This window comes from Poecilia mexicana, unplaced genomic scaffold (genome assembly GCF_051168715.1).
Source record: "Poecilia mexicana isolate PSO_F unplaced genomic scaffold, ASM5116871v1 scaffold_15, whole genome shotgun sequence".
Classification (NCBI taxonomy): domain Eukaryota; kingdom Metazoa; phylum Chordata; class Actinopteri; order Cyprinodontiformes; family Poeciliidae; genus Poecilia; species Poecilia mexicana.
In genome coordinates, this window is record NW_028263384.1 from 6,284,776 (window position 1) to 6,428,954 (window position 144,179).

The 144,179-nt window shown below is 38.3% G+C and overlaps 4 protein-coding genes across 8 annotated transcripts in view; 2 read left to right on the forward strand and 2 right to left on the reverse strand.

Annotated features, from left to right (window-relative positions):
• Positions 1–3,654: 3,654 nt before the first annotated feature.
• On the reverse strand, positions 3,655–13,276 carry eno4 (enolase 4). The gene is made up of 13 exons (XM_088013219.1): positions 12,711–13,276; positions 10,728–10,856; positions 9,452–9,621; positions 9,031–9,158; positions 7,927–8,096; positions 7,717–7,845; positions 7,391–7,459; positions 6,842–7,006; positions 6,591–6,716; positions 6,068–6,242; positions 5,545–5,606; positions 4,649–4,766; positions 3,655–4,152 (listed from the first exon to the last, which is right to left on the reverse strand). Exons 1-13 carry the CDS (start codon positions 13,026–13,028, stop codon positions 4,082–4,084), a joined length of 1,830 nt encoding a protein of 609 aa, XP_087869345.1. The 5' UTR covers positions 13,029–13,276; the 3' UTR covers positions 3,655–4,081.
• A 10,497-nt stretch (positions 13,277–23,773) lies between these two features.
• Positions 23,774–65,438, forward strand: hspa12a (heat shock protein family A (Hsp70) member 12A). Of its 2 annotated transcripts, XM_088012931.1 has the most exons (12): positions 23,774–24,146; positions 31,262–31,338; positions 41,567–41,694; positions 42,227–42,413; positions 43,218–43,322; positions 44,821–44,937; positions 47,440–47,611; positions 52,898–52,984; positions 56,464–56,568; positions 56,659–56,917; positions 58,011–58,114; positions 59,008–65,438. In XM_088012931.1, the coding sequence occupies exons 1-12, from the start codon at positions 24,104–24,106 to the stop codon at positions 59,637–59,639; spliced, it is 2,016 nt and encodes a 671-aa protein (XP_087869057.1). In that variant the 5' UTR covers positions 23,774–24,103; the 3' UTR covers positions 59,640–65,438. The 2 variants fall into 2 exon arrangements, with proteins under 2 accessions (XP_087869057.1, XP_087869058.1); XM_088012932.1 differs by lacking the exon at positions 52,898–52,984.
• Positions 65,439–75,204: 9,766 nt separating this feature from the next.
• On the reverse strand, positions 75,205–93,269 carry pitx3 (paired-like homeodomain 3). Of its 2 annotated transcripts, XM_014984849.2 has the most exons (4): positions 92,722–93,269; positions 86,398–86,515; positions 82,027–82,232; positions 75,205–78,693 (listed from the first exon to the last, which is right to left on the reverse strand). In XM_014984849.2, the coding sequence occupies exons 1-4, from the start codon at positions 92,911–92,913 to the stop codon at positions 78,124–78,126; spliced, it is 1,086 nt and encodes a 361-aa protein (XP_014840335.2). In that variant the 5' UTR covers positions 92,914–93,269; the 3' UTR covers positions 75,205–78,123. The 2 variants fall into 2 exon arrangements, with proteins under 2 accessions (XP_014840335.2, XP_087869204.1); XM_088013078.1 differs by lacking the exon at positions 92,722–93,269 and having other exon boundaries at positions 86,398–89,667.
• A 6,188-nt stretch (positions 93,270–99,457) lies between these two features.
• gbf1 (golgi brefeldin A resistant guanine nucleotide exchange factor 1) overlaps positions 99,458–144,179 on the forward strand; it is a 53,427-nt gene continuing 8,705 nt past the window's right edge. For 2 of the 3 annotated variants that reach the window (XM_014984853.2, XM_014984854.2), the window contains exons 1-29: positions 99,458–99,755; positions 101,674–101,778; positions 101,887–101,953; positions 120,208–120,339; positions 127,299–127,417; positions 128,002–128,110; positions 128,276–128,336; positions 131,063–131,117; positions 134,660–134,795; positions 135,014–135,243; positions 135,338–135,506; positions 135,686–135,897; positions 136,182–136,280; positions 136,409–136,603; positions 137,201–137,393; positions 137,501–137,632; positions 137,723–137,808; positions 137,909–138,111; positions 138,191–138,314; positions 138,724–138,849; positions 139,959–140,041; positions 140,949–141,185; positions 141,458–141,551; positions 141,975–142,151; positions 142,294–142,358; positions 142,493–142,616; positions 142,877–142,948; positions 143,096–143,190; positions 143,293–143,446. In XM_014984853.2, the coding sequence (XP_014840339.2) occupies positions 101,683–101,778; positions 101,887–101,953; positions 120,208–120,339; positions 127,299–127,417; positions 128,002–128,110; positions 128,276–128,336; positions 131,063–131,117; positions 134,660–134,795; positions 135,014–135,243; positions 135,338–135,506; positions 135,686–135,897; positions 136,182–136,280; positions 136,409–136,603; positions 137,201–137,393; positions 137,501–137,632; positions 137,723–137,808; positions 137,909–138,111; positions 138,191–138,314; positions 138,724–138,849; positions 139,959–140,041; positions 140,949–141,185; positions 141,458–141,551; positions 141,975–142,151; positions 142,294–142,358; positions 142,493–142,616; positions 142,877–142,948; positions 143,096–143,190; positions 143,293–143,446 (3,645 nt within the window). In that variant the 5' untranslated portion in view covers positions 99,458–99,755; positions 101,674–101,682. Of the gene's footprint in view, positions 99,756–101,673; positions 101,779–101,886; positions 101,954–120,207; positions 120,340–127,298; positions 127,418–128,001; positions 128,111–128,275; positions 128,337–131,062; positions 131,118–132,937; positions 132,974–134,659; positions 134,796–135,013; positions 135,244–135,337; positions 135,507–135,685; positions 135,898–136,181; positions 136,281–136,408; positions 136,604–137,200; positions 137,394–137,500; positions 137,633–137,722; positions 137,809–137,908; positions 138,112–138,190; positions 138,315–138,723; positions 138,850–139,958; positions 140,042–140,948; positions 141,186–141,457; positions 141,552–141,974; positions 142,152–142,293; positions 142,359–142,492; positions 142,617–142,876; positions 142,949–143,095; positions 143,191–143,292; positions 143,447–144,179 lie in introns of all 3 variants that reach the window. The other variant, XM_014984851.2, reaches the window with a different exon arrangement.

The following is a 144,179-nucleotide window of genomic DNA, read 5'->3' on the forward strand; positions in this document are numbered from 1 at the left end:
TAGTGCTTTTACCTGATCTTATTGACATAAAAATAATATCTGGTTTTATTAAAATCAGTAGCATACAATTTCCTTGCAATTTTGTTATTGTCCTGCAGCTGAGATTTTCTTTGCTGAATTTCTTTGAATAAAACCAAAATATAAATATAGCATCTTGCAGAAAATGTCTGCGTTCTGTGGGTCGCTTGTAGGCAACCCACAGAACGCTCACAGAAACAAATCGATGTTTTGCACAGCAAGAATTACAGGCAAATGATACAGCTAAAGCTGCGATAGGTATATTTGACAAAAATATGATTTTTATAAATGTGTTCAAACATTCACTGTACCCTCACAGTACAGGACAATAGTGAACAAATCCACTTCCTTTGGCTCCTCCCTACGCAGAAACACATCCCTCCTGGTCAGAAACAACCAATCTCTTGCATTAATCATAGTGGGCAACATCTCTCTGCCTGGCTTCCTAACCAGATGGCCAGACAGAGATTTAAAGAGAAGCCTCAAAAGCAAATGAGGTGGATTAGCAACGCTAATTCTGCTGCTGCTGCTTGTCATGAAACGCTAACATCACCATATCCAGTCATGAGACTGTCACAGAGCAGCAACAGTCAAGGGCCTCTTCACATTCATTGCCAGTTTCTCCCAGGAGTTTTTGTAGATACCATTGACTCCTGTTGTGGTCTTTGCTACAGCAGTTCAGGAGAAGCCTCTGACTGAAGACACTGTCGGTGGATTACAACCTCACAAAGAGGACACCTTTTGTCTTTTGGTTATGTTTTTCATTTTATGCAAAAACCTTCATTGTGCAACAATCTGCAGAGGTTCCAGAGTCATCCCCAACACAGAAGCAGCCATTTTTTTTTGTCAGGTTGTTGAGCTTTTTCATTGGCTCTGATCCTGGTAGATGACGGCAGAATACGACTCACTGAAGGTATTCACTGGAGGAACCTCTTCAGAAGCCAGGATGGGTTTTAGTCCCTGTTGTTTCCACTAAAGGAAAAGGAACTCTAGGAACAAATCTGACAAAAGCAGTTAGGAATACATATTACACATGTATGTATGTGCTCAGGGGTTAGATTTAGGACTATGGTGTGAATTGAGTATGGGTTAGGGTTAGGATAAGGGTAAGGTTTAGGATGTAGAAATGAATGGAAGTCAATGGAAAGTCCTCACAAAAATAGCCACGCAAACATGCATGTGTGTGTCTGTGTGTGTGTGTGTGCGTGCATGTAATCAGTAATTATTACCACCTTTTCAACCACTGAGAATTTTCATAATTACAGAGATCAGACTAAAATATCTGCTGGCTGTTTTGTTACAGTGTCTTTGGCTGGATTTCCCCTCAAAGCTCCAGCTAGTGATGGCTTTTAGTCAGGTTTAGACCAGAGGATCAGCCTGCATCCTTTGAATGCAACAATGGCCAGACTGCTGATTAAACCACGCTGTTAGGCTTTCCTGGTTCAGTTTTGTTTTCCCTGACACCTGCCCAGACTTCCCAGATTCCTGCTCTGGCGAGGAAGTGAAACATGAGAGCTGTGAACTATGACAGATGTCCGTCACCTATTGTGTTGGGCTGTTAATTAAAGCTTTAAGCTTCATTTAGCACTGAGATACAATTTCCTCCCCAACCGATCCACCTAACACAGTTTGTGGACGAATGTAACTGAAGTCTCTCTGACCAGAGTCAGCGGAAGCACGTTTTGGAGTGCACAACAATTATTAGTTTCCTTTTTCTTCCATGCTACAGAAACAATGTTACACAGACACACACACACACACACACACACACACACACACACACACACACACACACACACACACACACTTTATCTGTGGGTGCAAAAGCAGAATATTAGCAGCGTGTCTGTAAAATCAGGGTGAAGGTGTGTGAACAAACAACATACAGAGTGCGCGTTACAGCGGAATAACGTGTAGATTATCCTGGATACCATATTGAAGGACGGCGTTAAACAGTCAACCTTCCTATGACATGAAATGAAACTAAGGTTGTTTGTGTTGGTTTATGTTGCTGCCTCATTAAATCCTCCACGACTAAAGATGTTTTTGTGGCTAAGGCCGTCCTTTAGGCTCAACAGTAAGGCCATATTTAATAACAGCTTTGAGGAGTGACTCTCTACTGTTTCCCTCTTTTATGAGCTGACAACTTGCTTCGTTCTTTCCCTCTGCAATCTACTAAAACCCGCCAGACTTGGTGACTTTAATTATCAGATATACACACGTTTTGATCGAGGCAAAACATACAATTACACGAGCCGTGCTGCTGTGTCCTTTTTTCCCCTCTGCCTGGTTGCCGCTGCCACACCTCTGATCGTCGTTAATCAACACAGCAATGGAATAAATTGTTTTGTTGTTTTTCATTTGTTTTCTTCCCTAATTGCTATAAGGGAACAGCAATTAGGGAGGGTTTTTTTGTGTGTGTGTGTTGTGGGAATACTTAACTTGACCTGTTTAGTCAGTAATTTTATTAACTTTTCCACAACACACAGTGCCTGCCCGCTGTGGGCCCCTCACTCACACACAGCTGTGTGTCCAGCCTTTGCTGGTCTCTGCATATTTTGTTGATTAAAGGTTTGTTCTCTGACATTTACGGCAAAACTGTATAAAAACAGTCAAGAAGTTAAACTGAGTGCAGCCAAAGACGTGTGTAATTTAATTTTATTTAAAAGCCAACCTAACATTTACTGAGAAAGAAGAAGAAAAAAAACAGGTCTTGTTTTACTCAAAGTGCCCAATGAAACAGTTACCCTACCATTATTGAAACATTTCAATTTTAGTCTGTTTGTGGATCTTGCATAACACAATGTTGGACTTTATATAGTTTTTTTCAGCTGCTTCTCCTTCATTTGGATATTTTTCAGTCTATTTTAATATATTTATATTCACAAAACTAATCCAAAGACAAACTGGGCAACTTTCCAATTGTGTGACATCCAATTTTATCTAGATTGACTAATTTCTTCTAATACAGTCAAGTATTAGAAGAAATACTTCTAATCAGATTTTATTTATTCTTCAAGTTAAACAAGGGGGAAATTCAATTAATCATTCAATTCCAATTAAAAGAAAGGATTTGAGTGTGCTTCCCACGCAGAAACATAACATTATGGTTTTAGCAGAGTTCAATCCGCCATATTTGGAGTTTGTGAGACATAGTTCCAAACTGGACAGCAAAACCAATCGTCTCAGGGAAGTTGGTGTCTTTCCTGGGAAACGAGGCGCAGAGCCTTTAGGTGAAGCAAGATGGTGCTGCTAATTCGGCAGAGATGGAACTATTTTAGAACCTGATAATACAGGCAGAAGAGTAAATGCATACCAACAAGACCAAGATTTACATAGGTTGAAAGCAAATTGCTTACTTGGAAGCAACACGCGGGATCCGGAGAACGGTGGTGGAAGGAAATCAGTGAGAGCACACTCAACCCGGAAACCACTAAAACTCAACCACAACTTTAGGAACGGAGGTTCGTCTGGTGTTTCATGAGACAGTGGGACATTATAAAGGTGGGAAATAAGCCAAAGGACTTTTTTTTTTTTTTTGCGCAAGATCCTTCAGCTGAGACGATGAAGCAGAAACTCCAGTTCAGCTGGAAGAAACTCGGGGGGGCGGGGATAAAAATCAAAGAATGCCAAAAATCACTGGAAGCTTTTAAAACTTTATTTTCACCTCAATCATAACATGTTTTTTATCTGCTGCAAAATAAATTCAAAAATTGTTTCCAAAGAGAACTGAACTGCTATTTTCTATCTTCACTCTGCTCTGTTCACTTACAGTTTATTGGCTGTTGATATGCTTGAACATTTTGTGTGGTCTTTCATTGAACACATGAATAAAACAGATGTTTTCCACTCTTGCTTTATCAGAAGTGGTTTGGATTGAGTTTCATATTGAGGCTAAAAAAAATAAATAAATAAATAAAAAGGCTGAAAGAACATTCAGATTAATGCCAACCACTGAGTGAGCTGTATTAGTGCTCACAAGTAACAACAGTAGGAAAACTGGGAACTGATTTGTGTGGCAGGTTTTCAAGGCTTGTTTAAACAGGACAGACTGTTGGCTGAGTCATATGGTTTCCTCTGCTGTAGCCGGCTGCTCCTTTGGCTTCTCGCTGAAGAGCGGCGGTTCCTTACAGACTGGGGACAAGACCAAAATAACAGAATTAGCTAAACATTGCCAATCTTTACTAAACATACACATACACTCTTTTTCTGTTTCTCAGTCAACTCTGAAGTCAGCAAAAAAGTATCAAGACAAACAGTAAATACTGGAAAGCCGTCCTGACTACAGCTGTCTTATGGCTTTTGATTAGACTCACATACTCAATGCTCATTAAACCTCTGGTGTCCCCGCCTGCTTTTCCAGAAATGATGAATGGGAACTTATTTGTCCTCGTATGTAATTAAGTGGCCAATTAACAGATTGAAGGTAGGGGAGGGGGGGGGGTTCTCATTCTTCCACTCTACCCCACACCAATACATGTTTGCATGATTCCTCACACACAGGATCCTTTCACATCCAGCACACAGACAGAAATGTGTTCTCAGGCTCAGACCTCACTTTTCCCTGCTTTGTGAGCGCCTCCTTCTCTGTCTAGCTAAAGAAGTCAGAGAAGAACAGAAAAACACCTACCCAGAAGTCCTTGTTGGGCCAGTTCTTCTTCTATTGATATTAAGCGATTGTATTTAGCCATCGTCTCAGCGCCTCCCAGACCTCCCAGTTTGACATAGTCCAGCCCCAGTCCCACAGCCTGAGGGAGAAGAGAAAGTTTCAGTGAGGTGCAAAGGTTTTCCATCCATCCATCCGTCCGTCCGTCCGTCCGTCCGTCCGTCCGTCCGTCCGTCCGTCCGTCCATTTTCTAACACACTTGTTCCTAGTGGGGTCACGAGGGGTGCTGGTGCCTATCTCCAGCAGGCAAGAGGTGGGGTGTTTTTGTTAATGCAACCACATAGAAATCATACTGAAAAAAAAAAAATCAGTTCCACTTAGGGGGCCCCTTAGTGGCCAAGGGGGTCCCAAACAACCACTTAGTTTGCTTATGCCTCGGGCCCCATAAGAAGACATTTTATTGGATTAGCCCAATGTCCTTCAAAACAATTAGCCAATGAGTCATCACAGTTGATAAATTCATGTCCACCTCGGGCTGGCCGTCTTCCCGAATGTCTGTACGCCGTAAAGTGGCCAAAACTTTTGCAACACTATCTTAAAAATCCCTTTGTATTATTTTATTGTCAAATTTGACCTTTCCGAAAAGCTGATCTTTTTTTTCTGTTATGTTGTAAGACATATTCACCAATATATACAAAAATCTGAATTTATTCTTTAGCTTCACACAATTACAAAAATGAATTGCCTAATGACTGATATTCTGAGTTATTGACATTTACTTGAGTTATTAAACAAACAGTGAAAGGATAATTTATGAATCTGTTCACATTAAATCAAGCTGCTGTTCAGCAGAAAGGTTACAGCGACATAAAATAAAGGAACATGTGACACTGGACACAGAATGAGAGAAGAGAGCTTACTAAGTCTGCAAAGGATCCGTCACTGCTGGATTCACTGAGCATCGTATCCATCACCACTGAACCTGCAGATTAGAATTTAAAGATCCACCCAAAAAGGAAAGAATGATTTTTTTGCAATCCATTGAAAACTTGTAAAGATATATATATATATATATATATATATATATATATATATATATATATATATATATATATATATATGTACGAAATGTTTTCGTGTTGCTAAAAACATCGTGATGAGGGAGCCTTCGATTGCATTTTTTTAAACTTCTGAATCTTGTAAGTGACACACACAGTCGTGTTTTCATGGCTTGTGGGGACTTCCATTGACTTCCATTTATTTTCTAAAGCCTAACCCTAACCCCAACCTTAAAACAGCATTTCCCCTCTTTGGGGCCAAGAAAATGTCCCCAAAGGAGCAATGGTTCCCACAACCCCACAATGTTGATAGAAATCGGTTCCCACTAGGATATAAAAACCTAATATACACACACGCACACACACAACACCTCCCATCTAGTACCTTGGTAGCAGAATGTAGCATGGATGATGTCGCTGACCGTTGTCTCGTTGGCATGTCTGAAGACATAACCATGGACTCCTGGCAGAGCTGGAGCCTGTGCTTTGTGTGTGATGTCAGACAGCAGCGAACATGAAATCCCAATCCTATCGCTGAGTTTCTTCCATTGCTCTGCCTCCTAACAGAAGACACATTAAAGCAGTCACAGGTCACATGTTTGAAGAACCGTTCAGAACTAAATGGTAATTAATAAACATAAAAGCCAGATTTGCACAACAAACAGGCATTTAAAGCACACGTCGGCAAAAATGATCACTATAAATGGAAGACAGATTTGTGTGAAACAAATTACCTTCTGAATGTTATTGTGAGTTATTGATGTTGTGCGTGCATTTTCTGTTTCACCCTCTAACAAAAAGTTTGGGACGTTGGGCAGAAGTATAAAAATGATAACAGCAAACAATTAAAACTGTTTACAGTAATAATCAAGCTAAGTAGGAGATAACTTCAGATGCTTTGAACTCACTTCTCTCCTAAAAGGGTCGATCACGGCCACCACTGCCGGGTATTTGCTGATGAGGTTGTTATACACCTCGATCAATTCATCCGGAGACTTCAGACCTCCTGTTGCTACTTCATACTTTCCCTTAGACTGAAACAAAGCAGATAGGTAATTTATACTGACCTGTGCCCATATAATAAGTAACAGAAAAAATAAATACCCCCAACACTATGGTAGCATTACTATAGTAGTTGGAAAATCTTTGGTTGACTTACATAGTCCACAAGTTTTGGGGCAGCACAGTTCAGAGCCAGAAAGACGTCAACTCCCAGTGGCACTTTAAGGTTGGTGCAGGCATTAGTGATGAGATCCAGAGGCTGATCGGGCCGTTCACAACTCGCTGTGAGCACTCCATTGTGCGACACCGAGGACAGGGTGATCTTGGAGCATTCACACAACCCAACAGCTTTGATGTAAAACTTTTTTACATATCCAGTAGTGGATGACACTAACATGCATATTTAATCTTTGGCTTTGTACAAAAACAGCTTAGATTAAGCTATCACATGAATGGCAAGTACAGTGTGCATGCTTAATAAATTAAATCAAACGATTCTAAGGTTTGATGAGACTAAGACAGCATCATTAGTCTCATGATAGGTGAAGTAGAGGAAGCGTTAAATGTCTTCTCAGACCTTCATGCTTTCTCTGTCATTCTGCATTATATTCATTTGAAGATGACCCATAAAGTGCTCTTTCATGTGCAAATCCTTTACAGAAACTTCAAGTAAAACACATATAATTTATGTAGCAGTGTCTCTCACCCCGCCTTTTCCTGACATGCTCATCAGTCTCATCATCTCCTTCTGTAACTCACAGGCCAACGTGACACTCTGTTGAAGAAGTGTCACGACTTTAAAAGTCGTCACGAAGACGACTTTTAAAAGTGATGTTGGGAAATGTGACAAATGTAGTAAAATGCAGAACATCCACAGCTATCCCTATGCAAAATTCTGACAAATAAAAGTAAGCAATGGGGTAATCACAAAAAAAATTACCTTAGAGACAGCGAACCAGTCCATGACAACTGTTAGCTCACTGCTGTCGGTAAAGGACAAAAAAGGCAAAGTATGGTAGAGCAGATCAACACCTGTTTGACTGGATGTCCCACTTTGGAGATGAGAATAATTTCTTCCAGTAAGCATAGTTTTCCAGGGGATTTCTTCCCACAGCTGAGCAGAGTTATCCAGGGGACAGGAACATGAAAATGTGCCGGTTCCTTAGGCGAAATGAGTTCAACTTTTTGAATGCTTTCAATTTTCTGTAAAAATATCTGTAAAATATTTGTATTTAGTCAAACCTTTTGATTCTTCAGAGCTGATATATATTTGTAAAGAGGCATTCCCTTTATCTTTGCCCCAGATTTAGCTACAGCCAGGGACACCGAGCCGACAGCCATGCCTTCCAGGAGAAGTGGCTCTGGCGGCTCTGGTGGAGGAAATTGCTTCTCGACAACAATGCTCTTTTTGCCTGAAATGTAAAAAAAGGATGAAAAGTTAGTGGCTTTTTTCCCCCTGAAACTAAACATGTCAAGTGTTAGATATGTATCTTTGAGTCCTACATATAAGCTTTAATATTTTTAATCATTCTTGAGGGGTGCTTCCACCAACGGGGTTCAAGCACTTAAGACGGATCAACTGTCTTAAGTACGGTTGACCTGTCATTGGTAAATTTAAACATCCTTTGCCGATTACGTTTTCATTGGCAAAAAGCAACGAAAACATCCAAGGAGATTTGAGAAACTCCTAAAATTGGGTTGAGAATTGTCCAACCAACACATTATTAAAACCCAGAAGCATAGTGGGGAACCAACATTTCTGAGGATAAAATCTGAAAAAAAAAAAAAAAAACCTGCATGAGCAAAATTTGTGATCAGTTAAAAGTTTGATGACATCAATGTCACCAATAACCAGGATTAACAGTAAAAGTAAGAGCATTTTCACAGGCATAATGTGAATGAAACTCAAGGGGTTGGGTCTGGAAAGCTGTACAGCCACAAGAAAACCACTAATCTGTGAGACAACACAGAAAAAGACTATACAGTTTGGAAGGGAGCATAAAGATTAGACTCTAGAGAAGAAGGTCATGTGCTCTGATGAGTCCAGATTTACCCTCTTCCAGAAAGATGAATGCATGAGGATTGTTTGCCAGTGATCTCACATTAGGATTCTTGAAAGAGATGGTTTGTACTTCCTCTGTTTCTCTATGTGATCATGATGCCTCCAAATCTCCTCTGGGATTTGTGGCTGTGGTTGAGTTTTTTCTGTTTTTTTTGGGGGGGGGGTTCAGACTGATTCATAAGGAAAGCATCAAAGCCAGTCCAACATGGCTGCCACCTTGACGGGCACAATTCTAGAACTCCAGCAGCATCTTCAGGGTTACGGTGAGTAACATTTACCTTTACCGGCGCTCTTCTTTTCCTTTGATGGCATTACTGGCGTTGTGCGAGCCGCTGCTTCGAGCTCGCTGGCTTCAGCCTTTAGCTTGTCACGCCTTGCTTTCTCCTCCTCATGGTAGGACCTGAAGAAATCGCTGCCAGGAAATAACACAAATTTAAATGTTGGTGTCAATCGAAACACGACATTTCTAAAACATCTCAGAAACTCTGCGTAGGATTTAGCAGCATTAAAGCAGAGATGTTGTGGACTGCAATGGACAGAATCCAAAATTAGTACGATTCTAGGTTTTAAAACTCCCATTCACTGTTGTCAGGAACACATTAAAGCCCTCAATCAATCCCCTCTTCTCCATCTGGTTATAGACCCCTAAAAATGCCTCCTGTATTTATTATGTTAGTTGTCATTTGAAACAAGTGGAGTCATCACCTCAGCATTTGATCAATTTCAGCTTGATCGCACGGGTTCTGGTTCAGTAGCAGTTTCCTGAACAGTTCATGTATCCACTGAAGAGCGGTCTCCACATGATCAGAGCTCCTCTGACTCTCTTCAGTTCCCACTGGTGCAAAGTGACTTACGACAGCTGCTGATGACATGCTCTGAACGAGAGAATGAACTCGTTCAATAAGCAGAGTTAGGTGTCTTTGATAGTTTTTGGTATTTTAAATAATACAAATAATAATGAAACAGTCATGCTGCCCTTAACATCTAGTTATACATAAATACAATTCATTTCATGGCTGTTCTGGAGATGAACTATGGATGCATAGCTTAGTGAAAAAAGTGGGAAAAAGAAAAATAGCAACAAAATGTTACTGGTGCTCAAAAGTTTGAATGACCAATAGTCTCAGCTCTGATCGACAAGCATCAAGATTGCAAAAACACAACTCAGAGAGCAATTTATGTCCTAATTTGATCTTTGTTACACAACCCCTTTACTTTAACCATTCTTTTGAGCAGTATGGCTTATGATACTGTTCAAAACATAAGCTGTTCTGGCATTTTGTCGGGCCAGATAAAGAAGGACGCCTTCGTAGCGGTCACTCTGCGTGCAGCAGCTGGAGAAGGGCTCGCCTCGGCCAGGGCACCATGTGTGGAGCTGTGATTCCTCTTCTCCCAGGACAGCTGAAGCCAGTCTCAGACTCATTTTCAGTTGGGATATTAGTCACCAGATGCCCAAAACAGTAGAGTGGTAGATGTAGCTTGGATCCAAAGCTCTTTCAAAGATGAAGTCTTTTACTTGGCGAGTAGGGAAGAGGATTTTAATGTGTCTCCCCAGTGAAGTAATGATGCACCAAAAAGGAAGAAAGTATTTTTTATCTCAATCAATTTACACCTTGATTTTGCTTTGACAAGCTTTCTTCCTTAGTTTAAGATGTTTAAAAAAAAAAAAAAAAAAAGTTTATTGGAGTGCATTATGGAATTCAATTTTACCATTCTTTTTTTGTCAAAAGTTCTGTCCTTTATGGCTGGCCTCAACAATATCCTGCTGTGATTAAAACATTAGCAGATTTTAACCTAAATAAATTTACTGAATGTAGAAAAAAAGGAAAATTAAGACTGCAATTTGGGATCAATGGAACAAAGAATAGTGAGATATTATAATTTTGTGACATATTAAAATAATCTAACCTTGTGATTATTTGACAACCAACTTGTTCTTCATCTGTGTGGATGTGGTGGATGACTTCTGAATTATTTTTACCTTTTCTTTGTTACAGACGATGCTGAAAACCTCCACCTCAACGATAAGCTGTCCATTTTCTGAAAAAACCTCTCTTCCTCTCAGATCACTGATCCTTGGTGGAGTAGACAGTTCCAAAAAGAAATTAGCCTGAAGGAAAGTATTTGTTTGAACAAAAATCACCCATGAAGAACGCACAAAAATCTCATATTCAAAGAAAGTTGCTTATTTCTAAAGATTAAAAGCACAGAGAAAAAAATATTTCTCAATTCCAACACTCTCAGACATCTGGTAATCTGACAAGAGGATGTTGCGTTTCTAAAAATGTTTAAATTACATCTAATTTTTTTTTTTTTTTTTTTTTACAAATGACAACAATTAAAACAATATGTATATGAAGGATTTAATGTTCCAGTTTCATGTAAAAATCTTTACTGTTAGTCTGACTATGGCCATATAGTTTTAAAGTCTTTCTTCCTACTGTATGTAGCTTTTGTTTTGATACTAGCATAACAACTGTATTCAGTTAAGAGAAAGTCTAGCATATTTCTAAAGATGAGAACGAAAAATCCAGAAACGTTTTGTTTCTGTTTTGACAGAGATAACCTGAGAACATGCCCCTTTTTACCTGACTTGGAAAGTGAGTTGCTCTCTTCTGACAAAGTTCTCAGCAATAATAATAATAAAAAAAACTCAATAAATAACAGCAAGTTCATTAGTAGCCCACAGCATCATTCTTCCAGAAGGTAAGTTAAAGTGCTTTACAGAGAAAAACAAGAGAGCTGAAGACGGAGCCTATACTTCAACTTATTCCAAATCATTTTTGCATGCTTGCAATACAACAGATATGTAATTTTTTCTGGAAACATGTCATAAGGTCCTTTGCTGCTGAGTATTTCTGAAACAGAGAACAACAGATAATATTACAGGGATTCAGCTTCATAATGAAACATAACAGGTCCCTGTAGTCACTAACAAAAAAAGCAAAAGCAACAGTTCAGCTGTTGAACTTGGCTGTGAAAATGTAAAAATGTTTGGTTATATTAATGACACCTGTGGAAACCAGCAGTGGGGGGAAAAAACAGCTCCAATGCGATTCTATATGTGCTGCAATTTTGACACACATAGCCTTTCCTAAAGAAATTTAACGGGGCCCTGCCAAAGTGTGCCCGTCAGTTGGAAACCAGCATTCTGATGCTAAAAATTAGCATAAATGTTAAAGACAGCTGCAATGTACTCTACAACATGTGGAGAGTCTCAAGCATGTTGAGTAGCATGGACTTATGCCAGTCTATATGCTAAAATTAGTTTATAGGCTAAAATTAGCCAAAATGCCTAAATGCTGGCAGTAGCATGTGGAGCATCACCAGCATGTTGTTTTAATTTGACTTGCTCCATTCAGTATACTAAACATCTCTAATTAATAAGCAAAATAGCTAATAGCTAAACTTTAGGGAAAAGGCTAATGCTAATGCACTAGTGGAGGGAAGTGAAATGCTAATGTTTGTGCTAATGTTAATGAACTTCCAGTTCACGATCCTGAGAGAAAAAAAAACATAAAAAAGGCTAATATTATTGCACTGCCTACGGACGTGCACTGACGTGAGGGGGATACGCTGGCTTTTATTTTGAAACTTTCAGTAAGCTTCAATTTAATTACCACACTAATTCAATGTGTAACAGTGGTTTGTTTAAACCAGTCACATAAAGCCCAAAAAGCAATTACCTGAAGTGAAACATGTGAAGACTTTTATTTTGAAATTTTCAGTAAGCTTCATTTTAAATGGCCACACTAATCCAGTTTCTGTTTATCGCAAGGCAGTCACTGCTCTTCCCTATGTAAAGCTATAACATAAACACTTGATAATTAAACATACTTAGAATAACTCAAACAGTGGTGGCTTTTATCTCCGATTAATTGGCTTTATAATCGGATGGTTTAATCGTAACAGGTGAGTTGTGACCGTTTACCCCTTCAGCGGGGAGAAGAAAACAACCTCCTACCAGGTAGCCGTGAACGTCTGCGGGCTGCCGGAGGAAGAGCTCATTCAGAGCCCTCTCTATTATCGCCGGAACTCCGTTGCTCCGGTAAAACTCGGCAGCTGCGATCCTCATTTTGTGTATGTCCATCTCCTCCAGGCGAGGGCTGCTTAACGCTGATGTAGACTTTTTATTTTCTTTTTCTGTCTTTCTTCTCTTTTTTTTTTTTTTTTTTTGTCCAACCGCTCCCCCCAACACACACAGACAGGTTAGAACTGTTTCAACAGTTTTGATGTTGTGTGTTACCATGGAAACATAATGCACAGGTGACAACGGGCGCATGGGAAGTCGAAGTCAAGTGCTGCGATCGTTTTTCCCTTTTTTTTAAAGAGTCAACGGGGTCAATTATCATTCACAGCAAACTGTAGGTTTGTTTATGAGGCGTGACAAACATAAACAAGGATGTTCTTGTGGACAAGTTACACTCATTAACTCCCTCTGCTGTCTTATACTCTATCCAGCGTCACACATCCACTAAATATTAACTAATACAACAGAATATCAGGAAACTATACCTTTAAGTTATATTCAGCTTCTTTATTCATAGTCTCACTGACATCTGCTGTCTACTGACTGACTGTGGTTTTGTTCATCCATTTAAATTAGTAATCCAATACCTTTGTGTGACAATGCGGTGCAATGTTAGGGAAAATACCATGACTACCAATCACAGCAACAAAAAAAAGAGAATGAATTTAGGGGATATTCCTGGCATAAGGACGCCCCTGCGCGTGGCTTGGAAGGCCTTAACCCCGATTGTTTTTCATTACGGCCGGTGTCAACCCATTACAGTCGGCTATGATTGCTCTGATGCACATCCAACTTCATCACTGATCCCTGCGAGGCCGCCAGGGTCGGCCAGAATTCCTCCCATTATTAGTGATTGTCAACATTGTGCAGGGCCATTAAAAGAACGTGTTTACAATGGAAAGAAGAATGTCCTGGAAATGTCTTGTTTTCTTCCTTTTCTTGCTGCCAAATCAAGGCTTTACAAGCAAATGAAATATAAACATGTTAACATTTTCCTATTATCATTATTATTATTATTATTATTATTATTATTATTATTATTATTATTATTATTATTATTATTATAACACTTTATTTGTCGGAGTGTGCATAAGACTGACATGACACTGTCATAAACATGACATCACTTTTAATGCAAAGTTGTATTAAAGGTTGTATTAAAAGCCCATTAAAAGTGTCATCTTTGCATTAAAAGTGTCATTATTTACCGGATGACACTTCATGACAACAGTCATAAACATTCATAAAGACTCTTTCATCGTCATGACGGGTGATGTCATGTTTATGTCATGTGCACACACCGTCTAATAAAGTGTTAACATTGTTATTACTACTATTGTTGTTGTTATTTTTATTATTAATTAATTAAAGTTAGTTGCCTATTCTTCATTTCTTATGCTGTTGAATAGAAAGGCGTTGGCAGTTTCCTCGCACCCTGTCCAGTGGAAGTGGAAGTCGTTGCTTTAAATTCAACATTTTCTGTCAGGATTAATTTGGCCATGTCATCACGGGACGTCCCTTCTACTTTTTGATCGCAAAAAAGAAAAAGAAAAAATCTCTTGCATTTTTTTTTTTATATATATATATCTGACCCACCTAAAGGCTCTCATTGTAGAATACATATTTATGTCTCGTGGAATTCTGTGATTTTTTTTTTTTTTTACTTTGATCATGTTATTTTCAAAGAGCTGTTGACTGAACAACGCTGGACTGATTGCGGCAAAACGCTCCGCTGACCCGTCCAACCCCCCTCCCCCCCTTCCTCCGCAGTCCGACCTGCTGCCTGCTGTGCTCGGCTCTGTGTGCGGTGAGCCACGGTGATCTGACATGGAGAAAAACTTATTATTATTATTATTATTATTATTATTATTATTATTATTATTATTATTATTATTATTATTATTATTATTATTATTTTACACAGGAGTTCATTTAAAAGTTTTCCCATCGACCATCCCATGGTACGACTCCAAACCCAGAGTCGTACCATGATGTTGGACCAGTTTTAAGCTCGAACGTTTCCTTCTGACACCAGTCTGACTGCGAGCCGCAGTTCGTGTCCAGGCTGCGCCGCTGACAGCAGTGTGTAAGTGATGACAGCACCTCGTGTCGTCAAGCCTTTTGTTGTGTATCACGCTGCTCTCTCAGACACACAAACACACTTCAAATAATCCAGACTGAAGAAGCAAATTACGCAGGGCTTTTTAATGGTCGATATTTAAAGTATAAGGAGTGAACAAAGGGATTTATTTATTTTATTTTTACCCCCTTGTTTTGTAGGATTTTGGTTCAGCCTGTGTAAATCAATGAAGGATTATTATAATTATTACAGTAATAATAATGTGTCAATGCAGTTTTTTTAAATTTTTTTTTATTACTACATCCACACAGGCCCATGCAACAAACAAAACAAAACCAGTAAATAATCAGATGAAAAGTGAACTTTTCTCCACAAATTGGAACACACTCCTTTAGTCTTTTAACTTTCAGTTTTCAATGAAGAGGTTGTTCTGGTTGGGGGGCCTCTGGCTGGATGGTCAGAGGGCCCACAAGCCCCCAGTGCTCCAGGGTGGCCCACCGTTCCAGCGCAGGAAATCAAGCATGTGTGAGGGAACTGGTGACCAAATTGGACTCTTTGTGTCTCTGTTGTGTGGCTAAAAAAGAAGAAACAAAGAATAGGATGTGCTACGGCAGGGAAAGAAAGAAGTGCAGATGTTCACCACAAACTCTTTGTTCAAAGCTCATCCTTCCAGACTAAATCTCATCTGAAACCATTTATTCATATATGACATTCAGAATGTCTGACTGAATACACATATTTAATGCCATGCTGTTTGTCTTAGAACATCAACTAAAAGCCCAAAATACGACCATCAAACTGTATTTCGGTTTACGGTTTACAGCAAATCTCTGCAGCAGAAGAATTTGGGTCCATGTGGGATTTGGAGAAGTCACATTATTCTCCTCTCCTCCTCCTTCAAATCTGACTTTCAGTTTTTCTCTCTTAATCTCCTTTGTAAATATGGCACAGATTCACAAAAGAGGAAGTCAGAAGCTCATGTTTTAACACAGCTCAAATTTTACAACACGCTGCACAGACATGCAGCCCGGCAAGGAGCCGCAACCTCAGGCAGCTCATAGTAGAAAGTAAAATCCACTCAGGAAACTCCACATTCAAGCTGTGATTCTTAAAGAAAGTGTAGCTTTTATTTAAAGCCCAGGTTAGTCCTGTACTTTCTCCAGCAACATCTGAGGTTATAATAGAGCTGTCATTCCTTTTGCTGTGTGTCTCTGTGTGTGTGTGCGTATGTGTGTGTGTTTTCCTCTTTTTACCTCCAGCTAGAAACTCTAGGGTGCCTATAGGCTTTTAAAAAAAATGGAGCAGCTGCAAAGAAAATGATTCATGTGTGATGACCAGTTTGGTCTAAGTGACTCAAATGGCATATAAATTGGGCTGTATGAAAAGTGTCTAGAACTAATTTGTCACAGGACGAACTATGAGCATCTTTTTGTTTGAGTGCTGCTGCCCGTTGTAAGGATCCACTAGGAGTCCTTGAGGGGTTTTAGGGATCCTTAGAGAGGCTTTGTGTTGGGTGTCCTGGCTAAATAGGGAACAATTCACTGTTGCTGTTATTCTCTCTTTTCAGATATTTGGATTTGGCGATTGGACTTTTTTTTTTCTCCCCCCCAAAAAATCTCCTACAAAGACTCTGATTTTATTTTTTTTTTTTAGATAAAAAAAAGAAACATTTAGCTGACTCCAAATGTTTTGGGGTCAGCTAAATGGAAAGAGAAATACAAGAGAGAGAAAAAAATTATTGCACCAAAAAAAAACAAAAAAAAAACTGTTCATTGGATCACTGTTAATTTGTATGTGTTTTACCTTATATGTGCAGGGAGATTCTGCCCAGTATTTCTCCTACCAGGCAGATCTCCGGTGACCACCTGTTGCTGTCTGTCCTTTCAGAAGCTTTTCAAGGTTCACCAGACGACTCATCCCGGTGCGGCGCGGCGAGGCGCAATGGTGTTTATGTCATTCAAATGAATCCCGGTTGTAATTGTTGGGAGTGGTGACGTTATGCAGCTTGTTCAGGGTCTCCACAGGTCACATGAATAAAAGTAGCCTCTGGCCTAATTAGCACATCTTTTTTCTTTCTTCTTTTTTCCCCCCCTTCAGCTTAAAAAGCAGTTGTTGCATCCAGGTCTCCGCATGGCCACCACCATCTCTAATTGCATCTAATTAAAATCCCCCTAATCGTGTTTTCAAACTTGACCAGGTGTGGTTTGAATGGAAGCACTGGTGGGCTTTGGAGCACGCTCCTGCGAGTTTTATCTGGAAGAAGAATCGCCTGCGACGATGATGCAGAATGCTTGGAGGAAACCAAACATCTACGCCTCACTGCTTGCTTGCGTGTGTGTGTGTGTGTGAGTGTGTGTTTTTGGTTCAGCACTGAACTTGTGACTGTGTCACCCAATGTGAAAACATCCTTAATGATCTGATTAGCTAAATCGCGTTAATCTAAAACTCTTAAAGAAACAAAACGTAATTAATTTAATGGATATTTTTTAACAAATGTCCATAGAGTTAAAAGAGACAACTTTTTGCATTTTTTTAAAATTAACCAAATATGATGATGTCCGAAGATACTTTAGACATATTAATCTTTATTTTAATCCAGTCTGTTTTATTTCACAATTGAATATTTTAGATTATACATTGGGAAGATTACTGGTAGAATATCTTTTTAATTTGTGGTAAGAAAAGAACAATATTTTCTATTTAACATGTGTGCCTTTAGTTTCGTGTGAAACCATAGTAACCTATTTTTTTAAGTTGCATAAAGCCGCCCAGAAGCGTTTTGTTTACGCTTCCATACAGCCATCATATTTCAGCATGTAGTTTAGGAATGTTTTTAATCTTTCATTCTTCTTCTATTGCTGAGCTTTTAAAATTGAATTATTAATGGCGTTATTCATATTAGCCAATTATTAATAATTATTCTGTCCAATATTAACACTGTATTGACCTTTCGAATTGGAAAGTGATCTAAGTTACTGCTGTTTTATCAGGCTTCAGTTGGCTGAAAAATCCTCTTTGACACATGTACTAAACGACCTGTTGATTTCAACCTAAAACACTTATTTAGGTTTATATAGCACTTTTAAAAAATCTCTTCAACAATCCAGACTTTCAAGCTCCATAGCTTGAACGTCTACTGAGCTTTCAGTAGACATTTTTTAAGACCTATAAATGGGCAATCTGCTAGTAACACCATTCGGAGTGTCTTGAGGAGTTAAACTGGGGGATTTAAACTGGCTGATGGCCAAGACTCGTCAGATTCTTCCTCTCTAACTGGTTAACGATACTCACAAGAACCTGTAAGTTTAGTAAAATTGATGGCATTATTACGATCTATGTTGACAAATTTTTATGTGCGCATGAAATACAGACTTTTGCTCTAATGAGAAACTGAACCGAATCAAAAGATACTGTCCGTGAAATGTGTGTACAAATGTGTGAAGTGACAAAAGGACATTTGTAGAGACGAAATGATTTTACAACAATATGCAGCCTTCTAACATAATGATTTTTACCTGTAAGGATTTCTTTGTCTGAGCTGTAATTTAATAACGGTGGAAGCCTGCAGTTTCTGCATCTGTACTGCCCTCTAGTGTCCCTCGTGGTGTTCTTCATTTTTGCTCCTATCATCGATTTACACGAATCTGTAGCCAAAAAGCATCACTTCTAAAAACTTTACCCGAAAAATGATTTTGTAAGATCTTTTTAAAAAAAATGTAGATTTACATGACCGAGTCACAATGTGGGAAAATATCTAAATTGTTAAGTACTGCAGTAATTATTTAGATTTCTGTACAAGATGCTGTTAATATTTGAAATTCATGAATGAATTAAATGGTAGATTTTTCATTTTTGTGATTAAATGAGTGGTATATCAAATTCTAAAATCCTGATTAAAAGCTTGTTTCTTGTTTTATGTCCACTTCCACAAGGTCAAATAAGTGTTTTAATCTCGGAAAAAATAAAAATAAATCTCTACATAAGAAAAAGTATTGTTTATCTTGTGTTCCGGTCACAACAGCAGATAACATGTGTAATACTGACTAGTTATTAGACAGGACACGTTTTTGATGACTGTTTTACAAAGAAAAATTTATATAGCAAAGGATCTCACTATAAGATCCTTTGCTATTTGTTGTTCAGTCCACAAGTAGTTGGACTGAACAACTACCTGTTGTTCAGTCCAACAAGAACTATAAATCCAACCCAGTGGTTCATAAGACAAATATTACACGATATGATCAGACGTCGCTTACTAATTATTTTGATGTGACAATCTAGAAAACCTGAACCTTGTACAGGAAGCGAGAGCAGACCTTTACACTACACCCACAATTCTCAATCAACAACAAATAGATGGAGATGTGCCTGTTAACAGCATTTACATTAGTTCTGTTTCACGCTATCAATAATAATTTATTCTGTGACGCATAAAAAATTTTATGTGAAGAGAAAAAAACACAATGGTGCTTATTTGTTCACTTTTCAGCTAATAATTGTAAGGACAAGAAAGAATGAGTATGAATGCATAACTGAAAGCTGCAGTCAGTGACTCAATTCAACATTTTGATTTACCAATTTGAACAATGAAATGCATTTTGATGATAAAATTGGAATGTATTCTAATTTGAATACAATCTGTACGACTGGATTTAACCAACTGATTTTTTTGTGTAACGTTTGAGACAATATTCATTGTTAATTTATTGTGAACAACAAAGTCATAAAACACATGACTTTAAACAATCCTTGACCCTATATGTTGCACATTTTTCAGTAATTTAAAGCAAAAATATATTTCTTCAAATTTTAGGTTCTGCGCTAAAAGCCTGACATGCTGACTTATTTTCATGTTAATCAAGAAGCTGAAGGAAATGAATACTTTAGTCAGCAGATATGAACTACAGATCCCTCACATCATCGGAGACATTTTCACTCTTTCTAGGTACAAAACTGAAGGAATTTAAATTCAATGCTTCCCATCTCTGGAAACACTTGCCTGAAAACTTGAGGTGTACAGAATCTGTTTTGTCTTTCAAATCAGGACTGAAGATGTTACGGTTTCCTGCTGCTTACTCATAAATACCAAAGGTTGCTTTTAACACTCCTTCCTTTCATGTAATTATATCTTATATTTGATGCTTTAAGTGATGCTTTCTTTGTGTTTTTGATATTAAGGTTGTTTTTTTTATAATCTCTGTTCTGTTATTTTTCCTTCATAGCATTTTAAATTTAAATGGCTGTGAGAACGGTGCCATAGAGATAAGCTTACCTTGCCTTGCCTAATGTCTAAGAGACTTGCACAACAGAGTTCACACTTAATAAGCCCACAACAATTGTTGGTTATATACCATCTTTAGTTATTGTGCTACCTAGATGCTACAAAATGCTAATAATAATGGGTTTGATCTGGAGTAAATAGACATGTATATACTAGTGTTCGCAAAAACTTCTGAGCTACATGGGAGTATTTCAGGCAGTACATTTTTGAAACATATAGGACTATACATCTAGTAGTGTTTTGTTATAGGACTTCTGGGCTCATCATGGATGGTCCATAGCAGACTCGGCCTGACCTATAGTATTCCACTCGATTTGTTGAGTGGGCTTTCTCCCATTTACTTAGATTCCCCCCAGTAGAACTTTTACCAGGCTAATCAGCAAACAGAAGGAGAATTGTGAACAATGATGTTGTTTTTCTTGGGAGTGGAGCGTGGTTATTTACAGTACGGGCAATTTCCGGTAAGCAGGCGCAATACATACGTCACGGACAAACGTTAGTGACTGGGTAAAATTTAAAACATCAACTAGAGGTCATGATAGACTTCTTTGTTGTTTGTCATTTTCACTGGCATCAGAAAAATGTTGTCCATTTCCGTTTTCATCCATCAATTTTTAAGTGGAAACTATGACATAGACTACATTCACACTGCAGCCTAAAGTGACCCAATTCCAATTTTTTCTCAAATCTGGTTTTCCAAATATACGCGACCTGTAAGTGTTCTGCAGTGTGAATGGGCAACTACCTGAAAGTGTCCCACATACGCAGTAGAGGGCTCAGTAACATCGGCATTCTCAGTGTTTTGCCAGCTGCCATAAACGAAGAGCTCAGTATTTGCGGAAGTAAACATTGATGCTAAAGGTGGAGCATAACTTATATATTTGAAGTTGTTGTCCAACCAGAGAAGCATATTAACAACTTAATCCTCATTACCGTCCGCCATGGTTGTTTTCTTCCTGCCTGCGGGTTTCAGGACGCAGAATAGTGACAAATGCAACCTGGGCATTAGGTTACATTTGAATCGGACACACTGTATCAGATATCCATGAAGTGACATAATTCCGAATTTTTCTCATTTTTTTGACGTAATGCGACCTGTATCTGATCTTTTCATGACAGTCAGAACAACACAGGTCAGATTTTTTTCGAATGCGTCCCAGGCCACTTGGATATACATTGGATATACAACATTCTGCAATGTCTTACAAGGCCCAAATTTTGGGTCAGGCTCAGGCTATATATCTAAGTGCTAATATGCACTCTTCTGCCATATTGGAGACTGGAATTAAAAGCGGCACTTCAACCAAAGTTTTGAATGATCTTCTGAACCAGGCACGCTCCAAACCATCCTGTCCATAACTCTTCTACAAGCTTTCAACTTCTGGTCAATTAGATAAATTGAGTTTAGTGAAGGTTCAGTGAGGTATTGGTCTGCCCAGAACCCAGATGGGCAGTTCCTGTGGTATGGCAGACTGGGGTGTGGTGGTCCCTGTATTCAAAAAGGGGAACTGCAGAGTATATTCCAACTCCAGGGGGATCACACTCCTATGCCTCCCTAGTAAGGTATATTCAGGAGTTTTGGAGACGGATGGATGGGTGGAATAATTACCACAGATTTCTTTTACTGCCTTTAAATCAATGCAATCTGGTAAATGCCCAGGGCCAGACGACTTTCTTTTAGAATTTTATGAGTGCTTTCAAAATATAAAATTTTTAAGTAGTTTGAGGTAAAGAATCCCTTTACCTCAAATATTCAGAGACACAATTTTGGGATTTTGTATCTTTAAGTCCTAACCATCAGATTTAACAATTAAAGGCTTGGAATATTTCACTTAACATATATTCTATATAATATTAGTTTTACTTTCTGAAAGTGAATGGAAAAAATATAGACCTTTTTCACAATTGATTGTAGATGTACGTTTATCTCTTTCATTGGCTCGTTATCCATGAACCAGACAAAGTTGAAGAAAATTATTTGGTGAAATGGTATGCCTTTGGAAAAAAGGATGGAGAGAATATGAAGTTTCATTTGATTAACCATATGAAAGACAGCAATCCGTTCAGGTCCATTTTTGAATGAAGTGACAGACACCTGCTCAGTAGGAATGTTAGTGTGGATTTACCATCGCCCTCTCCCGCAGACAAGAACAAGAGTGTTTGATCAGTGAAAAATTTCACATAGCAGTACCCACCCTTAGCAATCAGCCTTGAAGAGGACCTTTCTTCTCTGCATGAGCGCTTGACGATTTAAGGATGATTGATGTGCTTTATCGTCTGGAACAGTAGCAGCACTATCCATGTACAGATGGTTCCCTGCTTGGACAGGATGTTTTTTTCTAAGAACAGAACTTTAGAAAAGTTCTTGGATGGGATGTGTTAGAGTCAAGTTTACTTTATTAGTACACCTTGATCACTTAAGCACTTTTGTCCCTGATACAATAGGTGGACCTACAACAGAAATGTCATTTTATGAGGGATTATGCAGTGTTGGGGCATGGACTGTCTACAGATTGCCTCCGTCCTGATCCCTGGAACACAGAGAAGGTTGTGAGCTTGCCCACCTCCCACACCTCATACAGCAACTGAGATTTATGCTTGTATGGGCCTCTGCTTGGTCAATCAGCATTTTGTGCAGAATTTTACTCAGCACAAGGCGTCACTTACCTGACCCCCTTGAGTGGACTGTGGAGTGCCAGGTTGGGTTTGCCTTTTTAATGAGTGTTCTTGGAATGACATTTGTATACAGTGACAAATGTCAATTTAAAATGTGAAATCTATACAGATTAAAGAGCCTCAGTGAAAACGTGTTTATTCTTAACTCTTTGATGCACAAAACTGACTGCATGTTTATGTCTGTTTGTGTGAGGCTGAGATGGATCTGCACATGGAAACGGCCCTTTGAACCATTCAGACCAACACAAAGAGACACAATCAAACTGTCTGATGAATTTATTATCCTGTGATAATAACTCAGAAATAGTCCAAATAGTTTGGATGTATTTCTTTTTCTTTCCCTCTTACGGAAAGTTTCTGTTTAAATCAGGTCTGTGGCGCATTTCTGTCTTAAAGAAAAATATATAAAACTTCAGATATCTCATAACCAGATATTAACATACATGGAAAAACTTTACGAAAACCTTATATTATAGCAGAAAGTGCGATGGGCACCGTAAGAAAGGTTTACAGTATTCAATCACCCCGCATGAACTGATGAGTATTGCAAGGTAACGCAAATCTATTGCGAAGCAAAAGTACCGTAAGAAGAAAAAAATCCTTCATGTCCCCTAGGGGGCTCCGTACCATCTCAACCTTACACAAACAGAAATAAAAATGCAGTCAATTTTTAACTAGACATTTTTGACTGTATACAAAATAGACCAGCAAATATTGCAGTAAGCATATCGCGAGGGAACGCAAAACTTATCGCGAGGGAACGCAAAAGAAAAAACATCTTCCCCACGTCCCCTATAGGGGACTCCGTAAATTCTCAGTTCTGAATAATCATTGAGTTAATTAACTATTATTGTTGTTTACCACTTGCTCTGTGCTCTGAAAGAGACAAAAGCGTGGAGCCTGCAGAGTGTGGCGCTAGTTTGCCCAAACATTTGCTCTGAGCGGAGCAGCAATAGCAATAGAGCGGTCAGACACAGCATTCCTGACCAGGACAGGAGTGAAAGGGATGGGCGGGGCGCACAGCGGCAGCAGCAGCGAGTCTGAGCTCCAACATCCTGTCTGCTGAAGCCCCCTCCTCCTTTACGTTTACCTAAGACCCAACAGCCTTTCCCCATGTGTTTGACTGCATTTCCCTTAAAAACGAGAAAGTGACGAGAGGCCGAAGCAAACACTGATTTAACAGCGTCCTTCTCGTTTGTTCTTCAGTTCCTGCGCGCCAGCAAATCGGGAAAACTGCTCGGTGTTGCTGGATCCGAGGGAAGGCTCGGGGAGGAGGCTGAACTACGCGACATGATGACCGAAAAGGACACAGGAACAGAAAACATAATAACAGGTGAGTGCTCAGTTTTTATAACACATAATTCATCTTTAGCCATTTGGAACTACGACGGTCGTTTTCTAGTTGTAATTGCATGCGCCAGACTGTTCGCTGGCACGACCGTAAATGCGCGTTCACGAGCCCTCCTTTAAACGCAAAGCTATGTGTTAATTTTTAAAAATCTGCTCTGAGTTGGGGCGTTGATCCAAAAAAAAAGTGTTTTCACATGTGGGATGTGAGTTTAGCAAATCTCTGCGACATTTCTGCCGCATTGCAGGAACGGGATCTTAACGCGGAGCCCTGCCCGGTGCTGTCCAGGGGTGTGTGCAGGGAGGACCTCGCCTTGTGTGTTTGCAGTTTAAATGCCGTTTTGTCGAAGCTCATCTCTGTGACTTATGTTCTGATTGAGATAAGGCGAGTCCTCTGCGTTAGGCCGCTGACTCTCAGCAGAAGAGCAGGCACATCCCTGTTGGGCCCAGTGTAACGGTGCAGAGGCTGGTCACATGGCCCGTCCCACTGGAGTTGTGACTCAGTGCAGCAAAGTCCTGCATCATGTCTTCAGGTTTAAACATTTAAATTCCCCCACTTCACAGCGCTGACGAATGAAAAATTGGTAGTTTAGAAATCCAACCGGGTCAGACCTCAGGGGGAGTGTGCGTATTTAAATTTTATTTATTTATTTATTTATTTATTTATTTATTACATATTTGCTTAAACTGTCACCACGCCATGAGAGTGTAATATAGGAGACAATCTGTGGGAAGACGAATCAAGCTCCTCCACCAGCCCGTCGTGTTTTTGAGTTGAAAAATGTTTAAAGTTGACGGGAAATTTGAAAATATTAGTTGATAATCATGTGTTATTGAAAGATTGGAAGATTAATAACTGAACACCAACTATAAAGTCTTTAAAAAATGCAATTTAAAAAAAAAACTTAAATAAATAAGCAATGCTTAGCCTGGTGGGGGCTCAAGTAAAGCCTGGTGGCCTGCCAGGCTTATAATACACTGGGGGAATCCCTGGTGAACCTTCAGGTTCAAATAAATCCAGATATTTAAATTTGTCTTATAGAAATTCATTGCTGGCCCAAAAATAATAATAATGACTCAGATCAGCTGATTGTTTCACTTTGCATATAAATATAATTGCACTGTGGCAGTTTTTTTTTAATGTCTAACTTTTAGGTAATAGTGTAGGCACAAATCAACTTTATTTATTTTAATCCAAAGGAAAAATTACATTCACATCTCAAGCTAATATTATGTAGTTCTGCAGTGTCACACTGTCGGCACAGAAGTGCAGCTCCATCAGGAAGCTTCACTGCTCTTCAGTGTTTAACAGACAAACAGCTTGGCCGGTTGAGATGAGCTGAGGATGGAAGTCTGTGTCAGCAACTTTTATATCCGTCACCTCCGGTAGGCCACCAATTGGATGTCTTTGCCGTCTTCTGGGAGCCAATCAGGGACAGACACCTGCACAATCATGCTTGCATAATTAAATTTACGATGTCAGTCGTAACACAGCTTTCTGGATCAACTGCATCCGTCTGGTTGACTAAGCAGACCTGTGATGGCACTGTCCCAGTAATCCATTTGATTAAACGTAAACGCATGGATGGGTTTCTCAAGATCTTGCTGGGACATTAGTCCTATAAATTTTCTTCGGGCGATCAAAGGCTGACTTTGTAACTGTCTTTATGTGGCCCTTGAGGTTCAGATATGAGTCCATCATCACACCTACATTTCTGGGCCTGATTACTAGTTACTTGCTGTAATAACTGAAGCTGACTCTTGATCGTTCCTCTTTAGGTCCAAATATAATAGCTTCAGTTTAGTTTTGGTACATCCATGTATTGATTTGGTCTATTCATCTGCTCTGTTCTTAAATGGAACCATAGTCCATTTGAGGAACATTTATCTGACGGGGTGAGGAAGTATATACTTTTGTACAACTCTTCATTAAATAACTACTATAATTATAAGACTGACTAACTGTTATTAACTCCTGGATGGAAATTATAATATTGCTGTTCATGGAGGAGGCTGCCTGCAGAGAGGTGTGCTGATCGTTTGTGATGGTCTCTTTGATCGTTTCATAAAAACAAAACAGAGGAAGCAAGGAAAGAGGGGGAACCCCGGCAGGTAGGGCCGTGACGTTTTCTGGAGTGGGATGAGTGTCCCCGAGGTGGTCTGTGTGTGAAAGGTGTGTGCTAACGCGAACATGTCGAAACCGTGTCGGGACGTTTATGCTGTACTGACTGAGAGGGTCTGAGAGACCTGGGCAGATACTCACAAACACACTCACACACACACACATGTTTGCATGGCTATCTTTGTGGGGACTTTCCATTGACTTCCATTCATTTCTACAGCCTAAACCTTACATCATTAGACTTTCTAACAATTATGACATTCCTGAGCTTGAGATTCTGATTTGCAAATATTGAAGATATTATTTGCTCCAGTTAATTTCTACAAGAGGCAACACCAGAGGCCTTTTGCCTAAAAAGGGGGGAAACGTGTATACCGAGTTTAATTGGTGAAGCTGGTCTCTCTGGGGACTTGGCAACAGTCCATTGTTATGTAATGCAAGCCACTGAATGCCCGCTGCAACCTGATGATTCGCTGCACAGCAGACCTTGTCTTGCACAAATTCTTGAAACTATAATGAAATGACTGGACGTTTTGGGCTTTAACCATAGATAAATTATTGATTACAGCTTTGAATGTTGTATGCTGCTGATTTGGTGTCGGCTATTCCAGTTCTTGTATGTATCCGTTTTATGCCAATTCTGAAGGATGATGAATTTACTAAATGCACAACTTGCATCAATAGCCATTAGTGTTTGTGATTTGTAAAGATAAAATAGTTTAATTCTAAAAAGAGATGCAGCTGCATGTTTTTTTTCTTCATAAAACAGTATAATCAAGTACAAACTGGTTAGGTTTTTCACAGCGGAAATACTTGGAATTTTGGTCATAGATCTGAGTTTATCATAGTTATTATTTTTTCTGTTGTTTTTCCTTCAAATGTTTTAGGCTTAATTTATAAATGCAGTTTTAACCCTTTAACTGTCACAAGAACACTGTTGTCCTCATGGACCCATTGACTTACATGTTTTCATTTTGAGGGTGACAGTTAATTAAACAACAACCAGTGTTTGAAACAAAAACTAATCAGATGTTTATCAGTTTGATTCAATGACAGAACATAAAAATCTGCCTTTTTTTCTGGATTGACCTGACTGCTCTGTTTGTTTCGGTCATCTGCTGTAAAGAGACAATTCTCAAATATACATACTGTGATATGTTTACCACTGTGGTGTAGGCCCATCACAATAACAAATTTTGCTGGACGATAAATTGTTCCAGACGTTATTGCGATAAACGATAATATTGTTTTGAGACCATTTTTAAGTAATATGATGGCAATGGCAAAATAATAATGCAAGAGCACATTCCAAAAGATCAGTAAATGTTAAATTATAATGAACATTTAACACTGGAGCTGGAAGACATTTTGAAAAAATAAAATAAATAAACAAAACAACAAATAAAATTAATTTTGAAGTCTTTGTCAAAAAATTGTCTTTCAAAAAAAGGGATAGTTGAGACCAAAACACCAGACTGAAGACTATTATCTTCCAATTTTTGGTAGAAAGAGAGAAAGAAAGAGATAAACAATAAATCATGCCAATGGAAATTATTGAGTTTGTTTTAATTTATCATGCGATTAATTGATTTATTGACTATTGTGTCAGGCCTACTATGGTGGTCTATTATGCTCTAGCCCAAATTAAGGAAGCAGTTGCAGCATCCAGGCAGGGTTAAAACTGGATCTGTTGTTATCAGATGTTTCCATTATAGACAGACAGGAAGGAAAACCATTGTTCAGCAGAGAGCTTTGAGGCATTTCCTCAGATTGTAACCTCTTCAGGAACCAGCTGTCCACAGACTCTCTCTGACAGATTTTCACTTTTTTTTCTGAAATTTGTCACTCCAAGGGATTATTTGAGAATCAGAATATCATTTTCACCGAAAGGCATTATGTCACCATCTAACTTAGCACGGAAATGTGAAACTACATAAAGAGAACCATTTGACAGAAGTGAAAACTGCAATCCATAAACGGCAGAATTTAGGGTGCAGTTGTCAAACATATATTGGCCACAGTTCTATCCAGATTAGTTGATAAATATTAGGGATAAGTCATTCATAGCAAAAATATTTCCATAATTATGTGTTTTAGTATAGCAAATATGAAAGATAAAAAAAAATAGGTTCAATTTGCTGTGATGGACTGGAAGAACCTCACCTCTCGCCCACTGACCACTGTAGATACGCCCCTCAACACTCTGCAAAGATAATGTATATGTATAATGTAATGCAAGATAGTTTGATGAGCTACTTAATTTATTGTTTTTTTTAAACTGTAAATCATATCAATCAGTCATCTCAAGAGTTTCGCACTCAAGCAAATTTAGAAATGGTCAAATTCTCTGATACTCCATGCTTTACTGCCTCTAAGTTTTTATGGTCTAGCTAAAAAAAATGTTCCCCAATTTTTGTGTCTTGGGAATCATAGGGCCCCCTTCATTTAGAACAGAATCCCAAATTGTAGAAAGAAACGAGCAGCTACCGTATCAGACCTCTAAGCTGTGTGTTTTAGTTCAAGTGCAGAAGTTCTGGGTCCACACATCAACCAGCAGTACTTCCTTATGGGTATAGACCCCAGAGTAAATACATTTTTCCTTAACACTTCTCACTTCTTCTATGTTTTTTCTAAAGTCTCAGGACATGTTGTTTGTGCTTTTGTCTGACATCTTTTCATTGAAATATCTTTAAAGCATTCCATAAAATAAATACTGATCCTCCAATATGACCACACATCCAGTACCGCTGGAATTTAACGATGTCAGAGAAAACACTGGACAGTTTCTCCTTTTACATATTTCCAGATTGAAAATGACCAAACAAATTCTTCACTACAACTATCTGGATTGCCTTTTTTTGTTTGTTTGTTTGTTTTTTAAATGAGCAAGTGCTTTTAAATTACAAATAAGACATATATGTTGATTGTACTCTCTCACAATTTTCAAACCAAAATAGTTTGGACATATATTTTCACGGGTTGGTGAGAAATTTGAAAAGTAACGGATGGTGTTTAATGGGTGACATCGATGTAAGTTATGTACCATAGGTGGTCTTGTGATGGTGCTCATGAAATATTCATGAAGAAGCTACATTTATTGTGATTTGACTGCCGGGTCTATTGGTGAGAATAAAAAAAATTCCTGGTTTAAAATGAGGTTTTGGGAATGAACCCTTGTGCTGCAGGGAGACAAGCTGGATGGTGGCTAGATAGAGTGTAGCCACAGGTGGTCTGTAATTCTGCGGAGTAATTGCTTGGCAAAGTGTATTACGGATCTTCAGACCACTCATCCTCACTGTAGGGGTGGACCAGAGAAAAGGGTGAGTGAGGCAAAAAATAGGATGGATAACATGATGTCCCGTTGAGAGACAATTCTGAGAGACACTTACAATACCTTGAGGGAGTATTATTATTGTATGTGTTCAAAGAACACTTTTAGTAAAGGCTATTAAGACAGACTAATGAAAATGATGGTCACAAATGGGGAGACAATCTTCAATTGAATTGAAATGTCACTGTCTTTAAAAGACAGGTGCAACAGGCATTTTCAGCGTTTTAAGTGGAGAGCATGTTGTCATAGTGCTTTAGAAGAGTATGTTTCTTTTTTATACCTTGTGAGCTTTCCAGACCTCGGGGTTAGTAACAAGAGAGCCGCCCACTTCTGGTCGTTTTTGTCTGCGCTGGCAGCACCAGCTGTCCGAGAAGCTCCTCTCAACAGTCCTTCAGCCTGGCGGTAGGACAAGCCCGACAAAGCGTTTCTGAAATGCCCTCCTGAGAGTTCAGAGATCAAACTGGTGGCAGACAGTTTTATCCCCTCCCCCCGACTCCAGCTGTATTAACTTGTGTGTGTTTAAAACAGATTTGAGTCTCTGGAAATTGTATCTTGACAATAATCACAACATGTGGTGCCATGTTTCATTTAAGATTCAACTGCTTGAAAAAATGCAAATGTAATACCTAAATCCATCTTCTATCGCCACTAACATATTGTGTATCAGCTTAATCTTTACATTTTAAGGTCACTCACCCCTCTCCTCTTTGATTATTATTCCAGTTTCAGCTTCTGAAAGCAGCCCGGAGCTAAAAAGTAACTGCTGAAATGATTTATTATAAATATTAGACAATGTTTCCCCCAGAAAACTTGCCCGGTGGTTGGGCGCTAGTGCAGTCCAGTGGACTGTTGTGTTTGTGAGTTAAAAAATCTTTAAAGTTGACAGGAAATTTGAAAATACCACCTAATAATTATGTTATTGAAAGATTGGAAGATTAATACTTGAACACCAACTATAAAGCCTTAAAAAAATGTAAACATTTTAAAAAGACTGAAATAAAAAAGAAAAAAAACTAATGTACACTCTCACAACCCATTTCTCTTTATTCTTACACAATCCATTTTGAAAATAAAAGCAGGTCTACCCAGCCTCTTTCATCAAATTGTGCTGTGTGTGTGTGTACAATTTTTTCTTCTTTTCCATGTGTCATGATGGAGGGCCTTACTCTTCCAAATCAATCTTTGTGGGTCAAAAAGCTTTGTGGCCACAAAATGTTGCTTTTCAGATACAAAAATCTATTCTGTTTCAATCAGATATGTGGTGCTAAAACTAAGATCGAAGCGAGATTGTAAATAGTTTTACAGAGAGGATGCACACTCTGACGGACCTCCATGTCCAGCAAAATGAATGCAACAGCAGGCAACTGGACCAGCTACTTCAGGGGAAAGAGTGGGATGGAGACGGAGTACAGGACGTCTTCAACGTAGCTTACCACCATAAGTGTGTGAGTGTGTGAGTGAGTGACTGTAGTGCAAAGCACTTTGGGGTCCTCTAGACAAAACAAGATGGTGAACAAGTGCAGACCATTTTACCACTTTATCATTTTAAAGCTTCATGTTATGATTTCTTATAAATGAACTAGGCTTGAAAGGAATGATGAAGGTGCAACTTAATCATGGAATAAATCTGCTTTGTTTGCTTCTACAGATGAGATGGCAAATCCTTCTTTGTCAAAGAGTGGAGGCGACCCAGGAATCACCCCTCTATCTCCTTCACATATCCAGGTGAATTTTATTCATCTGTTTGTTTTTGTACGTGTTGTTGCAGGACACTGAAAGGCAAGGTCACTTTTCTTAACATTGTTTTTAATTGCCATTGACCCAGAGGTATAAAAACGGTCAGATTGGCCTGGTTCTGGTTGAAATGACAAGAGAAGTCAAACCTGTTAAAACAAGACGAAGTTTAAGATTCTGGTAAATGATGTGGTGCCTGCCGACATTTAAATTTGCTCTTTCAGAGCTTCTATTTCAGACATGTGGTTAGGACTGCGATTAGCACAAACTGCAGAATAACAAAGATGAGAATTTTAGCGCATACAGGACCAACATGCTGAAGTGTGGTATAAAAGCCACACCTCTTGCTCTCGCGTACTCAACTCAAACAAACAACAACAACAAAAAAAAACACGACTACACTTAGCCTCTCTTCCGAGAAGCAGCAGGATTAACTTTCCTTTTTCCTGGTACATATGGTGATCATACATGTATGCAAATTACTCCAAAGTCTTCATGCCCCGCCCCCTGGCACACAGCAAACATCCAGTAACCACCTAATACAAGGTTCTGACCTGTCAGAGGGGAGATTCTCTCCTTGGCTGTCTGAGCTTGGTGAGGAAGCATGATTGTTGGATAGAGAGAGAGAAAGACATGGCAGATAATGATTGAAGGACAGAGATGGATAGAAAAAAGTTGACGTTGATAAATCAAGTCCTGCTGCAGCACCACCATAAACATGTCATTTGCCATTGATATGATATTTTTTTTAAATTTCCCATTTAATTAAAACATGTTCCTCTGTGGACGCTGCCTCAACGTCAGTGTGTGCTGTGATAGTTGCTGACTGTTCAGACTGTCTCGGTTTATTTTCAGTCTTAATTTGGTTTGTGTCACTTTAGTCTTGGCTCATTCCACCACCAGGCTACGCCTGCTTGGTGTGCAAGCAAGTTCGACCTTTTGCAAAAATCAGAAGCGATTGTAATATAAAAACTGTAATCAAGGCTTCTCTGCAAAAGTGGCTTCCTACATCAGGAAAGGGAATCAGGTATTTTTTTCTGTGAAGTGAAAATCTTGATCAGCATTGCCGAACTATCGAAGAGAACGTCAGTATGATGGAAATCAGAAAAGAAAAAAAAAAAACAACTGGTAGTTTTAGATTGCTGATTAAGGTAAGAGGGTACTTAATCTGCCTGCTTTTCCACCTAATCTGACATTCTGGAGATATTTTGAAAAAATATTCAAAATCTCTTTGGTACCTATTTTGTGATACATTGCATAGTTAACAGTATGAAGGCAGTGAGGAGGTTTATGCAGGTTACCGCATAGAAACATTTCCAAATCCTCAAGAGACCTTTTCAGGAGCTGCTGTAAACGACTGGCTGTAGTAACTTATGAAACAACAGAAGTTTATCAATCGTGATGCCATGAATGTCTGATCGCGTTTCGCAACCTCCCTTCCAAAAGCCCTGCAATTTAGAGCATTGCCAGGTGGCATGGAGGAACATGGGAGTGACTGCAACAAGTACAGAATTCATAAGGATATTCATCTTTATGACATTAATTCTACCAAGTAATGTAAGAGGTAAATCCATCCATTTTCCTAAATCCTCACTCACCTTCTGAAGGAAGTTAGCTAAGTTGAGTTTAAAGAGGTTTTTAAGGTTACTATCAACAAACACTCCTAAATATTTGAAACCTCCAGGAGACCATTTGAAATTAGACAGGTTTTTAACTTTACTGTGGTTAAAAACAGAGATCGGTAAAACCTAACTCTTTTCCAGGTTAACTTTGTATCCAGAAAATGAGCTGTATTTACTCAGTAATTCCTGAAGGTGACAAAGAGAGTGTTCTGGATTGGTTAGAAATAAAATAATGTCTGCAAAAAGCGAAATTTTGTGTATGTCAGTACCTATCCCAAAACCACTAATATTAGAATTTATTCTAATGGCCTCAGCCAGGGGCTCGATGGTGAGCACAAAGAGGGTGGGGCTAACTGGATCTCCCCGTCTGTTGCCTCTATACAGCCATAATGAATCAGAGGTGATCCCCTTGGTGACAACTCTAGCTTGAGGAGATCTATTAAGAGATTGTATCAAATTGACAAACCCATCATTGGTGATAGATAAAAGATCACCAAGCCAACCATATCAAAAGCCTTTTCAGCTTCAAATGATATGGCTACACTTGGTATCTTTTTTTTTTTGTCAGCAATATGTATCATGTTAAACAATCATCTCAAATTATTAAAGGAAAATCTATTTAGAATAAACCCAGTTTGATCGGGGTTGATCAGTAAGGGTAGATACCTTTCCAATCTTTTTGTTATCATTTTTGTAACTAATTTATAATCGGTATTGAGGAGTGAGATTGGTCTATAAGAAGAACATTTTAGAGGATCTTTCCCTTTATTATAGATAACTGTTATAACAGCTTGAGCAAAGGAGTCTGGAAAACACCTTTCTCTTCTACCTTGCCCAAGAACATCCATCAAAAGTGGTACTAGAAGGTCTAGGAATTCTTTGTAAAACTTGGATGGAAAACCATCCTCACCAGGGGATTTATTTCCTGGAAGTGACTTAATAACATCAAGTAATTCCACCCTAAGAAAGGTTGTGTCTAAGTTATCCCTGTCCTCCTCTGATAAGCAAGGCACATCAATGGAGGATAAAAAAGACTTGATTTCATCTAAATCCCCCTGAGACTGTGATGTATAAAGATCTGAATAGTACTTTTTAAAGGCCTCATTGATTTCTCCAGGATTATATGTTATAACTTTTTGGGAGTTTTCAATAGTGTTAATTGTTCATTTGTTTTCCTCAGTTTTAAGTTGCCATGCCAATACTTTCTGTGCCTTTTCTCCAGGTTCATAAAATTGTTGTTTGGACCTAATTATTGCTCTCTCTGTTTGATATGTATTCATAGTGTTGTATTTTATTTTCAGATTCACCAGTTCTCTGTACATGTCCTTAGTTGGGGCAATTTTGTGTGTTTTCCCAAGGTCAGAAATTTGTCTTTCTAAAGTATTAAGCTCAAAGTTATACTTCTTCTTTATTCCCTTAGTATATGATATAATTTGGCCCCTCAGAAATGCTTTTAATGTTTCCCAAGAAATAAAAATATTTGGAGCGGATGGTCTATTTGTTAAAATGAGGAAATTAATTTGTTCCCTAATAATAGAGGGTAAGATTGAGCCTCCACCTGTACTTTTCTCCTACTCTGTTGTCTGATAGACACAGTTGCTTTAGATTTAAAAAGTTTTAAATTACCCAGGAAAATAAGTAGCTCAAGGTGTTTTGACTAAAGACCTGGGATTAATTATTCATTTCTGTAGAAGAAGAAGAGTTAATCTATTTTTCCTAATGTGAAGTGAGTATCTGGATCTATAACAGAGATAATTGTGCTTGTAGCCTGACAACTATTATAAACATTTAGTTCATTTATTAAAATGCTTATTTAAAATTAGAAGACAAAATAACTCAGTATTTTACCAAACATATTATAAAATATGTAAAATGCAAAACTTTAATGAAGTACTTAGCTATTAGGTTGTCAATAAATATATGCCTAATAAAAGAAAAAGGGATGCAGTGCTTTGCTACACTCTGACAACTAGATAAAAAGGTTAGGAAAAAAGTTAATTCAGAAAAAAATATGGAGGGAAAGGGGATAGTTCAGTTATGCTAGGTTGACCTTGACAACCTTAACATGTAGATATGGTGTGAAATTCTGTTTCAGTTCCATTAGAAAATAAAAAAGGTGACTTAAACATCAACTCTGACTGATCATCAGCTGAGCAGGTGTATGATTATCTAATGGCAGCGGTAGCTAAACTACCAGAGCGATCACTTATTAATAATCGCAAAATAAACATCAAGCCATAAAAACATAAAACTTTAACAGACTGAATATTCTGTTTTCTGTGTGGGGATATTATTATTATTATTATTATTATTATTATTATTATTATTATTATTATTATTACAATAACAGCAATAATATTAAATTATGATAAAATTGTTATATTATTACTACTATTGTTATCAATAGTAATAATTATAATTATCAATATAAATAATCCATCCATTTTCTAACACCCTTGTCCCTAATGGGGTCAGGAGGGGTGCTGGTGCAAATCTCCAGGAAACGTTTATTAATAAAATCATTATTATTATTTATTATATTGATCATAATTATTATTTCTTATTATTGTTAATAATTAGTATAATTATAATATTATAAACCCTCCCGACCCCACTGAGGGACAAGGGTGTAAAGAAAATGGATGGATGGATGGATGGATGGATGGATGGATGGATGGATGGATGGATGGATGGATGGATGGATGGATGGATAGATAATATTATGATTATAATCATTTCAGTATTATAAAATGATCAAAATTTTATAATACTATAAAATATATAGTATAAATTTACAGTATTATAAAATACTACAATGCTATAGTATTATAGTATTATACTATAGTATAATACTGTACCACAGTATAGTATTATTTACTATATTATATTATACATTATCACAAATATATATATATATATATATATATATATATATATATATATATATATATATATATATATATATATATATATATATATATATATCAGTATTATATTTAATACAAATATAATACAGATGTATTATATTTGTATTAATATAATATACTAATTATAGTATTACTATAGTACTATAGTATTACTAATATAATTATTATTACTAATATAATTAGTAACAATTATATTACTGTATGTAATATAGTAGTATAATAATTACTATATCACTTAGTATCACCTTATATGGTAACACTTTATTTGAAGGGGGTGAATAAGACTGTCATGACACTGTCATAAACATGACATAACACATGTCATGAACATGAATAAGCCTTCATGAATATTTATGACTGTTGTCATAAACCGTCATTCGGTAAATTATGACACTTTTAATACGAAGTTGACATTATTCAAAATGTCTTTGTTATGACAACTTGACGTTAACTAAGAAATCATTATTGTTTAAACTTTACCTTTAATAACATAAAGTTACCTAATCTTTAAAGTGCAATCAGTAATACTTTTATAACAAATTTATATCAGTAATGATTTCTTGGTTAATGTCAAGTTGTCATAATAAAGACATTTTGAATAATGTCAACTTTGTATTAAAAGTGTCATAATTTACCGAATGATGCGTTATGACAACAGTCATAAATATTCATGAAGGCTTATTGATGTTAATGACAGGTGTTATGTTATGTTTATGACAGTGTCATGACAGTCTTATTCACCCCCTTCAAATAAAGTGTTATCCATTATATATTGTATAATTAATTGTGTATTGCGTATTGATTAATATACTAATATATTAATATTCATATTTTTATTGATATTATTATTACTAATTCTTGTATTAATTATTATAATTTTACAATAATTAATTGTTATATTAATTATTATAAAATTTTCATCCGTCATCTATCTATTATCTAATGTGCACAAAATCTTTTTGTACTGTGGGAGGAAGCCGGAGCACCCGGAGAGAACCCACTCATGCACATGGAGAACATGTAAACCCCATGCATAAAGAACCCAGGTCGGGATTCAAACCCAAGACAACAGACTGGACTGGAGACGCAATAGTGTAGCGTCTATAAGAAGGGACAGAGGAGACTGGAGGAAGCAAATATTTTTCAAGGTTTGCAGCAAGATGCTGCAGATCTGTTGTTGAGAGCGTCATCTCTTCTGCCATCATCTGTTGGGGCAGCAGCATCAGAGCCAGGGACCTTAAAAGGCTTTGTTAATGCCAAAGGGAAATTACATGCTGTAACTCATCAAGATTCTTCAAAGAGCCATTGAAGATGGTGATGGCTGTCGGCAGGAAAGATCTCTTGAAGCGGTCTGTACCACACTGAACCTGATAAAGCCTCAAACAGAAGATGCTCCGGCTTCCCAAGACAGTCTCGTCAAGAGGATGGTCAGTATTGTCCCTAATTTTCTTGATCCAACGAAGAATCCTTCTTTGCATGAACATCTCCAGAGGTTACACAGTCGTTCCCAGAACAGAACCAACCTTCTCTATCGTTCTGTAGATAGCTATTCTTCTCTAGATAGATAGAGAAGGTTGGTTCTGTTCTGGGAACGACTGTGCAACCTCTGGAGATGTTAATGCAAAGAAGGATTCTTCATTGGATCAAGAAAATTAGGGACAATCCTGACCATCCTCTTGACGAGACTGTCTTGGGAAGCCGGAGCATCTTCAGTTTGAGGCTTTATCAGGTTCAGTGTGGTACAGACCGCTTCAGGAGATCTTTCCTGCCGACAGCCATCACCATCTTCAATGGCTCTTTGAAGAATCTTGATGAGTTACATCATGTAATTTCCCTTTGGGATTAACAAAGTATTTTTGAATTGAATTGAAACAGGAAATGTAATTACCACTGGTAAATATGTTTTACCAGTGGTAATTACTTCTACCATTCTAAATATCAGGAGGAGCGCAGCAGCTGTGACATACTGTCAGTCAAAATGGCCAACAAGAAAATTTTTCAGCTTGACGTCTGGGCTTAACAGCTGGGGAAGTCCGCTTTTTTGGACTTTTGGCGAAGTCGTTCATAAAGAGACATCTCGCTTCATAAGTCCAATCTTCTAGTGCTGCTTTCGGCAGATTAATAATTAAGTTTTTCGACTCAACTGTGTTGTTTTCACTGTCAAATTCTCCAGCCAGGAAAGTGTGTTCTTTGAGATCATAGGAATCTTCATGGCTGTAGTCGTCTAATGTCTCTTTTTTCACAGCAGGGCCAAAAAAGTCTTCGTCGTCTTCATCGTATTCAACTCCTGCCCACGTGAGCATTGGCCGTGAACGTTTACTGCGAACTTCCCCAGCCGGGGAAGTTTGTTCTTTGAGATCAGAGAACTTGTTGTCTAAGACAGATGTCTTTTCTTGGGTCCAGTCCTCTGATGCCTCTTTCATTGGAGCAGGAGTTGAGTCTTTATGCTCTTCATTGTACTCAACTACTGCCCACGCGAACATTGGGGGCGAACGTTTACCACAAACTTCCCCAGCCGGGGAAGTTTGTTCTCTGAGATAAGAGCAATCTTTCTCCTGGACAGATGTCTTTTCTTGGGTCCAGTCTTCTAAATCCGCTTTCGTCAGAGCAGGAGTTGATTTTTTAGGCTCAGCTGTCTTTTCACAGCTAAGTTCTGCAGCCAGGGAAGTGTGTTTTTTAACATTAGAGAAATCATTCCCTAGGTCAGATTTCTCTTCATGGCTCCAGTCTTCGGATGCTGCATTTTCCCCACCCGAGGAAATTTGTTCCTCAGCTTGGGAACGATTGGAGAAATCGCTCCCTGCGACAGCCGTCTTTTCAAGGGTGTTGTCTTTCCCAGTCAGTGACGTTTGCTTCCCAGCTGGGGAAGGCTTGAAAAGATAAGCATCAAACACGTCATATTCACAGTCAGTGCACTCGTCCTGAGAGCTAAATTTTTTCTCAGGGCAAACTTCCCCCCCAGCCGGGGAAGGATTGAAAAGGTACGAGTCGAAAACATCGTACTCTGTGTCATCATGAGACGTACTTCTTTCAAAAGTTATATCGGGAAGTAGTTTGTTAAAAACTTTCTTTACTCCCTTTGTAATCACATATCCAACGCCAAAACTGATGGGAAAAAACATTGTGACTAAACTCTTTTCCATCCTGAAAATCTTGATAAAACAGCGGTAAGGTCAAAGAGTCTCTTGTTTATTACCTGAAGTTTTGAGATGCAAGCATTCATAACCTCAGACATTCTTTGATCTATGATGTCATAAAAGAGGTCATAGCTACAATGAGCTGTAGTTCTAAGGGAATGTCTTGCTTCTGATTGTTGCTATGGAAACTGTCAGATCAGTTCTGCATGACTCAAGCTATTAACCCTTTGCAACTGCGTCACTTAATCATTCGAGGCGCCATGATGAATGTCGGAAGAGAAGGACTGGAGTATTGTTGTCTTGGGATTCAAACCCAAGACACCAGACTGGACTGGAGACGCAACAGTGAAGCGTCTATAAGCGACTCACCATCCACTGTGATTTACGTCCATATTTTTGAGAAAACATGGAACAAATTTTCAGTCTGGTTCGGTTTGGGCCATCATACGTAAAATGAGTTTAGATTAGATTGCTGATGTCAGTTAAAAAAATTTTCTGTATTAACCAACTATTACTCACTATTAATCAATTAAGTATTATTAGTAGTATCTATCTATCTATCTATCTATCTATCTATCTATCTATCTATCTATCTATCTATCTATCTATCTATCTATCTATCTATCTATCTATCTATCTAATAATAATTCCCTTCTCACCCTCCGTGGGTGGTCTCTTTCATCCTCTGAGCTCGGGTCCTCTACCAGAGGCCAGGGAGTTTGAGGGTTCCTCCAGTATCTTGGCTGTGCCTAGAACTGCACATTTCTGGACTGAGATGTTTGATGTTGTTCCTGGGATCTGTTGTAGCCACTGCTCCAGTTTGGTGGTGACTGCCACGAGGGCCTCGATGACCACAGGCACCACTGTGGTCTTCACCTTCCAGGTCTTTTCCAGTTCCTCTCTGAGGCCCTGGTATTTCTCCAGTTTTTGTGCTCCTTTTTCCTGAAGTTGTAGTCACTTGGTATTGCTACATTCACCACAACGGTTTTCCTCTGTTGTTTATCCACCACCACAATGTCTGGTTGGTTTGCCATTACCATTTTGTCTATCTGGATCTGGAAGTCCCACAGGATCTTGGCTCGGTCATTCTCCACCACCTTTGGGGGTGTTCCCCACTTTGATCTTGGGGTTTCCAGTCCATATTCTGCACAGATGTTTCTGTACACTATGCCTGCCACTTGGTTATGTCATTCCATGTACGCTTTCCCTGCCAGCATCTTGCACCCTGCTCTGTTATGTGCTGGACTGTCTCAGGGGGCTCCTTGCACAACCTACACCTTGGGTCTTGTCTGGTGTGGTAGATCTGAGCCTCTATATATATATACCACCCACGGAGGGTGAGAAGGGAATTATATATATATATATATATATAATATCCAGGCCTCCATTGGTTAATAAATTTGATTTCCATTGATGATTTTTGTGTGATTTTGTTGTCAGCACATTCAACTTTTACAGAACAAAGTATTCAATGAGAATATTTCATTCATTCAGATCTAGGATGTGTTATTTGAGTGTTCCCTTTATTTTTTTGAGCAGTATATATATATATATATATATATATATATATATATATATATATATATATATATATATATATATAATATTGTACAGATTCTTCTAGCATTGTCATAGCAGTTTTTGAAATAAGAGTGTGTGCATGTGTGTGACTGAGTTTGTGTGTGTGTGTAGCATCAGGATTTCTCAAAAAAATATCTTCCTCCTGCTTGTGTGACCAATGCGGATTTCTGCTCGTGTTCTGAAATTTGAAATGTGGTCTTAATCTCTGCAAACATAAACAAAACTTGAATGCCTCCATTGTTTAAAATTATGGCTGTGAACAAGGCTGTGCTTATATTCAATAGCAGAATTTTTGTTTCATAGTAAATAAGACGCTTCCAGCGAGGAAGGAACAATAAAGAATACAGAGAGAAAGGTTCATGAAAGTAATAAAATAGGAGTGAGAAGAGACAGAAGAACATCAGGGGGAAAAGGAAAAAGAATTATTTATACTCTGACCTTTTTTTCCCCTGCTGTGCAAGTTTAAAAAAAAAAATCATTTACAAGCTATGGAGCCCCCTAGAGGACATAGGGAGAAACATTTATTTTACAATACCTTATTGCAAGGTTTTGTAGCTGTATTTTGTATGCAGTCACGAATGTCAATTTAAAATTTCAAATATATACACATTAAAGAGCCTCAGTGAAAACAAAATAACTTGCATCCAATAGGTTATTTTTCTAGGGTCACACAACTATTGATTTCACAAAGCCATATTTTGATTGGAAGGGAGGCGTCTGATTTCCATTTTGTTGTAATACATTTCTTAGCAATTGCCAAAAGGACTTCTGTAAGTTTCTTATCATAATTTGTCTTTAGATTGGAGTTCATAAAGTTCCCCAATAAACAAATCTCCGGTTCTATACCATGTATTATTGATCTGCTCTGTGTTTATTTCTTACTTCCTGTGTGTTCTTGCTTCTGATCTGTCCTCTTGGCTGTGTGTGATGTTGTGCTAATTTTGTTGTGCAGCAAAGTGACACGGACCAGGTGCAGTCCGGACCGTCCTTTGTGGTGGTGGTCGCCATCGACTTCGGCACGACATCCAGTGGTTATGCTTACGCTTTCACAAAGGAGCCGGAGTGCATTCACACCATGAGGTGGGCCAACACTGCAATGCAGACAGTCAGTGGGGTAAAGAGTGGGGGTGGGGTGAATCGACAAAACACAATTCACTAGCAAGGACCACGCCACAAAGATATGCATTTAAAGATTTATTGATGAAGGGATGAAGGATGTAGGGATGAACGGATAGGGATGGAGGATGAAGGTATGAAGGGATGAATGATCTTGATTTGGTTATCTGGGGAGAATGATGGAGGGCTTAGAAAGTGATCCCAACCAACCAGTTGACAGTCTGCTTTCTAGAAACCATTTTTTATTTTTATTTTTTTTTAGCATGAAGTCTCTTCAGTGCGTTTGAAGTAATGATTCTTCTGGTTTCTTCTGCTTTGGGTAGTTATTTACAGATTTTACTTAATTGCGATACAAATAGCTAAATAAAGTCTTAATTCGTAGATTTTGTGTTCCAGGCATAATTATGCTGGAACATGCTGGATTATGTCCTTTCATCACAGTAAATTTATGTCATAAATATGCTTGTGACATTTCCTGACTCATCCCCCTATTCAGGCGCTGGGAGGGCGGAGACCCTGGTGTTTCCAATCAGAAGACTCCAACCACCATCCTGCTGACTCCAGACAGAAAGTTCCACAGCTTCGGATACGCAGCCCGTGATTTCTACCACGATCTGGATCCTAGCGAGTCCAAACACTGGCTGTACCTGGAGAAATTCAAAATGAAGCTTCACACCACTGCAGTAAGGCTCAGAACACGCAGGATATCTGCGGCACCTGATCAATAAATGCTGATCAGTTCAGCTGCTCGTGTTTCAAGTTGTGGCAGTTGGGTTTCTCGGTGACTTGCTGACCTGGGCTAGTCTCACGCGTTATGTTTTTTGTGCAATCTTGTGCAGCAGAATTGCCCGCGGGTTGCAATTCTGCTGTTGTTCTGCAGTTGCATGATCTGCTGCCGGCTCATTGTCTGGAGGGATCATAGGTTTGAACCTGGAAACCGGATTAGTTCAAGCTGCTTAATACATTTCAGTCAGCGTACGATTGAACTGTTTTCCAAGCAGCCATACCTCCAGCCCATGTCTTAGCCCTTTTCCCACATGTGCTGAAACATTTTGGACTATTACTTAAATTTGCCTGCAGTATACTACAACAAGTCTAACTATGTACAAAGTAGGTGTCTACAAAGCTCATATATAAGTGTAAAATTGTCGTTGGGTAAGTCTTTATTTAAAATAAACCAGCTCACCACGGTGCAGTCCATTATCTCTCATTTAAAGACAAATTTAGACATGGTTACAAACTCCCTGTTTTTTTCCCTGGCTGTTTATTCAGTATTTATATTTGACTGTAAATGCTTCTTTATTTTGTTTCTATCGCTTACTTTGCCAATTTCACTAATCAGATACTCTCATTCCTGGCAAACAGTAGCGCTGGCAGAGCACATCATGAATTCTTATTGCATTGAAAGAAGATACATGACCTCATTAGAAAACGGGCTGAGAAGCTGCTGCAGACTGAGGCCCTTCTCTGCCCTTTGTGTTTATCAGAATCTGTCCATTGACACTGAGATCCACGCAGCGAACGGAAAGCGAGTGAAAGCCCTGGACATCTTCGCCTATGCGCTTGCGTTCTTTAAGGAGCAAGCATTAAAGGTAAAATGAATCATCAATGCAGTATTTTACTTTTTTTTTCTTGGATATCCAGTATTTTTGGTGACTGTTTCAACACTTTGCCTATGGGGGAACTTTTCTGCCATAATTTGAGAGCGCACATTTTCAGTCTGAAAGCAGGATTTCATGTCGTTTGTTCTCAAAACGTTTAATACTTGAGCTCAAAGCTTCTCCTCGCGCTCAGAACTCGTCTCTGCTCAGAGCAAATTTCCGCTTACAGCAGAGGTTCCCAAACTGTGGGAAACTGTGTGCCATTGCAGGGGGCGAGGGGGTGGCTGGAAGCCATCTGGATGAAAAAAAAAAAAAACATGAACGCTGTATGCGCTGGGTTTTTACCTTAGAATGGTGAACTTTCTGTTATTCCTATATCAATTTGATACAGTAGGGGCTACATTTTCCATATCTGTGTCCTCTGTCACTTTTATCAGCAGTTAAAACTGTTTAATCCATTATTAACGTGTCATAACCTGTTTTTCCGAGCCGCCTTTAAATGCAACATGACGCTCGCGCTGGGTTAACACCTGTGCGGCAGTGAAGGAGACCTGCTGCTGCTGGGCAGAGCTACGCAGGAGTGTTAGAATCATGGCAGCAAACCAGCAAAACGCAAACAACTTTTCACAGTTTTCCCCCAAACTAACCGACTGAGTTGAGTGAAGCTGTTGGATGCAGGTAAAGTTAACTAAAGGATGACTAGCTAGCTAATATCAATACAGCACCTTAAGCTTAACAAGTAGCCTGTAGGCTACCGATGTTGTTGTCTATGTCCAGCATTCATTTTGCACCCCCCCGCACCCCCGAAAAGTTAGAGACAGGGAGTCTCTAAGAATCCCCCCCCCCCCTCCAACACACACACACACACACACACACACACACACACACACACACACACACACACACACACACACACACACACACACACACACACACACACACACACATCGTTCAACCAGACAGCTATTTGTAATCCATCGGGGGGGCGGGGCAGAAAATGTTTGGAAACCGCTGGTTTACAGAACTCTCTGCTCGCTTACAAAACATTCTCTGTTTGCTTTTCTTTTTGGAACAAAAATGCATAGTCGCCTGGCAACCTCTCAGCCAATAGAATGAAAGTGTTGTACTGGGTGTGCGTTTGTTTTCTTCTAGCGGGTGTGCCTGTGTTGTGCAAGGAGAAGTTTTGAGTACAAGCATTATAGGTTTTGAGAAGAAAGACATGTAGTCCTGCACTCAGACCGAAAATGTGTGTGCTCTCGAATTATGGAAGAAAATTTCCCCCATATTTACAGATTAAAATATTTTGTAAAGAGAGAATTTTGCCGGCCTCTGCTCTGAGCTCTGAGGCATTATTAGCCTTACACCTGCAGATCATCAAATATAAAACAGAAGCAGTAAAACTCCACTCTCTCAAATACAGAACTGTTGTTATGTTGTTTGTCTAAGTCTAGGACTGAACTCTAACCTCCGCCTGGCGTTTCTCCTGCAGGAGCTCAGTGATCAAACTGGCAGTGAATTTGACAACAGCAACGTGAGATGGGTAATCACAGTACCAGCAATCTGGAAAATGCCTGCAAAGCAGTTCATGAGGGAAGCAGCCTATAAGGTGGGTTGAGTGTCTGTTTTTTGTTTTTTTTTTTGCTTCAATACTTTTTTATACATAATTTGACTCGTTAGCTCTAAGACAATTTGGCAGAAAAGATGAGTTTCCCTTTCATGTGCACAAAGTGGCTAAAGAAAATGTTCAGTAAGATTTTTTTTTTCAGTAAGATAAAAATGTTATCTTACTAAAAAACCTTACTAAAATTTTCTTACCACAGAACATTTTATCACAGAACGTGAAAAAAATGTTCTGTGGTTGAAATCCAGACTTATCTGAATTGACTATCAATGTTTTATTTAGGTCAAATTTAGATATAGATTAAGGAAAATTAACTTTTGGGAAAATGTGCTTGTTTCGTAAATGTTTGGAGCTAACTATGAGTTCACAGCATTGAGGAGGTATGCCACTATCTTGTTTATTTGTCTGTCTGTCTGTCTGTCTGTCTTTCTGTCTGTCTGTCTGTCTGTCTGTCTGTCTGTCTGTCTGTCTGTCTGTCTGTCTGTCTGTCTGTCTGTTTGTTTGTTTGTTTGAAAGGATCGACATATTAACTGGAATAGAAAATTTTAATGTCCCATGAATGCCCCAAATGGAGCACTCTACTACCAAGCAATCAGACAGGAAGTGCTGACATTAAGTTTCAGTTTCAACCAACCACCATCTAGATGGACCAGCAGTGTTTCGCGTGTGTGCGTGTGTGTGCGTGTTTGTGTGTGTGTGTGTGTGTGTGTGCATGTGTGTGTGCATGTGTGTGTGTGTGTGTGTGTGATTAACTTTTATGATTTAGTGATGCAGCATTCTTTTGTCTTTCATAACTTTTTTCTCTGAAACAATAATTGCCCAACCAAAAAAACAAAAAAAGAAAAAAAAAAAACTCCTCACATTTATAAATGGGTTTTACTGAAGAGATGAGGGAGATGACCTGTTCTATTCTGTCTTGTTCTGGTCCGTTCCAGATTTGGGATGTCAGATCAATGAACAGAGCAGGCTGCTAAATCCAGTGAGAGGGGAAGGTGTTAGAGTGAAGCTTCAGCATACACAGTGACTCAACATCTTGCAAGAGGATTTAGTTGATTGGTTCTTCACAGGAGACAAAAGGAGAAATAATAGAGGCAATACAAGATTCTCTGTTACTTTCTCTTCTAAAGATTGATCACTGCAGCTGAAGAAGCAAACATCTGGAAGAAAATGCACACCAAGAAAATTATTTGCATGCATTATGCTATGTAATAATATTACATATCATGTAAAATTATTTACACATTAGAAGGACTCAATTTATGGAGAACTCTTTCTATTCTGTCCACTGAAAATGCAAAAGTCACATTCACTTAGGACAACACAGTTAGGTAAGATGAGACATGAACTTGTGACCGGAGAAAACTGTAATCAAACTTACAACTTCATAGTCTCAGGACAACAATAATACCCAGTCAGCCACATTTCCTCACTTAATTTGTTTTCTGAAATCTGCAGGGTTTCCCTCAGTGTATTTTAAGCCTGGCGGGCCACCAGATTTTACTTGTGCCCGCACCAGGCCTAGCACTGTTAATTTGTTAGGTTTTCTTTTATTTTTATTTTATTTTTTTTCTGATTGCCCTTTTCTTAAGACTTGGTGTTTAGGTATTAATCTTCCAGTCTTCTAAAATGCATAATTATTAAATGGTATTTTCAAATTTCCTGTAAACTTTAAACATTTTTTACTCAAAAAACACGAGTGGCTGAGTGACTGCCGGAGCGCCCTCAGCACCAGGCTTAGCAAGATTTCTGGGGGAAACCTTGAGTCCTGATAAAGTTCCAGCCAGAGAGGCAGCCCAGCAGAATGAAAACATGCAGTCATGTTTCAGGGTCATCCAGGCCAGATTTAAAAGATGGAAAGCTAAGTTAACTGTTTATGTTGTCAGAGTTTTTCCTTTCTTTGTATCGCCTCTGAGTGGACTTGAAAAGTGTATATAAGTTTGTATTATTATTATTATTATTATTATTATTATTATTATTATTATTATTATTATTATTGGTAGTAGTAGTTATAGTATTATGTTTAATTAAGTAAATATTGGAATGAACTTCATCGAATCTTGTAAGACCAAGTGAAAAGATGAAAAATCAAACAAAAAAAACATTCAAACAACAAAAATAATCAGTGAAATTTTAAATATGAATCAGATCCACTGGCACAAAATATATTTAAGCATAAGATAAATCTGAAATGGGACCTTTGTGGCATAAATAACACCAATGCTGAATTTAACCTACCCTGTAATACTTTGCATTCAGGGAACGCTGTAATCGCTCCCATTCCTGGCTGTGCTAAAAGTGGAGGTGACATATTATATTGTATTTTATCGTGATTACACATTCACATTTGTTCTATTTTTTTTATTTTTTATTTTTTTTTTGTTTTTAACCTTTAAAAGCTGATAAACACACTCTGCAGGATGCTGTAGAAGACAGAAGGTTTTTTTCTGATCATATAAATCGTATTTTGTTTCCTCTGCCTCTCTGCAGTCTGCTCTGGTGTCACGTGAAAACCCAGAACAGCTGATCATTGCTCTAGAGCCCGAGGCGGCCTCCATCTATTGTCGTAAGCTGCGCCTCCATCAGATGGTGGACCTGGGCACACAGACCACCCAGAACGGCTTCAGCCCCAACGATAATGTGGGGAGTGGAATGACCCAAGGTACGTTTGGTCAACATTCACAAAAGTGCTTGAAATCTTTTCAACTAATGGGTTTTACGCTGTGCATACCACGACTAGCACCATGCTGCTTATTTCTGGGCTCCTGTTCTTTTTAACATGCAACACAGAAAACTCTGACTTACTTCAGCAACATAAGAACTGACTTTGTAACTTGCTGTTTTCTCCCTGTTTCACACCGTTTGCCTCTGTAGTGTCTCCAGGTAAACAACACAAACTGCATGAACTCACAACATATTTATTAAGTTGAATTCATCACAGTTGAGCTTGCTGTTGCTTCTTTTCTTAGAACTTAGTTGCAAGAAATTGTGCTTCACAATAAAAGCATCAACACAAATTGAACTATAAAACTGAAATACTACAATCTCAATGAGCTCTTTGTATTTCTAATTATTGAAGGAAATGTTGATATGAACTAGGCACCCTCATCGCCCACTGAGCCGCTGTAGTCCTTAAAGTCAGGTTTGATTCCCTACCCAGGCTGCATGTCTTTCTTCCTTCGCTCGCTGACTTTTTCCTGTCTGATTAGTCAATAGAGGTCTCCAGCACAGAAGTCTGAAAGAAACAGAAAAACATTATAAAAGAAAGAAATTTACCAATCTCAACTCATATTTCAAAGCTCTTCTGTTTGTCACTCTGAATATATCACTTGTACCGTGTGGCGTTAAGAGTCAAGAAGAGATCTGGGAGGATGTGTAAACTCCAAAAATTGCAGTGCCGCTGTATGTGTGCGTGTGGCATGGAAAGGTTGCAGGGAAACAACTACTCTGCCATTACCAAGTTAATGAACTGGTTTTGTGCTGAATTTGATGGTGTGTTTGTGTGTCAGCAGAGTGAGGAGCAAAGGGCTGAGCACACGTCTTTGAGGTTCCCTTTACTCAGTGTGGTGGACCGTGTTGTCACACTGTTGAGGCATGCAAGCTCTTGTCTTTCAAATCAGGTCAGGGTGATTTGGTGCTTAGTAAGTTTGTGTTATCGGACATCAAAGGCTCATCCATGTTATTTAATTTGAAGATTGTGCTTAAAACTAAATGTACCTCAAAAACGTACCCCCAAAATATTGTAAAAGGGTAATGTCAGAATATTTTATTCCTACCATGATGTAGTGATTTAGCCAGTTTCAAAAAGAGAAATTTTTCTTATCTTAACATTAAAAGGAGAACTGAAAAGTGAAAGAAAATCATAAAATATGCTTTTGGTGTTTTCTGCATATTTCATGGCTGCCCCACATGTGTGATGTGTACGGTTCCACCAAGGATTATGAGCAGTAAGCATTTCAGCAACAGCTGGATGGAAATAGTCATAACATGGTTCACTGTGTGTTGCAATTGATCGTTCAAACCAGCCAAAAATAAAATAAAATTAATAATCCAGAATAAAGAGCATTTGAAGTAGTAATCTGTTCTCATCATCCCATGTTCCCAGCTCAGTTGCTATGTGTGTCGTTCCATCAGCCATGACGGTTCTGATCATCAGAATCCAATTCTGAAGAGTTTTCTCTCGGTTCTGTCAGCTCAGGATCATACTTGTGTGATTGTTTATCATTTACTCCCATAAAGTATTCTGGAATTTTTATTTTTAATTTTCACTAATAAACAGCCAGACAGCAGAGCTGTTTTTGGTTCTTCAGCACCCATTTAGTGGCCGGCTGGCTGGGGCGTAGTGCGCGTCATGCACCAGGACGGTAGTGATCAGGTTCGGCCCATTTCAGCTTTTATTGACAGAAGCGCTAAGAGCAAGTATACAAGTCAGAGAAATGAGTCCGTGGTATGAAGTGTTTCAATAAATGATGTTCATGCAATATCAATATTTCAAGAAGTGATTTTAGTTCTCCTCTGAAACATAAAATGAAGTGAAGCAGCAACTGCAAATACCTTCCTCTTCCTTTCACATTGGCACTATCCACTTCTCACTAACGTTCCTTGCACCACTCTTATATGGAGAACCAAAACTGACAGAAATCTATATTTTTTTGTTTAGCTTTTTCCTTATAAATGCATTTTCATCAAGAGATCTGTACATGTGTTGCACACAACACATGTACACATAAGCTGAAGCCTGACGACACCGCCCCACATTTGCATTTAAACATTCCTTAATGACAAAGCTTGCGCAAGGAAAATAAAAAAAGGAGACAAGGCAATGACAAAAGAACATTTGTATAAGGAAAAGGAAGAATACCACAAATTTCCTGATGAAAATGCATGTGTAAGGACAAGGAAAGACAAAAAATATATAGATTTGTGTTTTTATTTTTAATTATAAAAATACTCCACACTCCTACACCAAAAATACACAGTGATAAAAGTCATTAATTTATTACTCTGGTAAATATTTTATGTGACCACAAACTTGTGGTAAGTTCACTGTGAATTAGTACAACTAAATGCATGTGTGTAAACGAGAGAGACATTTGTTTTTTGGTGACAAATAATCCCTCCTCCTTCCGTATAATCATCTACTGCAGGTTGGTTTAGTCACAGGAACTGAATTGACATTTTAAGTCCAATTTGATGATTCAAACAAAGGATTAAATATTCAAGAATTACTTTATTTCAAATGTTGGGTATGGAACTGCATCCACATTCAATATGTTTTTAATACTGTGTTGTGTGCCCTGGATGCTGTGTACTGCATGTTCTGACCACATAGCATCGTGCCAAAACCAAAATGTGATCCCATCAAACTTTGTCAGGTTCTGGTCACATTGCATAGTGTCTTCATATTTCATTTGGTGATGCATACTTGCTGTTTTGAGTGTCGGATGCTTTGTCAACTGCCTGATATCACTATGAGATGTCCTCTGGAATAGATGTTCCTGCTCCATTGCTTTCTTTTGCATATCCATCTGCATGCATAATAAGTCATTTCAACACTTACTGCTTAACTGTTTTTGTGAATGTAAAGTATGTTTGATTCTAACGTGTTTAAGTTGAGCATTTTTATTCCATATCAAAGTTTGTTTTTTTTTATTATGTTTTTGCAATTTGCAAGAAACGTTAATATGCTGTTTGTTTGTTTTTACCAGGTGAAAACTACAGTATTTATAGTTATATACATGAAATCCTTCTTCACTAAGGGGGATGAACATTGCTTTGAAAGCACACTTCTGGATGAACTTACATTGTCGGACATCGTCTCACACACTGGATTTTTTATTTTTTTTCCCATATTTCCTAATCTCAGATACATCCAAACTTGTTTTTTTTACCCAAAGCACAAGAATGGCTGAATGAGTCCAAGAATGAATGATATTTTTCGCTTGGATTTGGAGCATATTAATGCAGAAAGTTGCTAATAATCGTAATTGCTGTAATCAAATGTGTTTCAGTGCTATATAAAAAAATATTCCTTTGTGTAATCTATGCTGTTTTAACATTTAGTCGCACAGATACACTTCTGAGATCATCCAATAATTCTGATACCAAAGAAAGATAACAGGCTAAAATATCAAAAAATTAAATCTAGAGAAAACCACTATAAAAAAAAAAAAATCATATGAAGCAGTGTCACATTTTTCCAAAACCATGTTGATAATCCTGTTGCTTTTGGAAAAATATTATGTTGACTGTTGAAGTGAAAGTATAACTATTGGGATCATGTCCATTCTACTACATCTGGTGTGATGATGTAACAAAATGCTGGTTTTGTGTGACATGATGCGTGTTGGTGATGTGGTTGTCCTCTTGCAGGTTAGATGCAGGGACAGTGTTGTGTGTCCCCTCTGATAACATCCTGCAGAGGCCCCTGCATAAACCACATAGTTAACCCCAAGTATATTCATAACGCAGACAGACTTAGAGATTAAAATGTATTTTTAGACAAAAATGTTTGTTTCTTGCAAGATATCAGGTCGGTGTGTCTTAAAAGATAAAATTATATAAAAGGAATGCTAATGTTGGGGAAAAAAACTTGATATTCTTATTTACATTTTATTAAGAAAGGGCTTGTTTAAAATTATTTAAACCCTTTTCATGAATGAATGGAAAACACCTTTACCAACATCACAGCATGCAAACCCTTTTTATAATTGCTTAGTGTTTTGCATGGTTTTGACTATTTATGTTTGAGTTCCAAATTTTGGACATTGGAGGAGCTCCTTACCATCACCCTAATATGTTGGGCTACACAAAAACATGAATGTTACTTACAGTTTAAAGAAACATGTCCATTTTATTAAAATATTACTTCAGCTCTATATAAGCCAGGTTTATGAATATGAACAGAATTTTGGTCCAGCTGTACATGTTTTGAGAAAAATGTGAAAAAGACATCAGAGGTTACAAGAAGTTTTTCTGGATATTTTTATAAATTTGTAAAAACGTCTTAAAATGGTGAAATCAAGAAAAGCATTGCACAGTATCATAACATGCAAAGGCCAAATGATGCTGGTAGCACATGATCAGCATCTTCTTAATGTTAAGGAGGGATGGGTCAATGTTATCAATATCAGGGTGATTATTGGTACTGGATTGATACTGGTGCAATGACATCGATACTTTTGTTTTTCTCTTCTAAATTCACAGGTAAGAAGGGAATTATTCTAGTCCTTTTCTCCTACATTGTGTAATATTGTTGTTAGTTAATTGAACATTTTATTTGCCTAAAGTATTTGCCCTGAATTTTTTCATAATCATAATCAACCAGCTGAAAGTGAAATCACCAAAATATTCAATAATGACATTTCAAGAAAAAGTATCGGTATCGGACCTGGTACCGATACTAGCCCTGCATTTACTTGATATCGGATTGATACCAAAATATTCAGGTTTCTGATAGACAATGCACTTTTGTTTCTCATTTAGAGAACAAAATAAGTATTCTGGTTGTTTTACTAGTGAAATTCTTATGTTTTTTAGTAACTTACTAAATCCTAAATTGATTTTTTTTTGTTGTCCTTTTTTATTGTTTGACCTCAATCCCTTTACATCAGTCAGGGCAGGTATGCACATTGAATCGAATAATATAGGAAACTGATTTATACGCTTAAAATAAAATCTAAATACAAAGGAAAGGGATCTTAGCATAATATTGTAAAGCAAATTTGCTTATACTGAGTTAAATGATAATCAATTTTCTATCATATAGTAATAGAAAATAATCCCTTTATTATGTAATACATAGATATCTTATATACTATTAAATTCTATAAAGTGTTCACCTGAGCTTGCTGCTTTCCTTTTACGCTGTACGCATCACTTCCTCACACAGCAGAGCTTTCTGCCTTCCTGACACTCATTCCAAAATGTTCTTTCTGTTAACAACCAGCTAAGGAGCATGCACGGCGCAACCGACAGAGCCGCACCTTTTTGGTGGAAAATGTCATAGGGGAGCTTTGGTCGGAGCTGGAAGAAGGTAGTGTCTTTCTCTTCTTCTTCTTAACTTTTTCTTTCAGGGTTAGTGATCTTGACTGAGTTTCTGCTGCACAATTCAATTCAGAAAGGCATGTTGATTATTCTGTGACACTAACATTCATTTCAATACCTGTTTAAGTTATTTGTTTACACTTTTCCATATTTTTACCCTCTCTCTGGCATATTTTCTGTCTTAGGTGAGCAGCATGTGGTATGACTCAGATGAGATTACACTATTGAAGACTGATTTACAGCATGACCCCTTGAGAGATCTTATTCTTTTCTTCTTTCTTTGATCAAAGTGTAGACACGCTACTTAAAAACAGATTTATCCAGTCTTCATCCAGGTTTAAGTTCAGTTTGTTTATTGGATTGTTTGAGTGAAATTAGAATAAAAATTACATATTGTCAATTGAACAAATTTATTCATTTAGCAAAAACTGAGCTCGGTGGTGTTTGTGAGAACTGTACATAGTCTCCTCTTGCTGGTCACCAGCTTGGTCACAGTGCTGTGGGGTGACATTACATTCTTCAACAAGTGAGTTTTCACAAGTTAGCCGGTATGTTTGTCAACACACTGCCTCCACCAAACATAATTTGCCTAAAGTTTTTCATTTCATATGAACAACCCGAGCACAATTTTGTACTCACTTTTTGTATCAAATGTATAAGCTTTTATTAAAAAGTGAAAGTTTATATTGTAATCTTAGCTGGAAGCTGTGTCACAAGAGTAGTGTCAACGTTGATGATGTGGAGCCGTCTTTTTCAACTCTGGTCCTCAAGGCACTCTGCCCTACATGGTCAAGGTTTCCCCCACAAAACTTGCTAAGCCCGGTGGTTGGGCGCTATCATTCATCCAGCAGCCCGTTGTGTTTTTGAGTTAAAAAATATTTAAAGTTGACAGGATATTTGAAAATATCACTTGATAATTGTGTGTTATTTAAAGATTGGAAGATCTGCGACAGACTGGTGACCTGTCCATGGTGAACCCTGCCTCTCGCCCAAAACGTTTGCTGGAGATAGGCACCAGCACCCCTCCCAACCCCACTAGGGACAAGGGTGTACAAAAAATAAATGGATGGATGGATGGATGGATGGAAAATTTAAGATTATTATAGTTGCATAACAAATATAAACTCTTTAAAAATACAAACATTTTTTAAAACACTTGGAAAAACTCAGCAATGGTGGGGGCACAAGTAAAGCCTGGTGGCCCGCCAGGCTTATAATACACTGGGGGAAACCCTGGTGTTTTAGATGTTTACTTGCATCAATACACCTGATTTCAACTCATGGGCGATTTACAGACTTTTGCTGCAATCATCTGAGTCAGGTGTGTTAAAGCAGAGACATCTAAAACATACAGGGCAGTGTATCTTCCGGACCAGTGTTGGGGGACTAAAGCACAGAGACTTCAGCTGGAGAACAAGGCATTTTGAATAAATGAAAAAGAAACTCTTACACTGAACGGTGGCCAAACAACTTGGAGTGGAACTGCCCAAACAAAGCTCAAAAACATGAACACAGAAAACACCCAGAAACCTGATCAGAGACGCCTGAGTTACAGTGAGGTGGCAGTGAGGAGTAAGGCAGAATGAAAAACACAGAGAAATGTGTGGAAATGACAGGAAACCAGAGGGGCTAATCAGATGAGAATGGAAAGCAGCCGAGTGAACGTGGAGGCAGAGGGCAACAGTGAAATGACATGCAGCTGGGCAGGGGAGCAGAAAACAGGCTGAGGGAGAGGGGATAAAATAGAGACAACTAAAACAAACAAAAAAAACTGCAACTAAAAGTCAACAGAAACACTAATCTAAGGAAATGGATCCAAAGCACAATCAATGAGAATAAATGAACAAACAAAATTAACTAAATAGCAAGATCTAAACAAAAAATAAATAAAAATAAAAAATCAGTAAAAGAAAATCTAAACAGAGAAACAATAGAACTAAGTAGACTGATAAGTAAAAGCTTTATATTGCAATCTATTTTTAGCTTATCTAGGAATTCTTTATTGAGAACATTGACCACTGAGATATGACAGAGCTTAGTTATTTGAAAATTTACAATAAAAATTTAAAACTCCATACCGGATTTAATAAGAAAATTTAAATTTAAAAAATTGTTAGTCTACTTCAGAGGCAGAAAAAAAAATAAATGTGTATCACTTTTTTCTGGTCAGTTTGTTTTACCCAAAAGACCTGCTAGGTTGTTGTTGTTGTTGTTGTGACATGTATTCTCCAATTTTTAGTCATTTACAAATTGACTATATTTGATTGTTGACATTCTCATGGATTTGGATAAGACAATAAACCGACTCGAAAGCAGAAGATGGTATGTTGGCAGTTTCTAGAAAGTGAGCAAGTTTTGACATTTCCATGTCAGGTACAGGATTTGAAAACATTGAACAATATTATTCCTTTGCATTTATAGCAAACATCCAAGAGCAAAAAGTACAAGGTTTTTGGTCCAAAATCCTCACAAGAGCTTCGGCTTGGTGAGGATAGTAAAGAATTGGACAACAGGCTTGACTTGAAAGATGTTGAACAGAAAATATCTGCCATAACGATAATGTCCACTGAAAAAGGGCAGTGGTCAGTAAGTCAAGATATCTTGATAATTATTTGGTAAGTTAGTTCCGTTCATGCTTCATGAATGGAGCCGATGAAAACTAAAACCATAAATTGGCCAGCACAACAGTTCACTACCAGGCTTGTCAGCCTTTTTTAGATGGATGAATATGTTCGACCGATGCCGTTTCATCTGCCGTTTCATCATGTGAATGAAGGCTGTATTTTGTCAATATCCTCCTGGCAAGAGAAACGCAGTTTGGCATTCAGAGGAATGCAAGAAAGGACAAACAAACCAGTAGGAGCAGTAAAGTATGCTCTAAAAAATATTATTTTTTTAGTGTAACAGCAAGCTCCAGGAGAATGGTGCGAGTGAGTATGCCAATCTCTGGTAAGGAACTTGAATTTGATAGGCCACAACAATGGGTTTGGCATATTCACAAACAAAGTTTTCTGGGGAGTTTGTGCCACATGATTGCAACACACATCTTTATTATTGTCCTCTACAGTTATATTTTGAAAATGTTTGTCAAGCTATCATTGAAAAATGACAGCTTGGACGAACAAGTAACTGTTGTTCAGGATGAAAATACAACAAACTACAGAGCAAAAGAGCAATGATATGTCTCCCTGGGATAAGTACTCTGAATTAGCAGACAGCCCAAATTTAGGAAAAAAAATAAATAAATCTTTCCAGGGTTTACCAACTAGAGAAGGTTGATGACAACATTTATTTTCTCAAAGCACATCTAGAAGCTGGAAGCTGATTAAGTAAGAATGTTATCAAATTGAATAAGAATTCACTGTATGTTGGAGCAGTCCTTTGAGGAAGGATGTTGGTAGAAAACATCCAACAGTGCATGCCTTTGGTTTGCTGCTGCTTTACGGTCGTTGCTTGTTCTCTTTACAGGCGACCGTTATGTGGTAATGGACTGTGGGGGAGGAACAGTGGACCTGACTGTCCATCAAATCCGTCTTCCAGAAGGACATCTAAAAGAACTCTACAAGGCCTCGGGTAAATTGTGTGGGAAGAAGCTACTTTTAAAGCCAGTCATCACATGTATAGTTGTATGATTCTTTATGTAAGCCCATGTTTTTTCTTTAGGTGGACCTTATGGCTCCATCGGGGTTGATTATGAATTTGAGAAGTTGCTGTGTAAGATCTTTGGCCAGGATTTCATCGACCAGTTTAAAATTAAGAGGCCAGCCGCCTGGGTGGACCTGATGATTGCATTTGAGTCTCGGAAGAGAGCGGCAGCCCCTGAGAGGACCAACCCTCTCAACATCAACCTGCCTTTCTCCTTCATTGACTACTACAAGAAGTTCCGGGGTCACAGCGTCGACCACGCTCTGCGCAAAAGCAAGTGAGTGCGAACTGGAACGCTGTAGGAATCATCAAATGTTTACATCCATTCATTGTGGGCATAAATTTCATATTAAATTGGATGTTTAATGAGCCATTTATCTAGAATGGAGACCTCACACAGCATGTGACTTCAGTAGATCTTGAACATCAGAAAAGGATGGCACAAGTGAATGGACTTTATTGTGGCTTTCATAATCCACACATTGTCTAAGTTATACCTGCAGGATCAGTTGTATGTTTGGATAGCCACTATCCTTACTGAATCTCTTCAGTTTACCTGAAGTGATTCAACTTAGGGAGATAGTTCACAGATTTTAAAAGTCTTGGGGCAAGTGTCAACTTCTATTTTGGAAATGAGAAATATCTTCAATGGTAGATTTTAACATCCTCCTAAAAGACGTGAAAGCAATAGCTTGAAGAGTAAAAAAATTTTTAAATAGCTCTGCCCATTCCCCTGGATGTACTCTTTTACTCTATTACATACTCTTTTAATTTTAGCAATGTGTTTCTTCTAGCTGAATGTAATATTAGCATTTTGGAGAAGTCCAGCCCACATCCTGACATGAATCTGGTGGTGGGATCTAAAGATTCAGCATGATGGAAAGGAGATAATTGAAATAATCATTTCCAACATTTGCCTTTTCGGTAAAGTGTAAATTAAAAATAAGTATTCCTTCACATTGTTTTATTATCGTTTAATATCTGTACCTTTCTCATTTCCAGTCAGAACAAACATCTTTGTAGAAAGAAAGTCATTTCAAGTGGAAAACTGTGAGGGTCTATGAAGAATTTTGTACTTGACTGTAAATATTCACTAAAATAGTTTCCAGTTTAATTGCTGCCTCTTTACTATTATTGAAGCCTTACTGACTATGGTTATATTACAGCTCAGCCACACAAAATAAATACCAGGTTTATTTTGTGTGGTTTGACAGGACAGTTGCTTCCCCAGCCGTCCGACCGTGACATCTGCCACACTCTGCCTGAGTGCCACAGGACAGTTCATGACAGAAGACAAAAGAAAGAAGATTTATTTGACTCAGCCATGCTGTGGACTTTGCATTAAGCAGATTTTTTCTTCTCCTCCTTAGTGTGGACTTTGTTAAATGGTCATCTCAAGGGATGCTGAGGATGAGTCCAGATGCAATGAATACCCTCTTCAAACCGACCATAGACCATATCATCCAACATCTCAGTAAGCTCCACTTATGAGATCAAAGATTAAAACACATATGTTGCTGCCTAGGAACTGTATTATTTCCAGACAGAGCAGCTCTTGAAATAATTTTTCTGCATATTGTGAAGTAATTCTTGAAACAAAATTATTCTCTTAGTAGTTTTTGTTCAGCAGGCCAGTTTTCTTACAGTAAGACAGATAAGCTCACGCCCTAAAACCACTGTGCCAGGATAATTTGTAGATTCCTCAGCCAAGATAAACATTAGCTGCATTTCCATTAGCTGTAGGATTGTGCAAATTGAAGTTACAAAAATAAATTTTCATAAATGAAACACAGGAATTTCGAAAAAAAAAAAAAAAAAATCTTGTGTTTTCACACCAGAAAAATGCTCAACAACCAGATAATACTTCTGATTAAAACCATGTAAAAACCACCGACTACAAATTCCCCAGAACGCCGCACACATAGCCGCTCCCAGGTGTCAGGGGCTTGTCGCCGATGTCTCCTCTGATGGCCGATAGTTGATGAGTGCCAGCTGAATCATGAATATAATCTTGTGTAACTGCTTACATCCATCGCTGCCGTGGTTTTCCATGACATCATGTGAACAAGCTTATTCATGTGTGATTTTAATTTAATTTCTTATTTAACGGAAACACAGCAATTGCAAAATTGTGGGGTTTTTTGACATTAGCAGGCAGGGGCGCCGTATAGGGGGGAGAAGTTACTACTGAAGTACTTCATCAGGCTGCAGTGTGAAGGCAGCCTAACTCTGCCACCATTCATTTACTTTTAAAACCTTGCTTTTACTATGGGATTTTCCCCACTGAATCAATTAGCTCAACATCATCATAGTAATGAGTTTACTTTGTTTTTTGCTAATCTCGTTCATTTTCTTTGCCTTCTCCAGCTGAACTCTTTGAGAAGCCAGAAGTTAGCGACATTAAATTCTTATTCCTGGTTGGAGGTTTTGCCGAGTCTGCCCTGCTGCAGCAGGCTGTCCAGAACATGCTGCAGGGCCGCTCCAGAATCATCATCCCGCACGACGTTGGTCTAACCATCCTGAAAGGTGCTGTGCTGTTTGGCCTGGATCCCAGTGTCATTAAAGTGCGTCGTTCACCCCTAACATATGGGGTAGGTGTCCTTAATCGATTTGTGGAGGGCAAGCACCCGCCGGAGAAACTGCTGATAAAGGACGGAACCCGCTGGTGCACCGACGTCTTCGATACTTTCATTGCTGCTGACCAATCTGTGGCACTGGGTGAGATGGTGAAACGCAGCTATACGCCAGCAAAGCCTTCCCAGCAGGTGATAGTTATCCATGTTTATTGCTCGGAGAAGGAGAGCGCAGGGTTTATCAGTGAGCCCGGGGTCAGGAAGTGTGGGACGCTTCGCTTAGATGTCAGTGGAACAGAAAGTTCAGCGCCACGCCGTGAGATCCAGACCCTCATGCAGTTCGGTGACACAGAGATTCGAGCCATGGCTATAGACGTGTCCACAGGACGCACCGTCAAAGCTAGCATCGACTTCCTAAGCCACTAAGGCTCGTACGAGAACCTAGCTTCCAGAATTCCCAGAAGCAGTAGTCATGAAAATACAGCTTCCACATAACAACTATGAATAGTACTAGAAATTTGCAAAGTATAAAATTACAGGCTCAGATACTTTTGGTTGAAGAACGTTGATAGGGTTCGACATGATACCCCCCAAAATGTTGGACTGTAGCATTTATGGTAAAGGGATCAAATAGACAGTTTGCTTCAGCTGTCGCTGGTTTCCATGTTTTCACTTTCTTTACAGAGGAATGCTGTTCTGCTAAAAGGCTTAAAGCAAACATTGTTCTGAGAGCCCGGTGCTGGGGCAGCAGCTCTGCGTTGTCAGGTTTAAAAGGGAACACCATCAACACTTGCTCAGTTCTGATTTCTGTTCTCTGAATTCTTAGTCATTAGTATTATTGCACATTATCTCGCAGTGCACTGCAGAGGCCATCCACACACAAATCATAACTTTCACACAAAACTCCTTTTCACGGAGTTTTTATTTGCAGCATTTTAACCTAAGCTATGATTGATTAATTTTTTCTTTCTTTTTTTTTACAGTATGTCACAGTCTAGTGTTCAAGGCACATTGTGCTATTTCTGTAGGTCAGTATGATAACTTAACCACTTAAGACCATATTGTGCAAGTAACAATTATCCTAAGTTATTTCCTGGGAATGTCAATGAAAGCAGCGGGGTTTTTTTTGTTTTTTTTTAAGACAGTGATTGGTCAGAATGGCTCGTCAATCTGCCTTCATGGAGTCAGAGCTACATTAACAATTAGCCTTAAATAAATTATGTTGGTGTCTGTAATTATTTCTGTCTTAAAAATGACACTTTTACCAACAGTCTACTTGTGTAGTCCCTATTCAAAGTGGAGATGTTTGAAACAAAACATTTAGTCTGATCTTGTTGAAAAACTTTTTTTTCCCCAGACTAAGCAGAACGAATCAGGTAATGCTGACGTCGGACAGACTCAAGTCATTTCTTACAAAAAAGCTTTTCTCATTTCAGCTCACCGTCCGCTGGGATTTACGTCCATATTTTTGAGAAAACATGGAACAGATTTTCAGTCTGGTTCGGTTTGGGCCATCGTACGTAAAATGAGTTCCTTAGATTGCTGATGTCAGTATTAATTTTTTTCTATATTAACCAACTATTAGTCACTATTAATCAATTAAATATTCCTATCGAAATAGTGCTTTCATTAACATTGTTGTACTGAACACAGTAGCAAGCAGCTACAGTTTACTATTTAAAAAAAAAAATGTTAGTAACCTAATTAATCAGACTGAACAAAGTTGCAAAATTATGACTCGTGTGTGTATGTATATATATATATATATATATATATATATATATATATATATATATATATATATATATATACTTTCACATGGGCCAGTTTCACTGCACATAGTTTAATATTTAGTCATTGCCAAAGCCAGATTAATAAAATTGATGTTGATCATTGCAGACATGAATCAGCCATTTGCTTTTTGGCTTCCTACCTGTGTTTGCAGGATTGTTGTGACCTTGATCATTTCCCCTCGTTCACGTTCCTCTACTTTGGATTACTCTTTTGAACACAACAGATCGAATCCAACGGAGTGCTGCTTTATACGAGGAGAAATAAACCCGAAAGGGAAACAAACTGCGAACTGTGCTCCAAAGTCAATCTGAAACGCAAGAACAGCCTTGACTGACTCTTTGACTCCTTGACTTCTGTTTCAATGCCTCTGTTGTTTAAAATTATGGCTGTGAACAAGGCTGTGCTTATGATCAATAGCAGAAATTTTTGTTGCATAGTAAATAAGGCACTGCCAGGGAGGAAGGAACAATAGAGAATACAGAGAAAAAGGTTCATGAAAGTAATAAAAGAGGATCTATAGAGGAGTCATGAGAGACAGAAGGACGCCAGGGGAAAGAAGAAAAAGAATTGTTTGGCTATTTTCTTTTCTTTTTTGGTTGGGCAAGTTTGAAAAACAATATCATCGTGACATTTTGCATTTACAAACTACGGAGTATTCAATTATGCCGCATGAACTGATCAGTACATTATTGTGAGGAACGCAAAAGAAAAAAAATCCTCCACGTCCCCTAGAGGGCTTCATAAATTTGCATCATGTTAGAGGGAATATTTTTTTGCATAAATCCAGTTTCTTCTTTTATGGTACTGATTCACATTTGGATCTCCACTTTGTCGTGGATTTTTATACAGACTTCATTCACAACAGCTAGCAGGCGCAGTATCTAGGCTGTGGTGGTAATAATAACATGTTATCTTGACAACACACAACCATGTTTTCATGAGGTTTTCACAGCCTGTATCTAAGCTTCCGAAATTCCTCCTCAGACAGAGCGTTAGGGTGGATTCTTTGCACATTAGAGAGACATGACTGTAGAAGGAACGACAGCATTTGGACACAGGCATCACTGGACAGAGTTTTGTCTATTGAAGCAACAAATCCTATTTCTACATAGAAAAAAAATGTGCATTCTTAATTTCAAGTAAAATTAGCAAATCATTTGTGTGTTATGACATTCTTTTGACACTCCTAAATAATCAGATTTCACGGAGCTGTTAGTCTGCTTGAGACGTCATTAGCAATAGTGTCTTATGCAAATTTCTGCAGATCTTTTTGTTTCAGAGGACTTTCTCCAAGTCAAGCATGATATATGGAAAATGTTAGGACAGAAAATGCAGAGTATTATTTTACCTTCTTCTGATCCAGTCACTCAGCTTAGAAAACCAACGTGACTTAGAGACAAAGCGTGTACTCATCACTGACATGTCAACCTCCTTCTATCACATAAGCACCGTTGGCTTAATTTAATTGAACGTTTTTTTAAAACCAGTATCAAACATTTCTTTTCATTCCCATTGCGCTGTTTGCCTCTGAACAGTATGCTATATCTATGTGCCTTTATGCTGCTAATATTGCTGTTTTCCACAGAACCTATTCCTAAATACATATTCAGCTCGGTTCCATAATGTCGCTCCAAATCAGAACAAAACGCTGTCCGAGGGCCTCCTTCCGAGGCATCTTCCAATCAACTCAATCAATATTAATCCCAATTTATCCGACTGGAAAACAAGCGATTGTCACTACGTGCTGGTCCAGGAGGAGTGAATGCTGCAAAACAATGATTCAATTCAATCTGATGGGTTTCCTTAGTCACTTTTTAAACTGAATTGAAGAATTAATTGAGTTTAACACACTGTTTCATAACTATGATTAACTGGATTTGATGTGTGATTGAATTGAAAGGATTTTCTTTGTAAAGTGCCTTTAGGCGACGTTTGTCGTGAATTGGCGCTACATGAATGAAGGGAGAACAGCTGGGTGTTGAATCAAACAGCTGAATGCATCTCTGTCCGTGTCGCCGTATATTACCTAGTGCCATAATTTTGGCTTCTCTAATCCAACGATAGATCTTCCACAGATTTACTTGTCAGAGTAGTGTTTGATTCATGGCGATGTTTGACAAAGGAATTTAAATGCAGGGAAGAAATTAGTAGTAAAACACTGTGTGAACATTTTTGATACACAAATTTTTATTTATTTTTTTTCTTAGGGCAATATTTTTAATTATTTTATGATTTTTTTTTTTTTTCTTCTTTTTTGCCTCATCAAAAAGAGCTGAAACTTTAGGGCATATATATACTTTTGGTTTATTTCAGGTTATGTATTGAATGTTAGAAAACTGCAATAGGAAATTCAGTTTCAGTAGGGAAGACATCCGTAATTCCTTGGGACATGGTAGAACAAACACACACACACACACACACACACACACACACACACACACTGAAGTCAAAGCAAATTAGTCCACTAATTAGGTTGTGGGTCAAAAAATTGGAATGGCACTGAATTAGTTTTGCACGTTTGTTGCTTACAAAGTGCAGGCTATAGATAACAAAACAATACAGTTTATACCCATCACTATTTAAAAGACAATTATGTTACTTTGAAATTAATTTCAGCTAGTTTAGTACTAACTGGTACTAAACTGGTTGGTTTTACATGACTAAAGCATTACACAGTGAGAAAAGGACAGGGGCAAAGAGACCTTCTCAGAATGGTCTTAATGTTGTTAGAGATGTTAGAAGTCCTCGCTACAGCTGCATTTTCTAAACTACTGAATTGTCCAGGGAGTGCTGTTGAGCCATAATCTGGAAGTGAAAAGAGCATCATTTCATTTCATAAACCAGTCACAGCCAAGTACCTTTTACAGCATCTCTGGCAGAGGAGTCAAAATAACAATCCAGAGTTGTCAAAGTTTGAAGAGGCCACTTGTCGAGAGCTTGGGAATAATCTGCAGGTAGAGTTTGTTCTGTTAAAAACAATAAGTAATCCACCCAGTCACAGTGACGTCTGTGCAAAAACAAACAAAAAACCACATTGAAAATCGTATAAAGTTTGTTAAATAAAATCTGGACATGTCAGTTTAGGGCAAATGAAGAAATGCACCTGAACATTCTTGACAAAAGTCCAAAGGTCCAAACACAAAGTAAGTGTAGCTTTCTCAGAATGACAACAGTCCAAACACACAGCCAAGGAAACTCTTTAGTGTTTTCAGAGAAAGAACGTGAAAATCACCAGAATGGCCCAGTTGCTCACCTGACCTTTATTTATTCGAAGACATATGGAAAGAACTGAAAGTCAAAACACATAGAAAGAAGACTCAGAGGCCAACATTGTACCTGAGCAATGAATACGGCTAGTTTTTTTTTTTTTTCAAACAGGATATTTTCAGGTTTTCACAACCAAGAAAATAGTTCTCACAAGGTCATTTTATCATTCTATGTACGTTTAATAATTAGCCATGTGCTATTCCAATGTTTTACCCCCACTACTTCATTTGTGGGCTAAACTACTGAAGATCAAATCAGTAGTTTAGAAGTGTGTGTGTGTGTGTGTGTGTGTGTGTCAAAAAAAATCTTGCAAAAATCTTTTCTTAACATTTAGCTCTTATAAATTCTTAATTCAAGCCAAGTTTGTGACGTGGAAACGCCGGAGTCAGAAGAACCATTGGCAAAAATCAAACAGTCACTTTAAATGTAATCTGTCAGAGGTAAAGTAAAGCTTTTAGGTTTAGTGTACAAGTTGAACAAACGTCAGGAGCCTCCTCTCGCTTTGGCACTCTTTCTGTACTGCATGATTTGCATGAGCCTCACTCGGCATGGCTACACAGGAAGCTAATTAGCTTTACAGATTCACAAATGTGCTGTCTACTCAAGGTTAGCCCTCCCACTTGTCTCTATGCCCACAGCGTGCAGCCTTACTTTTGAAGAACCAAATGAAGCCATGTTTGTATTGTGTTATTAAATGAATAATTGCTGTATATTTTTTCATCTTTATGTGATGCACAAGTTACTACAGTGTAGCAGCTTTAATCCTAATCTGTGACAGATCTACTCTTGTTTAGTGAAGGGCGTCTTTGGTTTGGCCAGTCTTGAAGTCCGGTGGTTCAGTGGACGTGTTTATGAGGGAGCAGCCTAGCAAGCTTATATCTCATGCCTCAGGTTATCTGCTTATCAATGTCTAGAAACGTTTCTGTAAGGAAAAGATGTTAAACAGAAGGAGTGAGCGGGATCACTGAGCCACACCGGCGAGCTTCATAACCTACATACATTTTTAGTGCTATTTGTGAATGCACAAAAGTCTTAGCTATTTTTCTTATATGTCTTGTCTTGATTCACTTGTTTGTTCAAGCGCAGTTTCGCGGTGTCGATTATATTTTGCATTAATGCCCCATCACCAGCCTGTCACCAATAAAACAAATATCTATTTCAAAATGTTGTGCTTGGTTTCTGTTCAGCTGATTCGTATTTTTACGCCGACTTTGTCGAAGCTCGTCGAAGTAATGTCGCAGCAAACGTTCGAATCAGAGCTAAAGGTGACCCAACAGGACACCACTTCACGATTTATGACATTTTGTTCAACAGCAGGTATTCCATAAGTTTACTTACAGTGCACTGAATAAGAAGACACATGAAGTTTCTCACTGTCTAACATTAAACTGGACCAAACGTTTCTTATTTTAGGTAAAATTACCCAAATTATGTCTATTTGCACAATGAGAAAGAGAACATATATTTTTTATTTATTAATGTCTTCAAAATCAGGCTTGCATACATAATGATTACTATGTAAACATTATGGAAAGCCCAAATGATGATGTCATGCCTTTGGCAACTTCTGATAGGCTAATTGGAGTCACACCTGTATGTGTATTGAAACCTGTACAAGGCTGGTTTATCCTTAGAAACAACTTACCGATGCTCACAGCGTCGTGTTCATCTGTTTAAAACTATTATATGCAAACATAGAAATGATGGGAATATCCAACCATCATGTGGCTCAGGAAGGAGAGGGGTTCTGTGTTCATAAACTAACGTGTCTTTATGCAAAATGTGCAAATTGAACCCAGAACATGAGCCAGAAACCATCCCAGCTGTGAAGCATGTGGGGTGGCAAAAAGATGAAACCAAAGATGAAAACATGATGTGGAAACATTGAAGCCCTGAACTCAAGAGAATCTGTGGGCAGATCTGACAGGTTTGACGCCGCCACAATGCCAGGCAAAGAACGGAAAGTCACCGGAAAGCGTAGAACTGGAAGTGTCACGCTTCCAGTTCTGTTAGCTTGTTAGCTTAGCATAATATAAAGAACATCGTCAATTCACGCCCGAGGCTGCTTCAAGTACATGTAAAACTTTTTTTTTTTTTTTTTTTTTTTTTTGGAATGAAGAAGTATAAACTCTAGTCAAAGTCCAGATTTTGGTCCAACACAATGGTAAGGGAGCAGGGTGTTCATTGTTCCTCCAAAAACATTTTATTGTCCCTTGTTTAATGGATAAAATAAGCTTAATTTTTGGTATTTACCTGTAATATCTTTATACAGAATTGAACACTTAATGGAGCGACCGTTTTGATGGGATCTTAGAACCTTGGAAAGAGCAAAGGTCAGAAAATCTTTTATTTTCTCATATGGATTTCATGCGTCTTGAGCCGTCAGCAAAAATGAACAGATATCCAAATTCACTAGATAAACCACGGAGTAATGACGTAAGCACTCGTTTAAAAGTGCTGCTGTTGTTTGTGCAACACCTTATTAAAAACCGTTACCAGTGGAGAAATGCTTGATTCCATTTAAGGCAACACTGCCATCATGTGGATATAAAGAGGAATGCAACTTGAAATATTTCATATATGCATAGAAAATAGAGTGACACCCCCAAAGAAAATAGGAAAAGTGGGAATAGTTTGTTGTGCTTTGGTTTACTTTGACAACTAATTCTACTAATTGCACAACTTGAAACTTAAGAAACATTCATCCTAAAAGATGTTTAACATACATTTGTATAATGAAGTGTTAAAATGTCAAGTAACTGAAGTATCATTTATGTAATACTTCACATATATATTTTACACATTTAAGACATACCTCTACGTAACAAATATTCCATCAAAGTGTTAATCAAGTTTACTAAGACACCTTATTTATTTAGTTATTACTTATTTTTAGTTAAGCAGTATAAGACATTCCCAGTACATTAAAGAGCAATTAAGGAATATTTTTCCTGGATATGCTAAATGGGATTATTATATAGAAGATGAAGACCAACGACGTCAGGATCACCAGACAGCTGGGATAGACATGATATCTCTTTGGATCAATGTGTGTCATTTATTCTTCACCCGTAACAGCAGTAAAATTTAAATAAATAAATAAACTGGTTCAGAGAACAATGCAAGTAGGGTTAGGGCTAAGGTAACCCCTAACCCTGAAAACACAACTGCCTGGAGGACAGTTAATATTTTTAATTACCTGTGACGGTAAGTTAGGACTATAGAGTCCACTATAACAGAGGTCACTAGTCCCTGGTCCTCTGCCCTGGGCCCACAGGGTGTTTCACACTTTGCCTTGGTGCCTCACACCTGATTTAAATTAATGTGTAATTAACTGGCTTCTGTAGCACTTGATGGCATGCAGAGGAGGTAAAGCAAACCTTTCAGTCAGGTGAGCTGGAGATCTCAGGAAGGATTCTGGCATGACTGGACTGAACAGGTGGAATGAAAATGGAAAAAAATGAATGTGGTGGTGGAAAAAAAATGGTTAGGGGTATTTTAAAATAAATAATAAGTGTAAAGGGGAAAAAAATACAAAAAATTGTGAATTATAGAAACATGAAATGTAAAGTAATCGAGGAATACTAGCTTACTGTAAAGACGGTGCTCAACAGGGAAAGTTGCTATGATTGCATGTGTGTGTGGATATTTAATAAAATATTGAGAATCAGAAAATTACCCTCCAAAGTGTTTCTTAGGTCTATGACTCACAAGCGTAGATCTTATTTTTCAGCACCACTGAGATGTTTTTACCAGCACAATTAATCTCAAGGGTGTTGTACTTGGAGGTAGTTAAAATAGCCACAGGAGGGCAAAATAAAAACAACTAATAGGCAAGATACAGAGAAGGATATCATAAAGTGAAAGAACGACTTGAGATTACAGTGGAACACAATGAGCCTCATTACTAATAGATGGGAATTCAAAACAATTTAAAATCTGGAGGTTGAATCACAATATATTCCTTTGTGTATGAAAAACAATAATGGGACATAAATAAAATGATCTTTTTCAAATAATTTTTATATAGGGAGGAGAAGGAAAATGTCTTTTTTATACAGCCCTGTATACAAAAAGTGAGTGAATAGAACCAAGGAACCTTGACCTAGAATGTCAAATTCTCTGTCAAATTAAATACAAATCAATTAATTAATAAACACTGGTAAGGAACAGGAATCGGTAATAGTGGATACACACAGAAGAATGCAGTTCAACAGTCACTGATTATAAGCATATTCTGTCATCATCTTTCTCAGCTTCTGACTTTTTCTTGAATTCTTATTGCTTGTGATTTGAACATACGTGTGATGTCCTGACAAACCTTTGGTGAAGGAGTTTCATTGAGTCATGAATGAAATTGTAAGCTGAACGGTTGGATGGAGACATCTGTCAGTCGTGTTCAGATCTCACTCCAGACCAGTGAGATTCTGGACCGGATGCTTGTTTGGACAATCCAGGACAGTCAGTCCTGGCATCACTCTATAGAAATCTCAGCAGTGTGCGTTGGACTGTTTGGTCTTTCTAAAAAAAAATAATAATAAACCATCAGTCTGAAGTCAAGAGCACTCAAAAGGAGGTTTCAATTCAGGATGTCTTTGAACATTGTTGCATGTTTATTTTCCCTATATCCTGACCAACCTGCCAGTTCCTGCTGCTGCATGATGCTGCCACCACCGACAGCATCATGCCCAGTGCTGAGCCATGCCCGGTTTCCTCCAAACATGCAGCAGGGTGTTCACGCCAAAGAGCTCAATCTTTGTCTCATCAAACCAGAGAACCATGTTTCTCATGGTCTGAGACTCCTTCAGGAGCCTTTTGGCAAACTCTCCCTTTTTTTTCTATTTCTAGATTAAAATCCAGAATATGAACTGAGACAGAAATATAGTAGAGGACTGGAAAGGGCAGCGGAGGTCCAAAGAAAAATTTTGTAAGATATTCATTTTGCAAAATTCCTCCTCACACACACACACACACACACACACACACACACACACACACACACACACACTGGCACGTGCAAAAAAATTTTGGAAGTTCAGAAAGAGCAAAATAATAATAATAATAATAATAATAATAATAATAATAATAATAAATTTTATTTATAATGCCCTTTTTATATGTCAAATTGAAATCTCAAAAGGTTTATTCACATGCTGATGATGGTGAGCTATTGGATTGTAGCCACAGCTGCCTTGGGGCAGTCTGACAGAAGCGAGGCTGCATTTTGGTGCCATCGACCCTTCTGACCAAAACCAGCAAGCGAGGTGGGTGACGTGTCTTACCAGGGACACAAACGACGAGGGTGGGCAGACCGGCGATCCACCGATTACACTCACTGACGTCAGTGTAAAAAAAAACTGCATGAAAAAAAGGATAAATTGCAAACAAATTTCTTTCTTAAAAAAAAGAACATAACTAAAAACGAAGAAGAAAAAAGTATGAAATGCTTTGATGACACGTGAATCCTTACATTAATACTCTGTGCTGCATAATTTACAGTAATAGTTTCCTATTGTATGATATTAGGAATGCGAAATGTCAAACTAAACTTTCAGTTAAGCTTTGGCTGAAATCTGATATTTAAGTAGAGAAAAAGACTAAATTAGGGCAATTTTTTTGTTTCATACTTAACCTAACACAATACAGAAAAACAGTTTCTGTGAAGTTGAAAAAAATACCATAAAGCAGGATTTTTAAACAGAATGCTGGTCTAATACAAACACTCTGTAGAGTGATTCACCCAGGTAGAATATGAAACTACACCTGCACTTATTCTGTAACCAGAATACATTTAGCCAGTAAGTGTATTATTCTTACAGAAATGGAAGTAGAGAGCTACTCAACCCTTTCCAGGTCAAAGTTGTTTTTTTTAGCTTGGATTGGGTGTGTTTGGTTGTGTGCGTGTATGCGTGTGTGTCGTGATCAGGGGACGGAAGAGACAGGGTGAGAGAGCTTTAAAGATGTGGCTTATTTTGGCTGTTAGGGGGAACAGTTGTTTCAGCGATCAGGAGGGACCCAAACTATCAAAGTGGCTCTTCAGTTGTCAGATATACTGCCCTCCCACATATGCACTCTCCTCTAGTTAATGGCCGTGGTTCACAGCTCCATAACGAACCAATAAAATGATGGAATCCTAACAGGGTGCTTGACACACTTTGTGCCTGTTTAAAGCTTCTCTTGCTAAAAAAAAAAACAAAAAAACTCAATTGGAATGTATATTCATTGGGATTGTTTGTTGAATTGAATGTCCCTATAGTTCTGGAGCTTAAGACCACTGACCACTGCAGAACCTGTGACAGATTTGACTCCTTTTTACACCAATCCACACGGTCGGTTTTGTGCTTTCCAGCTTGCAAGGATTATTTTTGTACAATAAGGCACATAGCTTAGACTTTTAAAAAATAATAATAATAAAAGAAAGCTGTTGGAGTCCTTGCTTTATGAATGACAAACATGACAACTGAGAAATCAAGTTAAATAATTCTCTCTCATCATTTTATAGCTTTTCTTACAACTAGCGTAGTAAATTTTTTTATGTTGAAAATATGTCCCAACAATGTTAAGCTGTTCATAGATGTGTACAAAATTTGTAAGATTTGTTTTGGCGGTGGAAGGGTTTTCTCTGTCTGGAATTGGCATTATTGACATTAGAGGTTTATTAAAGGTCTAAATCTTTAGTATTATTGACCTGCACAAAGCGTCCACCGCGTTGACATCCTGTCACTGCTGCATCCTTTCTGGTGTTCTGCTCAGAAATTAGGATTCTTGCTACACAATTAAGATTTTTCGATAACACTTTATTTGACGGGGTGTACATAAGACTGACATGACATCTGTCATGAAGATGGAGGAGTCTTCATGAATGTCTATGTTGTAATGACGTGCAATTTGGTAAATAATGACACTTTAATGTAAAGTTGGCACTTTTAATGGACTTTCAATGCAACTTTTAGAGCAACTTTGCACTACAGGTGTCCTGATTTACCGAATGACACTTCATGACAACAGTCATAAAATTCATGAAGACTCCTTTATGTTCATAACAGATGTCATGTCATATTTATGACAGTGTCATGTCAGTCTTATGCACATATGGCAATAAACTAGAACTTGGTCTCTGATGATATCCAGAGAGCCTCTTGTGGTCTATGCCTAACCCTGTAACAACAGCTTAGAGTAAAAGTTTCCAGTATTTCCCCCCACATTGATATTATTACCTCATCATCAAAACTGTGCAAGCTCTTTGAATTTAAGCATTGGCCTTCAAAAATGTTTGCGTTACATACTTTCATATGGATCTTACAAATGAAGCCATTTTAGATCAGATAGTTTTGCCTAAACCTCCGAGTCTTTGGGTTGCATCATGGCCTTGAACCTATGAAGTACTGACCTATGCCTAAACGGAAGTTAAATCCTTTTTTACGTCTTTGCAGAATAGAGAGGAGCCAAATGCAGGAAGAATGCAAAACAGAGACAGCTATTTATTAAAGTTTTAAAAGTTTATTAATGGGTAGTGTTACCAATACATCCTGCTACAGCCAGGACATTGGTGGTCTTGACACGGCCCAAAACAAAAATAAGTTTGACGCTCCTGGTTTACAGGACTTGAGCCAGGTCCTGCTGGAAAAACGATGTGAGGCAGATCAGGTCTTCCATCTGCTTTGTTGCGATCAGTCCCACTTCCTTAAACAAACAGAGCCGCTGTCCTCTGTGATTGTGGATGTCTGTGATTTACCATGAACACAACTGGCTAAACACAATGCAACTAACTCTAAATAATACTCAGAAACTAATATTAATTAAGATCATTCGACTTTGACACTGCAATGTCTTTTAAAATGGTCAATATCACTATATCAAAAGCACCTTCCGGTACAGCCAGCATGTGTTTTAATGGCTGTCGAGAACAACCTTCTCCTTCTTTCTGAGATTGCTTTCTCTGAAACCTTTCAAACTACAGCTGAATCCGTTTATTTATAAAGGTGGAAGTCTTTTGTAGTTTTAAAAATGTTTTATTACAAGAAGACTAAATTAAAATTGACTTTTTTAACACCGCACTAAACTGTCAAAGTCCCTAAAAATATTTTTTTCCAATGACAAACGTACAGTATCTACAGGGCATGTGTCCCCAACCACCATCTTGGTGCTTTTTCCTCAGCAGTATGTTTTTGTGAAGCCTTCTCAACTCATACTGAATTGTTCTTAGGACACACACACACACACAAATATATATATATTCCAGCTTACTGCTGGGGGTCACGTTTGTTGTATAAGCATTCCTCAGGGGAGCCATTTTTCTGTTGCCAACCACATTTATGCATCCCTAATTCATGACCTGTCTGTGAAGGCTTTGTTGGTAACAATGCCACCTCCGAAGCTACTGGCTTAAAGATCGGAGAAAGAAGCTCTGTCATTCGCAAATTTCCACTGACAAACACGGATAATTACAGGAATTAGCCTGCTATTTTGTCATTAGCCTTCACTTTCAATGAGTCATCATGAAAAAGAAGCAAGAGTCAGGAACAAAGACGGATGTCTTTGGAGGATTTCAAGACACTCGTTCTCCACACCCCTTCGCCCACACATTCAATTTGCTGTTTTATTATATTATTAATGTAGTCAAGCTTCAGGCTTTGAAGCTGACAGTTTTTCTTCTGATTGGTATTGTGTGAGCTCTGATGGCTTAGCTCAGGGGAAGTCAGAATGATTTCAAATGCACTTTGTTAGTGCCATGATGAAAATGGCAGCTCATTTTTTTTAAAATCTATATATTTGCAAGCATGATTACAGGGTGTGTGTTCAAACAAATGAAGCCCAAACAATGACACACAATCAGGAATTTATAAGACAGTGAAAGGCCATGGAGAGATTAATAAGTGCTTTCAAAACACACACACTTACACATACACACACACACACGCAAGCACGCAGACAGACCGGAAGACTGAAATTATACATATGAAGATTTTGACCGCAGTCATTTTCTGTTCCAGTGAACAGGCAAAAGTAGACTTCCCACAATGCAATTTCCTATTGATTTGTATGTGCACTTATTGAATCTGATGGTTTCCAAGCTAGATACTAGTGACATTTCTGTCCTGACAGATTTACGACTGGCTCAAGGTCGTAACAAAAACGGGAGACCATGCAGTGGTTAAGGTGCAGAAAATGAATATTTATTAACAAAAACAACAATGGATTGTGAATGTCAGTGTCAGTGGCGTAACGGAAAAAATGCTTGGATGTGTTGTATGTGTGCATAAGGAAGTGCTGAGGTGCAAAAACAAAGATCAACTCAAATGCATGAGGAGGGGAGCTGAGGCCCGGCAGCAGGGCACCGCACGCGTCAGGAGGCAGAGCAGATGCCGAAGGCGACCCAGAAGGTGGAAGACGGTCAGGTTTAAATGTACTGTGCTTCAAAAGAGCAGGTCAGCCACAGATCCTGTAGAGAGGAGGAGCACAAGGGCAGACACCACAAACACCTGGAGCCCAGCTCACGAGGCCTAGGGCGTAACAGTAACTTTGTAAATCAGGAAAAAGAACAGGTTTGTTAACGTCAAGTGGCTGTTTATGTGAAGGTCTCCTTACAACCTACAGGACATTGTCAGGAAGCTGTGCATTTTCAAGATGTATTTCAACAATATGACAGCTATTTTGATTGAAATCGAAATAATTAGACCGTAGTTCGTGTGCTGTTCAGAGCTTTGCATTGTAGGTATTTTTTTTTTCTTTTCTCAAACTTTAAATGCACCATTTTTGCAATGTTTTTGCTAACAGTGCCAATAAATGCAGCATGTTGCTGACAATTATTTCAGATGTAGATGAAACTCCAACACTGACATTTTGAAATTATTTAGCACTTGATTTTTTTTTTATGTCTTTGTGACTTTGTGTGTATTGTGCTTTCTATGTGAACGTTGATGTTTTCTTGGGGCTCTTTAGTCCAAAGACCAAAGTCATGTCCTATGTCAATTTCTAACTTAAACAGTGACTGTATAAAGTTAGAATTTCCAAAAAAAGGTAATAGTTTTTGTCACTCATATCTGAAAGTGAACACTAAAATTAGAATATTACATATGATCAATAAGCACATTTTAAACAGAATGTGTCAAACTTCTGATTTGACACAAACCTTCATGCTTTTGTGAGCATTTCTCAAATGATGAAAACCATTTTGGACAAGTTGTGAGAGTGGCCTGACTTTAACTTAGGTCACAAACTGGGGAATTTGGATATAGAGTGAGGTATTATCACAGCAACATTAGAGTACTGCATGTTTAGCAGCTCAAGAGATAATGCCCAGGGGACACAAATGGCAAGCACCCACTTCAAAAAAATATTTGTGGTATGCAATCTGTGAGGCTTGACATGATGTTTGTTTGCTGCATTTTCCATTTAATAGGTAAATGAAAAATGGTTAGAATCACGTTTTTGTTGATTGCCTGTGTGCCTGTGTGTGTGCTTATAGTCAGACTTTATTTACAGGTAGATTGCCATATCCCAGTGACTTCATTCTGTTTTTTCCACATTTTGGGAAGACACATTAAAAATACCAAATACACCAAAATCACCTAATTAAGTTGAATAAAAGGCTGTTAATTTACTTGTATTAAGCCCTCTGGTTTAGTGTTCCTTCATTTAATATGTTTGCATGTAGTTCGTATTTTCGCCACTAGGTGGCCACCTGAGCACATCGATACAACACAACATCGTTCAGAAAGGGAGAGATGTGCGTCGATTGAAGAAAGTCACCATTTGTGCTTCGTCTTTGTTTCTTAGATGCCGAAAAGCTGTAGCTACACTAGGTATGATACAGCATTAAGAGTTTTTGAGACGCTTTTCTGTATAATTTTATGGTTTGTGTTTCTGAGGTGTGTTGTTGAGGTCTTGATTAGGTCACCCTTGTAAAAGAGACCTTGCTGTCACAGGGTTTCAAGATTCAAGATGATTTTATTGATCCCCGCAGGGAAATGATTTCGTTCAAGTAGCACAAAAAGAAAAAAGAAAAAATTAACAGAGGAAAAACAAATTAAAAGCAAATACTACAAGTATGTAATGTATACTTTGGCACAACGGCAGCTGTGATTATTATTTATATGCATTTATATCGTACATTTTTAGAACAAATTATTCGTTAGAATGTGTCTTCCGGTAGGCTTTTGGCCAGGTGTTTAATACCTTTTGGACGTTTTTTGTATTTGTATTTGTAGTAAGAGTACTCACAGACCAGAAGTTAGGATTCAGTTTATTTTCTCCAAGTAGAAACCACTTTTGTAGGTCGATGCCTGTATGGAAGAATGTTGAACAACTTCGAAGATAAACCTTGGTTATCTTGATTTTAATCAGCCATCAATTGAAATCAGGTGTGCTGAAGGAGGTTGCTATAAAACATGCAGGGCAGTGTGCTTTGAGGTCAATTGCTGAAAAACACTGCTCACTGCCAATTGACTAAATTGGTGGAAAAGAGTTCAGACTAGACTTGGACTTGACCCTCAAAGACTTGAGAATTAACTCTGGCTGCCTTCCAATTTGTGTATGCTAGGGATACACAGTTCGACACCTTTCATTAAAGCATCTGGAGAACTCTACAGCATATGCCAGATTTCTTTTTGTCGATTTTAGTTCAGCGTTTAATTCTGTTCAGACAAACTCCTCAGAAAATGAATTCAGTTGGAAGGTTAACCCTTTTTTAATTAAGTGGTATTACTCTTTTTTTTTTTAATCAAAAAGATCTAACCAAGTAAAGTACAACTCTGATCCCAAGTTAAGTAGCACAGGTGCCCCCCGAGGCAGCATTAGTTCGCCTTACCTTTTCATTTTGTACACAAATGAATGTGTTAGTTGTCAACCCAACCAGGACATAATAACATTTTCAGATGACACGGTTATTCTGAGTCTTCTAACAGACAATCCCGACGGTCACAAATCTGCAGCAACTGCGTGATGCTATCATCATGTCAATATGGACACGACTCTGAGGAATGTTTCCAGTACCTTGTTCAATCTATGCCACGATTAGGATTACGGCAGTTCTGAAGGCAAAAGGGGGTCCAACCCAGTACTAGCAAGATGTACCTAATAAAGTGGCCAGTGAGTGTATAAAGTCCAGAAAGCTACATTTTAGGGAACACTGTGAGAACAAGTACTAACATTATCGTCATGATTAACACATGCAAAATTTGTACTTTTTGGTAAATGTTCCAACAAAAAAAAAAAAAAAACAACGTAAAAAACAAAAATAATAATTTCCCAGGGAAGTAATAATAAATACTTGCATTTTAATAGGACTTTACAGGACCTTTTGCCCTGGACATAGAGATTATTTTTTAACCAATGTTTATTTCTGTGATTTCATAAGATGCACATCCACCCAAAAAAAAAAAAAGAACAAAGAACATAACAAAGGGTAAGTACATTGGTAAGGAATGATAAGTACAAGGATAAAATGGTAACAGTGCAATGTAGAGAGACGAAGGGGTGAAGGAACATAGTAACCTGGAGCTGACTAGAGCTTTAAGCTGTAATGGTATGCTCTGTTCAATTGGATAGTCTACTTGTAGTTCATGGAAACATTTTCTTTACTTATTTTTGATGAGACAAAGCAAGCAACACCAGGATAAAAGCTTGTATTTTTAAATGTTTGCTTTGCATTCTTACATACATTTTTACTGTCATGGACCAGGAACAAAGTTCTATACTAAATGGCTTTTCAGAGTTTTGCTTGAAAATTTTGCTCATGTACTAAATATAGCGTGTATTTAAATAGCTAACTTTCTATTTAAAATTACAGAGTCGTGTTCACTTTCGAGACTTCTCAAACTCCAGAGTTCCCCATGAGGACCTGCAGGGTAAAACCATTTTTTATTTATTTTTTTGTTTGTTTTTTGCAATTCTAGTTCCTACATACTGTGCACATAGAATGTTTATCTATGGTCCTTACCAGGTATCTGTCATACGATACCATATTCATACCCCGGACAGATTTAGCATTAAAGTAATATTCCAAGTAATATTTAGCCAACATGCTTTTCTGACTCAAAATAATGTCAGTATTTGATATTATTTTTGTTTTCCACCCAGAATACCATCTTGAATCTGAGGAGAGAGCTAAAAAATTTTGGTGATGGCATGGAGACTTTCCCACTTCAAAGACTTGGAGCGCTTTGCTAAAGATAAATTATCCAAATACCTGTGAACACATGAAAAACTGCTGGTCAGATATTAAAAGAGAAAGTTAGACTGATGTATTGCCAATTATGATTTTAAGAAACATAGAAATAATTTTGGAAACGCCTTTTTAATATAATTTAAACAAAAACAGATCAAATTTTAATATTCATAGTCCTTTCATTTGGACAGAAGTAAGGTTGAATAAAACACATATCTAATTTTGCCAGGGGTATGATAACTTGGGGCTCATTATATATTTATATATATATTCGCAGAAAGCAGAAAAAAAAATTGCTGGCTTTGAAACCATAAGCCCACTTTCTGTGAGAGCTCTGTTTCATGTTTCTAACCCAAGATACTAACAACCAGTCCAACGGTTCACTTATCCGTGATTTCTGTTATTTCTCTCATCATGCAGTTCAAAAGAAGGAAAATCAAATCCTCCTCTTTAAAACTAGCTTGAAAATGTTTGATCAGTTCTGCAACTGCAGTCATTCCTTAGAAGAAGCAATGGTCCATCTGTGGAGTCCCATTTGTTGGTATTGACGGTGACTCAATTGAACCATCAGGACACAAACTGATCTGCTGCACCACCAGCGGTTTAGAGATGGAACTGAAGAGATGAGAATTCGGAGTGGCGGTGGGCTTTACAGCTGCTATGTAAAGTCATATCTGGAGTTCATACAGGCCGGTCCACAGCATACTGGCAGGGGCTTAGGTTGGACACGGTATTCTGCACCGCTGGATAGGCGAAGTTGGTGTGCTGCTTTGCTTTAAGCCGTAGGCTGGCCAAGCTGGAATTGCAGGTGTCTCTGTACATGTAGGGGCTGGCTGTGGTGGCGTAGGGGCATGTAGCTCCAGTCACCGCTACAGAGTTGAGCGCTGTCGGGCTGTTGAGGTTATTGATGTTCCCCAGGTTGTTTAGCCCGGCAGTAGGGACTCCAGTCACAGCTGAGGGCACCATGCTAGAGGGCATGTTCATGGAGGGGATGGAACTTGTAGGCGAGAACATAGGCTGGGTTGACAGGGGAGTTACATTCATTGAATTAAAGAATGGGAAGCTTTTGGCAGACAGCGGGCTGCTTGCTAGCCCTTTGGTTGCCCAGTTATTGTAGGAGTAGCCTGTGTACATTTCATCATACGGCTGCATGAGTCCATTGAACTGGGCGCCAAACCCATTTTTACACAACTCTGCCTGCTGGTTCCTTTCCCTTTTTCTCCACTTTGCACGGCGATTTTTAAACCATACCTACAGCATAGGAAAAAAGACAATTATATGTTTGTGCAAGCAATTTAGTTGTAGTAAACTCTGAACAATAGAGTAAATGTCTAATCAAAACATCAAGTTCTGTTGTCTCATTAGTCAACGCCAGTAAAAAGGAAACAAACTCAACTCAAAGGTCGCTCCATTACATTAAAGCTCAGTGTTTTCTGGCAGTTTTATTTACAATATGCCTTACTTTAGCAAATATATGACTTTGTGATCATATTTACTGAGGAAAGGAATTCAATCCCTGAATAACAGCTGTTTGAATACAAGATGCAAAGAGAACCATGAAAAAAAAACAAGTGTGTTTTGGTCCTGCTAATTTTCATCAAGAGTGTAATTAATAACCTACTGAAAAAGCAACCTTGATTTTATGTAAATTGAAGATTTTTAATGTTCTTTAAAATATACTGTTGTTCTGTGCAAACATGGAGATGAGGCCACCAACTATGATATTATGGTAAAAAAAACTATTAGAGTGCAGTTATAGTGGATTTAACAGTGAACACTTTTTGGCCTGGGTGAAGGGTTCCCTCACTTTCATCCACTTTATGAATTTGATGTTTGCACGTAAGACAAAATTTCAGGAAAAAATGAACAAGTTTCTTCCAATTATTTCCTTCTTGAAACAGTCTGAAGTCATTAAAGTCTAATTCTAAAAAAAGATCCAGCCAGAGTAACTTAAGCCCACTCTCATGATTTCAGTATTACTGTGTGCACACGGGTAAAGACATAATGATCCCACAAATTAAGATGAAGTGTATCGTCAAACAGTATTAATCAGACCGTATTGAAACTAATCAGTCACTTATTTAAATAGTGAAATCTAAATGAAAGTCATGTCAGGGAAGGGCAATCTTCAAATTTGTAATTTTATGGTCTAATATCTACGGGATATTAATTTCATTAAACCCTTTGTTAAAATTTCAAAGGAAGAAAATAGATCTTAGGGAAAGTTCATCTGTGGGTAAATTCATGGAAAACTTTGCTCTAACTTTTATATCGAAGATAAACAAGATTAAATGTTTTGTGTTTGGAGTCATTCCAATCATTTATTTAAAAAAGAAAAAGGGTCAAAAAAGGAGTCATATATATCATACACGCTTATCCCATTGGGGTGCTGGTGCCTATCTCCAGCAGTCAATGGGCGAGAGGCGGGGTTACTCTGGACAGGTCACCAGTCCATTGCAGCAGGTGTGTGTGTGCGTGTGCGTGTGTGTGTGTGTGTGTGTGTGTGTGTGTGTGTGTGTGCGTGCGTGCGTGCGTGTGTGTGTGTCCATAAATGAGCAAAACAAGGCTGGAATCAAAAGGTGCTTTTGTCCTAGAATGCATCATGGCTCTGTGTTCCCTACAATACTTTGCATTTGATTTTAGTAGCAAATCATTGCCTGGAGGTGAACGCATTTTGTCTCTGAACAATGTTTGCATGTTAATGTTAACAAAGTCCAAAGCACTCTCCACCTTGGGAACAGATAAGTAACCAAATGTATTCACATTTCTCAATGCTGGATTATAACCAGATTCTAATTAGAGCTTTATACTGTGATAAAAACTTATAGCAAGATATAAAACAAATATGAAGGCAAATTATTGAAACTTAATCATGCTGTTTTATCAAATGATCAAAAGTTTAAAGGCTAAAGCCCACAAAACCCTAAAAATGTAAAAAAAAAAAAAAAAAAAAAAAAAGATTTAATAGTGAGCAGGCACTGCTCTTGTTTATCAGTTCAAAAATTCATGATGGATCCACATGTTTCCTGTAGTCTGGAGGGAATGCTGCTTCATGGCTTTAGGAAGAGCTGCTTTAGTTTGGAATTCATCCCATCCATCTATATTATCTTACATGCTTATCCCTTGTGAGGTTGCGAGGGGTGCTGGTGCCTATCTCCTGCAGTTTACAGGTGAGAGGCAAGGTCACCCTGGACAGATCACCAGACCATTGCAGGGTAACACAGAGACAGACAGGACGAATGCACACACACACCCACACCTAAGGAGAATTTAGACAGAGGAGTTAACCTGACATTCATGTTTCTGGTCAGTGGGAGGAGGCCGGAGTACCCAGAGAGAACCCATGCATGCACAGAGAAAACATGCAGAAAGACCCCGGGCCGGGATGTGAACTCAGGAGGAACTCACTCCCATTTTTGTAAGTCTTTTATGTGTAACCTTCCGTAAACATTTTCCACAGGATTTAAATCAGGAGAACATGTAGGGTGGTACATAAGAAGGAAATTGTTTCCCTGGATAAAGTTATGAACTTCTGCATTCATAACACAGTAGTCAAGCAAAGTTAATATATTTCACCGGGATGCCTGCTGCAACATCTCCCCATAGCCAGTTTTGATGTTCCTGCACAACCTGAAGCAGAAAGTTCTCCAGATCATGACAAAGCATCCTCCACTGTGTCTTGTTCAAAATCTGTCTACTGGGACTTCCTTGTTATGCCAGTAACATTGCAACCCATCAGGACCGTCCAGATTCTACCTTTCACCGTCCCATATTTGGTACACCCTTACACAGTTCAAACACAGAGACGTTTTTTAAAGTTTGCTCAAAATTTGCATGACAATGAGATGGAAACATAGCTAATGACTGTGTGTGTAATGTAAACGGGCTTCCCCATGATCATAACATTTCTCCATTTAATCAGTTATACAGGTCTGAGGATTGAGGGTTTTCATTAAATGAAATTCATAACTAACAGTGTTAGTTATGACATCATTTTAGTAAACTCATTCTCAGAGATTTATTATACACTCTGAGTAGTGAATGCGTCTAACTTTTAGAATTCAGTTACTAAAATAAAGGAACTGTTCAATTTTATTCTAACTTCCAGAAATGGACCTTTATGTTTTTAGAATGAGTAAGGAAATAAGCCAGAATACCACAAAGAAGGGAATATATTTTGTACATTCCCCTAGGATAATCCAGGATAATCAACCTAGATCATACACGTGTTGATATCATGATATGTATGTACAAACGACTACCCTCGGTGAGTCTAGATTTTGTGATGAAAGCTTTGGTTGAAGTTAAATCTCCCAGTGCAACTGTGCCATATGTGTGCCTCAGAACACGACTACAACACAATCAACACAATCGAAAGTCATGTTGAAAGGACCAAGTGACACTGTCGCTGACGTTCTGACTTTTTTTTTTTTTTAAATGTCCTGCAGTTTAAATTGGCCAGTGTTCTTGCAAGGTCCAAACATATAGCTAATGTAACATAAAAACAAACAAACAAAAAAAACATACAGAACCTGGTTTCCTATTCTAATGAGATGATAAGAGCAAGTGTGTGTGTGCACCCACCCTGACCCGAGCCTCAGTGAGGTTGGTCCACACAGCGATCTCTTCTCTTGTGCTCATGTCTGGGTAGCGGTTTCTCTGGAAGGTGGCTTCCAGCTCCTGGAGCTGCTGGCTGGTGAAGTGAGTCCTTTGCCGCCGCTGCTTCTTTTTCAGAGAGCCATCTTCAACACCTGACTCATCCAACTTGTTCTGCTGGGATTTCTCAGTGTCTGCAGATAAACAGGAACTATCATTATTATCAGTTTTTCTCGCTCTGTTTTTCTTTACATTTACATTTACATTCTTACATTTACATACAATACAACACATATTAAGAAGAATTCATAGATGTACATTGGCAAGGAGTTGGTAATTATTCTGATGCTGCATGTCAAGTTGTTATTTGCAATTGTCATTATTACTATTACTATTATCCGTAGATTTTCTTGTCTTGTTATGAGTTAGTTTGATTAAATAAGTGTTCACTTCTTCCTACTCCTTCTCAAGCAGACAAGTCGTGGTAAGCTAATTATTTTGTGTTCTTGGTGATGCACGTACATCCATTCTTTCTTCTCTTGTTTTTAAAAACCTGTTTAAAATAAATAAATCAAATTAAAGAAAGGCAGTTTGACAATTGTTGTCTGATAAAGAGACAGTATACAGAACGGTAAGGAATAAAACTAACGTTTGAAGAATATTGTTCCAGTATAAAAGAAAAAACAGGGCCTCACTAGCCCATACTTTGCTAAATTAAAACAATCATTTTTCTTTGTTGGCATGTTTGTGATAGCAGATAAAAGTTTTAAGCCACAGTTCACTGGAAATCTGTAGAATATGATAACTGAGTAGATTGCAGATGTCTGAAAACTCACTAAAACGTCCAGCCATTTGTCTCATTTACAGCTTTTGCCACTGACTGACATGATGGATATTCATTGGCAGACCTCAAGCATGATAGAATATTAAATGTGTTTTACATACTCAACAATATATTATTTTTCAATGCATAGCTGTATTTTGCTTCTGTACTAAAATGTCATCATAAAACATACAAAAGTCGGTAACACTTTATTTGAAGGGGGTTGAATAAGACTGTCATGACACTGTCATAAACATGACATAACACCTGTCATGAACATGAATAAGCCTTCATGAATATTTATGACTGTTGTCATAAAGCGTCATTCGGTAAATTAATGTCAACTTTTAATACAAAGTTGACATTATTCAAAATGTCTTTGTTATGACAACTTGACATTAACCAGGAAATCATTACTGTTTAAACTTTACCTTTAATAACATAAAGTTACCTCATTTTTAAAGTGCAATCAATAATACTTTCATAACAAATTTATATCAGTAATGATTTCTTGGTTAATGTCAAGTTGTCATAATAAAGACATTTTGAATAATGTCAACTTTGTATTAAAAGTGTCATAATTTACCGAATGACGCTTTATGACAACAGTCATAAATATTCATGAAGGCTTATTCATGTTCATGACAGGTGTTATGTCATGTTTATGACAGTGTCATGTCAGTCTTATTCAACCCCCTTCAAATAAAGTGTTACCCAAAAGTCATTTGGTGTTATTGAAAGTTCTGTAGCACCTTGAGGATTATTGGAAAAAAAACACACAAAAAAAACATTAACAACAGAAAATATGGCAGATGCCATTTTTAAGACAAGATTCTGGCAAATTCAAACTGATATTACAAGATTTCCCCACAGGGTATTATAAGCCTGGTGGACCGCCAGGCTTTATTTGTGCCCCCACCAGGCTAAACATTGTTTATTTAAGTCTTTTTAAAATGTATGAATTTTTTTAAGACTTTATAGTTGGTGTTCAGGTGTTCTTTTTCCAATCTTTCAATAATACATAATTATCAAGTGATATTTTCAAATTTCTTGTCCACTTTAAACATTTTTTAACTCAAAAACAAGACGGACCGCTGAATGAATGACTGACCTAGCATCCAGCCACCAGGCTTAGCACGTTTTCTGGGAGAAATCTTGTATTGGTATGTTTAAATACATAAAAACTGTTGTTAGTAGAGCAGTCAACACTTCAACTTTAGTGAAAAACATGAAACAAATAAGGTTCAAGTAATAATCTAGATGAAACTAAAAAGTATAGAACTGCTGTTCTATAAATACCAAAAGCAATCTTACTCAATTTAATAAGGTATTATAGAATGATTGACTTCTATTGTGATTGTTTGAAGGTTTAACACTACTACATAAATTAGTCTAACAAAAACAAGTCCATTCTCTAATGGCCTGAAAAAAAAATAAAGCACTGGGTGTCGCTGCACTTCAAGAAGATGTGTTTAAAGATTAGTGCAAAATTCAAATGATCAAGTCAAAGTTCTTTGTATCTATACGTGCCACACCTCCACATAAATTTGCATGAAGCTCATAATCAACACACCCCAACCTCAGATGAATGAAAACATAATCTCTGTTCAAATAGCAACTCCAATCCCTTCAGGCAAGAAACTGACAACCGTGATTGTGCTACAATGCTAGGAAAACAAACGCAAACAATTATTACATGCAAAGCGGATCTGATGCTGCGGCCGACTGCATTTTCTCCCCAGCAGAGTTGGTTTAAAGGTCTGCTGAATGTTATGTCTGCCTGGGCTCCTCACTGCCAGATCAAACTCATGCAATTTGAGGACCTTACAGAAAGACGTGAATTTAGCTGGCTAGCTAATCCCGTGGATCAGGCCTTTGTGACCGGGGCAGGTTGGGTTCTGTTTGGTGATGGCTTAGGTCTCTGGGAGCAGTTCAAAATGATCAACTGGGTTTAAAAGGAAGCTCCACAGGGCCACCAGCAAAACCAATAAGAGCCAGGCTGAGGCTGTTATCTGGCAGTAAACTGACACTGGTAAGCTGCCACTTAAGTCTATAACACAGCAGAGAGGAAAGGACTGGCCTTTCAGAGTGATGTCCTAATGAACAATGGGACCAGTTTGACTAACAATGTGCCAGAAGGAGAAAGCTATACTCGAGCTCTGTTCATCAGATTATTTTAAGCAGAAAAATCACTTTGGCAAAGTATTAAAAACATCACCTTTCAACACCTGGGAAGACAGAAAAGATCTCAAGCTAACTAAACTGCTGCAAATAAAAGAAGTCAGTTTATTTTTATTTCAGGAAGAAAAAAATAATCAGATGTCAGTCAGATGATTCGGTAAAGGCTTAGCAGCTGTAGCATTCCTCTTAAAACATAAGCTACATTTAAGTTTGGATTTGTTTATCATTATCCAAAAGAATTAAGTCCCAACTATGAGAAATATTCTTCTTATAAATAAATGTCTCTTAACCAGAGTCATTCGTTTTATTAGAATAATTCTTTGCCTTGCAAAAACAAACAAATAAATAAATAGGTTACAGAAATCTTGTGAAACACAAATGAGTTTTTAAATAATACTGTAGATATTTATATTTATTCCTCTTCCATAGACTTAAAAAAACAGAAACCACAAAGCCTAAATTTAAATTCTAAAATATATTTTAGTTCAACATTTTTAAAAACGTTGTTAAATCACCAAATCGTTTCTATGAATGAAATTTGTATAAATATGAGTACTCTGGGGGAAAAAATCTTCTGGTTCGCAAAATATAATTACACATCGATCATTTAAAATGTGTAATTTAAGAAAGTACCTAAACGGGTGTTAACCGGTGGTTTGTGCACTTTTCCAGCTAAATTAAGTGTTAAATAAAGCAACCATTAAGCCTTGTGACTCAATAAACAAGGCTTCCTTTAAACGAGAGGCATGGAAGCATTTTTCCGGCGTGTCTTTTAAATAGTTTGACTAGTTAGAATGTTATAATCGTACTTCCTCCAAAGCGGTATGCAAACAACATGTATTATTTAAAACTTCATAAACAGACTGAGCCACAAAGTCAGAAAAAAAAAATTCTGATTACGTCAGGCAACTTCATAGATGTCTTTCTTTTCTGTTTGTAAGGTCTGCGTGGAACACGTCGGTTCACGCTGATCGGTTAAGCGCCACCGATACGAGCTGTCGGTTGATTAATCAGCGCACCGTGACGGGCCCGGAGAACCGGCGTGCCCGCTGCCGCCGCGGGCTGAAGCAGCCGCGGACTGAGGCTTCGCAGGGAGAGCGACACAACAAACTATGACATTAAAAAAAAAAAAAATCACAAAACTAGGGTTAAATATTCATAAATGTTATGATATAAATGTTATTATATATATGCTTATTGGCAAATTTACGTTGAAGAAAACTATTTAGAGCAAGGAAGCTTAGTAGTTAAAAATGAAACGATTTCGCTCAAAGTAGTCAAAAAAAAAAAAGAAAAAAAAAAGAAATTTTCTGATCCAGATATACAGGAAGAGACAGACAGATGTGCTCACTAACCGCTTTGGTCCTGGCCTTTACATCCCGACTCATGCTGCGGTGTTCCGGAGTCAGAGAGAGACAGCGCCGGGCTGCGGGTCTCACTGTCTGTCAGCAGATTAAAATCCATCACCAGGCTCTATGCGCAAACACACACACACACACACACACACATATGGAAGAGAGACATGTCATAAATAGGTTAATATTCCCAGGACACATTTAACCCGCTGTAATCCTCAAATCAGAGAGAAACTCACTTCATTGTTAAACACTTAGTACCATTTTGTTTTTTCTTTTTATTTGATTTTTTTCATTTTTTTTCATGCAGTCTAACTTTTCCTATTTTGAAGGTGTGAATGATTTTGCAGCTCACTGTTTTCCAGTGTGTCTAGACATTCTAGAAATTCTGACTTTTACATACAAATCAGATAAGGCTTTACAGAAAACTACTGTAATTACACTTTGTAATTACAGGAGTTATAGTTAATGAAGTTATAGGTCACCTTAGAAACTTAGTAGAATTTCATCTACTTTTACATCTCTCAAGTGTAATAAAAGTCAGTACAGTGCATTTTATATGTGAGACTTATATATTTTTTTTTTAACTCTTTGTGTTGCTGTTGCCATAAAATCCCGAAAATCAACACTGTCTCCATTTTGTATTTCGCTTCATCTGTCAGTAGCTTACATCATGTCTCTATTTTTTTTCTCCGTTTGCTCCATGTGTGTGGCAGTTGAGTCTTTACAAGAGCTTGACACAAGCAGCTGTAGGAAGCCCTGTCCTGTGGACTCTGTCTATTTTGGAATATGAGACGAGCCACAAAAAGGCCTCACAATGACATTTTAGTCTAATTTCATACTTGCGGGGATGAAGCATTGTTTCCCACGCCGCGGCTGATTGCCCCGTGATCAGTTAACACTTTGACAATGTTGATGGAAAGCAGAGCCATCCAGATCTGCCAAAGCCACGAGAGGTTTGGGATGCGATGCAAATAAAGCCAACGTGTTGACAGCAGAAACAGATTTAACCAGAGGCATTGGCAGGCTTACGCAACTTCACAAGTCCAACTGGCAAAGCAGATGATGAAAAAACCCAAAACACTAAAAATCAAAAAGGCATCTAACTGTTTGGCCTTATTTTCATTATACTTTTTTTGAATTTCCAGTGGCATCGGTATGCAAACAGAAGTAATGCTGTATTAGTCTCTGTCTGGGCAGAGTTGGACCCTCAGCTGGTCACTGCCGGTCTCTGTGTGTGTAGACCGTATTGTTACAGATGTTACAGATTTTAAGTGTGCGATTATATTTTCTGATAAACCTGTTTTGGGAACACACACACACACACACCCCCACCCTGTTCATGTTTCCCTGCCATCTTTTATCTATCATGCCAGCTCTTTGTATATTTGGTTACATGAGCCTTTGTGATGATTTGTACACAAACACACAACAGCAACACACTCACTCGAGTTGAAGCAGAGGATGAGGAAACTATACCCTCTGGCAGCCACTAATGAGCCACTTTACCTTACAGTTGACATACATCAAACTGATGAGTATGTATTGTTATACATATGTAAAAAGAAAAGCAATGCTTAATGCTTAATTGTCATCAAGACATTAAGAGCTGAATTTACAGATAGTCATGTTTTTATCATTTCTTTTTAAATGAAAGTCAGACCAAGTAAATCATTAGATCGGTATCATGATACTGAGATCTTCTATAGAAGCTCGAAGGCCCCATCCTTAGCCTATAGACTCCAGGGTTTCCCTCAGTGTATTATAAGCCTGGTGGGCCACCAGGCTTTTCTTGTGCCCCCACCATCATTGTTAATTTATTTATTTATTTATTTTTTAATGATTGCTTTTTTTTTCTTTTTTTTTAAAGACTTTATGGTTGGTGTTCAGGTATTAATCTGCCAGTCTTTCAAAAATGCATAACTATCAAATGATATTTTCAAATTTCCTGTCAACTCTAAGCATTTTTGAACTCAAAAACATGACGGGTGGCTGGATGAATGACTGCCATAGCGCCCTGAGCACCGAGCTTAGCAAGTTTTCTGGGGGAAACCCTGGACTCTATGACCATACGGCTAACACTGACAATGTCCTCTTTCTGGAGAGACATGTAATACTGTTTTCTTAGTATACCTACATTTTATTATCATATAACTGAAACTATCAAGTCTCTAAACCAGGCATGTGAAAATAATGTGAGGATGCCAATCTCCAGATTGGCTGCCTGTGTTTTTTCTTTTATTGTCCTAATAAGACAGTGAGGGTAATTACTGACTTTAAGTTTGGTTATTCATTAAATTATGAAACATCTTCAAATACATAACAATCAAAGGTGGGATGTATGATAAACTATGGAAATCCTCAAAAAAAATCCATTCAGATCCCACAGGGAAATGAAATGTTTTAATCATATTAATTTAAGATTATTCAAAGAGTTATTGTAGATGGTGATGGCGACTGGCAGGAAGGAACTCCTGAAACGGTCTGCATTACAGCAAATTTGTAGAAGTCGCCAGCGGAAGACATTCTGCTTTTCTGCAACAGTCTCATGCAAAGAATAGCCAGGGTTGTCCATAATTTTCTTGATTTTATATCAAATCCTTCTTTGCATCATCATCTCCAGAGGTTCCACAGTTGTCCCCAGAACAGAACCAGAACATTCTGTATCAGGCTGTTGAGCCTTTTTAGGTCTCTGGCTCTGATGCTGCTGCCCCAACAGATGAGGGCAGAAGGGATGTGACACAACAACAGACTTGTAGACCTACTCCAACATGCTGCCACAATGAGCGGCACAATTCTACAACTCTTTGTAAAACAGCATAGTTCTTTCACCAAATGAACTTAAGTCGGAACAGCAGAAAATGAGACGTTTCCAACATTCACCGAAAAATGTTCAATGGAAGAAAAAAAAAAGAAAAGCGAGAAAACATTTGACCATGGTCTGGCTTAAATTTGACGTGCAGGTGGCAAAAGGTTTCCACTTGAACTCCTCCCAACTCCCACATTATGCAGATTCCAAAAAAAAAAAAAATGACTTCAACCAAAGCACTGGTCTATCTTCGGACTTCTCTCTCCTGACTCTAAACTTACAAATTATTTTTAGTATGTTTAAAGTCGCTAATTTGAATGAATTTAAATTGGTTTATTTAAAGCACAAATTGTAAACAAATATCTTTATAGGTTTTTAGCAAGACAAACAGATCCAATTCATACACAAATATATACGGGCTGATTCAGATGTAACTACATTAATTCCAATTCTACTACAATGCTGTCAGGTTTAGTTTGTTACTATCCCAGTTAATCAAAAAAGTTTTCTTTAGGAGGAATCCAGGCAAACTGCATAATATCAATGGCTTTCCAGTCGTCCTGAGCAAGATTTGCTGAAGACTTTAAAGAAAAGACCATCATCTCAGATTTAAGAAAAACAGTATTCTGCTGTTGGATGGAGGTTTTTGTTGTATCATTTTGGGGGAAAGAAAGTAAGATTGCTGAATGGGAAACCACTGAAATAAGACTGAAAAAGAATGTCTAGTTCAGAAATATTTACCTTCCTGCCTCCTAATAGCAAATATATCAATTAAAATCACTCAGTGACTAATGTTTACATAACATATTAAAATAATTACTGAGAACAAGTCTTTGTCTCAATTCAGATTTTGTTCATAGTGTCTGGGGATGGAGCAGGGTTTTCTGTTTGGACTCGATTTTACTTCTAAAAAAAAAAAGTACTGCTGTTAGAGGGGTTGTCTTTTTTTGGTGGTGTTTGGGATAGGCCTGGGGAACCGGGGGCCTGGGTAACTGGTATTTCATAACAGAATAAAGAAAATCAGTCCACAGGTTTATTGTGAAACCGTGATTTTATTTCGGAACAGTGCAGAAGGACCATGGCTGACTGGCATTGGCATCACAGAGGGGACTGCCAACACCCCCCCCCCCTCCCCCCGTCCCCCCGGCCCCTTTTAACCTAACACACTCCTCAGGAGACAACGTCATGTTTCCGAAATCGGAAGCTCTCCTCCTTCATCGGGCCCAGACAGCTGACACTGTGCAGCTCACGGCCCGTCTGTGGAGAGGAGTGCGCTTTTACAGGGCCCAGGCTATTTCCTGGGGGGCACTATATGAGGCCCTGGAAAAAACAACCTCTCTTCCCCCCACCCTCACCCCACAACCTGACGCGTTTTAATTTACTCACAGCATGAGATGTGGACTGCGTGTCTAACTTTGATGTTGAGGTGCAGCGGAGGCTTTCATTTAAATACCGCCTATGATAATAACAAATAAATAGTAATGAGAAGCAGAAATCCTCTCCCTTTTTTTTTTTTTTTCAGGAAATTGCCGGATCCATCTGGCGGCGCGGCGCATTCCGCTCGGCCCCGCACGCATTACTCTGGGAATTATTCATAAACGCGTCGAGAATTAATTCCCGGGATTAGGAGTTGATTAAGATGTGTGTCACTTTGCTGTCTGAGAACTTATTAAGGGCCTCCTCCAAGAGGCAGCAGATGGAATTCCAGACCAATGTTTGTAGATGTTAATTTCCACCCTGGTATAACATCTATTTGCATATGACTGAGGGACTGAGAGACCGAGGCAGTCCTGCGGCACAATCACCAGGAAATAATTGTCTGTTCCGGGTAATAGGAGCCCTCTGCAGTGATTAACATGGAGCTCACCCACATCTAGAATTTAAAACGATTTATCGAATTAAAAAAAAAAACACTTATGTTGTTCATTTTGTAAGTGTAAAAACTTGAATAATTCAGCCTCAACTCATGAAGAGCATTTTTTTTCTCCAGGGTAGCCTACACACACGATAAGGCTGTGATGATTTCTCATTTCATAATTTGGGCTCATTTTGTGAAGTAACCTATATTTTAAAACATAAATTTAATTCAGAGTAGTTTCTATTAAATTAAGCGACATTTTAAAAAGAGATCTCAGGGGCCACAGAAGACAGGAGAAATTCATGTTCAGCCTAACTGAGTTTAACGCAACTCAGTTTGGAATCCATGCGTTTATTTCTAACAACAGGGTTTCTACAGTCAGTATACAATTAGTATTTTTGGTAATGAGATTTCAAGCCGACTAATAATAGTAGCCTACCTGGGTTTATGTCGTATTGTGCTGTCAACTGCAGCATCCCGGTCGGCCTTCACGCACACGGCAGGCTGATGACCAGTAAGGGAATATTTACATCCATCCCCTCAGGCCAAACGCTGTCATGGATTAAACAAATCTCTGTTTCATACGTCCGGATTTGCAATTGGGCCTAGAGACTATAAACTGAAGGTCTCCAGAACGATGCAAATTGTTAAAATAACTTGATATGTTTTTTTTAATTATTATTATTATTACCAATTTTTTTTACTCAAATTAAATTAACCAGACTACTGCTAACTAAATATCTAAATAAATAAATAAATAAATAAATAAGGCTGTTATGAAACTTTAGGTTCAATGCAAACTGCGCTTTTCACATCCATTTACAGAAACGTAGAGCTATTTATTAAGGGTAAGAGTAGAGAAAAATATTTATCTGACGTCAGACTGCGAGATTTAGCATATTGCAATTGTTATTGTTGGTATTATTATTATTATTATCTTTATTATCTTTATTATTATTATTATTATTATTATTATTATTATTATTATTATTATTATTATTATCTTTATTATTGTTGTTGTTGTTGTTATAATAATAATAATAATAATAATAATAATAATAATAATAATAATAATAATAATAATAATAATAATAATAATAATAATGTAGTTATTATTACTGTTAGCTAATTAAAATTATCTGATATTTTGTGCCGCGTCAATTTGTAGCATAGCATATAATAAAGGTAAGACTTAAGGTGTGTGTGTGTGTGTGTGTGTGTGTGTGTGTGTGTGTGTGTGTGTGTGTGTGTGTGTGTGTGCGTGTGTGTGTTGTCACCACAAACAACGGCAGCCTAAATGACAACGTCCGCCTCATATCAAAACATTTTTGACCATCCAAATTATTTGTCTTTCTGCGCAAATCACAACAGTTTTGCAAGGGGCACAACTTGTTAAAAAAAAAAAAAACATTCTGACTGCAGTATGTATTTCCAGCGGACACGAAAGCAGCTGTTGACTTTTTTTTCCCCTTTTTTTGCCAACAGTGAAAACGAGAAATGACTTGGCAAACACACGCAGCCTGATGCAGACTAAACGAACTGACCGTTCAGTTGAGCGAAAATAGTTGTGTCAGACACGTAAACACAAACACATGCTGATGATCAGACAAAGTGACAGACATAAAAAAAAGGAGGGAAAGTGCGCTCGTGTACTTACGTGAACTGCCGGTCTGGTTAAATGAATCCGTGGAAAGGCCAAAGAACTTTGCTGTGTGCTGCTGGGTTTCCTGGCCTCGGCTTCACTGGTGACATGAACAAAAAGTTCCAAGATGCGGTAAAATGTCAGGGAAAAGCGCCTGACAGCCAGCGACGTTCCTCTTCTCGTTGTTCCCTCAGTGCTGATCAACATGAAGCTGCGCAGGACTGAGGCTCGATCCCCTCTCAGAGCAGAGGGACGGAGGTGGGCGGGGGTTCACTTCATGTTAAATATTGTGTGTGGCGTACAGGTCCTACTGAAGAAGGGACAGCCTGTCTTTCTCTCTCCCTCTTCCTTGTCTTTGTCTCTCTTCGAGCTCGTGAGGTCCAGACTAACACCGCCTCCACAGTTCTTCTCCCATTACCTGTCCACAAGCGTCTCCCTTCCCTCTCTTCTAATACCAACCCTTCCATTTATTCATATGGTTGGTTAAACTGGGGCCATAAATAAAATCTAAAAAACAAACAAACAAACAAAAACAACCACAGTAAATTTACCTAGCTAGGCCGCTTCATACTCGGCTGCGAACCGCTCCAGTGACCATAACATGTGTAGTTGAGAATTAATTAATAAATGTTACATACTTACACATGGTCAAAACAACAAAAAATTAGCAGAATTTACTCAAATTTAATCATGAACTACTAAAACAGAGAAAACTGATGGATTGTACTGCTAATTTGAAGATCATTTGGTTTCCAGAGATAAATAAATACATTCACATTCACGTTAGTGCTTAAATTTCTCAGGTACAAAGCAGCATTAATTTAACATTTTATCCCTCAGTGTGCCAGACATTCTCTCTCCAACTCAACATGGGCCCCATTGATGGTGAGTTCCAATTTTAGTGAGAAAAAAAAACTGATTTAGAAGGGGTTTTTTTTCTTAATCATAGGTAAATTATGCTTGATACTTACACAGTTCCAGTTAGAATCACATGACTAATGTCATTTGAAAATGTAGCTTATTAGACAAAATGCGTTGCATGTTTCCTCAGGTAATTTCGAAGCACAACATTAACACCATTAGTTAAACAGTAGATGACAGGTGTCACAGCCCACTCATATATTTAAAAATGCAAAACAATTTTACTTTTCAATTTATACATTTAAACAAGTATGGCTTTAGTCAAAAAAGTGATAGATGCCATCCATCCATCCATCCATCCATCCATCCATCCATCCATCCATCCATCCATCCATCCATCCATCCATCCATCCATCCATCCATCCATCCATCCATCCTCTTCCACGTATCTGGAGTCGGGTGATGGGGTAGCAGCCTAAGTGCCTAAGTAAGGAGGCCCAGAGTTCCCTCTTCCCAGCCACTTGGGCCAGTTCCACCAGGCCCAAGTGGCTGGGCATTCTCAGGACAGTCGAGAAACATTGTGCCTCCAGTGTGCCTTTTTCCTGTGAATCCTCCCGGTTGGACGTGCCCAGAACACCTTCCCAGGGAGGTGTCCAAGAGGCATCCTAACCAGATGCCCAAGCCACCTCACCTGGTGGCTTGGGCCACCACCTTCACATCCACAGGAGCCGTGAAGGCTCCTCTGGACATGAAGGGGCAGCGAGAGCCCAGACCCGCTACGGAGAAAACTAATTTTGACCACTTGTATCCGTGACCTCATTCTTTCAGTCATGACCCAAAGTTCATGACTGAAGATAGATGAATCCAGTAGATGAGGGTAGGAACATAGAAATCTTTCTCCATGGCCTCTCCGAACTCTCGAGTTTTAGCCTCAGCAACCATTCGAGCCTCATGCCGCTTGGTCTGCTTCTGAAGTCCCACAGACCAAAAAGGCCTGATAGGACTCCTTCTTCAGCCTGACAGCATACCTCACCAAAGGTGTCCACCAGCGGGTTTCAGGGTTGCTGCAGCAACAGGCACTGACAACTGTGCAGCCACAGCTCCAATAAGTCGCCTCGACAATGAAGGCATGGAACAAGGTCCACTCATGGAACAAGGTCCATTCATACTCAGTGTTCCCCACCTCCAGTGGAACGTGTTCAGAGTTCTCCTGGAAGTGGGAGTTAAAGCTCCATCTCACCAGCAGATCTTTTTAATACGCTTGGGCCTGTCAGGTCTGACCGGGACCACCAGCACCATCTCACCACTAGGTAGTGGTCAGTGGACAGTGCCGCACCTCTTTTCACCTGCATGTCCAAGACATGTGGCTGCAGATCCTCTTGTTCACCGGGGTGAACTCCAACATACAGGATCACAACCACAACAGGATCATCCAATGAAAGTTGTAGCCAAACATACTCCAATATTTAAAGCTGTGGACCAACATATTTTTTGTATTTACAGGCTAGTATCTTTACTTTCCAGTTATCTAAAATACTAAAAAAAAAAAAAGAAAACAATCCCCTAAAGTGTTGATGCATTCATCAATAAGCATGACATATGAACATATTGTCAGTCTGGTTTTGACAGGTCCTGGTTGAGTTGGGTGTTTTCTGGGTAAGTAGGACCTTCTCTTTTAGCCATGATGGGCAGTGAGTGATGAAATGGCTGGAGGCATCACAGTATTTACATAAACTTGATTGTACTCTATGTATGTGTTCCTCTGTCAAGAGATAGGTCCAACCAATCTACATTAACATTAAAGTAATAAGCAATTTAGCTAGATGCAGTCTTTAAATGTAGTACTGAGAAAGAAAAGGTGGACAGAAATCTCATTCAGTTGGTCAGCTTAGTTTAAATTTTTCAGTTTTTTCATTAGTTTTTTTATATGTTAAGGAATATGAAGATTGTTCTGTCAGAGATAAAAACCTCCTCTTCATTGAGGTGCTTTCTGCCAGCACCATCCTCTATCTGCTGAAGACAATTACTTCATTGACTTAAAATGAATGTGTTTTGGATGGGCCTAGTTACAAGGGGGGTAGCAATATGTTGATCCACATCGATATTGCGATTTAATGATTAATGATCCGATTACAACAAGGCAAGACAAAAACGAAAATCTAACTTGTCCTCTTTAAGATGATGCAAGATTGTTGAAATGCATTTGAACTTTCAGTAATAGGCAAAGTGGTGACCTTGGTTAAGATCTGTTAAAATGTTTTATTTATGACACCAAAAGAGAGTGAATTCTGTGTTATTGTACATAAAAATGAACTTAAAGTTCATTCTTTTGCTTGGATAGAATAAAACTCAGCATCTGTTACGTTTGCTTTTATGTGCTGAGAAGTCATAAAGGCCTCCTTTAAGCTAACTAATTAAAAAATGCACTTTTACATGGGTCATTTGAGACTATTGAACAGGTAATATATTATTATCACCTTATTATTCATGAATAAGTAATTTTTTAATGTAAAAAACTGATGCCTGTAATAACTTAGAAATAAAATGACCAAATCATATATGAGTTGTTTTGTGAAATTATACAGAACAACTTACAAATAATTGTGTTAAATGGGCATATGGTTTTGCATCACATCAGTTGCAGACTTGTGAATTGAAATGAATGCAAATGGTATGATGACAGACTTTGTGATGTCGAGGAACATCATATCTTCCAAACAAAACACTGATATATCATGATAAATCTGGTGTATATATTTCTAACTTTATCTGGTCACAAAGAGGCCGATATTTATCTAATTTCCTTAGCAAAAATGTCTAAAAGGAAGAAGTAAAGTGATGTTTTTGCACAGAAGGTCATCGTTAGCTGAAACATTTGTACATCTTGGCAAGATCTACTTCATTATAAACAAGCTTTGTGTATGGTTAGTTAAACTTTTATTTCATCAGGCAAAACATTAAGAACAATTTCTTATTTACAATGTATATTGGGAAGATAAAATGAGTATAGTAAGTAAGATTTACAGTAGATGAAAAGGATCTGAAAATCAAAAAGACCATCTGCAGAACATGAGACATACAATCCTGTTTAAGGGTCAAAACCCTTAAACAGGATTTTGACCCTGTTAAAGGGTCAAAATCAGTCAAAGGATTGTTTTTTTTTCTTAAGAAACCGATCATTGTTCTTTCATCCAAAGATTTTGAGGGGATTCAAAGAGTGACCATTTCAAATCCCTTTCTTTTGAAATTATACTCATAAGAACATGATGTTTTTTCAGAAAAATATGACTGATCCAGAGAACATCATTTCCAAATGGAAGCTGTAAAAGTTTTGCCATATCACAGTTTTCTTAGAGATCTGATCTATGCTTGCTAGATTGACATTCAATTAGCCTCACCTTTGACAATGAACAATTTGAAGTCTGAAGACGGATAATACAAGACAACCAAAGACAAATAGTCTAAAAATGAAAAGCCCTGTGCTCCATTGATGTTTTAGTGTAACAACTGATTGTTGTATTCGTCTTACTGTTGTTTCCGTCGTGTTTTGCTTATTCAGAATTATTCGGCCGACACGTTTGAACGTGTTTTTGCAAAGAAAATTGTGAAAGTGTTTACATTTTAATATAATTTGATAAAGCTTTGCTCTAAGTAGAACATATGTAAATTAATTATGGCAACAAGATTACCTATGACATGATTACTGTATGCAGATGTGAAATGCTACAAAGACTTAAAATTTTAACGGACAAAGGTTATTTAGGACTTTAGATTATGCAAAATTGACTTTTCTGAGCTTTACATCGTTGTTACTTCTTCATCAAAACCATACCTGGAGTGTTGCTTTGATTTTTTCAAGCGGGTTTTGAGAAATTCTTTAATCTCCCATGGCAACCATTTAACTGTGCAAATCTTCTGGTGGAGCCGAGCGCCACATTCGAGGTCAAAGATCATCCTTAGGGCTGCAGTTTCCAAGCTACCAAGCGTCTGCCTCACAGAGCACGCCTTCCCTCCGACTACCCCACTCAGCTCCTTCAGACTAGCTTGCAGCAATTAGCAAACCCCTGGTGAAACTTTGCATCTGCTGACCTCATGTTATGAACTACTTCTCAGTGCTACACTGGTAAAAACATTGCTCAAGGGTTAATAAAGGAGTGATGTTGTGATGCTTTCTTGAAAGTAGAGTGTCAGAAAGAGCAAGAGTTCGTTAAAGAGCCAGAGGCCCAATTTCAAGGCTTAAAATTAAGAAATCAAATTTATTTTCAGTCATATTTGATATAGCATTTTTATAACAACTGAATGTAGATAGTTAGTTAATTGACCTACAAAAATGGCACTATCTGGGTGGAAAACACATAATATTGCCCTATTAAAATAAAATTATAAAGTGTCTAAAGCTCATTTTTACACTGCTAGCATTTTACACTGCTCATTGTACTGATCACTGTGATGCTCAGTATACACAAAAATAACTTTATCAAGATATCAGGTGAATGTAGCTTGAGCTTTTCCCTCTTATCTGCTGCTATTTTGGGATATTTCACAAAATAATCAGATTGTGTATTTATCAGCGTATTTATTACCATTGGGCTAACAGAAGCTTGGCTGTACCTCGAGAGCAGAAACAAGTGAGGCTGTAGATGCTAAAGCCTGCTGTAATGCTTACACAGTTTCCACTGATAGGAGTGCATATCAAGGATTGTTTGGTGTTTGGAATATTAAAATGAGAGGTTATAAACATTTTTAGAAGACATCCATGACTCCAAATTTATGAATCCAAGTATTCATGGATTTTAGCTATTTTAGCACAGTGAGGAGCTAAAGAAAATGCTGTGGATCCGCTGGTGGCCTTTATTATAAGTTTAGTAAGAACATCTTTTTTTGACAGTTTTTGTGATATTCAAATGTTGTATTTAGCAGTTCTGCTCTTGATGAATGTTGTGAACCTAAATTTCTTTCAATTATGAAGAACAATGTGTAATTCTTTTCTCAATAAACTGCTGAACTGTATAAGATTTATGGGTCATTTACATGGACAGCACACATTCCGTCAAAACAAAAATCTTCTGATAACGAATTTTATGTAAAAAGGGACAACGTAAATGTCACCATTTAATGTGCTGTGCCAGATTGTAACAAAAGCTAATTCTCATATGCAGTCCTTATTCTGGAAGAATACAAGAGATTACTTTGCTGAAGTATAAACTGAATAAATGAAAAATCACATTCTGGAAAAAAGTTGCCCCTCCTTTGATTTGGCCAAGAAATTGCCACCAGATCTTACCCTATCCAGATAAGACTTTTAAAGTGGTGTCAGTTTTTCCCCCTAAAGTCTGGTAAAGAAGGTGAAGGTCAAAAATCTTCCTGATGATTTATTTATTCAAAGAAGAAAAAATGGGTGGCATCCAAAGAAAGAAATCTTGCAGGACTAAAGGCAAAGCAAACACTCTAATCATAATAGAGAGAAACAGCCGAAATGAAACCATGATACACATGTTTATATTTATGCTAACCATTGAACTCTGACCGCTAAATAAATTACATAAATGAGATTCCACAGACTTAAAACGGGATTATGTTCTGCATGCATCCAGAGCGAAGATGCAGGCCGGGGTTTCGTCATAAGGTAGGTGCAACCTAACTTGCTCACGTACTTATTATCTTGTCCCGCCCTTGTCATATTGTAATGATTTACAAAAAGTAAAATAAAATAAAATAAAATAAAATAGCTACACCTATCCGGTTCATTACAGAATATCAGAAGTATAACTGCATTCTAATTACTGAATTGGAGCCAAAATTATTGCATCTCAAAAACATATGTGACGCTTGTGTGTTATGATTTGTTTAAATGTCAATCAAACACTTAACGTCATGTTAGGTTAGCGACGCACAGCATTTCCACGTCAGTGTGTTTACCAAAGCCGGGCTAACAGCTACAGGAAGTGTTTTCAGCTGTGCATCCATGAACTGTTTCTGAGGGAGTTATTGATTGTGTACTAATGAGAGAGATCACGCCATCACACGGTGGAATGTATGAGTATTGTGGTTTGTCTGTTTCTGACAGTGAACTGAACTTTGGTCTCCTTGATTCACTGTTGTCCGACTAGCCCGTTTAGCTTGCCGAAAAAAGGCAGCACCAGCTCCGCCAGGACTCCTCCTTTGAATCAGCAGCCTCACGAAGGAAGGTAATTGTCTTTAATGTTCTGATATTAAGCAGGGCAAATGTGTGTGCGTCCAACCGAGGTTCACTTAAAAAAATAACAGGGACAGAGAAACGTATTTGGAGCAGGTCAGGGAGTCATGACTAGCACAAGCTAATGAAGCTAGGTGCTAGCTGCCACATCAACTGTTAATTATTTGTCAACTGGTTAACACATAACGCCCTTTAGCCTGTTGGTAAAAGCTGAAATATATATTTGCGTGCTTCTATTGTAATATCAGAATATGCCACAAATAAATGATATCTGATAATCTAACAGTTAGCACGGTATTACAATGACAAACGTTTCTGAATATCAGCTGTTCAAAAACTAAACTGTTTGGTTAATGTTGTTTAATTTACCTCGTTGTAATATCATCCAGTGCCTTGTGGATTACTATTCCATACCCACTGTGTTGTTGAATTTGTTTGCCTGCCTGTTTATTTTTCAGCCAGTCATAAATCATTACATAAAAGCAAAACAGACTGATCACCCAACACATTGGAAGAAAATCTGTTTCTGTCACTACTCTAAAAAAAAAGAAGAAGAAAGGATTGAATCAAAAAAGAAATGAGAAATTGTTTCATTATAACTTAATGTCTCATGCTCAAAAGATGTAGCAGATCAGTTTATGGAAGAATTAGGCATAGAAATAAGTCTCAGGCATTTCGTGGGCAAAACTATAAAATATCTAGAATTGATGCAGATCAAATAAGAGGAGAAAGCCGATATTGAAACTTTTACTACTAAAAGTTTATTTTAATCAAGCATATTTATATTTCGATAGTGTATCTAAAAATAATGTGAACTTACTGAAGGAAAAAACAAATCCCTTAGATGTAATTAAGATTCATTTCAGTTAATGTTGGGCAGGGATCAAATGTTACAAATAAAGGCTGTATGTAGAGCCAAGGTTTCCCCCAGTAGATTATTAGCCTACTGGGAGTAGGCTAATACCCTCAGTAGGGTGCATTAGCCTACTGGGGGTAGGCTAATACACTTGATGCTAATACACTTTCACTCGATGAAAGTGAAAAAAATATCACTTTCATCAAGTGATATTTCATCACTGTTTCATCACTGACATTTCATCACTTGATGAAGTGATATTTTCAAGTTTCCTGTCATTGAGGCTTGAATACTAAACTTGATTATCTCTAATTTTCTTGTTCACACATCCATATTTACATACTTTCCAAAAATACTACTCCAGATATGCTGCACACTTCGCTTCAGATCTAGGTATATGCATTTCATCCTAAACAGATTGAGGAATAAACTAAGACAATCCATAGAAACTGTACCTTGATCAGAACAGTAGGTAGCTCCCTGCTAATTAATGTTTTGATTAAGTAGTCCTACATTTGAACAATGAAGGATCGTTTAAATACTTCTACAAGGTTTCCCCTGGAAAACTTGCTAAGCCTGGCGGTTGGGTGCTAGGGCAGTCATTCATCCAGCGGCCTGTCGTGTTTTTGAGTTTATCAATGTTTAAATGACAGGAAACTTGAAAATATCACTTGATGAATATGTGTTATTGGAAGATTAATACCTAGACACCAACTATAAAGTCTTAAAAAAGCAAACATAAAAAAAACTTGAATAAATAAGCAATGCGTAGGGAAACCCTGATGACTTTGTGAAAAATTGCATTAATGTGTATACTAACAAAATTAATTTTAACTAAAAACTGATGTTACAAAAACCCTGAAATGCTCCAAAGGAATTTACTTTGTGAAATTTCTATGCTCTGTACTATATAGATTAGAAATCATGTGGAGATTATTATTGGGAACAATGTCTAATAACTGTCAAAGTGAATTCAGAATAGTTGTTTTCCAGCCCTTGTTTTCATTTTGAACGCTCTAAACTGAATTGCCTTGTGTTATTCATCTCTTACTAGAGAAGCAGCATGGTGGACAAAAACATCTACATTGTCCAAGGTGAAATAACCACAGTTGTTGGCGCTATTAAGAGAAACTCTCGATGGAATAACCATACTTCACTGGTACGTTCTAATTACTGAGTCGTCCATATTAAAGTTGAGTTCGCAAAGAAACGAGTGTTTCGAACAGAACTGCACCTCAACAACCTCTAATTGCGTTTCTCTGGTCAGGATGAAGAACAAGACCCATTACTGAACAGCTTCGGCCATCTCAAGGAAATACTCAACAACATAAGAGGTAAGTTCAGTGTCATGAAGTCTCTGTGAAAGCCAGTGGAGAAGTTGGGTTTGCCAGGTTGAAAGATACAACCTATGCTTTTAGGATCATTCAGTATGTCCTTTGTTGTACTGCACCTGCGTGTTTCTTCTGGCTGGAAATGATGGTAACGCTTCAGTGTGGCTCTTAGTTCTGGCCCTGCACGTCTTGGCCATGAAAGTTGTGGCCAGGTCCCACAATACTGTGGCCCCTGCGCATATGAGATGTGGGCAATAAGATGTAACACATGGAGCTCAGTGGAAATGTAGGGTCCTGCAGCTTTAGCCTTCCTCCAGGGAATGCCTGTTGCTCTCTGAGATGGACAGGCACTGCTGGCTGAGGAGGAATTCACCACACAACGTTAACCCTCCTTGTACCCTTTCCTTCTTTTTCCCCCCTTCTCTCCATCCCATACTTTTTCTTTCTTTCAAATCACAAAAAAACCCCAACATTCTTGTTGTTCCGAATACCACTGCATTATTTAATCAGGACGGAAGCCAAGTATTTTCTTTCATTTAGAAAAAGTTTGTCATGGATGCTTGAGGATCTTATTCCTTCTTTAATCTCAGACTCTAACAATACATTGCCTTTAGATGGTTTCTTAGGGCTGATTGGAGACAAACGGAGCTTAGATAACTGCAGCTCATGCAGACGAGCAGAAATTTTGCTATAAACTCTTGTTGTGCTATGTTTTGCTGTGGCTTCGAAGCACAAAAATGACCCAGCTGTCCACATTCTATTCGTTTTAACCAAGATCTTTGCTCCCTTTAACAACAACAAAAAAAACAACCAGCAAAAGAAATACGTTGTTGCAAGTTTTTTTTTTTTTTTTCTTCTGCCCTTATTTTTGCATGTTCCATTCTCACTATAACATACTCCACATCTTTAAGGGGGTTCACTGGCACTTCTGCTCTGTTGAAATCTCTGATTGACAGGAGCATGTGCTATGGAGGTGGAGAGTGTTGCAGCTGGAAGTATATCATCTGCAATTTTAGTTGGGTAAATATAGCAGGGAGTCTTGTCAAGAAGGGAGATAAATTGTTCTGGGAAAGGAAGTGTTGTCCCTCCTTTCTCAAAGCAGGAAAAAAAAGTTTCCCTCAACTCCTGGAAAATATAAGATCTTTTCTCATCTCTCTAACAATGGCAGCACAGTTGAAAATGGGGCAGTCGTTCACCATGTGTTACCATGCTTCAGCTCTTCCTTCTTTCCTTCCAAAAAGTCAGTTCCATGAAGTTCAGGCCTTATCATTTTATACTTGGAATTTATTTTTTGATTTTAAAACTTTTGCTTTTCAGCGTGTTTATTTCCATGTTTGAAGTAAGGGAATTGAACCCACAGATATAGGCATTCAATAGACCATAATAGCAACTTTATTTCTTATTTATCAATAGCTTCAGTCCAGCATCAACTTGCAGTTTTGCAAAAAAGGAAAAAAAAAAAAAAAAAAAAAAACTAAGGCAAATCTGTCATAACAAGAATGTTTGAGACTTTCTATGCCAGCAGTGTATCCAGTAACTGCTGTTGTATGAATGCAACAGAATAGAGAATGCCCTGAAGTATGGCATTAAGATGTTCTGGTAAAGTCAGTAAAAAAAATTAAATAAAAAGGAAGTTCTTTAGTTGTTAATACAGTAGATGTGTCTATCTGCTACTTTTTCCAACATGACAATGAGATGGACAAGAATCTGAGAACTGGTGGACCGCTTTGTGTCATGGTGTGGAAACGATAACCTCATCTTGGATGTGAAGAAAACAAAGGAGATGATTGTAGAGTTTGGTAGAAACAAGATCGAACATTATTTCCATCATGGAAGAAGGAGTGGAGGTGGTTGAGGAATATAAATACCTCAGTGTTCATCTGGACAACAGACTGGACTGGAGATGCAACAGTGAAGCCGTCTGTAAGAAGGGACAGAGCAGGATGTACTTATTGAGGAAGCTAAGATCCTTCAAGGTTTGTAGCAAGATGCTGCAGATCTTCTATGAGTCTGTTGTTGTGTCATCTCTTCTGCTGTCATCTGTTGGGGCAGCAGCATCAGAGCCAGGGACCTGAGGGAGCTCAACAAGCTGGTAATGAAGGCTGGTTCTGTTCTGGGGACGACTGTGGAACCTGTAGAGATGATTCTTCATAAAATCAAGAAAATTATGGACAAACCTGATCATCCTCTTCATGAGACTGGAAATCCTTCCTGCCATCACCTTCTACAGTAACTCTTTGAAGAATTTGATGCAATGGTGTAGCCACGAGGAGGCCAACGCATAGAAGCACCAACGATGTGTCTGGTGTACACTCATTTTTGTTCAATGCGTTGCACCAAGCAAGACCCTGGAGGACAGAGTGGCGGCTGTTCAATCACATTGGCAGGCAGAGGAACTTCACACTCTTTCCACCTAAACACACTCTCTAACGTGAGCTGTTCGGGATGTATTTTTTTGCCCACATGTTCAAAGCCTAAGAATCATTAAAATATCCTGCAAAACGTGAGTACACATTTTGCATTGCAATAAAAATATTCAGCCTATCGGATGGAGACTCACCGCAGCAGAAGTCCACACCTGTTCACACAGTGTTTATCTATGCTGATGGTCAGTGTTGGAAGCACACATGAGAAAGACGGATGTAAGGACAGAGTCATTTTTATTGCACTAATATTGTCACCACAATATTTATCAGTATTGCTGCAATGGCATGACTTGTTAATACCATAAAAAGGTCATATTACCTGCATCGTGATACAAATTCTAGCTCTGGAGATTCTGCCAAGCTCAGTTTCTACTGCCCTACTCAAGTATTCCATGTGTAAAGGTTGTTGAGTCAGCAAAGTATTTTTTAAATGTTTTTCCACATACTGATCATGTGTTCCATTTGAGCATCTTTGGCAGAAGCACTAGAAGGATAATATCTCTTTCTTTGACCTCTTTTGTAACTACCAATACTTTCGTTACGGATGTCTGTAACGTGATTCGACGAGCCATTCCCAAAGCTGACTAATGGCCCTCTGTATATGCCCCTTTATTTTCTTCCTTTTGCTGTAGTTCAGATAACGACATGTTGTGTAGAGCTGCTTTTCATTAATTCAATTTTTTTCTCTCTTTCCCCCCCAGTTTCATCTCTTTATGCAGTAGCCACTGAGCCTTATCGGTTCAAATCGTCAAGTCTTTCCTTCTCCTTTCTAGTCAACCCCCTCTGCTGCTGCGAAGGTCAGATTTTGACAAGTCTGCAGAAGAAACGGTCTCCTCCTAAATCCCTTCATTTTTATTCATAGAGATACAGATTTAAAGGACTTTGCAGCCCCCCAGACACATAGCCAGAGTGGGTTTTTGACTGACAGCTTCTTTCTCTTTTTTTTTTCCTCAGCTGAAACCAACAAAATTTACAAGCACACCTCTAATTGACTTGAATCACTAGCACCACACCAGAGGCACATAACAGAGGGTTGTGTTCTGTTGTACTCCAAATATTGAAGAATATTATTTTATTACCTTCAGCTGACTTTTGCTATATTCCTTTTCTAGTTTTTCCAAAGTAGAACTGGATAAACAGCTGTTTGGTTATCAGGTTTTTTATGTTGATTCACAATATGTCATCTCAAGGAACTTTAAAAAAAAAAATAAATAAAATTAATCATACATACAATTTATCCGAGTCAAGTTCAGTTCATCCAAGTTGGTTAAAAAAACGTTTCTGACTAAGGAAACCCAGCAGGTTGCATTGAATCATTGACTTACAGCATTCACTCATCCTGGAACAGCAGGTTGTTGTTGACTTTACATCAATCCCACACACCGAGTATGCTTGAGGTAAAACTCCCCTTTAACAGGAAGAAACCTCTAGCAGAATCAGAACCTGGCTCAGTACAAGCATCCGTCTGCCACAACCAACTGGGGGTTTTAGAAGACAGAGTTGGTACTTTCGCCTTTAACTCAAAATGAGTTAAATCTATCAAGTCCAAAACACTCGTGCAGACTAGTTGTGACCAGCATAATGTGTCACAGTAACATGGTGATATTTGTTTCATTAATGCTACATGGTAACATTAGCTTGTTCATTTCAAGACAGCTCAAACTTTAGCTTGAATTTAGCTAGATGTGGGATCATGTCCACCTTCTCTGGCTGCCGCTATTCATAAGCACGTTTTGCACATAAGGCAACCTTCTTCCTCCATGTTTCCTTGTCTTTTTATGGTATTCCCTTATAGCGGATGTTATTCTTTTAGAATAAGTGACTTTGGGGGGACTTGCCTGAACTTGCAGAGTTAGTAGCTATACATGGGTGCTTGGGGAGGAGGCGGGTGTCGTGATACTGCTGCTGCACACATGCTGGGATTTGACCTCCACTTTATCTCTGACCAGACAGGAAAAAAAAAATGCTTGTACCACAGGGACGGTATGACGGATAAATTTTTATAACACAGTGTACCTTGAAACCAGTAACCCGCGCATGCCTAGTCTCCACAAGAGTGGTCTATTTATTTGCTTTGACTACTGTCGGAAAGGAAAAAACAAAAGATTCTTTCTCATCTAAACTAGATATTCAAGACCATTACTATCTATAAATGTTACCATCATGTCGGTCATATAGAGAGATTGTGCACATGCCGTTTCTATTTGTTTCATGCCAAGGTCAAGTGTGTGTATTTCTGTATTGTGTCAATCCACAGCTGTGGTCAGACTGGGACTGGCGGACCCCAGGGGGGTTTCGTCCAAGCACTTGGCATCTGGTTGTAGCTGTTCACCCATTCCTTTAGCCGTCATTCCCTCGCGTCCTGCTCTGTGCCACCTGATCTTTGCACATATATCATTCCCAATTGAAGCAGGACAAGGCAGCTGGCCAATGCCGAGGAGAAAGAACCATAATTCATGTCGCTTAGCCACTTATTCAAAATTGTTTACTCTCGATTCCATTCTGAGATGGGAGAATCTGCCTCATTGTAATGCTCGGCATGTCTGCTTTGAGGGCTCTCTGTCTCCCGGCTTTGAGCTGGAGATCACATGTTAGATTCTCATTCCTGTCAGTGTTATTTAAAGGACATAAAAGACCACAAACCGAACAGGCGCTTTCCTCCCTAATGTCTAATAAGAATTACTTTAGTGGCGATGTTTTCGCAATATAATGTTTTTATTATGAGTTAAAACAAGTATACTAAGGTGTAGTGAATTTAATTAATTAATCAATTTATTTATTTTTGTGATTTTTTATAATTAAACAGCTTCATTTTTCCATTTCCTTAGATACATCATTTGCTTTATTTACAGTGCATAAAATTTGTAAGGTTTCTTTAACTGTTGTGGGGTATCATTTAATTGTTCCTGGGTGGATCACCAATAAGTTAAAATTCCTATTAAATTACTATTTAATAATCGACAGCAACTTATCTGAAAAACAAACAACAACAAAAAAAACATTCATTTTAAAATAAGTTTTTCATTCCACACTGGATTTGCTTTCAAATAATTATTGTTGCTTTCTGGCTTTTCATGCCACACCAGTACAATAGTTAAGAGGCTATATTCTTTACATTTTTCCCAGTGAAGCTATTTTGTTTTTGACGTATTAGGGTGACACTCTAAAAGGTGTACCTTTGTCAGGCAGTTACAAGAGCCAGAGATCTTGGTGTGTTCTTCCCGTTAAAGGGCTCGGGACTTTGGATTCAGTTTTAGTCAAATGCTACAGTTCTGCAACGCTTCATTCTCAGGGGATTTTAACAATTATGTAATCTTCAAACCTTGCTCATCTAAGTAACTTTAGCTAAAAATCACACTTTTCATAAAAGCTGAGCTGCATCATGCTGCAGTAGTGAGTTATGATGGGAGACCCATGCATGAGGCAGGTATTTTACAGCATTTGGCCCAGCAGTTGTCCCCCTCCTCAGACTGGGTGCCATCTAGTGCTAGTTAGTAGCTATAAATTTGGTCAGTTAACAGGTCCCTAACCGGGGACTGACAGGCGCGGCTTAAGTCTAGTGTGAAGAGGGGATGCAAGTGTTGTCCTGTTTCAGAGGCTCTAAACAATGTGCTGAGTGGATGAAGAGTCCGAGCAGAGGGCTATTAATCATCCTGGTCGGGGTGTGTGTATTCAGTTGGAGGCAGGGCGGGATGGGGCCGATTTCAGGCGCTGAGAGAGCTTAGAGGTTTGATGCAAGAGAGGTTTGAAGGTTCCACGGGGGATTTGGATGTGCTGACAGGAAGCCTGGATAAACATGAACACAACACACTGGCCCTTATAAACCCAAAGACCGAAAGGAGAATAGGTGGAGGTCAGCCTGGGCAATCCTTGTACGTAAAACAAACACTCTACATTTACACCGACTCAGTTTAGTCAAAGCTTTGAATTTCTCAGAACTAGATTCATCCAAAAAATAAATAAATTACAGCTAATTTTGTAGGGTGGTTTCTTGAAAAACCTGCGTCTTTGTTATAACTCATCATAGTTACATAATTTAGGAGAGTAGTAAGTGTAATGGGCTCAACAAATGACAACAAAAGGCAAAGGTTTTCTGCCACTCAGGGTGAAGCCAACATACGCGATGGCGACAGAAGCTGAAGATTTTTAAATTTTTTTGTCGTGTAATTAGCCTGCGTGTGCACATATGCGTGCACAAGCTCAAAATTTCACATGCATGAATCATGCCTCTCGTCAAGCAATTGCCACCTCGGCAGACAAGTTTCATAGGAAATGAATAGACGGGGAGTGACACTGAGTCCTTGAAGCTGCCGCTTTACAAGCCATAAGACATTTTGAATGTGACTACCTGGAATCTGTATGGTTGAATGAATTGAGGTCAAATTTATTTATATATCACTTTTCCAAAACAACTCAAGCACAAGGACAACAACCAAAGGTTATCAGGTATAAGAGATGCAGATTCAAAGGCCAAACTTTCGACAGCCAAAAAAAAAAAAAAAAAAAAAAACAGCTTAAAAGAATTAGTAGAACTGAAAGACTTTCCTTATTGCATTAAACAGCAAAGCACCAATATGAAAATTTTTTGACTGCTATTAATGTTGCTGTTATGTCTGATAACAGATTTTTCAGCTATGTTTCCCTACCATTTTTTACACTGTGGAAAAAATGACCACACAGCTGGCGTTGCTTTTCTGCTTTATACAACCCGTAATCCTCCGCTGCAGTACCGTCTGCAGCTATGTTTACATGCGCAAAATTCCTTGAACTGATTAAAATGTATTCGGAATAAATAATCTCATATGGACACAAAATGAAATAACCCAAACATGATGTTTTGTTTTGTTAGGGGCCATGCAGCGCTACAGTGGTGGAGTTGGTAGTACTGTTGCCTTGCAGCAAGAAGGTCCTGGGTTCGAATCCCAGCCCGGGGTCTTTCTGATATGCTCAGATTAATGTTAGTTGAAGCTTCTTTAATTATTGTGCATCAGAAATAACTAAACCACTCCAGTATGAACAATGAAAGACAGACTTCTTAAATTAAGGTAGAACTAAATTGGGAGAAACGCAACAAACATGTTACCATTGTTTCTGCTTACAAATCGAAACAAACAAAACATATTTTAATTTAATTTCAATAAGTGCCCAAAACTTAACACAGAAAACCTCAATGTTAAAAAAAATCCTTATCTATTCTAATTAATAAAACGGTGTTCAGGTACATGAACACAGTTTGAATATTGATATTGTGTACAGTAATAACAGGATAATATCTTATCAATCACCCCTCTCAGTGTCTGATGTTTGTTTTTTGAAGCGTTTATTCACTGTATTTTATTTCGTTGGATGTTTTTATCCTTTCTTTCTGAGAGATGTCCTGTATGAAAAAAAACAACAACAAAAAAACGATGTACTTACCATACTTTAGGTCTTTCAGTCTAGTGTTGCTTTAATTACTCCCCGTGGAGTTTGGATCATCAATAAAACGGTAGGCTTTAGGGGAGTTTGAAATGTATCAACACCCTTGGATGCTGAAACGAGTCTTCCATTGTGGTCAGCTCTAAAACAGGCTCATGGCTGGCATGTGGTGACATGTTGACTGGTTAAAAAGCATTTTCAAGATTGACTATCCAGTTGGTATTGACAATTTCTAAAGGTGACAGGTGTAGGTTTTCATTGTGTAAATTGGGGTGTCTCTAATTTTAAACCACAGGGAGGAGATGACTATTTGAATCATTGAGATCATCAAGAATATATGTCATTGTAATTTTTTTTGTTTTGCTGCTCTACCATCACTGCTAAACTTTCTGAAAATCATTCATGATATCTGGCAAATGTCTGCTTGCCATTAAGTCATAACTTTTTCTTCCACATATAGCTGCTTTGTTTTGTCTAAATTTGTGTAGAACTATTTAGTCGGATTATGAGCTGGTAATGAAATGATATAAATTCATTGTTTCCCCCAGTGTATTATAAGCCTGGTGAGCCACCAGACTTTACTCGTGGCCTCACCAGGCTAAGCACTGCTTAATTTATTTAAGTCCTTTTAAAATGTTTGCCCTTTTTAAGACTTTACAGTTGGTGTTCAGGTATTAATCTTCCAATCTTTCAGTAACACATAATTACCAAGTGATATTTTCAAATTTCCTGTCAACTTTAAACATTTTTTAACTCAAAAACACAACGCTGCAAAAACAAAACGTTCCGCTGCATGAATAACTGTCCTAGCGCCCAACCACTGGACTTAGCAAGTTTTCTGGGGGAAACCTTGTATATTAGTTTATATATTAGTTTATTTTAATATAAGGGACCTTGTTCAGGAGCTTTCATCAAAAAATATGTTTTGCAGCTGTGTGTGACGTCACACTGCTGTGGGTATGTAGAAAGTCAACGCTGAGCAATTGAGGCTGCTGTTTTTAAAATGTCCTCAGCTGAACATCAAAGCATCTGCGCAGTAGGAGACAGATCTGGCTTGGAGGTCCCTGCTCTGGTTGTGGGGAGGAGGTTTAGTGTTGTGGTTGGAAATCAGAGCCCATATTAGTATTTCAGGGAAGTATTGTCTTGCCTGGTGTGGCACTCGCATCCTTAAGCCTTCAGTGTCTCAGTGTGAATCCCACTCAGCCTTGATGGACTGGGTTAATAAACCTCCCAGCAGCTATTACACGCACACACACACACACTCACCCACACACGGACACAGTCTCCTGTATGTGCACATACAGTCTCCTGACACACAGCTGCTTGTTATTTCATGCCCCATAAGGGTATTGTGTCCACAGACATTGTAATACACATACCCAATTAGTAAAGCATTGCACCGAGGCTGATCTGTAGCTTAGATCCTCAGAGATACTAAACATGCACTGTACTTCTTATGTTGATTGTTTCCTAAATTGACACCCAAATATAAAAAGAAATGCTGCTGTGTTTCTGTACTCTGTCCACTGGGGATTTGAAAATGGTGACATGGGCCAGAAGAAATTTTGTTAAGCTAGGAATAAAAAAAATATATCTGCCACCTACTACAGTCACTTTTTGCTATGACCGACATATTTGATTGAAACATTTCAGTTAGACTGTCTGATTTTTTTTTTTTAATGAGTCTGTCATTCTGTGATATTTTTATCATGAATCTTACGGCTGTGATTAATTGGATCATGTCAGAACAGGTTTGCTCGTTCTAGTCAAATTGTTTAATTAGAGGCAGGCTAACAAATACTGATAAAAAATGTCTATTCTCCAGCTCTTGGTTTATGTATTCATCTTCAGTCAGTTTAATAGATGAACTCTCACCTTGCCCAAACATTTATAGTGTTTCTGTCCATGTTAGTGACGGGATTTGACACCTTCGTTCATCACACACAGAAACTCATCTACCAGCTATGTACCGTCACGATGCGCTCCGCCACCCATTTGTTGAGACTGGGATGATATGAAATTTATTTTCCGGTTCGTCCGTAAAGCTACACTTACGTTCATCGTCTACACAAGTGCTGCCCGTGGTGGGGAAGAGTGCTCACACCTGCAGCTCTCTCTCCCACCACCAGGAAGCAGCTCCAGGAGGAGAAAAACTGCTGTACTTCAGGCATTGCGCCAGTCATTTTAAGGATGCATATTGGTCACCCAAAAATCTATAAAAACCCGGACATTATCATCAATCAATAAACAGTACCCCGGATAAAACTTGAAAATTGGGCGTCATGCTGCTTAGCTTAGCTTTTGTCAACAACTCATAGGCAGAAATGAGAGTGCTGCACAACGTAAATATTGACCCGGCCAGCACACAGTGCGCTAAATAATAAACAATAACTAAACGAAGCTTCGAGGCAGATAAATTTTCCTTGAGGAATTTCGATAATCGAGGTACTCGAATCATTCGAGGAATCGCTACAGCTATACTTGCTTCTATAATTTCTACAGCTTGATCTGTTTTCAACCTTAACATTCGTCAACTACATTTGTAGACGTGTTTGTTTCTCACCTTTGTCTGACTGTTCCACATACCTCTATGGCTTTTGATCGGAACCCACTGTCAGTGCTAAGTACATCCTAAATATTTGCATTTCTTTCAAAGTACGTATATAGGAGCAGTTTATAACAGTTTTTTTTTAATTGTGACTTTCAGCCACTGAAAAGTAGAAGTTGAATATTTTGTTCTGAAGATATCCTCTAAATGTGCACAGGAATACTTGTGGTGTTTGCAAGCATGTTATGTTATTTACACTCAGGAACACAGTGCCTTGGTTTCTTTAAGGTGACAAAAGGGATAGCCAATTGTTTTTCTGTTTATCAGAGGTGACATGACCAGTGGCGCAAATGGGCGAGGAGGCCCTGTGTTGCCATAGCTAAATATACATCCCGGACAGCTCCATAATAGGTTCCAGGAAGTTCAGTTGAAAATAAAAACAAAGCAAAATTTCTAGCTGATTGGCTTTGAAAGACCGTTTTTCCTTGCTGAATGGGAAAAATGTGGACTTCAGCATTCCATAGCCGTGATGCCAGTCCAATTGGATAGGCGCACCCTTGCATGTGCCGAACAGGACTGGAGTGAGGTTGACAGCCTGCAGAAAGCAACTTTGTGGATAAGAAAGGTCTACATTAAAACAAAATAGGGCTAATGTTCAGCTGAGCAAGCCTTTTTCTTTTTCTGTGCGACCTTTTCAGAAAACAATCTCTCCGTAAGTTTATTATTGGGGACAAATAATAAACCGTTTTCAAATCACAGGCTTAAAACAGAAGAGAGAAGCTATTACAAAAATGCAATTATTTATAACCTGCATTGCATTGCAAAGAGGTTAGCAATCACTGCACACCGACCTATAGCTCTGTTTGTCATCAGAGCAGCAATGGCAGAGTACACTTCTGCAGTTCTGTTATGCACAAAGCACAATTTATATATATATTTATATATATATATATATATATATATATATATATATATATATATATATAAATCTTTTCCTAAATGTTTTAGCTGGAGAACAGAATTATTCTGTTTTTCTAATCTTCAGAGTTTACTAATATTTCCTATGGAGCAAAACCTTCCGATACACCAGGGCAAAACAAAGAGATGGGCTCACAAGCAGGTAAAGTGTCTGTGCTCCATATGAGAGTGTGAAAGGACTCATATGTGTTTGGAGCAGAAACCCAGATCATCAGGAAGGGTTTAGTTTTAGCTACAGATGAAATGAAGTATCTGTATGCATGGAGTTGGCATGTCAGTGTTGCATCAATAATCAGTTTGTCTTCCCCAATCTTTTTCATGCTAAAGGGGAGTTTGTCCACTCCACTGTCACTACATGCATGCCCAGCATAAGGGATTGCTGCAAAGTCAGCAACACAATGCAAACGACTATCCACTTACAACATACTGGGGGAGATCCTGGATGTTGATACTTGGTGCTTCTGAAATAAGTTTGTTGCACAAATGCATTGATGTTGCCTCCCTCAGCGACATTTGTTTGACCTGCACTTTGCAGACATTTGTCAACTGCTATGCTTAAAAATTTTTGCATTTTTTCTGTTGTTTTTTTTACTGTAATCATCACTGGGCATTGGCCAGTTCATGACATAAAGGCTTGAAAATGTTCCACTTACATTTTTGATCATGTCATTCCTACATTTTAAAGCCCATTTAGTGAGGTCCCAGAGAAATAGAAGTGGTGAAGGTTTTCAGACAAAACAGCATTATTTCATATCAACGTCAGCCCAAACTTTCTTGTCAGTGCACCCCACATAATCTGTATAATGTTCAGCCACACTAGGAGTATGTTAGGTATAGTATAACAGAATAGCGTTAACAGAATATTTTCTGTATTTGACCGTTTTTTTATTTTTTTATTTTTATTTTTTTAATCAATGGAAATATTTGGTCCATCATTTTGACAGGTTATAACTCACACTCTTGACTGGTGCACATGGGCAGACATTATAGACTTTACGCAAAGAGTTCATCGCAGAGGAAGCTCATTCTAAACCTTTGGTTGAAATGGTGTGTGTAATTCCAGTTTCCAACAGAGAAGACTAAAGAGGACGCATTGTTGTGTTAATCCATTTATAGTCTAAACAGAGGAGCTGGAAATTTATCTCGAGGAAATAAATAAATCTACAGAAGTTAATTATACTGCAACATGCGCAGTGCGCTGTACAACTAATGCGGACGTGGCTCTGCTGCTGCGAAGGATTAAACTTATCTCACCCTGCGGTTTTAACAAATGGAGCTGGAAGACGTTACTCTCCCACGCCAAGAAGGAGAGTGGCACCCAGGAGCAGCGCGTCAGACGTAATATGTCCATGTCGGAGAAGCGAAACCGCACAAAAAAAAATCCTTGTAAAAGCACATGCCCGGTCCACATGCTGGGTAAAAAGCTCGCAAAGTTCAGTTGATTGGTTAGGATCAGGCAGATCCAACTGACTGATTAACTAGCGCAAATTTCTCTGCAGATGCGGACAAGGAGGAATTAGTGAGGCACTGTGCGTTTGACAGGTAAAAATAGTACATGACAGATTTTTTTTTTATGCTGTTAGTCAAAATGAGGGACAATAAAAAAGTCTAGCTTGACCTCTGAGTATAATGGAAGTTATTGTGTTTGTTCCACTGTCGATTACTAAGCAACATATTCTGAGAAACTCTTGGGGAATCAACCTCAGTATGACAGATTTTAGTGTAAGATATTTGAAGCTGGAACGTGGGGTTAAGTGTGAAAAGATTCCTTAGGACAAACGGCAAGCACCTAAGATGGTGCACTTACCATATACGTACAAATGAAGTGCTGTCTGAACAACAGTAGTTAAGGTGCTTCCGTTTCGTTAGCTTCATACTTCCCCACCCCTCTTCCTTTTGAGTTAAAAGTAAAAAAAAAACAATAAAATGTAAACCCAATGTTGGTGGAAAATTGGACTGACGAGTTTGTAAGTTTTGATTAAAGTGAGTCGCCACCCAATCCTTAAATCAGTGATGTACTCTTTTACAGCAAAACCATAAAAACTTCACAATATCAATAAATGACTAAATTTCTAGTTATTATAATTTTGTACGTAAAAGCATCATGCAGCAGCTTGCTTGTTTGAGAGGCTGCCCTGTTGGCCCCACGGTCTCTCAAAGCCATTGCCGTTACCCCATGTTAGTAGTATGGCTGACATGCAGACCCACAGGGGAGTCATTTATGACAGTTGTCGCCTTTTGTTTGTGAAGTCAACCCCGGGCCATCTCCCACTCCTCTGGACAGAGCATTTCAGTGCCCCTGTGGGGATAAACTTGATAGGCATGTTTCCCTACCATAGAGTCATGGAGGCAACAGTAACTAGAAATGTTCCCTTCTGTTGTACTGAAGTCACCATTGCTGTTATGGTTAGCCTAGCTATGTTATCATTAAGACATTTCTGTTTGAGTTTTTATACAAGTGACTTCATTCAAGCTTTTAAGATTTTATCAATTCACCCTCACCGCATAGAGCCGTTCAAAGAATCCAATAGCCAGTGAACGACACATCAACACTCAGCAGCTATGACTCAGCTTCCTCTGATCATATAAGTAATCCTGGAGTTGTTTTCTTTCCACCAGTGTCTGCAGCTTTTCTTTTGAGTATCCCAGTTTTAAGCCACTTATCCAATATTATTTTTAACACAATTCTTTGATAAGCAACTAGTAGCATCTCACTTTGAACCAACATCACGGCAAATAACCGGTCGTTTACATGCAGTATCTCGCGGACCACTAGGGGCACTCATGGACCACAAGTGGTCCGTGAGCAGTTTGAAACACTGATTTTAGAGGCTCATGTTAAAAAGGAAATCGCCTCTATAAAAGACATTTTGACATTTAATAGTCATGAAATATTAACAATACTAAGGGGGCGGAAGTACTATGCAAAGTTGACATTTTTTTATCTTTATATTTTATGTCATTCTCTCACCAGACACACCAGGAGTCTTGCTTTGATTCATTCATGCATGTTTGATAAATTCTTGAATCTCCCATGACAACTTTTCATGGGTGCCTTAACGCCTGCTCTTACAATCCTCCGCCTATTTATCCAAAGCTCCACCTTGGAGCTTCAGTCCCAAGTCCAGCTCACATGGACCACCCCTCCCCTGGTCCTCCCCCACACAGCTCCTCCAGACTGGCGGCAGCAGCAATTACGGTGCGTCCACACCAAACGCATTTTGAGTGTCTGGTTTACATTCAAAGTCTATGTGGAGGTTGCTAGTCAGGGACATTGTGACTAGCAAAACTATAGCAAAACATGTTTTTAAATTAACAACCAGCTCCTCTGTTTCTAAAAGTTCAGTTTCCTGCATTTTTATGTTTTAGTTTGAAGATTATGTGAGACCATAAACAGTTATTAAAGTATAATTAACTATCAAATAATCATGTTTTGATAGCGTTTTCTTTTTATTTTTTATATATAGCGGCTGTTTTTCAAAAATGAGAACTTGGTTGTAGAATCTTTGTTGTGAGACGATCATTGTCCATTCACTGTTTTTTTCCACAGCGGTTGCAGCGTGAGCCTCTGTGTCAGTGCGCTATTGTGTCTTGTGTGAACAAAGTCAGGTTGATCTGTACAGTGCATGGTTTCTGAAATCCCCTGCACCCCTGGGGAGTGCCATTAGTGAAGAGCTGAAGGAGTGCAGCAGGTGAAACAAATAAGGATGGAACACACACACATGCACACACACATACACACACATCCTTATGGCACAGTTTCGTCTTAGTTTTGGCTTCTTTACTTTTTTCTTCTCAGTACAGTAACTTATATTGTCTTTGTTTGTCATCAGTTTTATGATCCTCATAAACAAAATACTCACCAGTCCAGTGTTGCATTTTATAGTTCGTATTTCGTGCGTTTTTCATAAATGGTCATTTTGAGAATTTTGCCATGGTTATGAAAATGCAGCAGCTTGTGTTGTGTTACTATTGCTGTAGTTTTTGTGTTCCAACTGATAACAATTCCAATGGCTTCTATTAGTGAAATGTTTTAGAGTCCTCTTTGGACAGACTGCTGCCGTTGTTAAGACCCCTAAAGAGAGAGAGAGAAAAAAAAAGCTATGTAAAGAAAACGGGCAGTAATGAGGTTTCTGCAAAATTCCTGTGACGAGATCTCTAGTGTTCCAGCCGACCTCCAGCTGCGTCGCAGTTCTCAGCTGTTCCCTGTATTGCTGCCTGAGAGTCTCTGCCATACATCCAACCACCCGCCTTTCCGTCCTCTCTCAAAGATTTCTCTCTTTGCCAACTCGCTTTTTGGTCACTGTCGTTCAGTTCTAGAAATACAGCTGGCTAAAATTAATTCAAATGATTTCTTTTTTCTGAAATTGTCCTATATCACCTTAGTGTAAGTGCAAATGACTGGTCTGAAATGTCTGTGGTCGCCACAGATTAATTTTTACTGCGTTTGAATATTCATCAGGCGTTATTTTTAGCCATCTCAACGGAACTGGTGAAACTGAGTCAAATCTGTCCTCATTCTCAGCTCATCCTGTCTTTTTCTTTTTGGCTTGTGGTACATTTATATTCTCCTCTTCCTCCTCTTGCCCTACAGTTAAGGTGAGGTGAACGAGGATGCGTCCCTTGCCACTTGAGCCACAAAAGTCTTCCTATCAATTTTGCTGCAACTTTGTATAAAGATGCCATTCAAGTAACAATGAAAAAAAAAAACTAAACAAAACAAAATAAGTGAATTACATGGTCAGACTCAGATTAACTCATGTTTTGTACAACAACAAAAAATATATACGACGGTGTCAACTGTGGACGAAATTTTACTACGTCATCCAGCTTGGCTGAAGATGACCTGTGATAACTAGGATGGTCATATTTTTTTTATTTGCCTATCCACAAAGAATTCACTAAAAATAATTTCTAGAGATGCCGTTTTAGGGAACTTCCTCAAATTACAACTTAAACAGTGTTCAGGGTTTTCCACAGAAAACTTGAAAAGCCTGGTGGTGGGCACACCAGGGCAGTCCACCGGCAGCCCACAATGTTTATGTATTAGAAAAATGTTGTGTTGAAGTATAAAATATTACTAGAAGATGTTATTTACAATTGCTAAACACAACAATATTTCAGACAAAAAAAATTAGCCCTAATCGGAATCGGCTGGTCAGGCCTTTTAAACATCAGTAATTGTTGATCGGCCAGAAAACTGCAATCGGTGCAACCCTAGTATTTCAATTAACTTAGCTGTTTTTTTTTTACGTATGTTATGGATAAATAGAACTTGAAGCAACATGAGCCCTGAAAAAAGAATTTAAAAAGTACATTGTTTTGAAAATTGAGCTTAGACATATACACTCGCTGTACAAAACTTGACAGCCATAATACCGATTGATTAGAGCTTCTACTAGAGCTGATTTCATCAAAATTTTAGCGTGCATTTTTCGTCTTTCTTGCTGCCTCCACAACGTTGCTTTGTGTAAATACAAATGCAAAGTGTATTCTATAAGGCCCCATAAGGAAATGCTTCTCCGCAGTAGAAATTACAGCAGTCTTCCCAAACAATTTCAAAGTTTTAATTTCTCCAGGGCTTTTCAAATTGCCTGCTAAGGTTGCACTGATAAATACCAGTGAGGTCCCATGAAATGACCATGTGGAGCTCAACAGCATTGTTTCTTCCTAATTGCCCCCTTCTGCATGTGTCGGTCCTGTTCAGAAGAACACGGGGACCAAATACTGAAAATACGGATGATTGAGACGAGGGTAGAAAAAAAACGGGGGCTGTAGTGAGCTGACATGTATCAAACCTCTCCCAGCAGATGGATGAAAATATAACAGTCTTCTATATTTTTTTTGCTCAGCAGATGAACAACAGAATCCTCCCTGGATTTCATTTAGTAGTTCTGGTCTTGTTAAACCGCTGGTTTTCTCCTCAGCTTAAGAAGCCTTGGCACCACAAGTCAAGGACCCTGACTCTTAATTTAACAGCCAAAGAGGTCCCGATCAATAACCATCAGTGTTTGGTTTTGTGCCACTGCGTCAGTCAAAGAATGGGACTTTGCCTTGCTTATTGTACTCTTCACTTCTTCACTGCTGCACCCCTTCAGGAAGTGTCAAGCAACTATATGCACCGACAGCTTGTGGAGGACACAACATTAGATGAGATTCACAACCAGAAGTTTACATGCACCAAATTTTGCTGAAGTTAAGTCCGATCAAGCTTCTCTTGTTATAGGTGAGGTCAGATTTAGTTGTGTAGAAAGGGCAGCCCACTTCACTCAAGGTACCCTGGACTTTTTGATTTTTACTATTTTAAAGGTCTGGAAAAGTACAGGAAAAGCATCGGGGTATAGAAAATATACCCCTATACTACTTTCAGAGTTTGTTCTCTCTTCTTTCCTTCCTTCCTTCCTTCTTTCTTTCCTTTCTTTTTTCCATCTTTCCTTCCTTCCTTCCTGCCTTTCTTCTGTCCTTATTTTGCATATTGCAAATTTAAAGCAAATTTTCCATTAGTACATCGTAATCTATTATATTTAGTGTAATTTTTATTTGATAAATTTGTTGGAGCCTCATGTATGAATGAGATTTTATTGTCTTTTTTTTGTTTTTTTTTGTTCTTTGCTTAAACTTCCCCAGTAAAATCAGCAAAAGTGTGACCTGCAGGATCAGGGGTTTGGAGCAGTAAACTCTGCCTGATAGCCAAACTAAGACCAAAAAAGAAAAGAAAATGACATTATCAAACAGTAGTTGGATAGAGTTATGATTTAAATAGTTTGGGCTTATCTCAAGCGAAATTGGTACATGTGATTTGCAGTACAATCAAAGAGCCTGTGCATTTAAAAAAAAAAGATGAATCTGTTGCATTTTTGGGACTAACTGTGTGTCCTCTTCTGCAGAACTTTCAGATCTGGAACCCAACCTTTTCATGCGGCCGTTCCTTGAAGTTGTGCGCTCTGAAGACACCACTGGGCCGATTACTGGGCTCGCCCTTACCTCTGTAAACAAGTTTCTTTCATATGGCCTTATAGGTAAGAAACAACGACTTTGCTGATTTTTATTTTGCTGTGTTTTATTTAATGGGATTTTGTGATTTCATCTTCTAAAATTATATGTTCTCAGTGAACTTTCCTTAATCTAATCCAATGAATTATGGCAAAACATGAAAACACTACTAGTAATGCAAATACCGAATATTTTTCATAAAACTGTTTGTTTGGCATGTGTATATGCCTAACAAATAGTATTTCAAACCGGCACAAATGCAGAATGTTCATTTGCAGAATTCTGCGTTCTGCCTCAAAGCTTTAAAAAGCTTGTTTGCAAAATACACAGAAATGCAGCTATTGACTATTTTAGAGAAATTTTGTTAGATTCAATAAATTGATCAACTCTAAACTGGCCAGTTTTTGAAATTCTGAGAAAACATTTACATTGTTTGTTCACTGTTAAAAAATGATGCCTGTTGTATATTTCGCCTTCATTGAAAAGCACAGAAAACCTATTCAATTCTGACTTCAAAGCCATGATTTAACAAATGAAAATCTTCTTTTGTTAAATTATTTTACACCTCTAGAACACAACCATAGCAGCAGCTGGGCCTCACCTTGTGCGATTCTGCACTGGAAAGTGGTTCCCCTCTCCAGCTCTTACACTTCTGTTTGGTTGTTACCGCTTCTCAAAGCAGGGGCCAGTCCCAGGTGACTGCAGTGGTCGGGGTCCTCAGTGCCTGAACAGCTTCACACTTATAATGCTGGAAGCAACTGCTGCATGTGTGACGAACACCAGTGAGCCGTAACCCTGGGCCATAATGGTCCAAGATTCAAAGAGACCAAAAATGTAATATTACCAATCAATTGCTGGTCACTTTGCGCTGCTGCTGAAAAACAAAGATTTTGGAAAAAGAAAAAACAAAACAAAACAAAATAAAAAATCCAAAACATCATAATCTTATGTTTGGGGGGGGGGAAATAAATAAAGGTGAAGCCGGAAAAATCCTTCTCTTTGTGGCTCACCACTTTAATAGCAAAGCGTCTGTCTGTTTTGCTCCTCACTGACATATTCTGTTGTAGTCTTCCCTTTGCTTCTCTCTTCAGTTATCCCTCATTCAGAATCTGTGTCTTCAGCTAATTATACGGCGGTCATCTTCCTTTTCTTTTCTAAATGTGACTTTTAGATTTTATACATGAAAACATCTTACTGACATGATTTGCAATTGTTAGTCTTGAAATTCAGAATTTCTAAAAAAAAAAAAAAAAAAAATCTAGTGAGAGTAATGTCCTCTCCTATGTATGGATTGCCCATTCTCTTGTCATGAACATATACACAAAGAGAACTAAATGGAAAAACAATTATGCATTTCAAATACTGATATCAGAAACAACTTTTAATTTATTCCCAGCTCAATGAATGGTTTGATTTTTATTTCACAATCAAGTGGACATTCTGCTCTACACTATTCTACTCTTTTCCTCCTAATATCAGCCTTATGACTTACTGTACGCTCTGGATGAACATTTCCACCATCCCTCGAAGCACTTCTGCTTCATTTGTTGCCAACAGTCATAACATTTTCATATCATTTATCATTTTGCGGAAACTTAAATTTTATATTCAGTCATGTAGAATTGCAACTAACAAACTGTGTTTGAAATATTCTCTGTCATGAGGCCAGACGTTTCCACTCACTGACCACTCGCTTCTTGAAATCAGTTCTCACCGATTACACGTTTTGATACTGGCCTTCTACATACTGCAGTCTCCCTCTGCATCCAGAGTCGGCACAGCGTTCTTCCCAAGTCTTGTATGGGATGGTGCAGAGTGGATCTTTAATCCATGATCATAAACCCAGATACTTGAGGGTATCATAATCATCCTGACTTCTGCCTCACAGGACTCTGTTGTTCAGCTGAGTGCATATCCAATTCCAGTGTACATTCCTTGTACATAAGGAGAAGGATTTTTGTGATTCCCGTTGCTATCAAAACCTTGCGCATCTAACCCCCAGTGAAAGGCATTATCTTCATCTGTTTTCATAATGAGTCTATATTGAAGTGGTTGCTGGCCCTCAGAGCCATTGGAATCGGATTCATCCCAACTGGTTTTTAATGAATGTGGATTAGTTAGTTGTAGGCAAACGTATCTTCTAAGAGGGAAGTTCACCAGGTATGACTCTTGTTTTAACTGTTGTCCCCTCAATTCCTTGCAGAGTCTGACCAACCCAATTTCTAAATTCACCTCCACTTCTGTGAGGGATTTTTTTTTCAACTGTGGGAATGACAGTGATGTAGAAGACATAATTTTGATGTCTTGAAGATCTAAAATTTTTGATAGTTTTAAGCTGTGTGGAAAGAGCAAGACATATAGACTAAACAGTAAAACCACTGACTCGTAGTATGATGCTGTCTGTCTAATTGTTGCCATGCTTACGTCCACTCTTGTGATTAAAAGATGGATGAAGGGATACAATTTTCATTTTATATCAATTGAAGACTCTTGAAAGAACATGTGTACAAAATATTTTATTTATATCTGTTAAAATATTTTACTGAGTTCCTCTTGTACGAGTTTGAGATTTGACATTTACCTCCAACGGTACAGGCAGGAGGTAAAGAGGTCTGATCATGTGACCTTTCACACTAGCTACATGAAACTGATTTTGCTTAGAGTAGACGGACTATTATTTTATTTTAAAAAATTAAATTAGCTGCCAAAAAACGTCCGACAACAATTGTTGCCGGTGGGATTAAACGGGATAAGGATAATGGAATGTCAATGTGAATTTAGAGCCATTGTTCATAGATGGATAAAAAAAAAATCTTGTTTGATGTGGAAATGATTAAGAATCTTGGGTTCCTGTGGTTCATTTAATCTATCTCAGGATATACATAGATTAAAAACTCCCCAACTCCCCACGAAAGGTTCCTGCAGTGGAAATATACTTTTTGACTCATCAGGGAATATACTTTTGGCAATTATTGCAACATCGTCAAATTAGCTATAGGAGAGCAGTCTATTTATTAATGCAAAGTCTTACTTTTGCTGGCGGATCATCGGCACTGAATGTCCTTTTTACCCTCATCATGGAAATATTCACAGTTGCTTTAAGTGTGAAACAAGCATGTATAAACAGATGTTGGTTAAATGGTGTCAACTGAGTCAATGTCCCAACACCGTCCAAACAGCTGCAGTCAAAGAACCTGACATTGATATGCAGCTTGCAAGTGCAGTTGTTACTATCCAGTGAATAGATTTATTGTCGTTGTTACAGTTATTGGAAAATGCTGGTCTTAATCCAGTCATTTCATCATACCTTTTTGAATTTATTTCACTATAAATATAACTACGGTAGCAGACCATTTTTCTCTACAAATACATATACTGTGCAAACTCCCGGTATGTCTAATGAAAGTGATAGTTTGTAATTTTGGACCATATGTTAAATTGATCTGGTTCTGGTTTGAAATCAACGGTTTTGTGCCACTAAGGCTGCATACACACTGCAGGCAAATGATGCCCAAGACTTTCTCATGGCAGTCTGAACAGTCCAGTTCCAAACAAAAATCTGATTTGTGCCACACTAAATCAAATACATATCCGATAGTTTTAAAGGCCATGTTGTATTTCATCAAATTTTTTCATATATATTCACGTGAGACATGCCTCGTAACTTTCCCTCGTAACATATAAACATATTTTTAAAATTACATGCAGTAGCTATAAGTAATGGGTGAAAATTATAATTCTGAAAGAAATCTGTCAGTGAAGCATCTCACCATGAAAATGCACTGTGATATAATAGCTTTTTGAATCATAATTGAATTGTGAAGCTCTTCCTCTAGAAGACATGCCCTTCTGCTCTTGCCTGCTGCCCATTTACAAACTTCAGTTACATTTTCTGCCTTCTTTTTTAAGCATTTTCTTTCTCTGTCCTGAATATTCTCTGTTTCAGTTATTTTTTTTAGCAGACTTAAGCTGATATTTTGTTTTGTTATATAAAAATTCAGAAGTTAGTTACTCTCCAAGATTTTCCTTGCAGATTAACAATTTTTCACCCTGTAACTGTCAACTGAGCTAATATCAAGATAGAAAAAGACAGAAAATTGAAAAAGCATTAATTTAGTCAAATACTGCCATCTGCTGGCAGTATTTGACAATTTTCCTAGAATTGCCCTTGTAATTTTTTTTTTATTATTCCAGTCTCATCAACACTTTTTTCAAGCTAAAAAGGAAGAGCAACTAAGGCTTTGCTTTTGACCCAATCTCTTTTAACAGTCTTTTCTTTGTTTCTTTGTCCATATTTCCTATTGGGTCTTCATTGTTTGTGCCTGTACTGCTGACAAATCAACCATTGTTAGAAATCTTAGACCAGTGGATCAGATTCACTCTCTGAGAAAGTCATCTGCAGTTGCTTTAACCTTTCTAACCTTGTAACAATTTGTATCAAACTTATTGGTCCTTTATAGACAATTATGGAAGCCTCCTTACTTTGACATAGTATCTTGTAACTTTGAGATAGTATCTCATTATGAGACGCTATCTTGGTATTTTGAAATAATATCTCGTGTATGAGATATTATCTCGTGTATGAGTATCTCATTACGAGATAGCATCTATCTCGTTATGAGATAGTATCTTGTTATTTTGAGATACAAGATACTATCTCAAAATATTTTAAAGTAATGAGATACTATCTCAAAGTAACGAGATAGCATCACATAATGAGATGGCATCTAATAACGAGATGGCATGTAGTTATATCTCGAAATAAGGAGATATTTTGAGATACTACCTCGTTATTTCGAGATACTATCTCGTTATTTCGAGATACTATCTCGTTATTTTGAGAAAACGTTTTTTCTTAAGAGTGGCGGAAACGTGCTTCCATATAAATTAATCAGCAACAGTATTTTGTTTCATCAAATATTTTTGCATTTTGTTAGTAGACATTATTTGATTCTGTAATCTCCAGTTCGGAGTAGTTTTTCATTTTTTCACAGACCAAATACTTGCTCTTAATAGGAGGCTGAGAGTGGAACATTTAGTGAAGTTGTGTTTGGTTGGTAGTGTTTGGTTTCTACAGATTTGTAACATGCAGCTTGAGGTCTTTTAAGATGAGCTGCTCAGACCTGTCTGTTCCTTCTGACTCATGTTTAGCCCTCTGTTGACTCTGCATGAGTGCCTGAGGGGTATGTAGGCAAATGACGGCCATCGTTAGGATCCATTTCCAGGAACCATCTTTGGCTTTTACACATTGGATAAAATGAGTAAATGTGATTAGGATTTAGACAGACTACCCATGTAGAACTCTACCTGAGAAATGTTGGATTACTCCTCCACAGTTTGTGATACGATTGATTTCAAATCCCAGATTTGCGCTTTCTGCTGTTAACGGAAACAGAGGGAAGACATCCTTCATTTTAGAGCGTTAAGTAACATTTATATCCACAGTAATGAATAAAAACAACCAAAACCCCCTGGAATGCTGGACCCATCAACAGGTATGAAGTTTAAAATAAATGAGGCAGCTGCTGCTCATGTTTTCCCTGCAATATTCCTCTGGGACACATCACATCCAACTTCTTTTATGAAGCATATCTTAACTCATTATATATATATATATATATATATATATATATATATATATATATATATATATATATATATGCACACACATGGACAAAATTGTTGGTACCCCTTGGTTAATGAAAGAAAAACCCACAATGATCACAGAAATAACTTGAGTCTGACAAAGGTAATATTGAATAAAAAATGTTGCAGTGACTGAAAGTTATCAAAATGTTTGAAACATAACAGTAGTTTGCTAAATTAAATAGATTTTTTTAAATCTAGTTTTAGAGAAGTTGGGTGTCCCTTTAAACTTTATTCCACACCAATTCCTGACATTGTCGTTCTACCCGTACATCTGCTCCTCCCCTCCCCACTACTTATTAGTTAATGAGTCGCTGCTCTTAGCAGAGATGAGAAAGGAAAACAAGCTGGCTCCGGGAAAATGGCTGGGTAGCCTCTCAGATTTCCTAAACACAGACTACTGTTGCTCTGGCAGCCAATTCGTCCCAGCCTGTTTCCAACAGAAGGCCACATCTGGTCATCAGATCTCAGGCTTGGAAGCGCATTGGGGATCCACCATGTGGATGTTTGTTGTTGGGTTGGTTAGTTGGATAAGGTACTTCACAGACCAAAAGGTGTTGTTGATGACTTTGCTGCTGGGTTCAGCAGCGGACCTTGTATTGGACTGCATTGTAATGCATTCAGTGCATTACAATGCCAAATAGCTTGTATTTTCAATTCACAAGTAGATCCCATATGTTTAGAAATTAAAAAAAGTTCAAGTCTGTCTGTATGGATGTGAACTGTGATGCATCACTAGGACAAGTAAAGATAAAGAAGAGACGAACCTTAAATTTGTGAAGAATCATGATTCAGAGAACAGCTGTAAGTCTTTGCCATCTCATTGTTTTAATAATAATAAAAATAATAATACGTTTTATTTATAGGTGCCTTTTCTGATTCTCACGATTTCCTACCCTCCATCCTCATTTGTTTATTTAAATGTTTTGGTTTTGTGTTCACTGTTGCCTTAGATATTGAGCAATTAATAGTATAAATTAGCTGTTTTTGCACCAAATTCTGATACAAACCAATCACCTTCCATAGATGGTCTTTATATCTCAACTTGTTTCAATGTGCATCACTGATTCTCCCTTTCTAGTCTTTTTTTATGCATTTAAAAAGCATAAGAGGTTTCAGGCTTGAGGGTTTTTTACATTTTCTCGACTTTGGTCATGAAAATTAATTTGACTGTTCTGAACGTACAAGCCTGATCAAACTTGAAAAGGCCTTTTAAGGTCACAGTTTTGAGCGTTAAATCAAGAGCTTTCGGATTCTCTGCTCCTCCCTCTGGAGGTGTATTGTTGTTGCAGTCTAAGCTGCGCTGTAGTTATGTGTTGCATTTCTTGTCCGTTTCTAGATGCTAACCATGAGGCTGCTGCGGAGGCCATCGAGAACATGGCAGATGCAGTCACACACGCCAGATTTGTGGGAACAGACCCCGCAAGTGATGAAGTGGTCTTGATGAAAATTCTTCAGGTACATCACGTGTGTTTTACTTGCAGCAACGGTCTTCCATATCGGTGCATCCCTACTTTAAATCTGTACTGGTGGAACCAACTGTCAACACGAAATTTAGAAAACGTTACCTCCTTTTCGGCTCCTACCTGCATAGTAATGTCTGATAAATTGGAATAGAAAAGCAAGTAATGCTTTGAAATTCAAATCCATTTCCAAATATTTTAATAGTAATGAAAGTGTGCAGATATGAATGTGTTATGTGACTATCTTTAGTGAAGAACCCGACTTTTACTTCCACCTACAGCTGGTAGTAAGTGGCCAGTGGGGTTGCATGGTCCACTGAGAGTTTGGACCTTTGGATTAAAATGCTATGTCATTTGTATTTAAACTGCATGTTGAAATTCATGCAGTTTGCCAAGTCAGCTCCTTTTGCTCACTTTTTAACATCTCTGTTTTTATACTCTACACAAACCTTCGGGTAACTCTTTATAGCCACACAAATCTTGGTAATACCACAGAGAGCAGAATCTTTCACTAGACTCTGCCACTGCTGGAAGCTAGTTCTAACTGGAATGTGGTCTTTTTCTTTTGTGCTTGTTTAGGTCCTCAGGACTCTGCTCCTGACTCCAGTAGGGGCCCATCTGACCAATGAGTCGGTGTGCGAAATAATGCAGTCCTGCTTTAGAATCTGCTTTGAGATGCGCTTAAGTGGTGAGTTTGTCAGAAAGTCGTCAAACACTCCTATGATGTAATTCAGTACATCCAACTGATTTGCTAATAATTTGGTAACCTTTGTTAGAATTATTTTTTTTTTTCATGGTAGGATATAATGTCATTTTGTTTGGTGCTTATGCCTTTTTCCCATTCTGCTTGAAGAACTCCTGAGAAAGTCTGCAGAACACACACTGGTTGATATGGTTCAGCTGCTGTTTTCCAGGTAAACGTTTGTCTAAGTTAATATTCCATGAGGGTATAGATGGGTATTGTGTTTATAGTTTTCCTTTACAGCCACCATTTCTGATTCAATCTATTGCAATTAGCAGACGTTTATTTATTAACCAGCTTCTTGTTTTGGTCGACCAATCAGTAGAGAATTATTATTCAAAGGGCAGTTCAAAACTCGATGATGTCTCATCACAATCTTTTTCAGTTTTGAATTAAAGGTTGAAAGATCTTTGCATGGATGTCTCTAAGGGCTTGTTGAGCATTCATATAGTTGTTCCCTTGTTAGCTGGGGCAGCGAGTCAGTGATTCATCAGTGGCATTACATAACACCCCCCGCCCCCCAACCCAGATTGCCTTTGAATTCAGCTTCTTTTCACCTCTGCTCTTTGGCAGAGGATTTATCACAAAGTGGGGGGTCCACTCCACTCCATCCCAGTTTTTCCTTTGTTTTGCTTCTTTCTGTTTTTTTTTTTCCTGTTTTTACTTGAAACCCAATGCCGCCTTGTGTACATCAGCATAGTGCGGACTATTTCCTTCATTATTTTCGCTCTTATCTTTTTCTCAGTCCTGACATATTGCTCTCTTTTCCCCGCCCACTTGCCCAGTGATTGTGAATAATAGAGATGTGAGTTTGCACGGGCTGCACTCTCACTCTAATAACGCTGGATAATGAGCAGCAGGTCTCCTCAGCTTTTGGGAGGAGACTTCAATTGCCTGCTGAAAGTATTAGGCATGTTAATCTGTTGTGCCCACAGATCATCCTATAATACTGCTTGAAAGACAACACTTTATTACTATGGAGTTAATGTCAGGGGGGGGGGTTACAGGCGCCTGCTTAGAGTGTGTGTGTGTGCATGCCCACCCGGGTGTGACATCTCATTTTTCAGCTAAGCTTTAGTGTCTACAGAAACCTAGTGTCACACATGCACTTATTTTAGTGTGACTTCAGAAAGTAATGCAGAGGTTTGATTGGCTCTCCTGAAGATCCTGGGGTTCCCACCGTGAGATTAGCTTTGCAGCAACTTAGAGGAACATTTGCAGATTATTTGTTTAATTTTTAACCAAAATAGGAGTGTAGTTTAGAAGGATTTGTTATGAAAAATGTCTCTGTAGTTATAAGTATATCACTCATTAGCAACATTTAACATAAAAAAAAAATCACTTTTCATTTTTTGTTCATTGGGCGGTTCACATGTTTAGAAGCAGGTCGTCATGGGTTGGGTTGATCAATCTTCCACTATTGTCAATATAATGTCAATTTAATAATCTCATAAAATACATTTTGATGAATATCACAAAGGCAGTTGAAAATGTAGGAAAAGCAGAAAATTGTACATAATCACTTCCATGGTGTACAAAAATATTTGCAACTTGGAGGAAGGAGCAACTGCCTTTTTTATGTGTACAGGTGACACAATGATATCAAGATTGAACAAGTAGTTTAGAGAATTTAAATTCTGTTCTGAGAAATGCACCAAAGAAACTGAGAAAAACTAAAACAACCTATGTATAACAAGGCATAAAATTGAGAAAGGTAAATGGAACTATTTCTAATTTTAGGAATTAGTGGTAGCAACACAGAGGGCTGAGAGTGAGCTGGATGGTCCCCTGGGGAAAGGGATGATCTGGATTAGTCAAAAATGTATATTCAGTAAATGGATGAATATACATTTTCAGTTAGGGCTGAGTGAACAATCAATTTTACAGATAAACCAATCAATCAATCAGATAAATTAAATTTTAGGAAAAAAAAAAAAATTTCAAGGTGTCCCCCAAAAACCTTGATAGCCCGGTGGTTGGGGATTAGGGCAGTCATTCATCCAGCGGCCCGTCGTGTTTTTGAGTTTAAAAATGTTTGAAGTTGACAGGAAGTTTGAAAATGTCACTTGATAATTATGTGCTATTGAAAGATTGAATATTAATACCTGAACACCAACTATAGAATCTTTAAAAAAAAAATGCTAACATTTTAAAAAGACTAAAATAAATAAACAATGCTTAGCCTGGTGGGAGCACAAGTAAAGCCTGGTGGCCCACCAGGCTTATAATACACTGGGGAAAACCCAGATTTTTTTTTTTTTTTTTTTTTTTCTTAACCAATGCAATGCATTGTTCCAGCGTGACATCATCCCGCCCAGGCCCTATTACCTTGCCTTATAGCTTGTAATGATTGAGACTTTGAATTCAGGTCGCTTCCGAGAAGAGAAGTATTTGTGATAAAAAAAACAATAAAAAAAAAAAAAACAGAAGAAAAAAAAATCAACTGGTAGGAATTGGCTGAGATTTTATTTTTAAGCCATATCATTCAGCCATAGAATACATTAATGAAAAATGTGAAAATGAATATGACATCATTTTTGGGGGCAGTAGAAATTATTGCTGCGTTCCAAATAAAAGCAATTCAATCATAAAATGTTTTGGTAAAATGCTGTTTCTGTAGCTGAGCCCAACAAGGCTTGAATCTCCCTCCTAGAGGAAACTATCTGTATCATGCTGAAATATAATGATGACCTTTGCTGTTGTACACTCTAATGAAAAAGATTTTTGTCAAAAGATGTTTAAAATCTCAATGCATCCACTGTGCATCAAAAAATGTAAAGTGGATGCATTTTATCATTGGTTTCATTGTTTTTTCTAAGCTTTGTTTTGCATCAACCTTGAGCTTATTTCAATATTTAATAAACTAATAAACTCTATTTCAACTATTTGTCTTTGTAGACTCCCCCAGTTCAAAGAGGAGGCAAAGAGTTATGTGGGCACCAACATGAAAAAGGTAACATGACTAAGATGCTAAAATTTGATTTGCTTGCACATGTTTCACTTATTTTTTCTTGTGTGCACCTTTCTCTCTCTCTCTTTTTTTTGTTTCCATGGTGGTTTATGTGGCTGTGTAGTTCAGTTAACTATTGTTTAATAAGCTGGGAAAGATGAATGCTGTACATAATAAAACATCCCAGTATTCAGATATTGGTAAATTAATCTACCCGTTTTCATAAATTACTAAAAGTGTGGCTATACTGTTCTTTTACACTCTTTTATGAACGTACAGCTCATGTCAGCTTTCCACTAACGTGCTCCTGTCACTTTATTTAAGCTCGGATTAATTCTAACAATTTCCAAACGGTGGTTTATGAGGTACTTGAGGGTGCTCTGCTTTGCTTTAAAGTGTTTAATTGTTCCAGTTGATAAAAATAATTCTTGTAAACATTCATCAACTAGGAAATGGAGATCAAATGCTTAGTTTTCATTTAAACCTCAAAATAAGACAATCAGGGCAGCTTGGGTATTAATTTGCATAACTATAAATAATTGCTTAGGGCAGTTGCTAATAAAACTAGTAATTTAGATCAAATGTACCCAATTCAATGCACCATCTAATTATCAGGAAAATAACAGCAAAATAGTTGAGTGTTAGTTAGTGTCTTCAAATGTGGGCCTGACCAGGTTTAGGTATTAAAACAACAATAGATGAAGGATTAAGTTCAGCTCTGGCATTCAAACAACAAGACACTTACACATGTTATGAACACAATTTAGAGTTTATTAACACAGAGATTTCTTACAGTTAGGCATTTAAATAGTCAACTAAACTATTAACAGCAGTGTAAGTAACTGTTGTACCTATCAAATTTGAATATTACAAATTAATGTAGAGTTGAGGTGACAAAAGCAGATTTGTGTGATTATTGAGAAGCAGTCGAAATTGAGATGCACTTTTTTTCACTCGGGTTTTCTTTGAACACTCAAGGATGTCTCTGCTGGGGGTGCACCGATTTATCGGCCAGCTGATTTACCGCCGCAGATTTCCTTAATTTTGAGAGATCGGTGATCAGCCGATACTTGTATATGAAGCAGATCTTATCTACCGATCTTATCTACCTCAGCAAAGGCCTAAAAAATCAACCGCTGACCTCTTCTGCTTTCCTATGGGAGAGGTTTGACTGATAGACCGGCCCACCATATCAACAGATATGACCACCAGGTTATATCTGCACATTTGCAGTTAATAATTGTCACCCCACTGTTGCCCACTCAGTGACCTTTCTTGCTATACTTAGCGACATTTTAGATGGAAAAAAAAAAAAAATAGCATCGGCCAAAATCAGAGTCAGCAGGTCAGGCTTTATAAAGATCGGCGATAGGCCAAAAAAACTGCCATCGGTGCACCACTAGTCTCTCAACTAACAGCTCCACTATCAATAACGCTTCACTTCTTTAGACCATAGTCAGTTGAAAAAATTGCAAATACTCACTTCCTCTCTCTTATACCCACATAACTGATTCTAATGTTTAGTGTAGATCTCTGTTTTCTGGGAAGTGGCCACTATGAGAGATGTTTAGATGAATAAAGTATTTATCTGACTTCAGTTCTTCATTGCCTTTTTACGTATCTACTGCATTTCTTGTTCCCTGCTGGTTGGACAGTCTGCAGTGTATCCTTGTTGTGTGCTTTGCTCCAAACCCTTCACCCAGTTTGGAATCTGAACTTGTCCTCCCATGCATGAACCGTCCTGCTTAAGCATGACATATGTTGGCTTATGAAGTGTTTTGTCACTAATCATGGGCACCTGCCTCCTCCTTTTCTCTTCTGAGGCTTACAATATCTTGTGGAAAAACAAACGTGTTCAGGTAAGGGAAATGGCTTAAGTTGCTAGTAATGGGAAATCTTTTTGGGTGAAAACTTTTCCCTGCTGTTTCAGAAATCTCAGGGTGAAGTCATTCTCTCCCATCTTTATATTTATGCGCTATTGTTAACTTTTTTTCTCTTTACTAAAATCCTTCAGGTTTGCATCAACGGTGAAAGGAAAGTTAACCCTCTTGCTTATATAGTGTAGAATCAAATGTAAATACAATACAATGTAGATAGCATCCTCAAATATCAGAGCTTAAATTTGCGATACAGCAGGAGTAAGGATTTAACCAGTTAGTCATTCAACATCAATTTAGATTCAAGGTAAGACTCATTTTTGGTTGTCACATTTTCTCTGCCAGCTTTCTGTCATGGTTCATAAATAGGCGGCAGGCGCCCCCTAGTGGAACAAATAAATTGTTAGAAAAACAAAAAGTACATGTAAAACCCTAAACAATTATCCACAACTACGATTATGAAGAAATTCACATTAGGTTACCGGTCTAACAAACTACAGCAAAGATGAACAATTTAAGACCTGTTGAAAATGTACAAATATACTGAATACCTCATTCTTTTTAATGGAATATGCTTTTTCTGATAACTGCACAGTACTTATCTCTAAGCTGTACACATTCAGACCTCCAGATTTCCTCTACTTGGAAGACTGGCAGCTGTCTGCTTACGAAAGGTTATTTACATTTTTATAAGGAAAAAAAAAAAAAACTTTTTTGCTGTGAAACTACAATGTGTAGAAATTTAGTACATAAAATTGGAAAATTAGGTATGAGGTAAAATTGTGCTTCCAGTATCATGCATCAAAAGGCAGTAGTGATATTTATTCACAACCATAACTGTACAGTAAGTATTTAAGTATTTTCTGAATAAAATACTTACTGTAGAATGATGGATTCAAGTATTTTGGAAACAGCCTTATAATCTTCCCAGATTGACAGAAAGCAACCATTTCTTATCTTAGGTTGTTGCTTATGTCTTTTTTTTTTTGTCATATTGTTTACACACACTAGTTCTCTCTGTATTTTTTTTTCCAGTGGTGCTGATTATCAGTGCATCAGGACATTGCTGCCTGTTTTCCTCCTAAGTCCTTTGGAGGCAGCAACAGTCTGCTTCCCTCACACCTTTCCTATATCGGCTTTCTTTATTTGAATAAATAATACTGACATGTGGATGTGGATTCTGTTTATTTTTTTGTAAATTCAAAGTCATTTTTAATATTAAATGTAAAACCCTGCAATGACGTTTTGCTGAATTTCAACATTTAGCTTCAACTTAATCTTCCAATCAGGTTTCACATCATCTTACTGATTTTAAAAAACGCCTGTTGGGTCCGAAGCTCATTCACTCTTGCTCACATTTGCTTCTGTTGATTTCCGAATAGGTTTAAGAGAGGAACTATCTGCAGCTTTCATTTATAGCAGTGGTGACCGGCATCCTGCATGTTTTAGTTCTCTCCCTGGTGGTAGTAACAACCTTTTCAGCATGTCAGTGTTCTTCTTAGGCCTCCAATGAGCCATCATTAGATCCAGATGCGTTAAACCAGTGCGAGAACTAAAACACGGAGGATGCCGGCCCTCGAGGACCGACTTTGGGCTCCACCGGTTTCTAGTAATCAGCCAGCAGCCATGCTTGAAAAGGTTTCATTCTTTCAATTTAATTGTGTTTAGTTGAAAATGCGTGCTGGAGGAATGAGTGAGTCATCCAAATGGAAGAAGCAGAAGCGTTCACCACGACCTCCTCGTCACATGGTCCAAAGTCCCTCTGACCCCGGCGGCTCCAGCACCCTCAGCAACAACCTCTCAGGTCAGTAGCAGCAGTCGATGCTTTTAGGGCTTTTTATGAAATAAAATCAGGTCAGTTTCTAATGTCATGTCAATTCCTTGTAAAACATGGATTAGGACATAATATGCAAGATTAACAAAATACAACCAAAATAATAAATGGTAAATTAATTTGAGAAGGATGTATTATGGACATTGCCTGTGGTGGTCAGCTGACTTCCTGCCTTACTCTTATCCTAGGTGGAGTCCCGTTCATTGAACAAGGGTTTTCCAACTCCAGCCTTGCCACGTCGGACAGCGCCGGCTCTTCCATATCCAGCCCCACAGCCACGGACAGTGGCCTGGATGCCGGCTCCAAAGCCACCTCCAGGGAAGACCTTTCTGACTTGGAACAATCCATTCCATCTGCAAGCTCCTCTTGCACCGTTACCTCACTACCTGGCTCTGAGTCTGGCTCTTCACACAAGCAGGTGGATTATTTACCTCCATTGGTTGAACTGTAAAAGCATGCTGCATTCTGTTTTCTGCGGAACTGACCCGTTCGATGTCCCATGTTCCGTCCAGTCTGAGGGCGGGCAGGTCGAAGTGGCTCAGGCTGCGTCCGTAGATTCCATCCCTGAAGTTGTGGACGACAAAGACTCCGTTCCTGATCATTCGGATGCCACCTCTGTTCATGACATGGACTATGTCAATCCTCGCGGAGTCCGGTTTACGCAGTCCACACAAAGAGACGGTAGGGAGACGTGCCATGACTCTTAAATCGGACGCTTTTTGTAAATGTGTGTTTTGTATTCATTTAAAGTATCCGACTGCTCTGCTTTTTCTCTGTAACACCAATGACAGTTGATCGTTTTCAGCCAGTTTTTTGTTTCTTTTAAATATTTTATCTTCCTATTCCCCGTTTTTGTGCAGGAGTCGCACTTATTCCTTACGGCCTTCCATGTCTAAGGGAGCTTTTTCGATTTCTGATTTCACTGACCAATCCTCATGACCGCCACAACACTGACGCTATGATACAAATGGGGCTGCAGCTTCTGACTGTAGCCCTGGAGTCTACATACGTTGTTAATTACCAGTCTTTACTAGTCCTGGTTAAAGACGAGCTCTGCAGGCATCTATTTCAGGTAGGAAAAAACAATTATACATTTGTGTGTGTGTGTTTTTTTTCTTTCTTGTTGAAAGAACTGTGGCATATTTTCCCCTCTGCACACAATAACGCTTTTGCTAATCATTTGAAACAATGATACTTGAGCTTTATGCTGTTTGTTTAATGCATTTAGAAGTATAATTTGTGTATATTTTTTGATAGTTAATGATAAACATAATTTTATTTTGAGATTAATGAGCTGGAAACAAGAACAGGGTCATTACATCAACATGGTGGGATGACGCGTGATCTGTGTTGCAGCTATTGAGTGTGGAACGTATGAACCTCTTCGCTTCCTCCATGCGAGTTTGCTTTTTGCTTTTTGAAAGCATGAGAGAACATTTAAAGTTTCAGCTGGAGGTAATTGTCTTCACTACTTCTTTTTTTTTTTTTTTCCCCAGTTGTTGAACGTCATATAAATAGACTTTTGGCATTCTTTTTCTTGAGCTTTGCTCAACAAACTAACAAACGGTTTGCTGACTTCTCAGATGTACTTGAAGAAGCTAATGGACATTATCACATCAGAGAACACTAAGATGCCATATGAAATGAAGGAAATGGGTCTAGAGGCCTTGGTCCAGCTCTGGAGGATCCCCAGCTTTGTGACTGAGCTGTACATTAACTACGACTGTGACTTCTACTGCTCAAATCTGTTCGAAGACCTCACCAAGCTGCTCTCCAAGGTAACGTCTGTCTTTATTTATTTATTTGAATGGTTGCTTTAATTCATTTATTAATTTGTTTGGCTATTCACAATTTTACATTTGGTTGTCTCTTTTTTTATTCATTTGTTCAGCCAGATATAAGAATTGTGTAGGTATGAATTTGAAGTTTTTTAGATTCAAGAAGGACTGAAGCCATCCTTGCAAGAATGGAATGTTGCTTAGTAGCAGAAATTAAATATGCTTAATGGCATTTCCAGGGTTAAGTTAATTTTAAAAACAAGATGCTCTTTAGATAGGATATAAATATATATATATATTTAAATTGTTTAAAGGGCTTTTATTTGTATTTTACATTTATTGGTTGTCAACACCAATAAATGATCCAGCTTACTTCTAAATAATAGCCATTGTGTGAGAATCAAACAGACTCATTTTTAAATGAATTGTCAGCTGATGTGGAAATTTTCCCTTCATTGTTCAAAAATACTAATTCACTACACTCCAACCTGCTTTTGCTTTATTTGTGTGTTGTTTTCTACCTGCTGTGTCTGACCAGGGGCTTGTCTTTCAGACCACTTTTCACATTTGTAGTTTTTGTTGTTGTTGCCTTTTCAGAATGCGTTTCCTGTGTCGGGTCAACTCTACACCACTCATCTGCTGTCACTGGAGGCCCTGCTGACAGTGATTGACAGCATTGAAGGCCACTGCCAGTCCAAGGTAGTAAACAACTCGACTCAGCAGAACCAGTCAGACACACTACTGGCAGACGAAGAAGGATCCACTTCGAATGGAACGGACTTAACAACTGGTATCACGTTGCGTTTGCTCCATCGTTGCCATTACAATTACTGATGGAAAGTAAATATCTGTATAAATTATTATTCGTATAACGCGAGACGCAAAATATTTCTTCAGATCTTAACGGCAAAGGCAGCCCTAATAATTCTCCTAAAGCGGCAAACGCGTCAGGATATCCTCCTACCAGCGGTTACCTAATGGCTGAGAAGATGAAACTGGGTCGGGAGGATCAAGGAGACACTGATACCGGTGATGTTCAAATCCAACAAAAACCTCCTCCTTTAAAGCATTTTGTGAGAATTTGATTGGGGAGTTGATCCGTTTTCTTTGCTTCAACAGAGAAGAAAGCACCAAAAAAGCCTCCCCGCTTCTCTACGTGTTTACCCGAGTCACTGGAGTTGTTGGAAATTAGAACCAAGAAAAAAGTAAATGATTTGGATTCATTTGGATTTTTTTTCTTTTTCTTTTTTTAACATTACATCCAGATTTAGAATAAAAACTGTGTGGGACCTGTCTTGTGCTTAGCTTCTTATCACAGGCACAGAGCAGTTTAACCAGAAGCCTAGGAAAGGAGTCCAGTTCCTTCAGGAGAAAGGCCTGCTCAGCGACCCGTTGGACACCAAGCAGGTGGCGCAGTGGCTCAGAGAAAACCCCCGTCTGGACAAAAAGATGATCGGGGAGTACATTAGCGACCGCAAGAACATGGAACTCCTGGACAGCTTTGTGAAGTACTGTGAACTATCATACGTGTTTGTTGTCATTTCATGCATCAATAAGGTCTCTCTCTAACACAGAGCTTTTTGGTAGTACGTTCACCTTCCAGGGTCTCCGTATTGACGAGGCCTTGCGGCTCTATTTAGAGGCCTTCAGGCTTCCAGGAGAGGCTCCAGTAATTCAGAGGCTGCTGGAAACTTTTACAGACAACTGGCATGTAAGTCTTACTTAGCTTCCTATTTGCTGCATCATGTTCCATTTTACCTGAATTAAAAAAAAAAAAAAAAAAAACTAATGCGAAAGGTGCCACATCTTAACTAGTGCCTTGATGGAGGGGAAAAAAGACATAAATTAAGATGACCAGATTACTTAATTATCCATTTTATGTAACAGCTCCTGGTTTGACATTGCGATTCACATTTTAAATCAGCCTTTATGGGGAATTGTGCTTCTGGAGTTGTATTTGAACAACAACAAAAAAATAATGTTTGTTTGTGCAATAAACAAGTTGTTGATGAATCAAGATTTATCGTTTACATAAGAACTGTTCTCAACTGTGTATCATTTTCTGATGGTGTAAAAATACCATTAGTAATTTTCAACTGTGTATATATGTATATTTTCAGAAAGTCAACGGTTCCCCTTTCATGACCAATGATGCAGGCTTTGCTCTGGCTTATGCTGTGATTATGCTGAACACTGATCAACACAACCACAACGTTCGAAAGCAGAACATCCCCATGACCGTAGAGGTAAGTGACTCTACAGTCGCAGTGAAGCGAACTCACCCCACGTTCCTGCCTATTGTTTTATGGTAGTGGTTTTCATGGTGTAGCAGTCTCCTGGATCTGCTAGCATTTGTCCACAATCCAGGTTGGCAGGTGAGGAAACCCATTGCCAACTGTTCCTTCAAATGGGGGCCCCTGTTTGAGGTGAAATGCTCTTACACAGAGCGGAGAAGGGGGTGGGCCTGACATCTGCTGTCCCCCGTTTTTTCCTTTTTGATTGACATTTGCTGAAGACTAAACATAGTCTCCAGGGAACATGTGAGTGGTCTGTGGGTGGGCTCCTTTCACTGACAAATGACAGGCAGGTTTTTCCCTTTTTGACTGTGTCAGGCTCTTGTCTGTGGATGTGTTGGATTGTTATATAGCACCTTTGTAGAACATATAGTCTTCCACACTCCACATTGGAGTTAACTTAAATTGTGCCCAGTCCCTCACTTGCTGTCTGCACCACAGTTTCTGCTGGAAGTATCATTATTCCAATAAATGAGTCTGTCTTTGATGAAGGTCTGTGTCAAATGAGGTGCAGATGAGGTCTGTTTTATGATGTTTGTAGCTAGCAGATGATCCCATATTGCCAAAGTTGTTGATTGAGGATGTATTTACGGTCGTGTGCTCCTTCTATGAACATTTGATAGAAATGGTTTGATTCTTAGGACCATTAGCGATCTTTGCCTCTGTCTGCCCGTGTTTTTCTCTGTGACCTTGCAGAGTAGCTGGTATTTTCCCCTGTTCAGCCCCCAGGTATCGCATACCCTGCCAATGAAGGCTTGAGGGTATCAATCGTCACTAGGTGGTTATGTTTATTTACACAAACCTCTTTGGTTTAATCCCTGTTTTCCTAACTATTGAACTTAAACGTATTAAATGACACAGGAGTACGTTTCCATCCTTGGCTGTTTAAATGTTGGTTTGATGTTAATTTAACCAAGAGCCAGAATGCTTCTTTCTTTGAGCAAGGCTGTAGAAACACATACACTGCTGTTCATATTGAGGTTGTCTCAGGAAATAAAGCTGAACTGTTCTAAAGCATTAGTTAACTTTTCTTCTTTGTTTGGTCTTGTTTTCCCAAACAGCAATTCAAGAAAAATCTGAAGGGTGTTAATGGAAACAAGGACTTTGACCAGGACATGCTGGAGGACATCTACAATGCTATCAAGTAAGAAACCAGAATACAACAACAGAGCTCTTCTCCCTTATTAATCCAAAATGTTTCTTAACAAATCATTCTGATGTCTTCAACTTTTCCTTCTCCATTGTATTTTTGACGGTTTCATTCAGACAACAGGCCAATATGACCCAAATCTGATTTTCTTTTCTTTTACCCATATGTGATCCATATCCAACTTTTTCAAGGCAGTCTGATCAGCCCAACTCCGATCTTTTCATCCGCAAAAAAAAAAAAAAAAAAATCCCATTTGTGCCACTTCCGTATGTGAAGGAACAAATCGTATTCATGTTTGAGAAATCCTTTAATCTCCATGGCAACTATTCAACAGTCCAAAATGCCAGCAGCACCTTCAAGGCTCAGTTCCTCCTCAGGGCTGCAGTGTCCAACCACTGTGGTCACCATCCCCCAATATAAAATCCTGATATATTAAGCATTTTTGTAACTGAAGGTAACATAGTAACTTTATTATGCTATAAAATCACACCATGTACTTGGAAAACACATAATGCTGCCCCTTTAAGGACTGGACTCACATTTTGTTTTACCTGCGTTTGTGTTGATGTTGAAGTTTGAAAGACGGCTTCAGTTTTGTTTTGTTTTTATTAGCATGGCCTCATTTACCACTAACAATACATTTTGCACTGTTGCAGTAATCAGTATGTATGGGTAGCATGTTTTTATTGTCCAAATGCATTAATCAGCTAATCATTTCAGTTAAGTCCTAAATGTTCAATTTGCCATTGAATGATGTTGTATAGATCTAAATTTTGATTCCTTTTCTTGACTTTAAATTTAAATTGACTTCTTTTCTATAGACTTTTTTGTGTTTCCAGTTTTTATTTTCTGCTTCTGTACTTAATCTCTGAAATCGCCTCACCGACATTTTACTGCTCAGGAGTGAAGAGATTGTGATGCCAGACGAGCAGACGGGTTTAGTGAAGGAGAACTATGTTTGGAGTGTGCTGCTGCACCGCGGTGCCACTCCTGAGGGGCTTTTCCTCCACCTGCCGCCAGGCAGCTACGACCACGACCTGTTCACCATGACCTGGGGTCCCACCATCGCTGCTCTGTCTTACGTCTTTGACAAGAGCCTTGATGAAAACATCATCCAGAAGGCCATCACCGGGTTCAGGTACGTGAGCATATAGAATCACCGGACGGGACGATGATGAACTGGAACTTATGATCTCAGCAATTGCTTTAAGCCTCATCTTTCCTCTTCTGCAACATGATCTCCACTCTTAGTTGAATAGTTTATTGTTTTTGTCTTTGATAAATCTTGTTGTTTACAGTTAGCTCAGTGGGGTAGAAAATGCATGTTTTAGCTCAAATTAACAGCTGACTATAAAGTATAGGATGTTAGCTGATTCATCCTGTATAATAATTTGGGTTTCTGTCTTTCAGAAAATGTGCAATGATCGCTGCTCACTATGGCTGCAGTGACGTGTTTGACAACTTGATTATTTCCCTCTGCAAGTTCACAACTCTGGCCAGTGAGGTGAGTCGCTGTCGATGACATCACATGGTGTTCTCATTATTTTTGTAGCCATCAACAAGCTTCTGATGTAATGGTCTCTGGGTGATGTATTCAGAGTTTTTTCAATGTGCTGTGGTCAGGATTTGGGTTTGGCGTTGTGGAATATTGATATTCCAAGCTCATTTCTGATCTGTGGTCGGGATCGTTGTCAAGCTGGAACACACCACTGTGTTCAAGTTCCACCAGAATCAGTTCAGAGTTCGAAGGCTAAGAAAAGCACCTCGTTAAGACGCAACTTACTGAGAAAAACTGAGGCATAAAATTTTTTATTTTATTCTGGTACTTTTTATAAATTGTTTCAGTTTTTAGCCATCAAGCAAAAGTTGTAACATTTTGTAAATGTAATTGTAAATCCGTTCCTCTATCTGAACGTGTTCCTGCTAGTCTGTGGAAAACCTACCTACCGTGTTTGGTAGCAACAACAAAGCCCAAACTGCAGCCAAGACCGTGTTTGATTTGGCTCATAAGCACGGCAACATCCTGAGGGAGGGCTGGAAGAACATCATGGAGTCCATGCTGCAGCTCTTCAGAGCCCAGCTCCTGCCAAAGGCCATGGTGGAGGTCAGTGTACCGTCTGAGCTCTGCCTTTGGTACAGCTTAACTCTGAAAGAAAAAAAGACCAAAAAAGAAACATTAAGATGGTATTTCACATACTTTGCTGCCACCTGCTGTTCTTTGCTCAAACACGACAATTATTCCTCAGATGGAGGACTTTGTGGAGCCAAACGGAAAAATTTCACTTCAGAGAGAAGAAATGCCTTCAAATCGGTAAACTCATCCTCATCTGTATGTGTGTGTGTCTATGTATGTGTATGTACGTATACCTGTCTGCATGTGTGCGTTTGTGTGTATATGTATGTATATTTATATATGTATATATGTGTTTATGTATTTCATAACAGTGGTGAATCAGCCGTCTTAAGTTTTATCAACTGGTTGACACCAAGTGGGGCTGAGCAGTCAGGACTCAGAGGACCAACCACAGAAAATCAGGAAGCCAAGCAAGCTGCCATCCTCTGCATTAAGGTACTAATTACACACCGTGATGATGACATCACATTTCATTTTTTATCAACAAATTTGAAATCTATGCCACATATCATGAGTCCAGATATTTTTATGATATGCAAACAGACTGGTTTGCACCATTGTTCACATACGTCAACTTAAGCCACAGTTTTAAAAATGATCTCAAACAATTTTCCCACATGGAAAATGTGTAGAGCTTCTCTGTAACTCATCATCCATTCAGATGTTGTTCTGTTGTCTCTTTTATTTTCTTGCAGCAATGTGACCCAGAGAAGTTGATCACTGAGAGTAAATTTCTCCAGCTGGAGTCTCTGCAGGAGCTTATGAAGGTTTTTCATCTTTCTGACTGAATGTCTTATGTTTTCGGTCAAGTGTTTTTGCTGTGCATTGATTTAACCAGAGCTCTTTGTTGGGCAGTTTTAAGAAATGTCTCATTTAAAAAAAAAAACCCACTCATTTCTGTTTCCTCTTATTAGGCACTGATATCTGTGAGTCCAGATGAAGAGACTTATGATGAAGAGGATGCCGCCTTCTGTTTGGAGATGCTGCTGCGCATTGTTCTGGAGAACAGGTGAGAGAGCGAGTTGCTCAGAAACACAATTACCACTGTTGCTAAACGGTCAGTGTTGTTTATCAGTTTTAATTGAATCAACGTTTGTTTTTGCGTCTGAAGGGACCGCGTGTCGTGTGTCTGGCAGACCGTCCGGGACCATCTCTATCACCTGTGTGTTCATGCCACAGAAAGCTGCTTCCTGGTGGAGAGAGCTGTGGTGGGTCTGCTTCGACTCGCAATCCGCCTGCTGCGCAGAGAGGAGATCAGCTCTCAGGTACAGAACCGAGCAACGACTGTCAGCATGGATGAAGGCAAACATTTACAGGCCAGAGGAAAGGTGGATCTGACTAGTCATTTACTCACGTCAGGTTCTGTCACATTTCCCATGTCTGTCACTTTAAAGAAACGCTTCCTGTATTTGTTTCTGTAAGTTACAATTTATTGCTCATTTGAAATCTTTTAAGATTAGGTCCACTGTGTTGTGATGTTCTTTGGTTCACTAAATGAAACCAGCAGACCAAAGGAATTGGAACAAACTTAGAATCCAGAAAAACTTTTTCCAGAACAGGAACATTTAGCTCATTACTTTTACAAATTTGAACATACTTAGAAACTCCAGAGGATACTTACTTACTTATAGTTATCTAGCAACCCAGAACAGGGATTAGAACAAACTTAGAATCTAGAAATTAGACCAGAGGATACTGATCTGAACAGGAGTATCTAGTTTACATACTTTGGATCAACCTTATTAGATTCTTTGTCTTCTTTTGCTCTTTCTCTTTCCTTTGGTTTGTTATTTTGTTTGTGTTTCCTTTCAATTAATGTAAAACACTTTGATTTGCTTTGTTGCTGAAAATGTGCTGCATAAATAAATTTACCAACCTACCAGACAGAATAAGAGGTGGTATGAGAAAAATATTTGAACATTTTTATTGGACATCAGGACATGAGGTCAACCTTGATGCTATTAGTTTAACGCAGGTTTTTAGACTGGCTTGTTAAAA

Bases quoted from the DNA above. Each gene is read 5' to 3' on its own strand.
- eno4 (XM_088013219.1), bottom strand. From the start codon at position 13,028: ATGCGCCCGTTGTCACCTGTGCATTATGTTTCCATGGTAACACACAAC. The intron at 6,243-6,590 runs GTGAGTTCAAAG...GTCTTCTGTTAG, and splicing joins TCGACCCTTTTAGGAGAGAA to GAGGCAGAGCAATGGAAGAA. The intron at 4,153-4,648 runs GTAGGTGTTTTT...TCTTGTCCCCAG, and splicing joins GGCCCAACAAGGACTTCTGG to TCTGTAAGGAACCGCCGCTC.
- hspa12a (XM_088012931.1), top strand. From the start codon at position 24,104: ATGATGACCGAAAAGGACACAGGAACAGAAAACATAATAACAG. The intron at 42,414-43,217 runs GTAAGGCTCAGA...TGTGTTTATCAG, and splicing joins TGAAGCTTCACACCACTGCA to AATCTGTCCATTGACACTGA. The intron at 43,323-44,820 runs GTAAAATGAATC...TTTCTCCTGCAG, and splicing joins TTAAGGAGCAAGCATTAAAG to GAGCTCAGTGATCAAACTGG.
- pitx3 (XM_014984849.2), bottom strand. From the start codon at position 92,913: ATGTTGATCAGCACTGAGGGAACAACGAGAAGAGGAACGTCGCTGGCT. The intron at 86,516-92,721 runs GTAAGTACACGA...GTTTGCGCATAG, and splicing joins TAACCAGACCGGCAGTTCAC to AGCCTGGTGATGGATTTTAA. The intron at 82,233-86,397 runs GTTAGTGAGCAC...GTTTATCTGCAG, and splicing joins TAAAGGCCAGGACCAAAGCG to ACACTGAGAAATCCCAGCAG.